General features: G+C 38.2%; 2 protein-coding genes and 1 pseudogene across 2 annotated transcripts; 1 reads left to right on the top strand and 2 right to left on the bottom strand.

Annotated features, from left to right (window-relative positions):
• Positions 1–38,451: 38,451 nt before the first annotated feature.
• Positions 38,452–121,681, bottom strand: LOC129776237 (SPEG neighbor protein-like). Its single transcript, XM_055781767.1, has 8 exons — positions 120,253–121,681; positions 65,866–65,940; positions 65,009–65,241; positions 64,786–64,902; positions 58,829–58,922; positions 52,814–52,941; positions 47,249–47,417; positions 38,452–38,758 (listed from the first exon to the last, which is right to left on the bottom strand). Exons 2-8 carry the CDS (start codon positions 65,909–65,911, stop codon positions 38,637–38,639), a joined length of 909 nt encoding a protein of 302 aa, XP_055637742.1. The 5' UTR covers positions 65,912–65,940; positions 120,253–121,681; the 3' UTR covers positions 38,452–38,636.
• Positions 71,110–78,258, bottom strand: LOC129773115 (uncharacterized). The gene is made up of 3 exons (XM_055776675.1): positions 78,017–78,258; positions 71,352–77,951; positions 71,110–71,286 (listed from the first exon to the last, which is right to left on the bottom strand). Exon 2 carries the CDS (start codon positions 77,730–77,732, stop codon positions 71,478–71,480), a length of 6,255 nt encoding a protein of 2,084 aa, XP_055632650.1. The 5' UTR covers positions 77,733–77,951; positions 78,017–78,258; the 3' UTR covers positions 71,110–71,286; positions 71,352–71,477.
• Positions 95,664–95,794, top strand: LOC129780956 (U4 spliceosomal RNA; annotated as a pseudogene).
• Positions 121,682–144,179: the final 22,498 nt, after the last annotated feature.

Below are 144,179 nucleotides of genomic sequence, written 5' to 3'. Positions count from 1 at the left end.
CGTATAGTTTGCCAAATACACGGCCCAGACAGAGAAAGATATATTCTCGTTCATGTTGTTCTTTATCCTCCTAGAAAACACTTTCCAACTTCATTTTATGATGAGGTGTAATATTATCACGCTTCAATATAACAGCTCTGGCAGCTATATGGATAGCGTGGTCGTGTGAAATAGTTTTCCATTCCAGCCGGCCTTAGTTCGATCCCCATTGACGTCGTATGGACTTTTTTTTTGCACAATCCCTAATGAAATGAGAAAAGAAAACAGAAAGAGATGTCAGCTCGCATACATACAAACAATTTTTAAGCTTTTAAAACAGCTAATTATTTGCGCATTTGACCCTCCAGCACACGAAATGGCATCATTTCTGCCAAAGATGAAATGTTTTCTGCCTACGCTAGTTTGGGTGTACACACGCTTTTGGAGACATTCCTTCTGATAAATTTTTCGATTCATATTCCTTAGAGTGAAAAAATGAGATAATTCATAGCACATTGACAAATTGCTTATCAATTTGATCAATTTAACTGAAGAAGTTTTATACGAACTGATATCTTAATGTGAACATTTTCCTTTTTTTGTTATTTTATTGTTTTCAATGCATAACCTGATGAGGGTTTCAAATGGTTCAGACAATTTTGAACAATTTTGCTTCTATGTTATATGTTTTGCTTTCAATTTGCATTCTTCTCTATGATGTCTATCATGACCTCGGTGATGATGGATTATTTTTATTTTTTGTTGTTTTTACTTTGTATTAGTTTAAAAAAATAAAAGTAGTCTACAAAAATTTGAGCGTAGCACAGATATAAAAGATATAAAGTTGAAGTTTTTTAAGAGCCGGTTTAGGAATTTTACGTAAATGAAAATTTCTCGATTTCTCTGGATGAGGTTATTTATTGTTAATCCAAAACAAGGCTGGCGATTGGACTTGTGCTAAGGTGAACCAATTGGCTTCAAGGGCTTTGTCGAGACCTATCGACTCTGTGGCGGACACGTCTGTTTAACGTATTGAAACACTAAATGTGTCGCCAAAACAAGAAAAATAAATACCTATAGTCTATTTCACGCAGTGACTCTTGAGCATACCCATGTTCCTGGAACGAAACTGAATTCGATTTATAAACGATAATAAAAATCGTGTTCTAAAATTGAGCGTTATTACTCATTTATTAGAACTATATAAAAATAATTAAAGGATTTTCAGTTTTTAGATAAGAGCTACAAATGCTTGGGGAACCCCTGGTTCGGTTTGGTCAGCTCTTTAGTATTTTATGGGGTGCCCCTGTGAGAGATAGGAAACCTTCTTTTCAACTGTTATACGCATGGAGTGCCAACTTTCTAAAAAATGTTGATTTCCACGAAATACTACCCTATGCAAAATATTAACTCAATACTCATTTACTAGTGTCGCCCTGTCTAGATATATATGCTACATCAGCTGTTTTTTTAAACAATGTGGTGTACGGAACACAAATCGTTAATTGAGAGGAAATAGTTCAACAGCTTCTAGATCTATTTCACCGCGACAGATGTCAATGCTTCTCATATAAACCGCACTTCATCGTTGTTAAACAGTAAAAAAATACTAATGGAATCACGAAATTACTGAAAAAAATTCATGTCTTCCTATTCAAGGAATATTCTGTTCGCTTCTTTTTTTAAAAGAGACGTTAACCCGAAATTCGTTCGTTCCTTATTGGATGACGGTCTAAAGTTAGCGAGAGAATCATCAAATAAATATTCATTTAATAAACGTTTCGTACTGCACGCTGTTTATTGGCTGTATTACAATTTCAAAATATCATACAGCGCCTCTTGTTGCTGTTATAATCCGAATAATAACGCTCGACCATTATCGAGAAGTAAGACATCGTACGAATATTGAAAATGAATCATCTGAACGCCGTAAACCATCATTTGTTTTTTTTGAGTAATTTTTGTGATTCAAAATTGCAGCCATGAAGGTCGAAATATTTAAATTGGATCTCATTTTCACTAGCTGATCAGACAGATCAACTCCATGTAAAAACTACGGCAAATATCCTTGAAAATTGTCTGACAATGGCAATGACAATGAAATTGTTTTTTTAATCCGAATAAAAATGAAATTGCAATTTTAAGACATTTGGCATCAAGACCCCCGATTTCTTGGGTAGTTTTTCGATTTTTAAAAAACTCAAACTTTGACCGCTTTGCGTCACTCTCCTTTAAGTCCCACTAACTGATATTCTGCATAGGGTGTTTTTTTCGAGGTTGTGAACATTTTTATGGGGTAAGATGCGCCATGTTGTAGTGTGGATCTCGTTCTACGCAGAGGATACTGCTCTGAAGCCCCTGTTCAATAAACCATGTCTTGACTTTCAGGGTATTATGAACTGATGCCAAATTACCCAATCATCACGGTGTTTTTGATGCAAAAACAGAAGTTAATGATTCTGAAGTATTTCATTGCACTTCTAACTGTACATTGGTGTTGATGAGAAGCTATCCGAACCAGGCCAATTTGAAAATATTTTCCTCTAATCATCAAACAGCCGCCCGCAAAGTTACGATTTGAAAAATTACATGAAACGTTCTGTAAGTCCTACCGGTATGAAAAAAACCTGTTCAAGTTGGATTTCTCTTTATCAGGGAAGTTCTCCTGAAATAGTGAAACCCATGGGATTATCTTCTACATTAGTTTTTGGACCCACAGTTTTGAATATGGGATTTTTTTGGTTTGGGGAGATTTTTTTCAAAAAGGCCTGGCTTAGATAGCTTACCATCAACACGAATGGACAGTCAGAAGTGCAAAGAAGTACTTAAGAATCATTAACTGCAGTTTTATCATCAAAAACAATGTGATAATTGGGTAATTCGGCATTAATTCATTAAATCCGGAAAATCAAAGCATGGTTCATTGAACAGGGGCTTCAGGTTCTGGACTGTTCAGCTTATTTACCAGATCAAAACCCTATCGAGAACATATGAGGAGTGATTGTACGAATAGTAGATGCAGCTTACAATCAGTATGAGTGATTTGAAGAGCTTAAACGAGCAATATTCTCTGCGTAGAACGAGATACACACTACGCTATGGTGCAGCTTGGTCAAAACCTCCCCGAATGGGTTATTTGAACTGGTTGAGAACTAATAATGATTTACGAATTAGAAACTTATTGTAACTCATGCGAAATTGACGTTAATTTTTAAAAGAGTGAAAGTTTTTCCATCTGGTTCTATAGTTATGAAACATTGGAATTCTAGTTTTTTGCGTGTTTCGCGTCTGAACACAATAATTGAGTTCAAATAAAGTCTTTTAAATGAAGATAGTTGTTATATCCTACACTATATACTCCAATTCAACCGACTTCTTACATATTTCTGGAAACTCAGAAAAAATGAGTGGTTCTATAGTTGTGAAACGCAGTGTATAAATTATTTCCAATAGAAGTTATATTTCAAAATACTATTTCGATTTCAAAATGGTTTCAACGCTATGTCAATATTCATAATTTAAAAAAAACTAAAAAAGCCCCGATTTCGACTGGGCTCAATTTTGGTAACATTAAATTGTAGGATTTGTTACCAAAATCGAACGGTGATTGGATTGTAAGTTGCTTATTGCCCATAATGAATTGTTATCATGCATAGACATTTTAATCAACTGCAATTTCGATATCATTCATCATGCATGAACATGTCAATCAATCTGAATTTATCATGATTGTTTCGGTAGCGAAAAATTCTCACTTCATATCCCCGCCATATATCTATCCTACTACCCTTTCACTACAGCCGAAGCGAGATTGCGTTATCATATAAATCATCTGGACAGAGCGTCCATGTGTGTCTTAATTTATTCCCGCTCCCTAAACGCCACTATCTTTGGAAAACAAATTATTGACCCAAATTAGAATGTTCACGTTGAAGGAAAACAATTTTATCGTCTAACGCCAAACTGACGATGATTTATGTTTCAGAGGTTTTGTATCTTTAGGATTGAAAGACGGAATCGTGAAATATTTCATGCTGTTTCTGAACGAGTGCCAATCATTATTCGTTTCTAGTCCTATTTTCTCTCCATCTCCTATTTTTACAAACACATTTTAGATTTTTAACGTCGGAACCCGAATCCTGAATTAATATTTTATTTTGCCCTGGAAATTGAAGAAATCCGACAATAACACCTCGGCAGTTCGAAAATATGTCGTAGGAAAACAGTGATGTTTTCTTGAGTATAAAAAAAAACATTCTAGCATCTAACAGCTATGAACTTGATTCCGAACTTTCAATAAACACCTAACTGTCTGACAACACCAAATTCTATTTATCTAGAAATACGTTCGTTCCTGTTGAAATGGTGCTAATAAAACTTCAAAATCATAAAAAATTACCTACCATGTTTCTCCCCCTGATTAATAAGGAACTCCCACAAGAATTACTAGAGCCAGTGGCAAAAAGCATTGACGAAAAGGATCTCATAATAATACCCAAGCAAACTTCCGAAAAATGGGAAAGGGTCCTAAGCCATCTTGTGGACTGACCTGGTAATTCATTTTCTTGGCCAAATCTAAGTAAAGTTAACAGGAAAGGACTTAAAGGCTTTTTGCTTTCGCCGCTATAAATAAATGACCCAAATAGGAGAACGATTTGCATAAATAATCCTCTGAAATATTCAGGAAGTTTGGAATTTAAATTACTTCCATACTTACAGCGAACGGTTAGCATTTATTTCGCCGACTGACATGAACGTTACCAACATTTCGATACTTGTACCCAGTCTATATCGACCAGGTATATCAGGTATGGAAGCCAACACAACCTGAACTTTTTCTTTTTTTTTTTTTTTTACTTTTTCTTTTCTATTTTTAAAAGGTTTAGATCGATTCACGTTTTACGAGTTGAGTTGTATTTTCTTGCTCGGAGGACTGATTCTAATTTGATCAATCGGACAAACGGTCGAAACTGAGCACGAAACATTCATTGGGGACCAAATTATTTATTCAATTACTTTGTTTGTCGTTCATTAACCATTACATTCATTAACAGTTCATTAACTCACATTGGCAATTCATTCTAGATTGAAAGGAACTCAGAAGTCTTTACCCGTTTGTTGAGGATGCACCATTTCTTCAAGTATCACATTGATGAATGTGGACAAAAATCATTTAATGACCTGATTTTGATATTTTTTCATTTTCGTTGTTGAAAAAATTGCAATGAACGTTAATTATGGTGTTTTCTATCAATCTAATTGATTTTTTATCAATGTTGTTCTAAAAGTTTGTTATGTTTGAAAATCAATACATGTTACCTCTAAACATTTTAATTCAATGATTATTAAAACAATAGAATCTTCATAGATTTAAAATAAAAATTTCAGCAATCGATTACTCAACATACATACTTACACACTTCTTATAGTTTATTGAGCACTTCTATCGATCGAGCCTTCTTGACCTAAATTAACCACAGGCAAACCACCTGCTCTAAACAGTTATCTGATGGTGGAGATAAACAAGAAGTAAATGAGCTTTCAGTGGGTAAATAATTTCGCTCCCAGCAGCTGCACTTTGCATGGGCTTTTGGGCTCAGAAGAAGACAAGTGTCCTCTACAGTGCACTGAAGATGTAACGATTAATATCACAGCGCTGGCAATATTCCCATAGCCAACGTCAGCAGTGACATAAATGTGTCATTTATCTTGTTTACCGAGTCGGCCATCCTTCCGACAGGGAGATATATAGCGGAAGACATAATTTCCCAGCACCAATGTGGAAGAGCACTTCCAGTCCCATCCGAGGGAGAATAAATTTTACATTCGCTACTTCGAAGATGGTGCCCTGATGCACTTGCATGTTCCTCAAGTACAGTCACTCGAAAGATTGGAGCTCATATTGAAGAACCGGTGCAACTTGGAGTTTGGTGTTTTATGAAAAGCAACATTGTAAAGGGTGTGTCACATCAAATTGCATCACGGAAAAAACGCTGTAGAAATTCGCCCAGTAGACCGATCCTTTTGAAAATTTTAGACAGTAAAATAAAAACTATTAAACAACTTTTGGCATTTTCTTTTTATTCATACTTCGAGCCCAAGCCCGTATGCTCGCACCTTCCTCTTTACCCCGTCCATAAGGTTCTGTACAACGTCAGGTTGTAGTTTTTTTGAACAGAAATCCATTTTCTCTTGAAGTCCGCCTCCGATTTGACCAATTTTGGGTTCTTCCGGAGGGCCTGCTTCATAATCGCCCAATATTTCTCTATTGGGCGAAGCTCCGGCGCGTTGGGCGTGTTCATTTCCTTTGGCACGAAGGTGACCCCGTTGGCCCCTACGTCAAAGCTGACGAAAGTCCGCTTTGACGTAGGTTTCGTCGTCCATTACCAGGAAATGCGGCTTCGTATATTACAAACCTGTTCATATTCCCCCCACTATATGTCCATATTACCCGCATCGAAAAAAATGTTGTAATTTTCGGTTTTTTTAAATTTTAGTAAAAAAACATTGAAAAACACTTTTTTGTAAAATATTTGGCCAATTAGGTAGAAAAACAGTATATTGAATTGCAAGAAACTGCATGAAAGTTTTGGGAAACATGAGTTTCCAAAGATATAATTGAAGTTCTTCTTAACATGTTCGTTTTATCCCCACTTCCCCTTCATATATTCATATTTACTTTGCAATGCGAACGTCACAAAGAATCACTATCATGGCGGTATCCACCGTTGAGCTTTTTTTTGTTGTTCCCTAACAGTAATCGGTAAACCGGTAAGGAACGAAGCTGGTTTCGGTATCCCTTGTATGCAAAAAAAACTCTGAAGGGTAGCGAATAATGCAAAACCATTCCTCTTGAGCACGAATCGTGCGAGTGTGTATTGCCGGCTGGATTAGGAAAACGCTTCTAGGAGAGGTGTAGCTAGTATTCTGTGTGGAAAGGAATTGAACCTGCTTAGCGCCCTGAGACGAAATGTCAAATTGTTCACTTATACGGAAAGCTGGAAATTGACTGTATCTCAAATACACCAAACCAAATACTGACGAGTTTTGAGAAGAGATGATATCAATAATCCATTCGTTGATCTTTTGAGTATTTCAGCTTATATGATAGACATTTCCAACAACTGTGCAACTTGATTTTTTTGAGAAAAATGATATACGCAGAATTGTTTAGTATTGCTACCTTATTACAAATGAAGAGAGAATCTGTTTTTATTGAAAAAAGGCCAGATGAAGCATCGATTTACTGTTACGTTACAAATTAAATTCTTATCGGCATTAAATAAAGGGTGTGTCACATCAAATTGCATCACGGAAAAAACGCTGTAGAAATTTAATTTTTAGGAATTCTATCTTCAGCTCTCGCTTATAATCAGATAAGAGTGTATAGATCACGTTGGCCATGCTTCACTGTCAATTTTTCGTAAATTTGGAAAAATGTCGTCGAATGAAAAAGAGCGTCGTGAATTAATCCTGTGCACTCATTTCGAGAATCCGGAGTTGTCACATCGGGACATCGGTAAGATGCTGGGAATCGTCCAATCCACGGTCAGCAGAGTACTAAAACGATACTTCGAGAACCTAACCATCGACCGGAAGGTGAAGAACGGCAAAAATGGATGCTCCGTCAGTGAAAAAGATCACAAGCGCGTAGTTAAGCAGTTTAGACGTGATCCGAGAAGTTCGGTCCGGGATGTCGCCAATAAGCTGAATTTGTCAAGTTCATTCGTCCAGCGGACCAAGCAGCGGGAGGGCCTGCGTACATACAAGGTTCAGAAGGCTCCTAACCGCGACGAAAGGCAAAACATGGTGGGGAAGACGCGATCCCGGAAGCTGTACACCGAAATGCTGACGAAGCCGCATTGCCTGGTAATGGACGACGAAACCTACGTCAAAGCGGACTTTCATCAGCTGCCGGGCCTGTTGTTCTTCTCCGCAGAGGACAAATTCAGCGTTCCGGAGGAGATTCGCAAGCAGAAACTATCCAAGTTTGCCAAAAAGTACATGGTGTGGCAAGCGATCTGCTCTTGCGGAAAGCGGAGCGCCCCCCTTCGTGATGACCGGCACGGTAAACGGGCAGGTTTACCTTAAGGAGTGCCTACAGAAGCGCTTACTACCACTATTGAAGCAGCACGAGGGCCCGACCATCTTCTGGCCGGATCTCGCTTCGTGCCACTATTCAAAGGACGTGTTGGAGTGGTACGAAGCCAACGGGGTCACCTTAGTGCCAAAGGAAATGAACCCGCCCAACGCGCCGGAGCTTCGCCCAATAAAGAAATATTGGGCGATTATGAAGCAAGCCCTCCAGAAGAACCCAAAAGTTGTCAAATCGGAGGCGGACTTCAAGAGAAAATGGATTTCTGTTAAAAAAAAAACTACAACCTGACGTTGTACAGAACCTTATGGACGGGGTAAAGAGGAAGGTGCGAGCATACGGGCTTGGGCTCGAAGTATGAATAAAAAGAAAATGTCAAAAGTTGTTTAATAGTTTTTATTTTACTGTCTAAAATTTTCAAAAGGATCGGTCTACTGGGCGAATTTCTACAGCGTTTTTTCCGTGATGCAATTTGATGTGACACACCCTTTATTGATTAAATTCTTGATTGAATGAAACAGTTTCCAAATTCAATTGAGTTCAATATATTTGCTCTGTGAGTGAAAAAAATGAACAAATGCCGTGTAAAGTCAATTCATTTATTGTGATTGATTGTTCTTCGTTACAAGTAAATTTAATGACGGACCTTTTACGTTTGGTATGATGACTAGAACAAAATATATGTACGGAAGAATTATCAAACGTTTGATGAACCAGCCTAAGGCTGAAAATCTTTCCAATAAAGACAAAAAAAATTATCAAACGATTATTTTATTTTACATTTCCCTCTGAAGTTTACATCCCAAAAGTGTACATACTTCTCGAATCTCGAATTTGCTTGAAACTGGGAAGTTCATTCGCTTCTAGTGGCTGCACGATTTTCCCAGGTTCCTAAGTTTAGAAGATCATGTTAGGACAGACATATTCCACTCTGCACAAAGGCAAGCGAGGACAAAAGTACTCGCAGTTTGCATTTATTTGCAGAGCCGATTTCCCCAGAAACCTCGGTTTTGAAGTCTGTGTTAGGGAAACACATTTCAATCGGAACAAAAATACCCCCGATTTGTATGAATTCGCAATGCCGATTTCCCCACGCTTCATGGATTTGAAGTCTGTGTTAGGGAAACACATTCCAGTCGGAACAAAAATACCCCCGACTTGCATGAATTTGAAATACCGATTTCTCCAGGCACCTTGGTTTAGAAATCTCTATTAGGGAACACATTTCGGTAGGAACAAAAGCTCCCCCTACTTTCGTGTGTTCTTTTTCTTCTTTTTGGCTTCAAGAGGGTTTAAACTTTTCAGTTCACTCGCCTCTAGGCTCTTTCGTGTGTTTGCAATGCCGATTTCACTGCTTGGTTTTAAAGTCTGTGTTAGGGAACATTTTTCGATGAGAACAAAAGTCCCCCTACTTTCAAGTATTTGCAATGCCGATTTCCCCAAGGCTGCTTGGTTTTGATGGCTGTGTTAGGGAAACCGTAAATCGGGCCAATCAAAACGATGCAGTTAGGGCGTTTAGATAACGCCTAATATTTTACAGTTATTCAATTGTTTATCTAATGAAAAACAACATTTTGTTAGTTGCGATAGATGCGTAGAAATATTCCCTATCAAGTGATGCAAACATCTCTCCTATCCAGTACGAAATGTTCGAGCTATAAGCATTCGAAATCTTTCATTTTTTCCTGCATGTTCTGTGTTTAGGTTTTCATTTTACCCTCCATATATTCCGGTTAGACGTAGTCCCACGTCAAAAATGTAACTATACAAACCTGTTCAAACCTGTTGTATGAAATGAGCTAGGCCTATTCACTTAGTGCCGTAGTTGAAATTTCCTCATACGTACAAAAACGTAGTAGGAAACACATGAGGTTTTTCGAAATGAGGGTTGGTTTGGGTTGGGGTGGCTTTTTTCCTGGATCAAAACCACAAAAGGGGACCCTTTAGGAGCAGAAGGTGATAGGTATATCAGCTTTTGAAAACAGAACATTGTCAGTAGTAATTCTCCACTGACCACTTTGCCCCCCAAACAACGAAATGCGAAATATGCGAAATAATCACTGAAATTGAACAAAATATCAGTTCACCTCCCCAAGAATATGTGAACGGTCCAAACTGCTGATTTGTCGCAAATATCAGCTCAAATTAACAAAATTTGACTAGAAATTCCTTAAGGGGGTATTCTAGTGTAGAGACACGAATTTCGGACGTTTTTTCGAGTTCCGTAAAAATAAAACAAAGAATATTTCTACTATCTATTATATCATCATTTGTTCATCTATCAATCAGTGAAGATGCCGCTATCGCATGAACCTCGGACAAGACAATACCATCTTTTTTCACAAAATGACAGCTGTTTGAAACAAAATGCGGCTTAAAACGTTTTTTTTCAAAGTTTTCCGATTTTTACAAATATTAATATTTCAAAAATGTCATTTTTTTAAAGGTTCATGCGATAGAGAAATGCAGATTGTATCCATATAAATTCGACACGAATCGGTTCAGTAGAACTTGAGATATCGTGTACGCCAGTTTGAAAAAACTAGTTTTGAGAAAAACGCGTTTGAAGTTCATTATTATGGCCGTACCAGGTTAGATATCGCATCACTAAAATGGCTAACTCGGTAAATAATTTTCGATATGTCCTTTTTAGGGTATATTCTTGAATGCTTAAAGTACAGAAATAGGAAGAAAAAAAAAATTTTGGGTTTTTTTTCAAGCTTCTAGACTAGAATACTCCCTTAAATTCGGAACGTACAAAAGTACGGCCGAATGGCTACCGAGAGAGCGTTTTTTATTTTTATTTATATCTTGATATGCGACAGCTCCACTGTCGCATGACTATCAATACGGTGTCAATAGTCAATAGTTCTACTACCAAACGAGCAGGTGACCACTTTACCCCCACTACCCATATCATCAAGCCGGAACCGGACTGAAGGAAACTTATTGAGTATCTCGACTTGTTCATGACAATTGAGTTTAAAAAGGAGCATTCCACTTCAGAATCTCGCTTGTGGCATCGAAGAGAATTGGTATGAACATATTCAGCTTTCATAAATGCGTGAGAAACAATTGCATCAATGATTCCCTCGTTTAGTTCGAAAGAATTTTTACATTTACATTTATAAGTTGGTTGTGGTGTTAATGGAACATGATTTCAAAATAACTCGAATCAATCTTTAAACGAATTAATTCTGCAGAATTTTGTGAGGAAAGTATCAAATGGTATTTTACCCGAAAATTTATTTAGAACTTCTTTTAATAAATACAATTATAGTGCAAATTTTATCTTCCTTTAGATAAAAGGGAAAAATATTTTTTTTATAAGATAGGCAAAAAAAGAGAAACAAGGAGAAATATTGAGATTTTATAAATAACGTTTTGGGGCTGACACATGAACATCTGGAGAAGAAATATACATTATTTTAAAACTAGCTTTCTAGGTTCCCCGAGAATTTTATACTTTTTATTCGATGTTTGTATGCTTTTTCTGTTTTTTTCTGGACTTAGGAAAAAAAATCGGATAGAATAGACACACTAATTGCACACTTCACAAGAAAATTAACTTCAATGAAGAAGATTATTTTTGGTTGGATGAATACGTAAATGAGCATAACTGCCGCATTAGGTAATGACGATGATTGTCCCATCACATTTTTTTTGTCTTTAGTTAAGAGACTTTCAGCCGTAAGCTGGTTCGTCTCTCGCCCCATCTCATATCCCTACAATAGTTTGAGCAGATCGAATGAAAAGATAATACAGACGAATTTCATGCTAAATCGACCGTGGTCGTGGATAACACCATCTCAGATAGCAGTGAAAAGTTGTGGAATAAAAACACATGGGCCTTTAAAGCAATTGCATACTTGAAATATTCCAAAAAGATTTGGACTACTTTATGAAAAGGGCCAACAAATGTTTTTCGATTTTTCACAAAAAAAAAGTATAACTCAAAAACTATCATATCTACAAAATTATGGTCAAAGGATGAAATGTATTTATTTTTTTTTAATTTTCAAAAAATATATGAACAGCCCATAAAATTCCCAACAAGTCACCCATACATCGGAAGATGGACACCTTTACAGGGAAAACGTTTTTCATGTTTTGTTTGAAAAATTACTATTGATGTTTAACTCATAACATTTTAATATAGAAATTATAGCGATTACATATTACGAAAACTTTTTTCTATTTAGAAACATGTGAAGAACATATCAAACGAGAATTTACACACAAAATTGTTACGAGTAAATTATTATTTTTTCAGGAGTCTTCATACAAATAAGCCTCACATTCCACAAATTATAAAAGATAGAAAGATAGACAAGGCTTCAGCCTTGTACAAATGTTCATATTTTAATAAGATCTAAAACTTTTGTGTTATCGCTACCTTGACTTCAAACAAAATTAGGATTAGCTGTAATTTTTCGAAGAAAACATGAGAAAGTTGTTTTATAAAAACGTTTTCCCTGTAAAAGTACTTATCTTTCAATGTATGGACGATTTGTTGAAGATTGTAATGGCTATCCATATAACTTTTTGAGAATTTTACAAAAATACATTTTTGAGAAAAATGAGTTTGGATTTTCATAACAATTTTTTTTCAGCAAAAGTTTTTAGAATTTTTTTTTTAATTTTTTTTTTTGAAAAATTAAACAATTTTCTAAATTTACCCTTTGATCCGAACTTTGTATAATAATTTTAAAGGTATAAATTTTTGTAAAAAATTAAGAAAAAATATTTTTCAGAAAGTAGTCTATTTTTTGAATATTTCAAGTATGCAAAGTTACCTAAATAACCCATGTTTTTACACCCACAACGTTTCACTGCTATCTGAGATGTAGCTGCCAACTCCTAAGACGAGTTGGCGTGAAATTCGTCTATAGATAAACTAAACAATACACATAAAACCTCAGAATGCTAAATAATTCGGATTGGTTTTGTTGATCATATATTGACTAACAAAAAACATCAAGTAACATGCAAAACCCGAAAAAAATATTCCTAGGAATATGGAGTAAATTTCCAACCCAGGAAGGTCCTCGACTAATAGGGAATCGAACTCGATATCTTGAAGTTTTCTCTAGATACATCTGTCGCGGTGCAGAGAAAACCTCGACATAACCATTTGCTAATACGATAGTTCACGAGTAATCCGTGGGGCTATTCCATGCTTGAACCCAGTTTCCACCCTAGACAATATTATCTGTTTTCGTCAATGTTGAAACTCTAGTTATCTATGTATACCAAAAAGTGCGCTCAGCTTAAATATTAAAAAAAGAGGGAGTGTTCCTATAATATTTTAATATTAATAAAATGACTTCATTCTCCACGCGCTGCAACCGCTACTCCTGATGTGAGCTGTTACTCGTTAAATGAAAAAAAGATGATGGCGTCGGAACGTAGCAGTGAAATTTAAAGCGCCTTCAAGAAGTTTTTCGAGCCTTCAAATATCAAAAACAAATTTTGATGACATCTGAATATTATTCTCTGCTTTTTTTGCCATATAAACTGAACTGATGTTTAATTCTGATCTAATCAAGGCACTGCTTATGTTGACTTTTTATTGCCTCTTATGCTAATAAACACAGTGGTGTTGGTAAACTCATAATAACAATACTTTTTGTTTAAGTTTTTTTATTCCATAAAGATAATATTGCGGTATCAAAGTAATTTTTGGTATCTGGATATTTCGAAAATTTTCAGAGCACTGACATGTTTTTTTTATTGATTTTGTACTCTTACTGGATAACGTACTTCTACATCAAAGGATACTTCTACTTTGGCTTTTATATTTCTATTTTATTAGGGTGGGTTTAGACTAGTGATATATTCATGTGAAGAAATATGATGAGATTTATAGAAATCGCATCAACCGTTTACACTAGCGTGAACTTCTATAATGAATGTATTCATATTTTCGGTGAATTTATTCACCTAAAGTAGAACTGCATCTAACTTTACTGATTTCTCACCAGTGAGAAATTCACAAGCGTTTACATATGCTGAATTTATTCAAGTTATATATACCTCGAATAAGTGTATCATATTTATTCTCACCCATTTACACCTATTTTCACGTGAATAAATCCATCTATAGCTATAGATCTCCCTAATGTAAACCTGCCATTACATTTATGAACCAGAACAACTGCTAGCAAAAAGTAAAAGAGTCACCGAAAAACTAATTTCTCGTATATTAGTGGTATACGACTACTCTCCTCTATACATGCATCGAAATGGTCGAATAATATTTACATAATAAATTCATATCATTTTTCATTGGAAAATCAATTGGATGTTTAGACATGGTTTTTCTCAGTCAGTTGGAGCGAATCGTTAGACAATAATCTCAGAACATAGGGTTGGGGTAAGTTACACTTCGGAAATATGCTGTAGACATCATGCGATCAGTGTAAGATAACCCTGCCATACATCTTACATCGTTTTATCTTCGGAATCTGCATTAAGCAATATTGCTTTGCATTCCGTAAATAATATAAGATCAAGTTTTACTGTTTTTTGTGACCATCGTTTACTCGCTCCGGATGTGCTCGACTACACCAGCAGTACTTAAATGGAGCATGGTCGTCATTCCAGCAATTGTGGAACACGTTGAAACCGAAAATATCGTACCTAAAAACTAGTGGAAGCATCCAACGCACCCACAGACACAAAGCCATCATGATTCTTGGAAGTAGACGGAAGATCTTTTCGATGAGTGTACGCAAACTCCAGAGCGAACATACATCTCTTCTGGGGTATTACAAACCGCACCACAGGAGATTCTCTGCTGGATATCTTCCAGACTGGAAACTGCATATGATGCAATTTCAGCATTCTCGGTGGGATATTTTGCAAACAAATATTCTTTTCGCTGAGCTCAGCGAAATCCAAAAACCGATTGTATGAGTAGAAGAGTAGAAGAGAGCGAATACACATTTTTATAATTGTTGAATACAATGTAAAAGTTGTTTATATTTCGTGGGAGCCCGGCCTAATAATTTTAAAATAGCACAAACGACACAGAATGATGATAGAGAGGGGCTATGATACCCATTGCACATGTTCCGCTGATTTGATCTTTAAATAGACAAATAACAATTGTCGTATGTACTCTTACTTGTTCTTGTGGAAAGCTGTTATAAAGGGTGTGTCACATCAAATTGCATCACGGAAAAAACGCTGTAGAAATTCTCCCAGTGGACCGATCCTTTTGAAAATTTTAGACAGTAAAATACAAACTATTAAAAAGCTTTTGGCATTTTCTTTTTATTCATACTTCGAGCCCAAGCCCGTATGCTCGCACCTTCCTCTTTACCCCGTCCATAAGGGTCTGTACAACGTCAGGTTGTAGTTTTTTTTGAACTGAAATCCATTTTCTCTTGAAGTCCGCCTCCGATTTGATAACTTTTGGGTTCTTCAAGGCCCTCCATAATCGCCCAATATTTCTCTATTGGGCGAAGCTCCGGCGCGTTGAGCGGGTTCATTTCCTTTGGCACGAAGGTGACCCCCTTGGCTTCGTACCACTCCAACACGTCTTTTGAATAGTGGCACGAAGCGATATCCGGCCAGAAGATGGTTGGGCCCTCGTGCTGCTTCAATAGTGGTAGTAAGCGCTTCTGTAGGCACTCCTTAAGGTAAACCTGCCCGTTTACCGTGCCGGTCATCACGAAGGGGGCGCTCCGCTTTCCGCAAGAGCAGATCGCTTGCCACACCATGTACTTTTTGGCAAACTTGGATAGTTTCTGCTTGCGAATCTCCTCCGGAACGCTGAATTTGTCCTCTGCGGAGAAGAACACCAGGCCCGGCAGCTGACGAAAGTCCGCTTTGACGTAGGTTTCGTCGTCCATTACCAGGCAATGCGGCTTCGTCAGCATTTCGGTGTACAGCTTCGCGTCTTCCCCACCATGTTTTGCCTTTCGTCGCGGTTAGGAGCCTTCTGAACCTTGTATGTACGCAGGCCCTCCCGCTGCTTGGTCCGCTGGACGAATGAACTTGATAAATTCAGCTTATTGGCGACATCCCGGACCGAACTTCTCGGATCACGTCTAAACTGTTTAACTACGCGCTTGTGATCTTTTTCACTGACGGAGCATCCATTTTTGCCGTTCTTCACCTTCCGGTCGATGGTTAGGTTCTCGAAGTATCGTTTTAGTACTCTTGAACTGAAACCGTGGATTGGACGATTCCCAGCATCTTACCGATGTCCCGATGTGACAACTCCGGATTCTCGAAATGAGTGCGCAGGATTAATTCACGACGCTCTTTTTCGTTCGACGACATTTTTCCAAATTTACGAAAAATTGACAGTGAAGCATGACCAACGTGATCTATACACTCTTATCTGCATACGTACAAAGTGCAGAAGGCTCCAAATCGTGATGAACGGCAAAATACAGTGAGAAAGTCATGGGCCCGGAAACTGGACACCCAGATGCTGACGAAGCCTTATTGTCTCATCATGGGTGATGAGACTTACGTCAAGGCGGACTTCCGGCTGCTTTCAAGGCTACTGTTCTTCACCGCCCAGCACAAATTTGATGTTCCGGAGGAAGTAAGAGATCTGAAAATTTCAAAGTTGGCCAAAAAATGCATGATTTGGCAAGCTATCTGCTCGTGTGTGAAACGGTGTGCGCCGTTCGTGACTAGAGGGACTGTAAACGGGCAGGTCTACCTCAAGGAGTGTCTACGGAGGCGTCTTCTGGCCGGATCTAGCTTCGAGCCACTTTTCAAAAAATGTCCTGCAGTGGTATGAAGCTAACGGAGTTACTTTCGTACCCAAGGACATGAACTCCCTCACCGCATCGGCACTACGATCCATCGAAAAATACTGGACTATTATGAAGCAAGCACTACGGAAGTATCCCAAGGAGATCAAAGCTGAGGAAGATACGAAGAAAAAGTGGGTTTTTGTACAGAGAAAGCTTCAGCCAGATATTGGTGCGTAAGGTGCGAACATACGATTATGGTATTGAAGTTGAATGAAATAAATATGCCAGAAGCTTACTAATGGGTATATTATATTGTCTGAAAGTTTGAAAAGGACCGGCAACTAGGTAGTTTCCTACAGCGTTTTTTCCGTGATGCAATTTCATGTGGGACACTATTTACGTTTGCCAAGTGGCTCCCATCATCACTCATCTTGTCGCTCGGTTGTAATCTTTCTCGCTCTGACGGTGTCTAAAAACTATCCACGATAGAAAAAAGTACCATTTGACCTCCGCCAGAGAGGTTGCCATTTAACTTTCGGGTGGTGTATCAATGTTATCGCAATTTGTAGCGCAAATGTGTTTGTTTTCAAACACCTGACGCATGGGTAAAACGAAGTTCGGCTATTTTGTGCCTTACCCGAGGGCACACGTCACCAGATAAGGCTAATCCGGAGAGCGCCATGAAAGACTCTTTCGGTTAATTCCCATTTGCGACGCTCGTCGTGAAAAAAATGATCTTTCACTTGAAATTTTGAAATGCAATGTTATAGAGAATTGATAGTGTTTGTTATGAGATAACAAAAAAAAAGTTTATAAGGTAACACAGTGAAACATTTTTTTTTTTGCAAAATTCAATTTCATTATTCAATATAATTGCCTTCGAGGGCGATACAGCGATTATAGTGATCTTGCAACTTTTCGATACCATTTTTATAGTACTCTTTCGGTTTTTCCTCAAAATAGGCCTCAGTTTCTGTAATCACTCCATCATAGGTCTTAAATTTCTTGCCAGCCAGCATTCTTTTCAGGTCTGCGAACAGAAAATAGTCGCTGGGGCCAGATCTGGACAATACGGTAGATGCAATTGCAATTTTGCCATCGTTTTCATTGATTTGTGACACTTTAAGGAATTTCACAATAACTTCACTCTCACGAACCAATCGACCGATCGCTGTCAAATTTTAACACGTATCCATTGAAAGATGGTACCATCTTGACGTCAACCTTATGAACTTTTCAGCCGAATTGTTATGTTGGTGCTCATATATGGAGCTGAAAGTGAAATGAATGTATACATGAGTGTTTTCGGCGCGGCAACAAGTTGGAATTTCTACTCTCTCAGTGGGTCGGAAATATACCCGCAATGTCATGTAAAACAGTCAAACCTCATGACAATGCACGCTCCCGAAGGCATCAACATTTATCATATTCCCTATACTCAAAAAAGTTAATAATCATACTCCAAATTTCGCGAAAACAGTCACGCTTTGCCCACCATCCATTTCGGATCCTTTCGGTGGGACATAGCGAAACAGAGTTCATAATTTCGTAACGGAGCTTATCGTAGGAAAGGGCGCAAACAGCGTCAGGAAACGCCAAGCATAAATCTTCCAAATTATGGTTCGAGGCTCGTCCTCTTCGTAATCACCGATGTTGTTTGCCGCTCTTTACCGAAGTTTGCCATAGCGAAAAGCAGGTGTATATGAGAGGGAATTTAGGCATCGTTTACCTGACAGGTCGATTTTGGATCATAAAAAGTATTTTGGCACTGAGCTGTGTGCGTGTGTGTACACTGGGAATGACAAGACGAGGGATTGATGCGAAATTCGATTAAGGCGACATATTTACCGCCATATTTCCGGCCCTTTGTGTGAAGCCTCGCATCTTCTGGTGAGGGTTAGCAAACGCTGGGGTAATGTAAGTGATTCATCTTTTTTATGATTGAAGAAGGATGGGATGTAATGGTTCGACCCCTGAGACGTGGGCAAATCTTTTTAATATAGGAGGCTCGAGATAAACAAACATTTCTTCCCTACACGTTTGTATTAGCGAACAAATGTTCATTTGTTTCGGGTTAATATAGACAGGTTAAACGAGTTATTTTTTTAGATGAACTTGTTGATATATTTAATATTATTGATAAATTTATATAAAAGTTATTGAATCCTCATAGTAGATTATTCAGAACTGTAGGTCAAATTTCTTAAAATACTAACATGCATGTAGAATTTATTTTAATGTCCATTCAAATACAAAATTTATAATATCGCGTTCAAATAAAATTACCAACCCTAAACAATGAATGAGCAATTGAACTGGATACATCCAAACTAGTGTTGGCACAAAATGTACCAAAACATACCTAAGACAGTATTCATCAATAGAATCGGAAAATTAGAGTTTATTGTCATCGCTACAGTCTAAATCGCACTCTGAAACAGTACATTTTGCGATCATTCACACTGAAGACCAGCATTTTTCACTGATCAATTCAGTCAGTTTATTTTTTAATATACTCAGAATGTGCACTTCTTACACTAACGGGCTCAAGCTCATTCCAACAAGGTACCTATTAGCTTCAAGAAAAAGTGTTGTTGCTTTGAATTCGGCGCTTGAAATTTGTTCAAATTCAAAATACAAGTGATTGATACATAGTCCACTCTGTCTGTACATGATATAGATCCATTTCGCCATGGTAAGTGTTACATGGTTCGCTCTGACTGCATACTATAAGGGGTTTTCTCTGATCAATCATAATAATTTCAATAAATTATTACTGCTGTATGCGTGATTTTCCAAATCTGATAAATGTGGTATGTAGCTTACATAATGCTTAGCCAAATGTAATCAATGACTCGAAATTTTCAATTTTGCGACTTGGTCCCCTCTGACTTAACGCTGGCCATATGTACTCATAACTGTCAAACGGGTTGTAACGACCATAAAACAAAACGTAGCTTTTGGCAGGAGGTTCAACTGTTTTGGAGGCGATCTGTCGTGGTGGTAACATCCATACCTCATCCAATATCAAATTCAAACGATACCCAGCAGGAATTGAACTAAGGCAGGTTGGTTTGTATAGCAGTTTCACATAACCACGCTAGTCACAAAATCACTGGTGCTGTTGTTCCAAAGCACGGAAATATTACACTGCATAATTAAATCAAATTGAATCTTCTTCGACTCTCAGAGAACACGAGAAGTGTTCGAAAGAGAAGGTATTCTAACGATGCGTGCTTATTTGCCTTTTATTTTACTCTCTTATATTGCTCTCATATTGTTATAGCATATACTAGGTTGGGAAAAAAGTAATCCATTATTCTTGGGTGAAATTCAAACCCTTCGGATTGTCCGATTTTGGTCAAATATACACCGTTTTGTTGTAAAATTTGTTGCCATTCTAAATGTAGCTTCACAATGCTTCCCTTACAAAAATCCCTTATTGGGGAAAACTCTAGCTAGAGATTTAAACAATCTTCTCTTGATCCCAATTTCTTATCACTCAGGAAGTTCTACAATGCGAGAAAAAGGTGGTAACCGTATGGTGCCAGGTCCAGACTATAAGGTGGATGCATTAAAACATCCTAATCAAGCTCTCGGAATTTTGTGGCCTTGCGTATGACAGTAGAGATCTTAATTTAGTGTATTGCATTAAAAAAAATTAAAACTATTTAAAAAAAATAAAAAAAAATAAAATTTTAAGGTTCTTAAGGTTCTCAAATGGGGATCAACACTAGGGTAGGAGCCTACCTGTTGGTCTCAAATGTTCCTATCTCACGCCTCCACGAAGATCATATGACGACATTTTTAGATCGGGCGTGAACTGGAAACACACACCTGGTCTTGGCTCCGAGAACGGGTGTCGAAAGTGGCTAAGTGAGGGGGTGCGAGCGAGTCAGAGCGCTATATCTCTCCCGGGGAAGGCCTCCCGGGTCATGGAGGCCTTGCCAACCCGCTGTCTCCCGGGCAAAGGAGATACACCCAGAAAATGGAGCTACGTTCACGAAGAATACTCAGAATGCGATCGCCCGAGGAGGGTCCCCGAACTGGAGCTGGTCCTGGAACGGGCGTAAGAGCGAGCGGCCAGCGGCTGGAGGGCGATGTGCAAGAGCGGGCCACCAGCCGGGTTCAACCCGAAGAGCTACCGCCACACGGAAACAGCAGCCATCGACATCACCAACGAAACGCTGCGCCTACGAGGCGTGTTGCGACTGTCAGACGACAGTCGTCCACACTTGTGGGTACTACTAGGCGACGGATCATGTGGACACATGAAATGAATGAATTCGTGATCCGCGCCTATTACATCTGCACTGCTTTGGAGACGGACATGAGCGGTCGCCCTCGAATACTCGCAATGTTCGAGGAAGCGTATCCAGAGTTCGTCGGGAGGCTTGACCAAAACGCGATGAACGCGAGGCGTAGAGCGATTGTACGCAACAATATGCTCTCCCAAACGCAAGTCGACGAGATCAAGCAGCAGGTGCAGAGAGAACTAAGCTCCAGAACAAGCAGAGCAAGCGATGTGTCGAGACGAAGTTCAGTACGGCTGAGCAATTCATTCGCGAGTGGGGCACGCGAATCAGCACCAGTGGAGGCCACAGTACAACAACCCCCTGAGCCGGAAGATCCACAGCCAGATCAACAACTACTACGCGATCTGGTCTTCCATTACGACGAGGCGATCTCACAGTTCCGCGACACGGACCCTTTGTCGCGCCCCAGGATCCCGAAGTTGCAGCATTCCCGCAGGCTGACAAGTGCAGTAAAGCTCATGAACGAGCACGTTCTTCCGCTGCACTTGGTTGATGCTGAGAACATGGAGGAGCTGCAACTGAAAGTTTACTGTGCTGCTGTGGCGACCGCCAAAAGTTTAGGATACCGTATTAGGCCAAGAGGCGGACTGCTCCAACATCTCCGTGAAAGGCGTGAGCCTCCATGGCGAAGGAGATTGGAGCAACGGATCCTAAACAAGCGCGCCGCAATTGGAAGACTGATGGCGTACAAAAGAGGCAGCAGATCGGCGAAATTATGTCGCCAAGTTGCTGTGATCGTGCGGCCTACTGAACTTCGCCAGCTGGGAGCTCACCAGCTGACGGAAAAACTCGACACACTGGTACAGCAATTGAGCGTCCTAACTAAACGGCTGAAACGTTACTCTGACTCTGCAAAGCGCCAGGAACAAAATCGGATGTTCAGAGATAACGAAAAAGCGTTCTACGACCACATTAGCGACGAGAAGCCCGACTACCGCGAAGGTTTGCCAGATATTAGCGATGTGACGAACTTCTGGGCTGGTATTTGGGAGACCCCAGTAGAACATCGCGACGGGCAAATGTGGTTAAGACGGGAGGAGGAGAGTTGTGGTGAAATTGGAGAGATGCCAGCTATCATCGTCGGAGAGAACGATGTCCGCGAAGCCTCGCGGTACCTGAGGAACTGGGCAGCACCGGGCCCCGATGGTGTCCAGAACTTTTGGCACAAGAAGCTGACCGTCGCACATCCAAAGATAGCTGAGTGCTTCAACAAGGTGCTACGTGACCCACACAACCTTCCTGAATTCGCCACCCGTGGCGTCACCTTCCTCCTCCCGAAAGACAGCAACACATTGAACCCATCAAAGTACAGACCGATAACGTGCCTATCGAGTCTGTACAAAATACTGAGCAGCATAATTACCGCCAAAGTTTCTGCTCACTGCGAACAGCATCACATCATCGCAGAAGAGCAGAAAGGATGCAGGAAAAATACGCATGGCTGCAAAGACCAGGCCATCATCGACGCAGCCATAGTCGGCCAGGCGGTATATAACCAGCGGAACCTAAGTATGGCCTACATCGATTACAGGAAGGCTTATGACTCCATACCTCACTCGTTTCTCGTCCGGGTATTGGAGCTCTACAAAATTGATCCCGTCGTCGTTAGGTTCCTGCAGCATGCGATGAGGCAGTGGAGTACGTCTCTGCACCTCAGTGATGGGGAAAATGTGTTGCAGTCTAGAACGCTGCAGATAAAGAGGGGGATATTCCAAGGCGACTCTTTCAGCCCGCTTTGGTTTTGTCTGGCACTGAACCCCCTCAGTAGGACGCTCAATAGAAACGGTCATGGCTATAAAATAAGGTATGGCGACGGCGCCCACGAAGAAGTGACCCATACCTTTTACATGGACGATCTCAAGGTCTACGCTGATTCACGTCAGCGTCTAGGTGTAGCTATCCGGGTTGTCGAAGACATAAGCAGGGACATCTGTATGGAGTTCGGCCTCGACAAGTGTCGCTGTGTCCACCTGCTGAAAGGACAACTTACCGAATCCGGAGGCTACGAGGTCTATGACGGCGAGTTTATAAGAGACATGGTTCGTGGCGAATCCTATAAATATCTTGGATTCCGACAGCTCACCGGGATTCGCCACTCCGACATCAAGACGGAGCTGCGAGACAAGTTCTTGAGTCGAGTGAACTGTGTCCTGAGGACTTTCCTCAACGCGGGGAACAAGGTACGCGCGATCAACACATTCGCGGTTCCCCTGCTGACCTTCAGTTTTGGTGTAGTCAAATGGAGCAAAACTAACCTAGAGGACCTTGAGAGGAGGATGAGGAAAGCATTCAAAGAGGCCGGAATGCACCATCCTCAATCGGCACTGGAGAGAGTTTCACTACCACGCAAAGAAGGGGGACTTGGAATCGTCGACATTTCTGCACTGTGTGTTGCCCAGGTACGACAACTGCGCGAGTACTTCGCAGAACGCGCCAACCAAAACGCGCTATACCGGGCTGTCTGCGCCGCCGACAGAGGATACAGCGCTCTGCACTTGGCGCAAGCGGAGTACCAACTCAACTGCAATCTGCAGACAGTGGAGGAGAAGATTGCAGCTTGGAAGCAGAAGGCAGTGCATGGTGCCCACCCCCATCAACTGGACCGGCCACACGTCGACAAGGCCGCATCTAATCTGTGGCTAACGCGTGGTGAACTCTCTTCAGTAGTAGAAGCCGACATGATAGCCATCCAGGACAGGATAATGCCGACGAGAAACTGCAGGCGGTACGTCTGGCATCAAGACGTTGATGACATTTGCCGGATGTGCCATCAACCAGGTGAAAACATAGAGCACATTATGGGAGGCTGTCCCGTTTTGGCCAACGCAGCCTACACCGAGCGCCACAACAACGTGGCCCGTATTGTTCATCGACAACTGGCGCTCCAATGTGCTCTACTGGAAGACAACGTACCAAACTACCGGTACCTGCCTGCACCTGTCCTGGAAAATGACCGTTTCAAGCTGTACTGGGATCGCACTGTTCTGACCGACCTCTCGATCCACCACAACCGCCCAGATATAATGGTTTACGACAAGAGCGACCGCAAAGTCACCATCATCGATGTCGCTATTCCACTGAACCAGAATCTGGAGGAGACCCACGGTCGCAAAATCTGCAAGTACCGACCATTGGCCGTGGAGCTCAAGGAACTGTGGGGGCTAAGGGAGGTCCCAAGAATTGTTCCAGTCGTTCTCTCTGGAACTGGAATTATCCCGAAGACACTTCTGGAAGCGCTAAAGGTGTTGAACATCGAGAAGGAATTGGCCGGCATCCAAAAGTCGGTCATCCTTAGCACCTGCGCGATTGTCCGACAATTCCTCGGTCAGGACTAAAACAGCACGAGCATGCAGATACGTGCATTCCGCAGAGCCTAGTCCCCCTTTGGCATTCAGAAGCCCGGGGGCAGGTGAAAATTCTGGCTAGGTTCGCCTAGTTAAGAAGTGAGATAAGTCTGCCAAATAAAAATTTTAAAAATTATTAATTGCACGTATTTTACTTTTGCAGTATCGGCTTGGCTTGCATTTTCCCTATTATAATAGAAAAGTGTAAAATGTACCGAATTTTCTATTTGTTGACCTCCTTTGTTAACACGTTGAGCCCCGACCGAAATAGTGGATTGACAAAGAACTTTTCATCTGATCCGTGTCGGTCCCAACGAATCGATAGTGGACTTTCCTAAATATCATTTTGTAGCTTGGTTGTTGCCGTTGCAAATGCCGACACTCTCCGAACGAAAAGTCTACTGTCAGTCCGGTGAGATCGGCGCGAAAAAGACGAAAAATTCAGTGTCAGTCCCCAGGGACCGACACGGGGCTTAACGTGTTAATACCCTGTAACTCACAACTGAATGGAATAAACAGAGTGTGAAATTCGACCTTTACAACGAGCCTAAACTTGAAATTTTATGATCGATACTACGCGGGATATTGATCACTAACGCTAGCTACCGAAAAAATAATTGATAACTTTTCACCAATTGAGGGTATTATACAGAAACTCGCCACTCGTTTGAGTATGCCGTACCGGTATGGTTGGATAACACAATCAAAGGAACTTTTAAACTCATTTAATGTCAAAAAACAGGAAGTGGGTTATATCTATTGTATAACCGCAAGGGTGACGTAGGACTATCGTTGATTTAGAGATCATTTGTATGAAGTTGAATCTAAATCCATTCTGAATGAATGAATAAATGAATGTTTGGGGGACTTCAAAAACGAGAGCGTTACGTTGGAGTCTCAAGGTTTTATGCATCCAATATTGGATACAAAAAACCTTGTTGTGAAGAATAATCTTCAGAAGCTTTCCTGCTAACTGCACCTGATTGACAAATCACAAAACCAAATGTATGTGGTAGCAGTATTATATGGATAGAAAACATTAAAATAAACTCACTTGAATTTAATTTTCAATTCCAAGGGGAACTGGCAGATTATTTTTCAGCAACGATAATTTCTTTCCAGGTTTCTTCACGATAACCAGCAAACGAAAAGAGTTGCGCGTGTGTATGTGTGTGTGTGGCGGCTGCTTCGATGTCTTCCCGAGGAACCGTATTTCGATGCTGATACTCTCTTGGTCACCTTCTCTTCTCCTTCTGATCGATCGGCTTTTCTGCGCTCCCTCACAGTTAAAACCAACTGATTGCATTTCAGGTCTGGTCACATCAGGTCGAAACATAAAAGTATCGAATATAAACCCCACCCTCTTTATTATATGAGCTTACTGTATACTTACTTCGATGTTATTCGTTTCTCTCTCAGGGTAAGCTACGAATATATTAAGGGTGGGGTTTAGATTATATACTTTTATGGTTTATTAAATGACGCTTCCCTTGCTTTCGTTCATTTCTTACTCTACTCTCGCACCGTGAGGACTCGTTTGTTTGGGACCAAGCAGACAGCTCGTTAGTCTTTCGGTGGTAAGGCACCACGAAAGCAGCTCGGATAAGCGCACCAGCCGCAGGATAGATGAAGAAGCCACATCGCTATCGACCGGGAACCTTGCGTGAAATTCGTCGCTATCAGAAGTCGACCGAATTGCTGATCCGCAAGCTACCTTTGCAGCATTTGGTTCGTGGAATTGCTCAGGACTTCAAAACCGACTTGCGCTTCCAAAGTTCCGCGGTTATGACGCTGCAGGAGGCCTATTCGAAGATACAAATTTGTGTGCTATCTACGCAAAACGCGTCACATCATGCCCAAAGACATTCAGCTGGGCCGTCGAATCCAAGGAGAGCGTGCTATATTAGCTTAGCATATAATCAACGGCCCTTTTCAGGGCTCCAAATTTGATGGATTAGAGTTCAGAAAAGTTTTTTACAGGCCGAACTGAAAGGAGCATTTAGCGAAAATCGTGGTGTCGATGATAATTCGATATCGATAGGTGCCATGGATATGGATTTCATAATGATGAATATGAAATACATGACATGATGTAGTGAATATATCCGAAGAAATCACTTTGGTGAAACTGCATCATAAAATTATTCGTGTACGAATGCCGCAATCGATAGTCGACTCTAATTTGCGCTGGGTAATTTCCTCGGAGGACTCGATTCCTCCTTTGAGTATTAATAATCTCTTTCCGGCAAAACGAAGTTGTATGAATCACATTATTCGAATGATAGAATGAAGAAGTTTTCTGCAAATTTCCTTCAACCTCCAAACATCTCTTTCTCCCGTTTGTCGTTTTCGCGTTCGCTAATCCTTTCTCACAACACTCATTTCTCGTTTGAGAAATTGTTGAATAAACATTGTTTGCCAGTGCGCGTAGAGCGGGAATTCCTAAAGATTCATTGCACCTCTAATAAATTGCCGAAAGACGTGGTCTTACGTTGATCGCACTTGATTGAAAAAATCCAAAACGAAAAGTATTTGGTCGCAGCATTATATGAGTAGAAAGCAAATAATCGCTCGAAAATGACTTGATTTTCGCGATGTGAAACATTTTCCGTTTTTCATGTTATGCATCCAATATTGGATACGAAAATTTTCCACTGATGGGGAAAAAAAAATCAGCTTTCCTGTTAATTGCGATTGATTGAAAAATCACAAAACCAAATGTATTTGGTTGCAGTGTTGTATGGATAGAAAACATTAAAATAAACTCTTTCGCATGAATGTATTTTTCAATTCCCAGGGGAACTGGCAGATTATTTTTCAGCAACGATGATAGCAACGAGAGTTCCGCGCGTGTATGTGTGGCGGCTACTCCGATGTTTCAAGCGGAACCATGGCATCACTTTCCTCCTGATGGATTCCCTTCTGGCCTTAGGTGCACAAACAGGCTCTTGGTGACACCGTTCATCAGCGCTTTCAAGATAAACTAAATTAGCTTCACCACAACAGCGACAACATGCTCCAATCGCTGTTTAATTATAACTGAGCGGGTTTACGAGCGGCGCTCGCTTATATACCGATTGGTGATTTCAATAGCCTGTTTTGAAAGCAATTTTAAGACTATTGAAACAAGTTTTTGGATGAAAAAGTAACAAGTATATGACGCGTATCTTTCGAATGAAGTGTTTATCATACCATTTCGTTCAGTTATTTAAGAGCTATTAACGCTCAAAATCTCGGTCTCCGGCGTAACGCTTTCGTTTTTGAAACTTTGATTTCACACCCCGGTATAGAAATGGAAGACGTAGTCCTACGTCAAAAATATTAAATATTTATTTTGGGTATACAGTGAATATATAAACCGATATGAAGTATAACCTGCAATACCACTTAAAATTTGAATACATTATAATTGATTGTTGTACAAAGAAGGACCAATTGTTAACATGCTCATATAGCAATGAAATGGAAAACTAAAGACAAAACAAGTGACAGCTATCAAAATGGCGCAAAAATGATATATTTAACTATGTTTCGTATGTATGTTTATTAGGGTGCCAATGAAAATGGTCATCTCGAATTTCAAAACGTTACCCCATAAAAAATGTTTACCACCTCGAAAAAACACCCTATGCAAAATATCAGCTCGATCGGACTCAAGGGAGAGTGGCGCAAAGCGGTCAAAGTTTGAGTTTGTTGAAAATCGAAAAATCACCCAAGGAGGGAGTATAGGAAATCGGGGTTTTCGGAAAAAGATTTTTGATGCCAAATGTGCCGATTTTTGACAAAAAAAAAAAATTTCGAGATGGCACTAGATCTTTCATGCAATTTTAAGTCATTTGGCATCAAACTTGGGTGATTTTTCGATTTTCGAAAAACTCAAACTTTATCCGCTTGCGCCACTCTCACTTAAGTCCGATTGAGCTGATATTTTGCATAGGGTGTTTTTTCGAGGTGGTGAACATTTTGTATAGGATAACTTTTTGGAATTTTAGGGTCGACTTTTTCCATACATTCATCGGCACCCTAATGTTTATGCTAACTAGCTTTGAAAATATAATGTTAATTATTGAATCGAGCCATTCTTTCACATCAAACATTTTGATTATTTCATTTTGGGTCGATAGTAATTATATTCACCGATGGTTTTGTATTCATAGACACCAACGGTTATATTGCTATGCTGGTGAATTATTATTACAAGAACAACTAACATATTGATATTAGATAATATATTTCAGAAAGTTTAGATTGATTATCTAAATAACGGCCCGATCCCAAAAAGCATTAAAGTGTTTTACAATGGAAAAACCCTGTTTGGTTTCAGTTCGGACATGAAAAAAATTGTTGTTAGAAACCATGTTTCCATTTTGTGACGCATCGAATATTTGTAGACAGAGTCTTTCCTTCAATAAAAAAACGACAGCTTCAAGAAAATAAAATTTTAGTTTTTCAAATGTTTTGCTTCAGTGTAACAGCTTACATTTTTTTAGTCCTTAGCGCTCCGTTGGCTCCCCTTGGTAGTCATCGGTCATTTGTTTTGTAACTTCGTAAGCACTGTTACGAAGCCAAATACTTTTAACCATAATTATGCTTAAGATGTAACGTCTTTTACCTTTTTTACCTTTTTCAATTGACTTTTTTTTTAGATTGAAATTCACCGCCCTTACTGGAGACAATAACAATTTGTTTTACTCGATGTTATTTTATTATTCAAACACGTAGTACTAATTCATATTTATTGAAAAAAAAATAAATTAAATAAAGAATGGAAAATGAAAAAAACTACATAAAATAATATAAGGAAATATCCTGATATTTCTACTAAAACACATCATTATAATGCAAAATCATTTTCAGACACAATTTTCAGGATTCACAATTTTTCCACCACTTGCGAAAAAAATGTAGGTGTTTGCATCTGAACACGATCGCACTTCCGACTACAAAATTATATTGCTCTATACGCTTGTTTATCACTTCAGATATTATTTTGGAATGCATCGAAATTTTTGAAAAATCTCTTTGGTAGAGTTTTGGTTTTAGTGGTGTGAAGAGAGTGGTTTCATCTGAATCACCCGAAGATGGTTGAGTTTTAAGCTAGCATCGCAAGCGTTATTTTTCATCTTGGTATTATAACTTTAACAGTTTTCATGACGGTTTTTTTTAGTTAACATACACATGTCCACAGTCAATTAAATGTTTGTTTTCATCACCACCTTCATTCCATGTTTCTAAAAACATTGGAACCGCTCAATAGTAGTAATTTCAATCTGAAATTGGCAACTCATAAAAACAATGTGTGTATGTGATGCAGGAATACATAAATGCATTCCACCAGGCAGGATGAAAACCAACGATCTGTATAATTTCATTAAGCTTCATCTTGGTTTTGAAGTTGCGAACAAAATCGCACCACAAAGTCATTTATAACATGACACACTATCGAACCTTTAAAGTGATATTGACCGCTCTTTGGCAGAAGCAAGACCAGTTGATATTAATAGCTAATATTCTGCTATCTGGTCATGTGCTATGCATATCAAACAAATCTTAGAGCATGGGTTTTCAGATTTTTTTTTATGACACTTTTTATAGCAAAACCTTTTGACGGAGCACCTGCATTTTTTAATCAAAAAAAACAAATCCTATTTGCATTGACATCACCCAACTGGGAACAACTCTATTTCGGTAGCGCATCGCAGTTACACGGCATCTGACTCGGAGTAAACAAGATAAATAACTATATGCCCAGTAAAATTGAATAAAGGAAATGTTTTTTTCAAGGTGGGTTTTCAATAGGGAGCATTTGCTATAACATTGTAAAGCACAAGTTTCCCGCAAAGCACCATTTCAATACTCATGTCTTAGAGCATTTCCGATACGATTGGTATGCAAATCATCAAAACCCGTTAGCAGCAAACATATAGTTATTAACGTTAACATTATTTCATAAAAACGTGACCTGTTTTCTGTTCTGGTACCCTTATGAAATACGTAATTCTACGTCAAAGCGTGTTACTCAATGACATAGACATAGTACATAGTTGACAAGAAAAAGTAAATTTTCATTATTATTTTTTTTATTGAAAAATGCTTTCATTGCACCCGAAAATCCGTTATCATTCTCGCTCCAAAAATCGAATACACGAAGCTCATTACCATCAACGCGATTTCTCCAAAATAAAATTCAATTTTGACGTCTTCAATAACTGAGGTAAATATGACACTGGATGGAAAATGAACTTCAAAGCATTTGATGAACTGAAATTCATATGCACATATTCATTGTGAGTCTATATTTTTCATTTTCGTTTGGATCTATATATTCCAACTTAGTTCGAAAATCTGAACATTTATTCAACACTGATCCGTTTTATTTTTTAAACGATTTGCAATAAAAGATATCATTTGAACGCACGTAATTGACGAATTCATTGAGAAAATCCCATTTCTTGTATTGTTGGTTGCATAACTCAAGGCGCATTCATGATAAATTTGAGTAGTAGAACACAGTTATTTATCAAAATGTAAATTCAAGATGGAGGCCACTACAAAAAAGTGGATTACATATTTTCCCAAAACCGCTTCGATATGGGTATCAAATAAAAGGGATTGACAAGTAGAATACAGTTATTTATGAAAGAAGTAAATCCAAAATGGTCGCCACTACTAAATTGCGCCTTCTTTTTCCAAACCCCATCCCCATATTGATCATCAAATGAATCAAATGAAATTGTTCGACTAGTAGAACACAGTAGATAAATCCAAGTCCAAGATGGCAGTCCCCAAATAATCAATTACATTTTTAAATGGTTTCATACAGCTTGAACAGTTTGTATGTATGTTTGAATGTATGTAGGGTTGTCCCACATTAACAGATATTTGACCTCGTTCCTGTTGGCTGATTGATCTGAATTTTGGATCACACCTTTATCCCTGCTGTCATTATTATTATTCCATGATCTTGAAAAATCCAATTTGACCGCCGCTAAAAAATAGTTGGCTTGGCCTGGCTTGGAAAACACTCTTGATTATGAACAACATAAATTCAAAAATGTCGCCGCCACTAAATCGATTCTATTTAAGTATCATCAATGCCCTTGATTGATGAAGGAAGGGCTGTGACAACGTCCAACTGCTACTAGCCAAATTATGTTCAAGCTTTTAGTACATTATCTGTATTATCATTATGTTTAATCGCAATGAACCGTTTAACTTAAAAAGCTTTTATTGCTTATTTTAATTTTTCCCGCTAACTTCACAGAAGTGTTCTGTCACACAATGAAAGCTACGAGCTCTTTAATAGCAAAATGATTAGAGACATGGTTCGTGGTGAATGAAACCTAACAAGATTTCGCCATTCAAGCAACGAGACACTAACCTTCAATCGTGGGAAATATGTTTTAAAGACTTGCGCAAACACGAGGAATAAGATTAGTGCGATCAAAACATCACACACACTACTGGCTTGACACCATAACTGAGAAGCATCAATATGAGTATTCGACAAATTATGGTATAATTGAAAGTTTTCCCCATCATTGTTCTGGAAGTCCGCACACGTATATTTGAAATCGAAATCGAATTCTTTTTGATGAGCTGCTCCTTTCCCATGACATGCTCAACTTCACACTAACTCATTTGAAACTGTTACTTAGGTTTATAGGACTGTCGTCATCGTTAATTAAAACAAACTTTTCGACTATACACTTTTGTTTTCATTTTTCACCATCGATTTCTACATTTTCGCTCTCGCTTCCATCACCAACACATCGCCAACAGGCGTGTTAATTTATTTATCATTCATTAACGTTCATTAAATTTATGCTAATTTATTCTGTTAGCCTATTTTGGTACTTCCTTTTTTTAATTTTCCATTTGCAATTTTTATTCCAATTCCGGTCTGGCCGATAGCCGCTTCCCTATATTATTAAGTTTTCGGCATAGCGACAGTCCTGTTTTCACTATCGGTCCCAGTACCGATTTCCGGGATCCGTATTTCAGCTGGATGTGATTTCATTTGATTAAATTTCAATTTACTCTCTCGTTTCGTACTTATCCCAGCACACCCCACTTGGTAGTATAATTCTTGTCTTATATCTTGCACGCTACCTGACACTCAATTAAGGATCTCTCCCATCAATTATTCATTTGCCTCGTTTTTATTAATTTTTTTATTACTTGTATTATGACTGCCTGTAGTTTTTAGTCGATCCGTCTCTAGAGTTGGACTAACTACACGCATTCTAAAAACCAATTTCGTCATTTCAAACAGATGGACAGAGTTCCCCGTGATCCTACACTGAGACGGGTATTAAAATGAGTGTCAATTTGTCTCCACACTTCTCTGAGTAAAAACAAACTTTTGATATCTCCACTTTTGGGTTTGCAAAATCGACTTTATTACATTTTCGTTTCCTAGAAATGTGAACGTGTAGGATTGGTTGGTTGTTGTTGTTTGTTATTTCGGATGATGATAAGTGTGACTCTGTGTTCGCGGATAGCATTTCGGTTTCGTGGTTTCCAAGAAAACAAATCGGATCTCGTTTTCACGCTGTGTACCCTTCCTCCCACATACCCACAAACACTCCTTGTATATGTACAATAACACATCTTTGATGTATGACTTACCGCTACTCACAGGCTAATGGGGGAATGCAGAGTGCTTTTTTTACGGCGAGAAGGATTTTCGGTAACGTAATTTGCTCGAGTCGAATGCAACATCGGCTTGGCTGGATGTTTACATGTGTTCCTGGCTAAGTAATAAACTATATTAGCAAACCAGGTGGGAAAAGATTACAAAATAAAATTAAGAGATAATTGAAGCTGGTGTCATTAGGCGGTGAGTAATTTGTTTGATTATTAGATTGTATTTGTCACCGCTTTTCAAAAATTGAATACTGGAAAATATTTGGCAGAAGCGTTTTATTTTCAATACAAAAATGATATTGATAATATTCAAAAGATAATTTGGTTCGTTTTTGGATCCAGTAGTGGAGAAATATTTGATTATTTCCGTTATGGGATGCAGTTCATAAACAAAATTGATAACGATCCAATTCAAAATATATTGATCAATTAGATTTTAAAATTGACATTATTAAAATTTTCCACGAAATGTTTGATATTCATAATCACAATTATTCTATACAGCATAAATTATTCTCAATACGATACATGGGGCGTTAAATCAAACTGCTCAACATTCGTGTATTGTGATTGGTTTGTAAGTTTTGCGGTCATGCGATTGAAGCTCCAAACAAAATATAATCCAATTGATATGAAAATGAAAAACAGAAAAAAATCAACAGCCTGCATTTGTAATTAATTAATTCCATAAAAAAACTGTAGAAATCTTTTGTTTGCATTTGCAACTGAGATTTACTTTGGAAAATTTGATAACGATGGACTGGCAAGATCTTCCAAAGTCCAATAAATGTGGAACAGTATCCTCGAAAGGAATCTTCTCAGAATTTATTCGAAACGACATATGCATACGAATCAGTTGCTATCATACATACATATTCCGGTTTTCTTCCAAACCCGTATCTTCTGTCGGAAAAGAGAACACTCCGAGCACTCTGCATTCAAATTCATTGTACAGATATACATTTATCAAAAAAGGAGATTCGGACAGGAATAATTTTGCATTTGCTTGATCTGGTCTTTGTACATCGGTATTTGGATCTCTTTGTCGCATTCGTTTGCTTTTTACCCATCATATCTCCGTCTTTGCACTCCACAAAGGGGAAGGATCAACTTTTTGTTGTGCATCGTTTGTTTTATGCATTGACTGGCTCATCCTAAAGTTTCACTTGTGTCTGACATCGGAATGGCATTCTACTATGAATTTTATTTACAGTTCTCCAATCCTTCCGCAGCTGAGTGAAGTATCCCGTAAACTTTCGTTCAATTTTTTCTACATTCGCACCCGACCCACCATTAACAGCATTGTTAAAGTAGGAAACAAACTTATCGCATTCAACTCGCTTTCAATTCAATTATCATTTTCAATATTGACTTAGGAGGAATGAAATTTTAAAAATAATTCGTTTTCAGTGACCCTGATGCGTGATTTTGTAGAAACCTCAAACACAGATTCTAATTCTCGTGTAAGTTAAGGTTTCATGTAAGGTTAGGCTCTGCATATGAGTAAGACTGTCTAGATCTAAAACTAGATATTCTAGATCTAGACTTAAAAAAAAACTCACTGGGTCAAACAGTTCATACCTCTCGTCTGATGTAATGTTACATGCTTTTTACCTATGTTTATTTTACAGAAGCCTTAAACTTCAAAGTTCGCAAAGAGACGGCCTTTTTCAAACTGAATTAAACACACACGCATACTTTTTAGAGAAATACGTCTGAACGGGTTTCTAAACATTCAAGAATAATCGGAAACACAGCCGCTGACAAGCCGGCTGGCAAAGGGAAGAAAATAGGAACCTCAAGATATACCATGTTTCCCATCTGACATAATTTGTTGGGTGAAACATTATGTTTTCCTAAGCTGGGATATAGCCTGGAGAAACATTCCTCACACACACCTTCACAAAATTGAAAACACCTTATTTCCTTGGTCACTACTTAATTGATAAAACAGAACATGATGTTGGTTCCTGCGATGCGGCCCCCATATCCGTTAGCAATGTTTTGCTGGATTGTCAGCAAACCAAAGATGCACTAGCCCGACATAATATAGGTCAAATACTAAGAGACATTCTCAACCAAGACGAATCTCAAGAAACCAATTTGATTGCATTTCTGAAAGGAACCATTATGCACCAAAAAAATTATGTGGTAATAATGTGGTATCTGTCTTCCATTCTTCCATTTTTCTTTTGTATCGAGCAGAACAGGTGAGTGACATCAGCATTCAGAAAGACTGCTGTCTGCTAGCTGGAACGAAACTTTTATTTAAATAATAATGGTCATGGTTTGAATTATAGAGGATTCACAATTTCTCAGTTCATCTTAATCTAATCTCTTACTAAAAGAGTCTTCAAAACGAGTTTAGAAAGTCGATAGTTCAGTTTTCCGAATTGACTAACTAAACTGTCGACCTTGAGAAATGTCATCTGGAAATCTGCCGTCTGCTCGCTAATTGGATGACTGATGAATCGTGAATGATGTGAAATCGCGAACAGGTTATTTATACTCAATAAATACAAAACACGGGTGGAGCTTAATTTGCTATATTTTCTCTATCCACTCTGCATTTGATATTCCTTATAACATGCTCTTATTTCTGATTTAACGCCATATTTGAAAGACGTAGTCCTGCGTCAAAGCAAATGAGTAATGATTTTTCTCATTACGTACTAAAAAGTTTAAAATAAAGTAACGCCAGATTCGACAACCTTTTTCTTCACAGGGGCCACAAACACGTGCTATCCATGGTGTCGCGGGCCACAAAAAAACACGACTGCATTGTAAACGTAGCAATTGAAACGGCGAAATACAAACAGTATAGAAATTCAACTATGAATCTCTTTAGTACAAACAATCGGTGGTACTGACAAGTGCAGATGAATGAAAGCTATCAATGAGTGTGTGGTGCGAACGTTTCTGAACCTAAACAGAAAATCCGAACCGAATCGTGTGTGTATGTTTGTGTAGCTGCGTCGACAGCTACCGCTACGGAACGAATTTTAACCTTCAGTTTTTCCCTGAAGAACGCAGCTCTTACCGCTGAAAATAGCTTCACTGCGTACCGCGTTTGTTTTCATACCGTTGTGTGGAAATTGGTTGTATTTTGAATATTTCCTTTCTGATTTGCTTGTGCAAGCACTGCACTATGCTATTGTGAGAATGCAAAATAGAAACTGAGATCAGCCAGGGAAAGTACAATATTCATATTGCTTTCATGACCATCCGACGACATGCACCAACCGCTGACTGAGATTTTTGTGATTCTAATAGTTCGTTTTCAAAGTAGTTTTTTAGCTATGGGAAGATTTGGTCAGTTAAAACGTACATCACTAATGCACCTTTTATATTTGGAAAGTGATAGTCTTACCACTTCTATCAGTCGGCAAAGAGGTATCAACGCTCAAATCCTTGATCGTAACACTCTCGATTTTGGAATTTTAAACTTTACCTTCAGTACAGATGCAGAAATGACATGGTGCAAAAATACAGAAGCACTCCTCCACCAGACAGCATGAGAACCAACGCGGTGCCTCTACCGAACATGCATCGCTGGTGCGATACCTGTCTCCCACCCTTCCTTTATATCGAGCAAAACAGCTGTGTCTGTCATCAGCATTTAGAAAAACTGCTGTCTGCTAGCTAGAGCGAGACTGGGACTTGAATAATAATGATCATGGTTTGAGCCGAACTAAGCCCAATTCTCGGAATTGAGAATGGTCATTTGAAGAAAAAAATCGCTTTCTGAAAGGCGTTAGAAAATAGGTAATGATTTCTAAGGTTTATTGTTTCACATACAAAATAGTTTTAAATAAAGTAACACCAGATAGGCCAACCAGATCAGCCCTCCGGGCCGCAGGTTGTGTATAGCTACAATAGACTGTACAATTCATGGAAAATGAATACGCTTCGGTGGATAAATTGTAGCCTTCTTCATTCTTGAGTGAACGGAGTGACCTCCAGCAGATTTTGTGAGATTATTGAGTGCATGTCGATCGCACCGAATGAACAAAATAGCATTCTGGATTAATGCTTCATAAATATGTACTGAAACGACAGTGTAGAGTGAAGTTCTATTCAATTAACGCAATTAGTTTTACGAAAACTTCACTGGTAATTGAAACGGGGTTGTTACTGTATTTTGGTTCTAACACAACTTCAAATTTGATGATTAGCTTACGTTATAATGAGAAAAAATCTTTTCTGTTCCTCTCTTTATGTCAGTATCCAGCACACAAATCAATAATGGAAATAATAGTTTCAATTGATTCACATCATGACATAGCTTTGATCTCAGTTCGAAACAACTTAGGGTAAATGATGTTGGTTTGTCCGAATTTGGGTGAGTTCACGCAACTTGTAAATGTAAATCGATTTTTCTTCATGAAAATCACATGTAATACATAAAAGACGAGTTTGTGTTTGTTGAAGAGCCGCAAGCCTCTAGTTGCTAATAATACCATAAGACGTTCAACTTATTCAAATTATTATGTTTTTAACAATTTTCTTCAAAGAGAAATCATGGTCAAGGTGTGTCCGAAAAATGATCATGGTTTGTCAGTTTTTAGAAATCACAATTTTTGCATAAAGAAATTCGAATTTTCAAGTAGATGTTGCATTTTTCATTGGTTGAGTTTACTGTCGTTAAATTGATTCATAATTTAGGCATTCTTCAGTATATTGCCTTTTCTTCGGCATTTTAAAGATGGACAGTACTCAACACAAAGAAACTTTATTTCTGCTACGCACGAAGGACAGCATAAACAAACTGCAGCGCGTTTAGCGGCTGCCATAGTAATCATGTGGACAAACCATGATCAGAATTGAGGTCGTCGAGATGCATTGATTACATGATTTAGATATATGTAAATCTGATGCAAATGGTGTGCAAGCATGATGTTTACAATATTTGTAAGTTTTATAATCCAGAAAAGGTCTGAATATGTACCAAACAATCATCTGCTGATTCTGATCGTTGAATTCTAACAAATATATATGTCCCTAGGCAGAGCCCACCGTCACTGAACTGCGAGGAAGTGTTTCCGATTCGCTTCACGGAAATAGAAAGCACAGGAATCGTTACAGAAATTCGTGTCCGAAAATTGGGTCTTTCTGTCATGGTGTCGCTCCTATTGAATCTGACCAACCCGATAATACTTTTTCTCTATTTTCAGTCAGAAGACCGCCTTTTCCACCCAATCCCGAGAAATGCGCTTTTTCCATCCTTTTGCCTTCCGGTTTTTTTTTACCACTGACCAAAAATACCAACGAAACGGCAGTGCGCGGAGAGAATGGAATTTCCTTCTATGTTACATTGCTAACGACAACGCAGTGATGGGAGAGTTGGGTTCGTTTGTCCAATTATATATTTTTTTTCCTTCTGTTATTTCCATAGTTTTTTTTCTCTCTCGATTCTTGTTCCACTTTCTTGCTTCCCTTCGCCACCATTGCTAAACTTTGAAAGTTCACCATCACCACCAGTGATGACTCGTCCGATCCCGTCCAGACTGGACGTACTGATTTATGGTCAGTTTTATCTGACAGTCGGTCGGCCGACCAGCATGGTGAGCAGTAGGAGAGCCAGACTGCAGCAGCCGGCCAGGATTAGGTTACACTGTAATCCGCGCGCACTCTGGATGGCCGCCGGATGTTCGCCTGTGAAAATAGAAAAAAAAAAATAAAGAGTTCAGACCATCAGAAAGTATGGCAATTATTCAAAATAGAAAAAAAAATGAGCATTAAGTTTGGTTCCATTTGAGAGGGCGAGGTTGCAATTCTGTAATGATTGGGTGGCATGTTTTTTGTCGTCACATAGCTTTGTGACAGATGTTACTTTCATTCTGGTTTGGAATCGCTGATGCCGCATGTTCGAGGAATTGGTGGAAAATTTGGAAAACTTCTTTGAACAACGCAATAAATGGCGCCAAATTGTCGCGAAAAATATTCGTTGCAGAATGCGAATGTGTGAATCTTCGTGCGAAAGGATAGTTCTTCCGTGACAAGTGGTAAAAGATATTTATCATACTATTCGACGAAATCAGTGAGTGTTTCTTTATTTATCCAGTGGTATCACCGTGACGCTATTGAAAAAAAAACTGTAACGTCAAAAACAATAATTTTAGACGGGCGCTGAAAGGTTTTCCGTGCGAAAAACAAACCAATTAACTCCAACTCATCACGTTCCCAGGAACAAAAAATATATTCGACTTCAGCTTTATTGGCTCGTAAAACATACGAGGGGGCAACACAGTTCTCGCGTTCGCCGCGCTATCAGCTGCTTCGTCGAAACCAGTCAAATCTAACTTCCACTGGCATATCTGGATCGCTTGGTGTACCGGTTTATGCGTCTAATAAATCACGTTCCATTATCAGGCCCACTTCCAAAGGCAGGCACTGGTGAACGCCGGTAGATTAAGGGCTCGATAGAATTGGGTCACTCAAGGTTGATTGTGTGTTCAGATTGTGGACAATGCGTTGGTCTCAAACGAAATGTTCCAGGATTCACTCAGTGATTAATCGAATATTATTTACGTCATTTGTGTGAAAGAACTGTTTTGTAGATAACCTTCAACTGTAGGACAGTAGTTTGTCAGAAATTTTTAGAACGTATCTGTCATATTTTTGAAATGAATCAACAAAATTTATCACACTTTTTCATTTCCCTATCTTTTCCATACATTTTTACAAAAGATCATGTTTATGCTGAACGTTAGATTTGACACTCCTTTCATCTCTCTAAAGAGAGGGGGGAGGTTGCTGAGCAACTCGAGAACTAATCAAACAAAAGGAATCAAACTTAACATATAAAGATTTTAGGGATCGATAAACATTTCTATAGTAGTTTGACACTCCTCCCACTCTCTAAAGGGGGGCTGCCATACAAATGAAACACAAACTTCTGCATAACTCGAGAACTAATCAAGCAAATGGAGCCAAATTTGGGATGTGAGGGTTTTTGGGTACGAGAAATGTTTCTATGATTTTTCGGAAAACTCTGAAAGAAAATGGGAAAATTCGAAAAATTCAATTCGCATGTGTTCTACAATTACATATTGACAAGAGTTCTTTGTCCATTTGATGTTTGCGGTAGCGAAATTGATCTTCGTTTGAAAGTGGAAATTCATTTTAATGTGATAAAACGCATTCCTATATCGGCTTCTATCTATATCTGATAAGAGCAAAACTCGAGCAAGGGATTGTCCGATTTAGGGCTGTCTTTATTATATCATATTTTCTGTATCAAACATTTATTCCATGTAACGGAGAAACATGTTATTTGCAAGTGGACGAAAAATATTGCACGAGAATTGAATCTGAAAATAATCTGATATTATAATATCGAGTTTTGGTAGAAGTACTGAAATTTTATAGTAGAAAAAAATTAAAAGGTAGATTAGAAGATCAATCAATGAACAGTTCTACGATTGAACCCATAAATGTATGTTTAGTAAGGAAACGTGGATAGGATAACGAAAAATAAGTTTTGTCGGGACGAAGTTTGCCGGGTCAGCTAGTGTTACACATCAAATTATCTTTTTTTTTTTTGGGCCAGACTGTTTCTAGTCAGCTGTCAACTAGAAATTGAATTTCTTAATAATTTAGATATATAAAAATCTCGTTACACGATGTTCGTGGTCGAACTCCTCTGAAACGGCTCGACCGATTTTCATGAAGTTATGCATAAAAAACTTGGTAGGCATGAGAATAGGACGTACACTATATATGATACCGCTAAGATACCGATTACCTTATGTTTAATATCGATAAGGGTGGCCCTATGCATAAAAAAAATCTTAACAATTTTAATTTCTATTTTTTTTATTTAGTATAAAAGTACATATAACCTAAAAGGTTCAGTGTTAGGCGACTTCACAGCGACGCGAGAAATTGTGATTCGAAGAAAAAACAATAATCTGGTGTTTTCATTCACACCCACCGTTCAAACGACGTTCTCCATTTTCTTCTTCAATGGCACTAATGTTCCAAATGTTCCTAACGTTCACCATCTCAACATAGAATGACTTGCGAACGATAGGGAGGTAGAGAGAAAACGACTGCGATTCTAGACAATCCGAAGCGGTACGAGGAAAAATACACTCACTTACGAGACGCTATCATGAGCAACGTCGACGTAGCTTTTACTATTGCCAGACCTCAATGCATGCATTGTCATGATATTACAGCACGTGTGTTAAAAAAAAAAATGAACAAAATGTAGAATGAGCTTCATGTATTCGGTTCCACACTTTGCTGGATGTATTCGGCTGGATGACAAAGGCGAAGATTACCTCATGTGCACACTTTTAATTTGGAAAGTCGACAAAATACACCCTGAAGAAATCGATACTGTAATTTTCTTTCAAAATTTCAGATTCGTCAGATCGATCGATCAGATCGAGTCAAAATTACCCGAATCGATTGCAATATCGCATTTTGTCATCCGTTCGACTTCGACGGGTTGTGCAAATGTCATCCGACCTTGAAACGCAATGCGATATAGACGTCATTGAGCTTCGTGTTCCATTTCAGTGAAGCGTAAATTGTTATGAATTTTCGAGTGAAATAAACACGCTTTGAACAAAAAAAAAAAAAAATCAAAAGAAATATGCCTCTTTTGTGCGTAACAGAATAATACATTATCTGCGGGTACGGAAAAATCTTGAACGAAAATTGTCTCTGATAATTATTTTATATTCTGAATAATATTTTGGAGATTATAGAAAAATAGTTGAGTTAGGGTCAGAACTATGTCTTCTTAGTACTTGAACAACATCGAATAAAAATTTTCATTAAAATTCCAACAACATAAATTTGCTTTCGGGTCTGCCTATGACGAAATATGGATTACTGTTCAGTATTGTTACCACAGGCACGCTATGTAGTCGTGCGGAGATCTAAAACTTTCATAGCCTTGCATGGCAGATGGAAAATGTACACTGCCTTTTCTTAAAGATTTAACCAACGACAAGACCGCAAGCCTGTCCAATATATCAACGAAGAAATACTGATAATGACGGACAATCATTCATAAAAATTAACAACGCAGACATTGGCATGGAAAATCGTTCAGCAGTGCCATATTCGCCTCAGCTGAGCAAAACATTCAATACTCATATTATGTTAAGTTCTGTGGTTCGATGAAGAACAACACATTTGCAACAACGAAATTTATATTGATTTTCTTTATTAATTTATCTATTTTACGACAAAAATATATTCCTTTCTTCATTTTACATTTAACATTCAAGAGAACACACATCTCAGATTCGTAAATGAAATACATCGGGGATGGAATACAAGGAATGGTTTGTGTTTTTGTTTATTCTTCTCGGTGGTCATTGACTTGGCGATCTATTCTTGCGTATGTCAAACACAAATCTGAACACAAGAGTCACGATCGTTTCACGTATGTGTAAATCGTTCAAATATTTAAACACAATTACAATACATTAGTTATTTTTTATCCAACAACCAACAACATTCACTAGAAATAATTTTCATGTCAGAACAACGTTTGCCGGGTCAGCTAGTAATTAAGAAATTAGTTGAATTCGAATGTGTCCGGTTCGTTCATGATTGAAAGAATCAAAAACTTTTATTGACTGATGACATGTATTTAAAAAAAGTATATACCTACAATATATTCCATACCGTTAGAACCACCTAATTTATTTTGAGTTCCCAAATAAAAACTATCCTCCTTTACAAAGTTAACATAAATTTTACATGAACCACAACAAGATTCCAATTCGTAGACCATCTCAAATTCACCAATTTTATTCCAATTGTACTTTTTTATAAAGTGTACTACGTTATCCCCATCCTTGCTGTAAATGCAGGTAGGTCAGGTTTCAATCCTCGAAATTTAGTCTAGAATCAGTATAATTTTGTTGAGGATGGATTATAAAAACTTATTGTCATACCTTGTTGCTGATCTTCTGATAAAAAATATAAATAGCGTTCAATCTTCATATATATAAAAATACCGTGTCACGGTGTTTGTAGTCGAACTCCTCCTATTCTGACGAAATTATACACAAAAACTTCATACACAAAACAGAAGATTGAAAAATACGGAATGAGGGTAGGAGGGTGAAATCTTGGGGCTATCCTCATTTTTTGCAAAATGACAATCACTGAATCTCTTACAACAATTCTGATAAAACAACAACTGAGGAGCACCTGTGTAAATCCAATGCGCATATTGTTGAAAACGTTGCTGGAATCATGGAAGACGACTGGGATACGAGAAATTGCGATTCGAAAGAAAAGCAACAATCTGGAGTTCATTGTCGACAAAAAACGTTCATTCGATACTCTTCATCTTCTTCTTCAATAGCACAAACGTTCCTAACGTTCGCTTTCTCAACATAACTTTACTTGCGTCGATTTTATTAGTACTTAGTTGATATTTCTATGGCGAATAACAGTTATTTTCCAACCGCGAAGCATTAAAGAACAAAGCAGAACCATAAAAGAAAGAGAGAAACGTATTGAGACATGTTTTTCGTCCACAATATTTAAATCAAGAGATGAATTGAAATATCTTTCAAAACGTAAATAAAGTGCACATGTGTTTTGGCGTAGGACTACGTCTTTCATTTCTATACCGGGGTGTAAAATCAAAGTTTCGAAAACGAAAGCGTTACGCCGGAGACCGAGGTTTTGAGCGTTAATAGCTCCTAAACAACTAAACGAAATGGTATGATAAACACTTCATTCGAAAGATAAAATGTCTACGCGTTCTATACTTGTTACTTTTTTATCCAAAAACTTGTTTCAATAGTCTTAAAATTGCTTTCAAAACAGGCTATTGAAATCACCAATCGGTATATAAGCGAGCGCCGCTCGGAAATCCACTCAGTTCTAATTGAACAGCGATTGGAGCATGTTGTCGCTGTTGTGGTGAAGCTAACTTCGTTTATCATGAAAGCGTGGATGAACGGTGTCACAAAGAGCCTGTTTGTGCACCCTAGGCCAGAAGGGAATCCATCAGGAGGAGAGTGATGCCACAAACGGTTCCCCGGGAAGACATCGCTATAACACATACACGCGCGGAATTCTTTCCGTTTGGATGCCATTCAGCATCGAGAAAGTTCCAGAAAGATCTAATCATTTCTGGAAAATAATCTGCCAGTTCCTCTGGGAATTTAAAAATACATTCATGTGAAAGAGTTTATTTTAATGTTTTCTAACCATATAACGCAGCGATCAAATACATTTGATTTTGTAATTTTTCAACCAAGTGTAATTAGCAGAAAAGCTTCTGAAGATTATTCTTCCCCATCAGTAGGATATTTTTTCCGTATCCAATATTGTATGCGTACGCAATCGATTATTGCTCAGTCGCCGAAAGTTTCGAGCTCAGAGAGTTCATTCCCCTCTAGTTTGCCTTCCAAATTGCCATCGTAAACCACGCCTTCTCTCGATTCAATCACGCAAAAAAAGCATACTTAAGCGATATTCTGGTGGTGAGATGCATTCATTTTTCGTGAGGACATCGACAAGACAACATCGTTGCCTAACGTGCTGGAGGAGGTGGACGGCGAAGGATCGACACATACACGCGCAGAATTCTTTCCGTTTGGATGCCATTCAGCATCGAGAAAGTTCCGAAAAGATCTAATCAATGCTGGAAAATAATCTGCCAGTTCCTCTGGGAATTTAAAAATACATTCATGTGAAAGAGTTTATTTTAATGTTGTTTATCCATGTAACACTGTGACCAAATACATTTGGTTTTGTGATTTTTCAATCAATCGCAATTAACAGGATAGCTTCTGAAGATTATTCTTTTCCATCAGTAGGATATTTCCGTATCCAATATTGTATGCGCCCGCAATCGATTATTGCTCAGTCGCCGAAAGTTCCGAGCTCAGAGAGTTCATTCCCCTCTAGTTTGCCTTCCAAATTGCCATCGTAAACCACGCCTTCTCTCGATTCAATCACGCACAAAAAGCATACTCAAGCGATATTCTGGTGGTGAGATACATTCATTTTTCGTGAGGACATCGACAAGACAACATCGTTCCTGAGGGTGCTGGACGTCGAAGGATCGAGATCTGCCTTGAAACGCAGTTTGTTTGAAACTGTGAGGAAGCACAGAGAAGCCGATCCTTCAGAAGAGAAGGTGACCATCGAAGCAGTCGCTATACACACACATACACGCACGGAATTCTTTCCGTTTGGATGCCATTCAGCATCGAGAAAGATCCGGAAAATAATCTGCCAGTTCCTCTGGGAATTTAAAAATACATTCATGTGAAAGATTTTATTTGAATGTTTTCTATCCATGTAACACTGTAACCAAATATGTTTCAATCAAGTATTAATACGGTGGTTACCGAATTAGCATTAACCACTGGTGGGCTTCCAGTATCGAGGAAAATGTGGAAATATCTAATCGTTGCTGGAAAATAATCTGCCAGTTCCCCTTGAAATTGAAAGTTACATTCAAGCGAAAGAGTTTATTTCAATGTTTTCTATCCATAAAATATCCATATAATACATTTGGGTTTGTGATTTGTCAATCAAGTACAGTTAGCAGGAAAGCTTCTGAAGATTATTCTTCAGAACAAGGTTTTTCGTATCCTATATTGGATGCATAAAACCTTGTGCCTCCAACGTAACGCTCTCGCTTTCGAAGTCCCCCAAATATTCATTTATTCATTCATTCAGAATGGATTTAGATTCAACTTCAAACAAATGATCTCTAAATCAACGATAGTCCTACGTCACCCTTGCGGTTATACCATAGATATAACCCACTTCCTGTTTTTATGCTAGATTCTTGTTGCATCGTATGTCTTCTTTCGTTTTATCAATTAAACGATTCCCAAGAGTGTTTTCGCAGTGAACTTTATGTTCAAGCGTCCATAGGCACATTTCCACCGGTGAGACGACCAGAACCTCCGCTCTCGAGACTATCGAATTAACCTTCCAATACTCGCGTATAGGTCTGACAGACCGAGCATCAATGAGGTGAAGTTAATGAAAAAATATTTTCTGGAGTTTTTTTCACTCAATTATATCTTTTCTTTGAATAAATACCAATAACGCATACAAATGCACAATAGCAATATCACAGAGACGCGTCTAGAGTACACAAACTACGATTTTTCGCTCGAGTATAGGAGTGTAAACACAATAAGAAGAGATAAAACAAACATAAGGGTGGTGTGAGCTCGATGGAATTTTATGTGTATCATATGGCGATCCGGCGCGGCCAGGACAACGTCATTCCGGGTTGGGCTGTGTCAACAAGTCATCGTCGATATTTACACGAAAATAGATAACGAACGACTGCGATTCCTACGACACAATAAGCTGGAGCGGCGTGAGGAAGTATATTTTTACTTGCGAGACGCTATCATGAGTAACGCCGACATAGTCTTTGCTTTGTCAGGCCAAAACGCAATGCATTTTCATGAAATTACAGCACGTGTTTTTTAACGAAAATTCTGTCTTAAATGAACTTTATTACAACATTACACGTATTCAGTCCCACACGTTGCTGGATATATTCGGTTGAATTGCAAGAAGCGAATATTATCTCATACACACACACTTTTGTAGTATGGTTTGTGGAAAAAGTACGCCCCGAGGAAATCTATAATGTAATTTCTTCGGAAGTTCCAGATTCGTTTACTGATCGACTTTTCACCCGTATTCTGAAATCCGATCCAGTCAGAATCGCCCGAACGGATAGCAATTTTGCATTGTGTAATCCGTTCGACCTTGCCACACAATTCGCTGTTACTTCGTAAAAAATCACCGCATGAAAATGAAATATGCATCATTTTCGAGCTTCAACGTCAAATTTTGGAACGTCTTCCGAACATATTTTTATCTGAGTGTGGGTAGTAGTGGACAAAAGTATCGAGAAGAAATAAAAAATCTATTTATAAATCTAGCATTGAATAGTAGACAAACACAATTTATTGCTAATTAACTCAATAACGAATTCAACTAAGCTTATCAAACAGCTTTTATTTGATTGCTAGAACGTTCCTGTAGGACCTTACAAAGATATTTCCTGTTGAATGTAAAATTACTCCTTCGTCTTTGATCATGAAGAATTCAATAAATAATGATCGCACATTTCTACCCCAACTGTAACCCGTTTCACCGAGATTCAATACTCACCATTGAGCACGTGCACATTCACCGTGATCGGGTTGGCCGTCGATGGGGAGCACGTGTATTTGCCCGAGTCGGAAGCTTTCGCCCGCTGTATCAGCAGATAGGACGTCGTGATGTCTCCTTTCTCCGTTATCACCGAAACGCCTCCACGTGGCGAATCATAGTTGATTTCCTGCGCAAAATAAAAAAAATATAAAAACAAGGATGAGAAAAAAGAGTATCAGCATAAAAGTGAAAAGCTTTTCAAGGTTGAAACATGGAATGTTGCTTAAGCAGCGACACAAGCCGTTGGCGAGGATTAGGGGCAGAAGAAGCGGCAGCGGAATATGTCAAAATTCGATACAACACTTTCGTTTTTGATGGAATGCACTAGACTACCAACATTAACATTGAAAGCGAGTTTGACTCTTTTGACGAGAACAATTTTGTTTCAATGAATTTTTTTCAGATGAATCAATAAGATGTGTTATAAGTTTGTTATGCATTTTTAAAAGCTTTTCATCGTTTCACAAGAAATTATAATCACTTCATTTCTCAGCGAAATAATTCATCCCTTGTCAAACTGCGAACACGTGTTGGAGTAATCACGAATTCCACGAATGAAACTCCTAAACATTCGAAAACCCAATAACGGGAAAAAAAACTTGCACAGAAACAAACATGCAAAGTTTTGAAAGGTAGAGTATCTCCTTGCTAAAATATGCGCGATCCGTTGTGGAACGAAAAGCGGGGATTGCAAAAACGGATGTTTTGGATTTTTCCTTTGATTTGACGAACAAAGTAATGCGTCGTTTTTTTTTTTGCTCCTTGCTCAAAGATTTTGAGAACGTATTTATTCGCAAACATTTTTGGAAAGCAAAAAGTTTACCAAGAGAATTCAAAATAATTTCTAGTACACTGGGGCCTGAGGGTGTACGAATGTTTTGAACGATGTACACACCACGAACCACCAGAATGGTTTGTTTTACACGTTCCTCGTCCGGTGCGATCCGGCTGGGTTTCTTGGGGGCCTAAATTAAACTGTCGGTAGCATGGATATAACAAAAGAAACAAGTGACATTCAATGATGAGGAATAGCGTCGTTATAAGGGAATCGGTTCAGGAATGCTTTGCTCCACTGAAGCGTAGAGATGCTCTTCGAAAGTATCACATCGTGAAAATTGTCCAATTTCAAACGCTTATTGCTCAGTAATTTCATGATGAATTGATTAAATTTTTGCGTCAATCGATTTCGGCACTCCATAACAATTTTTCATATTGAATAAAATAATATATGTCATAAAACTAACTATCGAACAATTGAAAAGTCTCAACCCCTATCCTAATGGAAATACCCACTTCTGTTTGGTCGAAATTGATGACACATACGGCGGGTCACTAACAGAGACATCAAAACCAAGCTACCTGGGGGAAATCGCCATTGCATAGACATGAAAGTAGGGGGAACTTTTGCCCCCACCGAAATTGTGCCCGGGGAAAACGACATTGCGAATATATGCAAGGTTGGGGGCATTTTTATATTGCAAGTAAGGTGTGTGATACGATTAATTCTAGCGAATAAAATTTAAATTTGGAACTTTAATTTTGATTGGTTCGTGAAATTTCATATCAATGACCGATCGTGTATTGTGAAAAATTTAGCACAAGTGTAAGTGTAAAATTGTATATGGTAGCAGTTATTTTAAACCTTTCCCGTACAACATCGAGTCCCACTCGTGGTGTACTTGCATAACAAAGGTCGCTAGAACACTCAGCAAAGTAGTGAAATCACTTGATGTGTGACGTATTAAATAATACGAGAAGGGGTTAAAACGACTTGATATATGAAACTATTTATTCCAATTTTCATAAAAAAGTAAGGTGTGTTCCGCCCGAGAACGGGTTTTCGGTTTAAGCTGTTTTGTTGTGGAAATTGAGGAAAGTTCATACGGCGAGAAATGTTGGAAAAATGTAGAAATATTCGAAAAAAATGATTTCCCATATGCTCTACATATAGTGTTAGGTGTGTTAGGCATCTCGTCTAGATTCACAGAGGGCAGTTTTCATCATATCTGGCAATGTCATATTCGTTTTGTTTCGTGTAATGCTTCGTGAGAAGCAGTACGACATACCATCCGAAAATAAATTAATAAAAAATATTACATTAAAATCAGATCTAAATGTGTTTAATTTTATGGCTTTTCTACGCATCATAAAGTTATATTTAAATACCTTTTCTATCAAATTCCCTTTGAAAATGTTATTCTTCTTGGACGAAAACAGTATTGAATAGTATCGACGAGGCCCCCTGGAAATATATCCGTCACCAGTTTCTGGATGACGGGGTGAAGACAAGGTTGCAATAATAAAACCTGTGTTTTGGGCCTCACAAAATATTTTTATCTGAGTTTCTCTCAGTAAATCTGTATTAACCTTTTGCCATCGTTTGTCTGCCCTCAGCCACCACCGCAAAGTAGTATAATCATATTATAATTTAAGCAACAATGTTTCAGTTCACACTTTTTCTAAACGTATTCTAATGTCTTGTGAATTTGTTCACGAGCCAAAAAGTTGCTACTATGAATAATAAATAACGGTACTCAGTATGTACAAAAGTTTTCATCCATGCTTGAGGAAAGGATTAATGTAAAACTCCATGTATTGCGGCAATATGTAGATGTAAAGAGCATTGTTGCCTTGGGTACCTTGGTTTTGATGGCTGTGTTAGGGAACATATGTCGGTGGGAACAAAAGTCAACTTGCATGAATTTGCAGTGCCAATTTCCCCAGACAGCTTGGTTTTGATGGCTGTGTTGGGGAAACCGTAAATCGGGCCAATCAAAACGGGGCAGCTAGGGCGTTAGATAGCGCTTGTCATTTTACAGTTACTTGATTGCTTATCTGAGGAAAAATAACATTTAATTAATTGTGATAGACGCGTAGAAATATTTCCTATCAATTGATGCAAATTTATTTCCGATCCATTGAGAAAAGCTCGAGTTATAAGCATTCGAAATATTTAATTTTTTCCTGGATGTTCTGTGTTTAGGTTTTAATTTAACCCCTCATATATTCCGGTTAGACGTAGTCCCTCGTCAATATTTTTTTAACATCAACACTAAATCATTTTGTTCATAATCAAATTGTTTGGTAAATACTTATCAGAAGTACGGGGTCTTCGTAGCCTAATTGGTTGCGTGTCCGCTACTGAGCGAACGATCATGAGCTCATAACTCAGGGCCCCTCAACTTACCATATTAGTGTGTTATTCTAGCTACTATGTCCACGCAACAATCATCATGTGTCGGTAATCCCAGTCCCTTACCGCTCACATTTTCGGTCTGCTGCATCGGTAATTGGCATTATTAATAACGCAACAAAGGAAGCCTCATATCAACAGTCCCGCTGTGAACAGCCCAATTCTTACGCCGAAAAAAAAGGCGACATGTGTTGTGCATCGATAGAATAGGAATTCTCTTGCGCCTAAACGGCTAATGTGTTATAGATAAAACAAATGTTTATCGATAGATAGCGATACTCTTACGCCTCAAAATGGTAACAGTTTAATATACAACAAAAGTTATCGTAAGATGAATGAAATGTAAACGATGAAATGTACACGAAATTAATTCGGCTCTGTTACAGCTGAATTGCTAAATGAGCCTAATAAAATAAACTGTAGGGATAAAAAAAATGAACACTAAACATTGTTTGGTAAATACTTATTACTTATCGTTGTGTCCCCGTTTCATATCCCTCCTATCCGATCGATAAACTTTTACTTAGTCGCGGCAATACATACACACACTCTTTACAGATGCACGGGCCGAAGGTTGTGCAGTCCACTGATCATTCAACAAGAGCCAAAGGTTGTACCGCTCATGACAACTCTACACGAGCTGATGTTTGCGCCGGCTAGTGACCATTCTATCCTGGATTCCTCGAGTCGAGAAGACGCACCACGCTAGATATGGGGTACAGAATAGGGGGCGTTGCTGATTAATGGTCAGCTGCATCCCAATAGGAAGTATCCCGTGTCGGGCACACGTACAGAGCATCGAAGACTGCAACATACCAATTATGAGAACACTTGTAATACTAACCTTGAGCCAACCGCGAGTAATCGGTTACATATTACTAACATAGTTGTAAGCAAACATTGTCGAAATATTGAACTCCCGGCCCCGTTAGGCTGACGCCATATGAACCTTAATAAAATATATATTTTGGATTAAAAAAAAAAAAATACTTATCAGAAGTTTACAAAAAATTAAGGAATTTTGTTAATCTTTCATAATTTCACAAAGTTATACATCGCTGCTTTTTCAAATAATAATAATTGCGACCAGTACGACACACATGTCGAAATTTATTACGACCGCAAAAGGTTAAATTTAAAAGTTCAATTTTGAAGCATAATCTTAACTTGAATATCATTGATGATTGGCATAGTTATTATGAATTTGCCGATGTTGATGGTATCAACGTAAAAATTCGCATTCACTGTGCTTAAGTAGGAAAAAGATAACAGTTATTTATTTTCTGTAAACCAAGCCGTTAACGCAGACTTCTGCATCTTTTCGCCTTAGATTGAACATGAGAAAGCAGTACTACACGCTACATATGAATGCCAAAATGACTCTCATACAGACTACTCCGAATGCTATATGAATAAAATTGATGAGTTTGGAAAAAATATTATTGAGATCAAGCCATAACTAATATTGGATCGTTAACTGACAAATCTGTAAATCTGTATGAAAACCAAAATAATCTGAAATCTGTATCTACAGATTTTTGGTTTCAGTAAGTCTGAAAAATCTGTATAAATACAGATTATTCAGTATTATTCTGTATATGGTAACCCTGGGTGACGAACGTGTTAATTCGAACTGAGAAGCGGTTAATTCAAATCAGCGATTACGACACTCTGGAACAGCTGAAGAATAATGTTATTTATAATATCTTTTTATATCACATGGGAAACAATTTATATGGTCGTTGGCCCGACCTTTGTCAAGATGGCTAGTATTTACTTGTGCAGTTATCAATGAATCAAACTTATATCATTTTCTGCCATTCTGCGGAACGACTAGAATGTACATAGACTAATTTTGAATTTATCAAATAAATTTCAATAGGATTTGAAGTGTTTAGGTAGTTTTTTGAACTTCTGTAAGGAAAATCTGCCTGAATTGCGCTATAATTAAATAGTAAGCTGCTCCAGTTTGGCCGGAAACCTTCCAAATTTCACGCTTGTTCAACAAATTTACATCGTACTTATTATGGAACTCTAATACAATATAACCAGACCAGCAGTGTTTCGAGATACCACGATTGCAACGAAATTAATGGAAAAGCGGATTTTCGAACTATCGCGAGAACTCCCGCCGAAGGCAGTGCCAATCAACGATCTATACAGGCGTCCCAGCGGCGATAAGTCAATCTGCTGATCAGCTTCAGTTAACATGGAAATCGGAATTGATTGGCGTGAAATGAAATCATCAAGCGCACTGCTGGTGACAATTATTCTACTAGATCCAGCGCCAACGGTGTCTATCAACGGTTCACTATATCGGTTGGACTCACCTCGCCATTGTGCGTCCACAGAATGAGCGGTGGCGGCTCTGGCAGATGTCGTACGATGCAGGTTAAGTTCACCGTGGAACCAGTGTCGATGTACAGATCTGGTCCGCCAACTATCGTCGTAATGGGTTCTGTGGAGGGAAATAGGAATGTGGGTTAGAAATATGTTTTCGGCAAATTCTCGATGCGATGATGTAAAGGGTGTGTCACATCAAATTGCATCACGGAAAAAACGCTGTAGAAATTCGCCCAGTAGACCGATCCTTTTGAAAATTTTAGACAGTAAAATAAAAACTATTAAACAACTTTTGGCATTTTCTTTTTATTCATACTTCGAGCCCAAGCCCGTATGCTCGCACCTTCCTCTTTACCCCGTCCATAAGGTTCTGTACAACGTCAGGTTGTAGTTTTTTTTTTTTGAACAGAAATCCATTTTCTCTAGAAGTCCGCCTCTGATTTGACAACTTCTGGGTTCTTCCGGAGGGCCTGCTTCATAATCGCCCAATATTTCTCTATTGGGCGAAGCTCCGGTGCGTTGGGCGGGTTCATTTCCTTTGGCACGAAGGTGACCCCGTTGGCTTCGTACCACTCCAACACGTCCTTTGAATAATGGCACGAAGCGAGATCCGGCCAGAAGATGGTCGGGCCCTCGTGCTGCTTCTATAGTGGTAGTAAGCGCTTCTGTAGGCACTCCTTAAGGTAAACCGGTCCGTTTACCGTGCCGGTCATCACGAAGGGGGCGCTCCGCTTTCCGCAAGAGCAGATCGCTTGCCACACCATGTACTTTTTGGCAAACTTGGATAGTTTCTGCTTGCGAATCTCCTCCGGAACGCTGAATTTGTCCTCTGCGGAGAAGAACAACAGGCCCGGCAGCTGACGAAAGTCCGCTTTGACGTAGGTTTCGTCGTCCATTACCAGGCAATGCGGCTTCGTCAGCATTTCGGTGTACAGCTTCCGGGCTCGCGTCTTCCCCACCATGTTTTGCCTTTCGTCGCGGTTAGGAGCCTTCTGAACCTTGTATGTACGCAGGCCCTCCCGCTGCTTGGTCCGCTGGACGAATGAACTTGACAAATTCAGCTTATTGGCGACATCCCGGACCGAACTTCTCGGATCACGTCTAAACTGCTTAACTACGCGCTTGTGATCTTTTTCACTGACGGAGCATCCGTTTTTGCCGTTCTTCACCTTCCGGTCGATGGTTAGGTTCTCGAAGTATCGTTTTAGTACTCTGCTGACCGTGGATTGGACGATTCCCAGCATCTTACCGATGTCCCGATGTGACAACTCCGGATTCTCGAAATGAGTGCACAGGATTAATTCACGACGCTCTTTTTCGTTCGACGACATTTTTCCAAATTTACGAAAAATTGACAGTGAAGCATGGCCAACGTGATCTATACACTCTTATCTGATTATAAGCGAAGATATGAAGATATAATAGATATAATTCCTAAAAATTAAATTTCTACAGCGTTTTTTCCGTCATGCAATTTGATGTGACACACCCTTTACTGTAGAAATTGGACAACGGACAGAATGTTTGTAAATAATCGAGGAACAATCTTTTCTTTTTTTTTTATTAAATCGTTTATTTTTACAGGCTCAGTTACATAAGTTTAAAAGAGCCAAACTCCTATCTGTACAGTTACAAGTATATATAAACATTTTTTATTAATTCTAATGTTAATGAAGTAGAGAACCGATTACTCGCGGTTTGCTCGATTTTAGAAGGGTGACATTTTGTTTCAGGAAAAGGATGGGATAAAAGGATATGTTGACAATGTTCACACTAACATTCGCACTCACATTCATCATACTCAATTCTTAAGCCTATCTTATATCTAACATGTATTTACATTTCACCTTATTCTATTGTTAGTAAGAAGGGATTTGATTTCTCGCGAAGGAAAAGGAAAAGGAGAATATAAGGATATAAGGACAATCACACACGAAGATCGATAGCTTTTAGGAAGACATATATTTGGGACATGTAATCAAGGTCTAACCGAGCCAACACATCTCTCACCGGCACATTGGGCTGCCTTTCTCTAGCCCGAAGAACAATCTTTTCAATTAACGTTTCTAAGAGCTCCTATGAAATAGATTATCATATCTAAATCATTTTGAGTAGTAATGTACACGCACAGCTCGACGAAGATGTCTTTCGGAATTAATCACATCTTGTGGAAACATTTGATGTGTCTAAAACAAGACAGACCAAGCAATTACACGTGATGGTCATGTTTAAAAAAAAGGGAATATAATTATAAGGCAGTTAACGAACTTGTCAGAAGGATGACAGTCTCTTCTAATGCAATGCTGAAGCTTTGAACATGCTAGCTTAATTCCAAGCAAAAACCTCCTTATTATTATACTATCACCCACTTGTGATGTCTTCCGCTTATGACTCTGACACGACCCTGGAATGACATTGGCAACTTCATTAGATTTTTACACAGTGTGCACAAAATTATAGCTGCCGGTCAAACGCCTCCACGTGCCGTTTTATTCCACTTGGACATAAATTAACACAGACTTCCAACCCAATGGAGCTGGACAATAAAACAACAACATAAAATTAACTTGGGTGATACAATACAGAGGTCTGAGCTCTGTGCTATCAACAAACCTTTTCCAGCTAGTCTACGGGGTACTGGGAGCTCTGGATGCTTATGTACACAACTCACACCATGGCATCGACTTACTATGCGACCCAGACAGTCGCTAGATAAAGGCACAGGATGAGTGAACATGTAAATATACATATAACTTTGTCACTGACTGTCCACAATAAATCTCCATTTGGTGCAGCTTTGTGGGGCTCTTCGTGAATCCCAACGAATTCTCCCATGAGAAACCACTCCTGGGTCTGATGAAGCTGATGGGTGGTAATGTACGAACGACGACACTTTTTCCACTTCTGTTCATCATACTTCGTGACCTCGCCAGTAAAAATCAAGATTTATGCTGTTGGGTTGAAAGTTTTTTATTAGCACTCCTCTCATTTCCTTCGCGCTGACCAACCGGAGATGGGGCGACCGAAAGTAATGGCATTTCGTTCGTCCTATCTGCATAACTCCACTAGAATGTCATCGTAAAAAAAGCAGTTAAAGCATCTTTTTCTTTTGAAAGTTAATTTCCTCCCGTTTCCATTCCTTTGAGCCAAAAAAAAGTCCCTAAATAATAATGCCACTAGTGATAACGGCTCAACATGTTTGCTAAGCGAGGGTTCAGAGCTCCAAATTGCACGCCGTGGGACAATTTAATTGTATCCATTTCACCACCTTGTTTGTGCAACTGAGGGAAAAGAGAATCGTTCCGATGATTTTCGCCTGGGCGTGCAAATGTTTCCGTTTTATTTCCCGCCCGCTTGAAAAGGTAAGTCCAGATGGTAATGTGAAAATTTGGCACATTCTAATTAGCAGCAAGAACTTTCGTTTTAATTTGATAACTATTCCCGGGGTAATGAACATTACCGTGGCCTTTCGAGTTTCTTTGGAAAACACCCTTTAGTTGTGGGAATTATCCGACGGGCATCGGTCATAAAAACAACTGATAAAACGAACTTCGAATTTGTTTGGAGATAGGTAACAAAAATGAGGGTTGAAAATTTTTCTGAGTTAATTATAGAACGCTATTATTTCCACAATTATTGTCTTCCAACACAAATACCGTTTTGTCTCATATTCCGAACACTTCATTTTTAAATGTAAATTCACTATACTTCAATGTTATAAATAATTGAATAATAAAGGCCCAGACATTCTTTGGGGTATAGGCTAGATTTTAACATCATTCACAGGTATCGATACAGCCTATAATTTATAATCTTAAACATTTGCAAAAAAAACGACAGTCAAAACCAAAGATAAAATGTTAGCGTTAGCAAATTCCGTAGAAAACAAGCATCGTTAATTTTCCAATTTTTATACTTGTTTCAACTATTTTATTTGTTGTTTTCATGTTAAGTGCTAGAAACGGTAAGAATCTACAATAAATGGATGAAATAAAATGATATTTTATACAGAAATCTTCATTAAAATTAGTGTTCGGAATTTGAATCAAGTTTCTACGCATGATTCAAATTGCGAACACTTCATTTTTAAATGTGAATTTACTGAACTTTTATGTTATAAATATTAATTATTTAAAACCCTGACATTCTTTTAGTTATAGACTTCATTTTAACGTCATTTACAGGTATCGATACCGATATAGCACCCTTAGTCCCGAAACCATAAAAAACAAATACAATCAATTATTACCAAAGCAAAATCCATTTTTTTTTGCGAGCATAACATTTTTTAAAAAAGGACTAGCTAATTGACTCTAATTTGATATATCGAGCATATGGATCGGTCCAGTAGTTTAAAAGTTTTGATTTTTTTCAAAAATGCATTTTTCTGTACGAAATTTGAGACAAAAGTGTTCGGAATATGAGTCAGTGACAAATATGGTGTTCGGAATTTGAGACGAATGTGATTAGTATAATTTTCAGTTTTTCACCATGAAAACATATTTGTAAATCTTTTTTTTTTGTAGTCAAATGAAAAAGAATGTATCCAAAAAACAAATGAATTTCGCTAAAAAGTACCATTTTGAGTAATGATCTTTTAACATTTCATTAACACGTTGAGTGCCACTCGGTTTTATAGCGACTATCCCGCCAGGCCACGCACTGATATAACAGTACAGCAATGCGAAGCGCCATACTGGAAAATTACAATTTAATCGATGGAAATTTTCGAACGTATTAGGGCTATCGTTATCTTATCTATATCTTTTAGGGCCATAGTTTCTTATGCTTGTAAAAAAACCCTGTTTATTTCTAAACTGAACTGCTTAAAGCCTTTGGTAGACAAATATGCTAGAAAACTTTGATTACGTTTTTCTAAGTTGTAGATTTTGGAATGTGGGACAACTATGCGTAGAACGGCAAATTAGCTTTATACGTTTAATCAAGCGACTTACCAGCATTGTTCTAATATCCATTCAATTTGCTGTGAAGTGAATCCGCGTTCTCGTTTTCGATCGATGGTCAGCAGTTTGAAGCTTTTCATATTTGAATGCTTTTGTAAAATATTTTGTTGTCAAATGTGAAAGCTTCTAAGAACAAAATCATCCCTTCAACGTTAAAGATTTAGTTGAACACGAGTCGTGGATTTTTTTTCATTGAGAATTAGACAGTGCGCCGTGCATGCCGACATAAGATGTTAGTTCCGATTTGGGGATAGAAGAAGAAGGAAACGCAGGATTCTATCTGCGATCTACTCTAATTCACCCTGTCGACAAGTTGCCACGCCAAAAACATTAATTAGAGCCAAGTGTTTCCGGGTGGCGCTCGATTGAATCTCATTATCTTATTTACGCCAACCAGCAGCTTGAATCTGAGTAGTTCCTCCAAATGTTCCTACGGATTTTAGGGATGTTATTCGAGAGACAAAGTAAGAAAGATGTTATATCATTCAGTTTATCATCAGCCTTTAGAGATTCATCCAATCTTAGCTACATATTTTGTACACATAGCTCAGTGTTTGTGTTGTTTAATAGGGCTTTTTCAAACGGCGAGAAAAAAAAGATTATTTTCTTATGAGGCATCATTCATTTCCGCTCCTCGTATAACTCGACCAATGAGAAGCCATCTCGTCCCCGAAAAAAAAGGTTAAAAAGCAGATTCTGCCATGGGCAGTATTTCGTGTAACTTCGTCGCATCAATTTTCCGAAGACATGATTAAATTTCGAAAGAGGCCGGCCAAAGAACCACTATAACGCGGTACTGTGGTTTATTACCTCTCATATTCTCCATTCATACTCCAAATACCCAAACGTTGGGTAGTCACATATTCGTGTGCGATCTGTACAAACAAACAGCGGTGAAGTGTGTCTCATGGTTTCATATTTCATGCCTTATTGGGTTTGATTCATTTGTATCATTTCTATTCAACCGTAACAGAGCGTATGCTAGCATGGAAGAAACATGTTCGTGTGAGTTGTAGGAAAACCGATGGGGATACTCACCGACGACGGACAATGTCATGGAGTACCCCACCGGGGGCGTTGTGGATATTTGACACTCGTACACTCCAGAGTCCCTTGGTTGTGGATATAGCACCTGGAAGACATGCACAAAAAAGTTATGTTGTTGTTGGATGCGGGGATAGAATGTTAAAGGATATTAGAGTTTGACACTAATTACTAAATGTTAGTAATCCTCTCAAGAAAATAAAAAAATGTAAAATTCACATGGTTCACTGATTGTCATGATCTGGCAAAATATAGTTAAAGTATGCTTCAACAGAAGCCACATTTTGGTCAGTCTTTAATCATTTATTGATTCAGAAAGATTCAGAAAGGGGTAAGGGTAAGAAAAAATAAGGGTAATCTAAGGGAGTAATATCTCTGTCCATATAATGTTTTACAGATGACATGTGGTATGGCGTTGTTATGCTATTCTAAATTCTGTTTCCGATTTTGTTATTTTTCAAATGAAAACAACATAATTACTCTATGTAGCTTACTTTTCAATTAGAGTCAGAGGACTCCCCTGAGCTCAGGAATACGATTTTCGGTGTGAAAGAAATTAAATATTTCACCAAGAACTCTAAAACCTTACACTTTCCCATATGCTGAAGTTGCATCTTGTGCAACTACGGGATGGGATCCGCTACACTAAGCATCCTCTGCCATACTCAATATGCGCCATACTTGCTGCAAGTATGACCATCCTTCAAGTATGCATTACAGAGGGTTTACGCATTGCTCAAGCTAAGTTTGGTGTTAGTCAAGCACATGTCTTTCGGAGCGAACAAAGGATAGATTACATAAAAATGTAATACAGGTTGTCTATTTTTAACGAAATGCAATACAATGTTCCTCAGTGCATATTCCGGAGATAGAACTAAGTAAGATGTATGGCAAGGTTTTATTACATTGTTCACAGGGTGATGATGTAGATGTTCGGCATATGTGCGACATTCCTTTTCATCTTTGAATCATTTACTAGCCCCAAGTCTCTAGTTGCTAGTATTGCCGGAGGGGTTTCTTTTTTATGTTTTTAACGGTTTTCTTCAAAGATAAATTATGATGATGATTTGTTAGAAAAATGACCACGGATTGTCCGGTTTCAGAAATTACCATTTTTGAATGAAACTTCATGTGAATGTTGAATCATTTGTAATTTAGGCTTTCTTCAAAATATTTTCCCTTATTCCACGCGGCGAGTGACGTGAGATGGCAAAGTTTCTCGCTTCATTGTAGAAGCTACCTTACTTTTTAACTTCTTTTTGATACCCGAGTCGATAACATATGAGGACACGACTTCAAATCTCACCCAGTGACAAACTATAGTCACGCCATTCGCCTACGGAAAAGTAGTGACTTGAGCAATCTCACTGCATTCGCCGCGCGGAATAAAGGGGATTGCCTTTTCTTGGGCATTTGAAAGGCGAATAGTACACAGAAATACTTTATTTGTGCTTCGCGCGAAGGACAACAAAACAAGCAAAGTACAGCGCGCCAAGCGGTTGCCAATTCCCACATTATCGTTCAGCAACAAAACAATTACAATTTTTCTGAAAAAATGCATTAACAACAATGAGGACTGTTGACTATAAATCACCAAAGTCCGCTCCCAGCAAAAATAATTATTAAGATTAAAATTATTTCATAAAAACGTGACATGTTTTCTGACTTGCATTCTTACAGAAAGACGAAGTGCCACGTCGAAATATCACAGAGGATCGTTTCAAGTTATAAAAGTTTTTAATATTAAAGCAAAATCTGAATCAAGTATTGAGCAGTGGAACCAATTTTTTTATTTTTTTCTAGAGGGTACATTGATTTTCAAACCACTTTTGGATATTTTTTTTCAGAGAGATTTTTTGTTAGCACTGTATGTAAAATGTTAAAAGAACGAAAAGGTCGGGACAGCGGTCTGTTAGTTTGGCGTGGAAATTTTTGATGATAACTTTCATAATTTATCAAAATATATAAATAACATTCATTGAAATAAGTGTGCAAATAACCATGCCCATTTTTTATAGCTTCTATATATCTTTTTATAATGAGCTATTAGATTGATGTAAAAGTGATGTCAGAATTCAAACGATGCAATTGAAATTGTGCCAATACACTCAGTATAGAAATTTAATCTAAACGACGTTTTAAAGTCCTATGACTTCCCATACTAATCGTGTCATATAATTTTCCCTTATAGGCGATAAAACTACAAAGTTTATTTCGATTCCTGATCTTCGTTTCATCTCAAAGCAAGTACCCTTTATCCTTGTGTGACAATTCGATTTCCCAGGATGTATTTTTCTTTTCCAATCAAAATTTTAACGACCTTCAACGTTACTAGCACTGACGAGAAGCATTCCGTTTCGCCCGGGTCGATGATGTCCGGCGACAAGACATATCTGTAAAGCTTTCCCTCCTCTGCTGCCTTGTTGTCAATCTCGGTGCGCTCATCGGAACAGCTCATATCCGGATGATTCTCTCACTCGGGCTAAAGCTTTCGCTTCATGTCGTATTTTTCCTATTCCCATTTACTCGCCGATGCGATGTCGGTTTATTAGATTTGATGTTTTGTTTGAGCTTGATATTTTCGTCCCGAATCGAAAATTCATTTCTCGTTTGTGCCGGCTGAATTTACTTTTATCATTATCCTGTCGAGATAAAGCATTACTTACCGCTCTTCTGTTCATGAAAAACTCAAGCGCCTCCCGACTTCCGTAAAGAAATAACACTCGGCGGAGGCACTTGAGCTGAATATTATCGCAGCCAATTCGAGCCTCATCGAAAGAATTAGACCAATCTTTGGAGGGTAAACTTTCGCAATTATTAATCTTGCTCATCATTCATTTCGATGTTTTATTTCCATAAATCAAAACGATAATATCTTTGTACGCTGGAGTGCGATGCGATGAGCTGAAAAGTGGCTCCGTTAATGGGAGTGACTTTGAAAACGATTTAAGGAAGAGATTTGTGATGATATAAGCGAAGTGATCTATTCGGCTGAAATGGTGGTCATTAGACCGAAGGTTGGTTGATTCAGTGTGGAAAATCGTACAGTAGCAATGTTAACACATTTGAATAAGAATGGAGTGGCAATGTTAAATACGAATGCAAGTCAGAAAAAAAACTCTGATGAAATAATACTCGATACTGAATCCAACCCGAAGCTCTAGTTCACGAAAGTCGTGATAGATTGAAGTTAATCTTTGGAAAAATTATTCTCAAGCATGTTGTCGTCCAATCGGGAAAAGAAGTAGATCTCGTTTATTTATCAACGATAGAATGAATCCTTTCGGCCATCACTTTTCTATGTTTCATTGTACCAACATTGGCAAATTTGGTCAAATTCTGAGTATCAGATAATAAAAATGGATATTATATGACAATCAATCTCAGTATTGAATATCAAACTCGAACTGTTATTGATAAGGGAAGGCCGCCTCCCTAAGAAAACCAATTTTCAGTTAAACGACCTTTTGGATTTTCTTTATTTGTTGTGCTACATATCATTGAGTATATAATAATCTACTACTAAAAATGTGTAACTGTTGATTTTATAACTTTTTGGCGTTTTTTCATTAATTTTTGAAATGATAAAAAAAATACTTTGTATTTTGCTTGCGGGGTAAGAAGGACCATCCGCGAGGTAGACGGAGCGATACTATTTTCGAACAGTTTAGTCTAGTAAAAATAACAGGAACAGTATTGTCTAAGGTACTAAATGTTTAGGGTTGTTCATAAACTTCACACAAGCTTCTGAAAAGGCCATCTATATTCCAAGTGCAGAGTTTTCAAAAAATTCATGAAAAATTTACCAAATAATTGGACGATTATCTACGTGGGTTTATAATCTTTTAAAATCAGTTCACGTGAAGTCTTAATGACCCCGAAGTAGGTATTTCTAGGTTCGATTCGACATGTTGTTTCGATCAACCAGCTCGAATGCCAGTTCCTTGACATATCGCATTGTGACGGCGTAGAATCCATTCTCCAGCTTCAGCAAATGCTCCACTAGTTCTTGTTTCTGAGTAATGGTAAAAACTGGATCAATGGATCCGAGCTTCATCGTCGGAGATTTATTGCCATTGATTTGGTGGTGGTTCTAGGAATTTCAAAACTGACTGATGCTGTCCTGATGGACATGCCTTTATCCATTGGTATGGTATTTTATTTGATACTAGCTGACCCGGCAAACTTCATCCCACCAAAAGTGTGTTTTTTTTGTTATCAATACCTTCAAACATTCACGTTTTCTTACTAAGCGCAAGCTCATGAGTCCAATCGCAGAACTGTTCATTGATTTATCTTCTAATCGACCACGTTGAATTTACCTTTTACAAAAAAATGCCTAGTACTTCAACCAAAACCCATCATTATAATATCTGATTATTTTCAGACACAATTCTCGTTCAAGATTTTTCAACCACTTGCAAATAACATCTCCGTTACATGGAATAAACGTATGATACAGAAAATATGACAGAATGAAGACAGACCCCTTCTTTCTTCTCCCCTTAGAGAGAGGGGAGGAGTGTCTATTCACCATAGAAACGTTTCGTGCCTCCTAAAATTTTCACATGCCAAATTTGGCTCCATTTGCTTGATTAGTTTTCGAGTTATGCAAAAATTTGTTTTTCATTTGTATGACAGCCCATCCTAACAGGGGGGGAGAAGTGTCGAATCACCGTGAAAACATTTATTGCTTCCTAAAACCTCCATATACATAATTTGGTTTCGTTTGCTTGATTAATTCTCGAGTAATACAGAAATTTGTGTTTCATGTGTTTCAACTAAGAGAGCCCCCCTTAGCCATATAAATGAAACACACACCCTATAACCTCCAGATGCCTAATTTGGTTGCATTTGCTTGATTAATTCTTGAGTAATGTAGACATTTGTGTTTCATTTGTATGGTAGCCCTCACTTAGAGAGGAGGGAGGGGTCTCAAACTATCATAAAAACCTTCCCCGGCCCCAAAAAACCCTACACACCAATTTTTATGTCGATCGGTTCAGTAATTTCCGAGTCCATAAGAATCAGACAGAAATACATATATATATAGATGAAAATCAATTTCACAACGTGTGGCGCTTTTACTCCGTCGAAATTGGTCCGTCTTCCCCCCAGAGCACCTTTTGCATTATTTTGCACTTTACACGCATTTTATATTATATTTTACATACCTTTTCACGCAGACAGAACCGGAACAATCTACTGAAGGACCGGGATAGTGGCAACTGAATATACAGTTTTTGCTAGAGAAATTCTTATTTCGGTTATCTTGAAAATTAGATGGCTTGCAATCGCAATATACGAAAACTTTGTTTTGTTTACAATTTTGATATTTCGTGCGCTCAAGTGTTGCAAGGTGTCTCGAAATGACAAAAATATGCTATTAACGTTTCTTGCGTAGCATATTAGCCAAAATTTCTTTTAAAACTAGAAGTGGTCCGTCTCACCCCGCATTCCTCTACTGTCTGAATGTAGTCAATAGCAACCTGTCAACGAGATCTCTCGTTGAAGCCGTAAGCAGTAGATTGTATCACCGTTACTCATCAATCAAAATGCAAGCGAAATGATACCAATATTTGAGTACTGTGTCCGATCTCTCCCAAATGTTCTATTTTATTTTTGTGCCAATTTGCCTTTTTGGTGTCTATATATTTTTTATCAAGGTCAAGGTCTCGGAGTTCCAGTGGAAACGCGGTCGTTAGGCTGAAACTTATTCAATCATGAGAGAGGACCATTTTAATAAATAAAACGCCATCGGAGGAATTTTATTTGGGGGGGAATTAATTCATTCGTTGCCAGTGCAAAGCTCCTCAAAATTAACGAGAAATAAAAATGGAATAAAAAACAAAAAGTTTCAATGAGATGAAAATTATCTTTTCACAAATTTCAAAAGTATCATTCATGAGAGGATTTTCCAACACTAACAGTTTCTGTCGGAGAAGTATTACCTTCAGGGACCAATCGTCCTGCGATGGATTATGTACGCTTTGGTACCTCTGGTCTGATGTGTAGGTGGCTTTGCCGACCGTAAGCAGGTGCAGGTCCCGATGTCGAATCCACGAAACCTGCGTAATTCAAAGAAAGAAACAAATTTGCATGAAAAAACGGGAAAATAATGGAAACTCATCAATCCAAATTGATTGCTTTCTCCCATTAATAAAAAATACTCACTGTGCGATTGCCGAGATTTCGCACCCGGCAGTTGAGATAGGCCGTGTTGCCGACGAGAGCCGTTACATTCCTCGAGGCCGAAATGTCAAAGTACGGCCCCCGGTCCAGTGGGTTTTTGATAATGTCATCGTCCACCATCGCTTCGTCAAAGGATGACGTCTGGAAGTAGTGCTTCGGTGGTGTGTACGTGTGTGGCTCGTCGATGTCGACCGACTGGGAGTGCGAGGAAATGCCTGCAGAGGGGTAATGGGGGTGGGCCGATGATTGAAAAGAAGTGTAAATGATTGATCCGATATTAATTATGAAATTAAGCTTTTTCGTAACTTTAAAAGGATGTTTATATAGGGATTCCTAAATCAATATAGACATGCGTATCACATGGCTCATCATTATAGCTTCAAACTTCAATCAATATAATGAGATAATTTTTAGAGGAAAAGAGAGAAAAACATTTTTATGCCTAATTGTTGGTCAAAAGTAATAGAAGTAATTGTCGCGACTATACTTTTGCGAATATACAGGATATTTCAAGAGATGCAGAGTCCAGATGTCTTTTTTTTAGAATCTTGTACCATTGCCATATAGTGTCAAAGGACATCAATAAACATGAGAAATTTTCCATAAAATACATAGTGAAAAAAAACTAAATTGCTTTACTAAATTACGGAGATTCATGTTCAATTTCGAACACAATGTGCAAAAATCGTACATCTTTGACTATTATTATGTGCCTTCCTAAACGTGTCAAAACATAGTCAAAAAATCCGGATGCCAAGGTCCAATTAACACATGAATAAATGTCGCCATCGTTTTATACAACAAAACATACCCTATATTTTCTACTATTGCTGACTTACCATAGTTGATATTTATAAAAATCATCACAACCACTATATTCTTCATAGTTTTTAGGTGTGACGAAGATCCATGGTCTGAAATTAGATGGTAATAAAAATTCAAAATTAAAGTGTAGCAGAGTTAGTTATTTGTATGGTAAACAGTCTATACTGTTGTATGAACTTGTGTTGAAAATATTTCCATATCTTAAGACGAGAGAATGGCACCAATTACACAGTTTGATGGAAACTGTGTTGTCATTGCTGAATCGCGATTGATTATTTACGCTATTGATAGTTCCCAGTGTTTGTTTTATTTTTTTCAAAATTTGAAGAGGACGATGAAAACATGACGACATAGATAAAACATAATTTTTGTTACCTAATGACATAACCAATTTTTTAGTGCGATTTTATTACAAGGTCAACTTTCCAGTGTAAGAGAATAGACGAATTTCTTACCAACTCGTCAGCACCACCACAGATAGCAATGAAACATTGTGGGTGTAAAGTCATGGGTCATTTAACCCTTTGCGGTCGGAATTATTTTTATGCGAAATAAACCTCTTCCTTTGGCGGTTGTAATAGAAGTCCTTTTCTCCCTGCTTGCGCTTGTATGGGCTATTTATATCTTTTTTCGGAACTTTAAAAACACATGTTTTCAAGAAAAAATAATTTTTATTTTTTTTAATTCATTTGATAATATTTAATGAAAACCTAATTAATTCCTACATTTGTTTCTTGAACCAACATTCTGTAGATCTTATAGTTTAAAACTTTTCGAAAAAAAGTGGAAAAAAAGACAAAATGGAAAAAAAATCACAAACCTAATATAGCAGATCTACAAAATTTTAGCCACTGAATGAAATGTAGGAAATTATTTCGGTTGCTATTAAAAATACCAAACAATTTTAAAAAAATAATTGAAAACAAAAATATTCTGAAAATTAAAATTCATTTTTCTCGAAAACATGTTTTCTTTAATTCTGGAGAAATAGATATGAATAGCCCATAGAATTTCCAACAAGCCACCCGTACATCGGAAGATGGCACTTTTACAGGATTTTTTTTTCAAACAACAACTTTTTGATGTTTTTCTTTGAAAAAAATCTATTAATGATTAATTCATAACATTTTTTATGTATAAATTAACACGATTCATATGCTCTCCTAATTTTTTTCTTTTTTTAAACATATCAAAAACATGTCAAACGCGAGAATTCACACACAAAAATATTACGAGTCAAACATTATTTTTTTCAGGAGTCTCCATACAAAAATGCCTTTTATTCCAGAAACTATAAAAGATAGAAAGTTTACCTCTTCGACGAGAGTTCCTATTTTAATCAGATTTAATCGAATATACTATATCGCTATTTCGACTTTGAACAAAATTAGGATAAGTTGCAATTTTTTCAAAGAGAACATGGAAAAGTTGTTGTTAGAAAAACATTTTCCCTGTAAAAGTGCCAATCTTCCGATGTATGGATGACTCGTTGGAAATGTAAGGGCTATTTTAATATTTTTTTTGAGAAATTAAAAAAAAAATACGTTTATGAGAAAAAATTGAAATTTTTGAAATATTTTTTTTCAACGAAATTAAAAAATATTTCATTCTTTGACCAGAATTTTGTAGCTATAACTTTTTGTAAAAAATCAAGAAAGTTTTTTTGGCCTTTTTCAAAAAGTAGTCTAATTCATTTTTGAATATTTCAAGTATGCAAAGTTGCTTAAAACACCCATGTGTTTACACCCACAATGTTTCACTGCTATTTGAGATGGTGCTGCCAACTGCCAGTCGAGTTGGCAAGATATTCGTCAATAAATATATGAAATTTATGAAATCTCAGAAGCTGCTTAAAAGCTGTAATCATATTGATAACATATTCATTTTCCTCCGGTAGCAAACATTACACCATAAAATTCTGGATTTAATTACTATCTAAAATAAAATCATCATACTTCGGTAATATTAAATATCATGCTCTTTCCTCGATTTCGGCTCATTAGAAAACATGAGCAAATCCCTGCCGCACCTTTCACACTCTTAACACATTTTCCAGCCAGAGAAGAATATACGAAAGTCGTTCAAAAAATCAGTTTCAGTGCCTCAGAAATCGCGGAAAAATAAAGTTTGGACAAAAAAACAAGGTGATTTTCGTAATCTACGTTTTATTTTCTATTTTTCTACATAATCACTGTAACGTTCGAGGCATTTATCATAGGCACGAGATTTTCTATTCCGAGCGCGAAGTGCGTAGAGTCCAACTTTTTGAAGTACGATGTAACTGCGTCACGAATTTCTTCATTGTTATCGAATCGTTGACCGTTGCACTGAAACTTATTTTTTGAACGACCCTCGTATTATATATAGAGATTTATGGATATTCTCCTAGATTAGAAGTTGAATGTAGAAGGAAATAGAAGACTTCAAATTAATCTCAAATTACATTTTTTTAAGCTTGTCAAACAATCGCAAAACAAGCCCTATTAAATTACACTTATAAATTGGCATGAGGAAAACATGATTTGAACTTTGTTTCTTACAGCACATTATACGTACACTGAAACTGGAGTCATTTATCTACCATTTATTGGCAAAGAACAAAATCAAAGATTTTTTTACAAACAAACCACATTCTTCCTGCTGCCACAGGACGATCTATCAAAACATGGATAAGCTAAAATTATAACTCGTATAACTTTTTGTAGAGCACATATGTGATGAAAACAAAACTCAAAGTATCTCAAATTCAATCCCGACAAACGGGTAGAAGCTGGGGCCTCTACCCACATTCACAAAAATTGTCGGTCGTTATTTAATCTCAGTGATACAAACCGTCCGGAGAATAGATCGAGCGGGGCCACACACTAACTCTATATCAAATTAAAAAAAAACCCTCTGAATAGACGAGAGCAAAAAACGTCTGCCGTCGAATGCAAATTGAGTTTCTCCACATTATCAGGGCTTGAGATAAGAGCGATCCTGGTCGATATCGGATCCACCGGAGTCGGAAGTTGGGTTTCACCACCAGATGTTTTGATGAGGATGTGTGAAGATGTGTAAATGACAGTTTGATTTAATCCCACAGAAAGGAATATAGAACGAAAAAGATTGGGCGACGAACGATGTTCGGGCCTAAATGGGGTTTGATTTATCCACAAGCAGGCACTCCGTTGAATTATTCAGAAGAAAATTCCAGGAAAAGGGGTCAGAAAATGAGCACATGTTTGGCAAGCAAATGATATGCTGAAGCATTTGTTGGAAAATTGATTACGATACTGCTCGTCGGGTTCGATTTTCGAAGGACAAAAATATAAAGTTTGTGTGGATCTGCTTTGGCGACACAGTTTAGCTAGCGAATTTCGATTGTTCTATTTTTTTCTTAACAAATATTCTGCAACAAAACTTATGATATAATTTGTTGGTAGAATTTATAACGTCTTTGAGAGCGAAAATTGAGAAGATATAACGATATAAACTACCTTTTTCATAGTTTTTCCGTACATAACTCTAAGTGAAATCGCCATTTTTTTTGGCTTGAACCCAATCCCACGCAAATTAGAGCCTCTCCTCATTGATGGATGTCATTTACGTTGTTCGAGTTTTAATTAGGTTTGCTGCTCCTTTACGGATTCAATGATGACTGCAGTGTGACATGTTGAATGATGGGCATTGCTTTTTCGGCAAAACAGCGAGCGACAGTGAATATGCAAAAAAAAAAAAGAAAAAAACATAAGTTTCATGTTTCAATTTACATGTGTTCCCCCGGGATGGAAAACATATAAATCGCGCCAAAATACCATACAAATGGTAGTAGAAGGGAACGCAAATCCTATCGATGGAATCGCTGATGTGTAATTTATGGTTTACGGTCAGCTTTTTTGTCCGTTGTTTTTGAAGTTGAAGTGTTTGAAGGAATATTGCAATAGCGCCTGTTTGTGTTTCTCTGGAATGTGGAATTTATGTCACAAATTGAGCAATACATTTCCGCAACTAATGTCACACAAAGATACGCGTTAACCAATTTGTACCAAATGGAAATTATTGTTTCAGGCATTGTAAGAGCATTGCAGAATATTTTTATCGACATTCTTTTGATGATACAATTGCAATAATTATTGATCAACACCACATGTTGCAGATCGGAAAAAAATATTGTCGTCCATAAATTAAAATTTTTTAAGCTAGAAAAAAAGAGATAATCTTCAATAAAACGATATTCAATAAAAATTAAAAAAAATTATGGCAAAATTATAATCACGTTTAACCACCATCATTGTTTTTTTTCTAGTTTACTATTTATAATTAAGAAATCTGGTTCCGATTTCACTCACATTTTATATTATTGTTTGATTTTGAATTGTAAACAGTATATCAAGAAAAAGATTCTATTACAATTCTGAGCCGTGATCTTTTCACGAAAATTTACTGATTCCGATATAGTGCAAAACGCATCTACAGGAGAACCTAGCTTGGGTGCCATTTTGATAACTTAAGAGCAAATGTTAAAATTAAGAAAAGGAGGAATCATCCTGCATTGGGGCATTGTGGTTTCTCAAATGCATGATTAAATAAAAATTCGTTAAATTTAAAACGATCAAATTTTGATCGTAACACTCAGTTGCTCAGTCATTCCTCAGTTTTTGGTACCAATCGATTTGTACACTAGCTAATACTCTTTTGCAACATAGTAAATTGAATTTTTACAACAGGTATATCGCTAAAGAAGCATTGAAATGAAAGCTTCTAACTCTCGATACATTTGTGCTGACTGCAAATGTGGACTAGAAAATCAAGCACAGAATATTTCATTTTATCTTGAAAATAATTTAATTATTTGCAACACAATAACATTTCTCATGAATAATCAGACCAACTAAAAACTTTTTCAAAAACATTTGAACATAAATATAATTTTCAAATAAAGAAAATTACAGAATGCCCCTCTCTAACTTGATAATTATCGAATGTTTCCGTGATCGAGATAGAGAATATTTACTGATTTTCATACTGATTTTTATTTCACTCTTAAATATACTAATGTGGTACATATGGTCAATCCTTCTTTTGATAGCATCTATGTTCCTAAAAGAATTTCGCCTACTTAACATAGTATTAATTGCGCCTTTTTTACTAGTTCTTGTTTGCGATCTCTATACTAAATAACACGCTAAATTTATTATATTCTGGAACGAAAGTTTGAGATTTTGAAATTATGAGGAAAAAAAGTCTCTAAAATCTTGATGTTTTACATTGTTGGGTTAGATTGCACCAAGTCAAGAAAGAAAACACGATATGGTTGTGGTTGACTTTTTGCTGCAAAGCATTTTATTAGAATTTGGTGGGATTTCATCTCATGTGACTCACAATTTTGGTGAAGCTATTACAAAGGAAAGATCCTATCAGGACGACCAGTTAGCTTTAGTTTTTTACCCACTCTAGAATTAATTATATGTATATATTATATTATTTCAACTTAGATATTGAATTCAATTTGACTCACGTAATTCAGAATATTTTTAAATTTAAGATTTCACTTTGAATTATTTAGATAATAGAAAACTTTTGATACGATTCTTCTTTTGATCGACAATTTTTATCCTTTTCAATTCTTTTCTGTTTTGTATCTTCAGTTTGACGTTTTGTTTTCTAATTTTGCTTTGGTTTTTGTGGCCTGTCGAAGAGTGCGTTGCGGAATCGAATCTTCACTGGATAGAGCGGCTGTAGTGTTATCGGTATCGGGTTTTTTGCCGTCACATACCCCCGCCCGTAAACCCATGTAATGGTCCTGATCCCCTGTAGACTCTTGATTGGGTTTACTAACTTTCTCGACGTCCAAAATCGCTAGCTTAACCACCGGTCGCCGTAGAACACCAGTCGCAGTTCGTATCATCGCCTGACGAACTCTCCCATCGCGTCCTGAGAAAACCTGTTCCACACGTCCACGTATCCATTGGTTCCTTCCTGTACCGTTCACGACCAGTACCAAATCTCCCACCTCTATGTTTTTCGTCTCTTCGAACCACTTACATCTTCGAGTTATAACTGGTAGGTATTCCTTCACCCACCTCCGCCAGAACTCGTCAGTGATGTGCTGAGCGAGTTTCCAACTACTCCGCAGGATGGAGCGATTGCCTGTCTCTACGGGTTCAATTTTAATGCCGGAAGAGCTACCCAGCAAAAAATGATTGGGAGTCAGTGCCTCCTGGTCAGCATCTTCCAGTGGAATGTACGTCAGGGGCCTAGAATTTATCATGGCCTCAGCATCGTATAAAACAGTCTCCAGAGTTTCGTCGTCGGGTTTGCGGGGAGCATCTATTATTGTGCCAACTGCTATTTTTACAGAACGGACAAGTCGCTCCCATGCTCCTCCCATATGGGGAGCAGCAGGGGGAATGAATTTCCAGCTGGTTTGGGAACTGGTGAACGTAGACGCTAAAGCTCTGTTTCGAATGTCGACCTGAGATTGTAGCTCTTTATCTGCACCATGAAAACATGTCGCATTATCCGTATAGAATACGGCGGGAGATCCTCGACGTGCAACGAATCGCCTAACTGCCATAATGCAAGACTCTGTTGATAGGGTGTGCACTACCTCTAAGTGTACGGCTCGAATGGTGAGGCAGGTGAAGAGAGCCACCCAACGTTTGGCCTGATTCCTACCAACTCGAACGAACACTGGACCAAAATAATCCAACCCAACAAATGTAAAAGGTCTAACAAATGCGCTTACTCGAGCATCCGGAAGTGATGCCATGGGTGGAGACTTCGGTTTGGTCTTCATAACGTGGCACCAGACGCATCTCGCCATAACCTTCTTCACCAATGTCCGTAGTTTGGAGATTTCGAAACGCTGGCGCATCTCGTTCACAATTGATTCCTTATTACCATGGCGGAAGCGGCGATGATACCAGTCAGTTATTAGGAAGGTTATAGGATGTTTTCTTGGCAGAATAGCTGGATATTTTGCTTCGTATGATGCAAATTTTGTAGCACCAATACGACCCCGCATTCTCAGGACTCCTCGATCATCTAGAAATGGCCAAGCTCGGTATATAGGACTTGATTTAGCGACGACGCAATGTACAGCATGGGGTGGCCCTTGGGTCTCCTTCAGCAATTTCGTTTCCTCAAAAAACTCGTCTGACTGCGCTATTTTCCACAGCGCTTCTTCTGCTCCTCTAATTTCCTCTCGGGTCAGTACACCTGATTCAGGAGGTAAATTGAGTTTTTTATGTAGAAGATTGTGGATAAAGCGTAAAACATATCCCATCGTACGAAGTAATCTTGCCCACTGACTGAATCGAGTGATGTCGATGATTGGCTCTCTTTCCCAGTGAGTATGAACCGGTCGTAATTCTTCTTCGGTGATTGACACAGACTTTTGTTTTGGCCACCGTTCTTCAGACAACCGCAGAAAACTGGGTCCTAGGAACCATCGGCTGTCAGATTTAATTTCGGATCCATTCTCCCACTTCGTTGCGGCGTCTGCTGCATTCAGTTTGGAAGGTACCCACTTCCATTCATTCGGTTCACTGGAACTCAGTATTTCACCGATTCGGAAACTTACAAATTTGTTGTAACGACGATGGTCAGATCGAATCCAGGCCAGAACGGTGCTGGAGTCACTCCAGAACACTTTTCGTGAAATGGGGAGTGTGTGCTGACTTTTAATAGACTCCATCAGGCGTGTGCCCAGAACAGCCGCTTTTAATTCCAGGCGGGGTATCGAGAGAGACTTTATGGGGGCTACCTTGGTCTTTGCGCTTATAAGCGCAACGATAATGTTATTCTCCGTTAACAGGCGGAAATATGCTACGCAAGAATATGCCAGCTCACTGGCATCTACGAAGATATGTACTTCCAGCTCGTGTGAATTAATTGGAAACGGAGCCGGGAAATAACACCGAGGAATTCTCAATAACTCCAGTTGCGGAAAAAGATCAGTCCACCACTGCCATCGTTTTTGCAGTTTGTTCGAGATAGGATCGTCCCAACCTGATCCCTCGAGCCACGTATTTTGAATGAGTATTTTCCCATGTATTAGAAAAAAGGCCAGAAGTCCCAAGGGGTCAAACAAACTCATTACCACTTTGAGAACTTCTCGTTTGGTAGGAACGTGATCCTTGGCGAGAATCGGTAAAATATCTTTTCGCATAGAGAATGTGTATGCAAATTCATCGGTCTTGGGAAACCAAATCATTCCAAGGACAGATTGAGAGGATTCGCCTCTTACCAAATCAAGTTCTTTTTCGACACCATTTTCCAATTCGCCTATGCCACGCAAGACTTCTGATTTGTTCGATAGAAAATTCCGTATTTCGAACCCACCCATAGCATGTACCTGCTTGACTTCGTTGATCACTGCTATCGCCTCCTTAATTGACAAGAAACTAGCCAGATAATCGTCCACATAGTGATTCAATGTAATGGCGGCAGCAGCCCGGGGAAATTGTTGAGCAGCTTCCGATGCGTTGAGGTTCTTCACATATTGTGCCGACGCAGGAGAACAGGTGGACCCGAACGTGGCTACGTCCATGACATATACAGTTGGTGGTTCAATTGGAGTGCTACGCCATAGGAAACGTTGAGATTGCCGATCTGGCTCACGGATTTTTATTTGGTGGAACATCTCCCGGATGTCTCCACACACTGCAACGGGAAATTGACGAAACTGACTTAGGACTTGTGGAAGTGGAGTCAATAGGTCAGGACCTTTCAACAGAAGAGAGTTAAAACAGACTCCTTCGGTTTTGGCAGCAGCGTCCCAGATTAATCTGATTTTGTGTGGTTTCTTTGGGTTAGAAACGACACCCAATGGAAGGTACCACACTCGGTTTTGGTTCGTTAAAGATAGTTCTTCGCTTGTAGCCTTATGAGCGTAGCCTTTCCCTTCATAGTCTGCTATCATGGCGTGGATCCGTTGCTTCAAAGGGGGATCTTTCTCCAACTTCCTCTCAAGTGAGACTAACCGACGATACGCCATTGAATAGCTGTTTGGAACCACAGGATCATCAGTTCTCCACAATAGCCCAGTTTCAAATCCGATCGCAATACGCTTAGTAGTTTCCCTCAAGATCTTTCTGGCTCGCTTGTCATCCTCTGATTCTAGTTTTTCTAATGAAATAGTTCCAGTATTTTCTAGAGTAAAATAATCCCGAAGCTGCTCATTTAGCTCCCTATCAGGGTCGGAAACAACACCAACATGGAAGTTGAGGATTGATGCTTGTCCAGGATGGCTAGGAGAACCGCCGTAGATACTCCATCCCAGTCGGCATTTAGCCGCAATTGGATCATTTCGATTTCCTTGACGTATTTTCAAAGGAACTCCTAAGGCAAGATTGTCGAGCCCTATAAGCAGTTTCGGTTGTATAAGCTCGTAGTCTTCTAATGGCAGTCCACGCAGGTGAGGAAATCGTTGGGAGAGCTCACGATATCTAACTGTTTGTGAAGGTAAACGTAGATGGGTAACAGTTCGCGCGTGCAGTGTTTCTCGACGATTAGTGTTACTTTTTCCGGATATTTCCAGTAATACTCGATGAGATTTTCGTTCTTCCCGTTTTACATTTCCCGTCCACTGCAATGTTAGTGGTTCCGGCGTTCCGACCACTCCCAAATGTTCGGCAATTGATTGTTCCAATAATGTGAGTGATGAACCTTCGTCGATGAAGGCAAAAATCGCCTTGGTTCGTCCGTTATTACGCAGGACAACCGGAATCATTCGCAATATGGAATGCGTTGATGTACTCAGAGAAAGGTGACTTGCTGATACATTGCTCGATGTTGTCGTTGTACTATGTAGAAGAGTATGGTGCTTTTGTCTACATCCGTCCATACTACAACCCTGCCAAGACCTGCATGGCCATTTACCGTGGTTATTGAGACATGTTCTGCACAGGTTTTTCTGTTGGACTACCTTCCACCTTTGATCACAATTCAGAGTCACGAATTGATTACAATCAGGTAGCCGGTGACCTTCATGACCACATAAAGGACATGTTTTAACAGGTTTTCGGTTTATTATCGTTGAAGAAGCTTCGTCGACTGGAACAACTTGCTCCGTCGAGTGGGTATGGATAACACCTTTTTCCCTTTTTCTTTTTTCATTCCAGTCTTGCTTTTCGACCCACGGCAAGTCGAAATTGACTGCGCTAGCAGCTTCGATCACTCCAGTCATGAATTGGCCAAATGTCGCGAGTGAAGCGTTTTGATAATTGCCTTTATATATGCCCCAATTAAGTTTCAAATGATCAGGAAGTTTATCGACTAGCTGTTGCATTAAAATTGGGTTGGAAAGGTGATCCTTTTGGTTTGCTCCCACTAGATGGTCTACAAGATTCTGGACAGTCAATCCGAATTGTACTAATGTCTCCAAACGTCCCGGTTTGGGGGCGGGCGATTGTTGTACTTTTTCCAATAATACCCGTATCAACAGTTCAGGTCGACCGTATAGTGTACGTAGAGTCTGTATAACGTGTGGTACGCTCGTAGGTAAAAGCAAACGACTTCTCACCGATTCCAGGGCATGTCCTTTCAGGCATCGTTGTAGACGGATTAAATTTTCCGCGTTAGAGAATCCACATGCTAGAGTCGATTGTTCAAAACTTGCAATGAACACCGGCCATTCTTCGGGGTTTCCGGTGAAGATAGGTAAATCTCTCCCCATCGATTGTCGAGATGCCACTTGAAATTGATTCAGTTGTGGACCAAGCATTGATGGACAGTGCTGCTGAGAGAATGCCATCGTGGGCTGTGAAGACATGGGATTTTCCGGTATACAGGCTGGGAAACTGGAAGCAATAGGAACATTGTTCGAATTCCTAATTTCGAATTGAGGGGGGTGGATCCATGATGACGACCCTGGACAATTCGTTAAGCCTGGATTTACATGATTCGGGAAAACAGTTCGCGTTGTTGTCTGACACTGAGGTACGTGTGTTTGAGCAGCTGTCGCAACGCCACTTGATATGATCGGTGGTTGTAGCGAATTTACTACGCTAGGTTTATTTTGGGACGGGTCCTGATACATAGGTACAGTATTCATACCTGCACCTTCGGTGTTTATTGAGATTGTGGCTTTAGGCTGCTGAGTTGTGCGAACCTGTTTACTCGTCGTAGAAGTAGTCGCTGGGTCTTCGGAACACCGGTTTATATGCGAAACGGGAGTTTCCTCTTCCTTTGTGGTATCGTTGCGCATAGTGTTTTCCATCGATCTTCCAGCGTCGTTGTGGACATTCAACCAAGATGACACCTTCTCTCTAGAGTCGGGTATTGAACTACTCCTACTGCTTCCCGATGATATTTGACGAATTATTTCCCGTCGCATTTCTATAGACTGCCGCCGGATCATATGTTGATTTTTATTAAATTCCATCTCCTCGGAAATTTGTAACTGTTGTAGTCGCATTTCTTCTGCTACGATTTTCTTCTTTTCATCCAGTTGGCGACGTAACACCTCCATTTCCCGCTTCTTCAACTGCTGCTGTTGCTTCAATTCCTGCTCTTTCAATAAGGTTTCTTCCTCGGCGATCTTCATTTCCTCCTGCAGCAATGCTACTCTTGCACTGGATGCTACACTTGATTGTGACTTCGATTGTGGAACTTTCTTTCCACGCTTAGACCCGCTCTTGGATTTCTGGGACATATGAGCCGATTTATTATCCGACGTAGAAGGTTTCAGAGGCTTAAGCGCTTCTGTTACTGTAGTTTTCGCTTTGCACACTTTACAGATATACGCACGATTTCGCACTGTGTCATCTACACCCGCGCAAGAAAAATGTTCCCATTCGTGGCACCCATCACAGCATACCATTTCTGTATCCGCGTTGTCGGGACGATTACATCCTTTACAGTTGTATTCTGGAGTGTCTAGATGTCTTTCCATCCTTGCTACCCACGTACAAAATTCAAAAAGATTTTTGTTGGGTTAGATTGCACCAAGTCAAGAAAGAAAACACGATATGGTTGTGGTTGACTTTTTGCTGCAAAGCATTTTATTAGAATTTGGTGGGATTTCATCTCATGTGACTCACAATTTTGGTGAAGCTATTACAAAGGAAAGATCCTATCAGGACGACCAGTTAGCTTTAGTTTTTTACCCACTCTAGAATTAATTATATGTATATATTATATTATTTCAACTTAGATATTGAATTCAATTTGACTCACGTAATTCAGAATATTTTTAAATTTAAGATTTCACTTTGAATTATTTAGATAATAGAAAACTTTTGATACGATTCTTCTTTTGATCGACAATTTTTATCCTTTTCAATTCTTTTCTGTTTTGTATCTTCAGTTTGACGTTTTGTTTTCTAATTTTGCTTTGGTTTTTGTGGCCTGTCGAAGAGTGCGTTGCGGAATCGAATCTTCACTGGATAGAGCGGCTGTAGTGTTATCGGTATCGGGTTTTTTGCCGTCACATACATCTTCCTCATTTGTCTGTGATTTCATTGCCTACAAAGTTGCATTGAATCTGTTTCACATTACAGTCGAATATACAACGGAACCTGGAGATCCTGGATTCTTAATCAATATAGATATTTCATTCAGCGTTTCTTTTGTCAAAACGTTTCAAATTATTTTTTATATTTCATTTCTTATTCAGGGTTTGTGTTGAAAATATCCGTTCTATTGCAGGTATTGGAAGGAATGGCTTTTCCATCATTTTGATCTTGTAAAAAACTGTAAACTTGTAAAAAACTTGTACATAAATTAACTTCTACTACTACTACTTTGTACATAAATTAACTTCTTGTACATAAATTTTACTTCTTTTCTATCTTGAGGATTGTCAGATCTGTCTAGTAAATTATCAACTTTTGATATTAATTCTCTCTGCAATCGATGCTGACCTGCATTCAACCGCAAAATTATAAGCTTATAATGTCTATGTCGCGAAATGTGAAACAATTAGAGTAGATGTTTAATACGTTGAGCCTTGCGTCGGTCCCTAGGTCCTATATCGTCAAATACAGCGCGGACTCGATTATATACAGTTTCTGATTTCTTTTCACTGTATATAATCAAATCCTGTATATAATCGAGTCGAAAAAATTTCTTATTGTATTGTTCGTTTTTTGAATATAAAAAAGGGATTTGATTTTTTATTCATCCCCTTAAAGCCAGAGAACACCTTTCTCACATGAAAAAAATAAATTTATCCAAATTCACTCAGAAAGTGATAGACGATCAAATTTGATGAAAAAAAATCCTTCTACGCATATGTTCGAATTTCAACAATGACAGAGTTATTGAACTTTTTTTTTGCTTCGGACTTTGTTGCCTCAAACTGACTAAGTACGCTACCGAATACGATTCTGTTGCTTTCATTTGAAAGAAGAGGAAATTTAGTACAAGATATAGTGGTGGAACATCTAATTTAGTGGATTTTAATAACATTTTGAAAGCGGAAAACTTAAAAGTTAATCATTTTTAATGTGTTATTATTAATTTCAATTTCAATTAATTTTCTCTCTAACCGCCATACAATTTGTTCTTTGACACCCAACTTCTATCTTTCTTAATTTGGCTGCAATATCAATATAAACAATTCTTGATGAAAATTCAAGCAAAATTAGAAAAAATTGCAATTTTTACCCCACTGTACATGTAATAACCACTTAAATTATACCCTAACGTTGAAAGGTTAAATTTCTTTTTGAAACAAGTCATATTTGAAATATAAAAAAAAATATGTTTTTCCAAACTGTATATAATCGAGTCCAAAATTGTATATTAGGCATACATAGGCACACATATTAGGCTGTCAAAAAAGTCCTGCGGTATTTCCGCGAGGTGTCGTTGTAAGCGCGTAGTTCTAGTTGTATTCATTGTATCGAGTCATACCATAGCTTGTTGGAAAGGTATTTTTACGCGCTATAATATAGTCCTTGACAGTGTTTTGTTTGGTTAAGTCGTTCGTGAGTTATAGTGTCGCAAATATGGAGCAAAATAAAGAGAAAATCCGACATATTTTACAGTACTACTATGACAAAGGCAAAAATGCATGCTATCTTCTGAAATCCAAATCGCATTTGCTCGTAAAGAACAAATGGCTTCCGTTTTTCTCGATATCAAAGGGGCATTTGATTCAGTTTCCATGGAAATTCTCTCAGAGAAGCTTCATAATCGTGGACTTTCGCCAATTCTGAATAATTTCCTGTACAATTTACTGTCAGAAAAGCACATGAATTTCTCTCATGGCAACTCAAAATCTTCTCGTTACAGTTTTATGGGCCTACCGCAAGGCTCCTGCCTATGCCCCCTCTTGTACAGTTTTTACGTCAATGATATGGATGATTGTCTAACTAGAGACTGCACGCTGAGACAACTTGCAGACGATGGAGTTATTTCCATCACGGGTACTAATCCCGTCGCTCTGCAAAAGTCGTTGCAAGATACCATGAACAATCTGTTCACGTGGGCCCTCAAGCTGGGTATCGAATTCTCTACGGAGAAAACTGAAATGGTCGTTTTTTCTAGGAAGCACGAACCCGCCCAATTCCAGCTTTACCTATCCGGCAAAACGATCCAACACTCTATGTTTTTCAAATATCTGGGTGTATATTTTGATTCTAAATGTACCTGGGGGAGACACATTGCGTATTTGAAACAGAAATGCCAGCAAAGAATCAATTTTCTCCAAACAATAACCGGAACATGGTGGGGTGCCCATCCAGGAGACCTCATTCAGTTGTACAAAACAACGATATTGTCAGTGTTAGAATATGGCAGTTTTTGCTTCCGATCAGCTGCCAGGATTCATATTCTCAAGCTGGAGAGGATACAATATCGTTGCTTGCGTATAGCCATGGGGTGTTTGCATTCGACACATACGATGAGTCTCGAAGTTTTGACAGGAGTACCCCCGCTTACTCTTCGGTTCACAGAATTATCCTACAGATTTCTCATCCGTTGCAAGATCATGAATCCATTGGTGAGTGATAACTTCGAAAATCTACTACAACTGACTCCTCAGTCAAGTTTTATGTCTTTATACCATGAGTACCTTACCCATGACGTGCACCCTTCACCAGGCATCTCCAACCAAGTTTGCTTCCCATACTTTTGCAATTCCTCTGTCATTTTTGATCTGTCCATGCGACAAAAAATCCATGGAATACCAGATCACCTACGCTCCAATGTTATTCCGTCGATATTTTCGGAAAAATATGGGAAAGTTGGATCTGATAAAATGTTCTTTACTGACGGTTCATACATAAACGGGTCCACTGGCTTCGGCATCTTCAATGAAAATTCCAGTGCCTCTTTCAAACTCAAAGATCCTTGTTCCGTGTATGTCGCAGAAATGGGTGCGATATACTATGCTCTAGGGATCATTGAAACACTGCCCATCGACCATTATTTTATTTTTTCAGACATTCTCAGCTCAATAGAGGCAATCCGCTCAATGAAAGTTGATAAACGCTCATCTTATTTCCTAACAAGAATAAGACATCTATTGAGTGTTTTGGTCGAAAAATTATTCAAGATTACCTTAGCATGGGTTCCCTCTCATTGCTCGATTCCGGGGAATGAGAAAGCGGACTCGCTAGCTAAGGTGGGCGCTTCAGAAGGCACACTTTTTGAAAGGCAAATTGCCTATAATGAATAATTTTTTCACATTCCTCGTCAGGACACACTCGTTAGTTGGCAGCGCATGTGGAGTGAAGATGAGTTCGGTCGTTGGTTACACACGATTATCCCTAAGGTCTCGACGAGTGCATGGTTCAAGGGATTGAATGTAGGTCGTGATTTCATTCGCGTGATATCTCGGCTTATATCCAATCACTACAACCTAAACGCGCATCTCTATCGCATTGGGTTCGCAGCAAACAATCTTTGTGATTGTGGCGATGGCTACCACGACATCGAGCATGTTGTCTGGTCGTGTATCCGGTTCCATGCTGCTCGCTCTCAGCTCTCTAGAGCACTGAGAGCAAAAGGCAGACAATCGGATATCCCCGTCCGGGATATCTTAGGTAGCCGTGATCCTGATCTTCTGCTTCATCTATACCTGTTCCTCAGAAACGCCGATGTCAACGTTTAATGATGTTTCCTTCGTTGTGTCCCCGTTTCATATCCCTCCTATCCGATCGATAAACTTTTACTTAGTCGCGGCAATACATACACACACTCTTTACAGATGCACGGGCCGAAGGTTGTGCAGTTCACTGATCATTCAACAAGAGCCAAAGGTTGTACCGCTCATGACAACTCTACACGAGCTGATGATTGCGCCGGCTAGTGACCATTCCATCCTGGATTCCTCGAGTCGAGAAAGACGCACCACGCTAGATATGAGGTACAGACTAGGGAGCGTTGCTGATTAATGGTCATCTGCATCCCAATAGGAAGTATCCCGTGTCGGGCACACGTACAGAGCATCGAAGACTGCAACATACCAATTATGAGAACACTTGTAATACTAACCTCGAGCCAACCGCGAGTAATCGGTTACATATTACTAACATAGTTGTAAGACAAAAATTGTCAAAATATTGGACTCCCGGCCCCGTCAGGCTAACGCCACATGTGCCTTAATAAAAAATATATTTTGGGGAAAAAAAAGGCACAAATGCATCTCAAGCTGCCAATAAAATTTGTGCAGTTTATGGACCCGATACAGTTTCCATTTCCACCGCACAACGATGGTTTCAACGTTTTCGTTCTGGTGTAGAGGTCGTCGAAGATGCGCCACGCTCCGGAAGGCCTGTCGTCGAAAATTGCGACAAAATCGCTGAATTAGCCGAGAAAGACCGGCATAGTAGCAGCCGTAGCATCGGCCAAGAGCTGGGGATAAGTCATCAAACCATTATTAACCATTTGAAGAAGCTTGGATTCACAAAGAAGCTCGATGTATGGGTGCCACACACGTTGACGCAAAAAAACATCTTTGACCGTATCGACGCATGTGAATCGCTGCTGAATCGCAACAAAATCGACCCGTTTCTGAAGCGGATGGTGACTGGCGATGAAAAGTGGGTCACTTACGACAACGTGAAGCGCAAACGGTCGTGGTCGAAGCCCGCTGAAGCGGCTCAGACGGTGGCCAAGCCCTCATTAACGGCCAGGAAGGTTCTGCTGTGTGTTTGGTGGGATTGTCAAGGAATAATCTATTATGAGCTGCTTCCCTATGGCCAAACGCTCAATTCGGACCTGTGCTGCCAACAACTGGACCGCTTGAAGGTAGCACTCATGAAGAAGAGGCCATCTTTGATAAACCTAGGCCGCATTGTCTTCCATCAGGACAACGCCAGGCCACACACTTCTTTGGTGACGCACCACAAGCTCCGGGAGCTCGGATGGGTGGTTCTTTTGCATCCGCCGTATAGTCCGGGCCTTGCACCAAGTGACTACCACCTGTTTTTGTCCATGGCGAACGAGCTAGGTAGTCAGAAGTTAGTCACAAAAGAGGCCTGTGAAAATTGGCTATCCGAGTTTTTTGCCAATAAGGAAGCGAGCTTCCTTAACAGGGGTATTATGAAGTTGGCATCTCGTTGGGAACAAGTCATCGAACAAAACGGCGCATATTTGATTTAAAACAGATGATTGTAACTAATTTTATGAACAAATGAAAATTCAAAAAAAAAATACCTCAGTACTTTTTTGACAGCCTAATATAATCGAGTCTGTAAATAATCGAGTCCGACCTGTACAACTAGGAATGTTTCTGCAGCTAACTATGACCAAAAAAGAGAGTCGATGAACAGAAAATCTAACATGTCACTTATACCTCTTTCCTTCTGAGCCCCTCAATTCATATACGATTCAAAATTTTACCCTCCTGAAATTTTTTTTTCTATTTCAGATTATCTCAATTTTCAAGTTGTTAGGTGTGATGCAGAACAATTCGTTGGAATTTCGAAATGAAAATAAACTCAAGTCTTAGAAACTAATAAGTTCAAATAACTTATCCGAACATTTGACTTTCTAAAATCTATTGCACTAACACCTAATCCTAAATATCAACTTATACTACTTATTCGCAATGAATTCAATTTAATATAATACAGTGGAACCTCGATTATTCATGAGCCATGGACCATTTTTTTTAAATTTTAGCGACTTGATTGCGATAATCTGCAAACGAACTCAATTTCACCGAAATAATTACTGCTCCCGATGCCTTAGAATAAGACTAATAATAAGAATAAGACAATGGAAAGAAATCACAATACCATAGTTATCCATTAAAAATAAAGCAACTTCATGATTTCATATGTATTTTACTTCAAAATATCACGAAATCGTAAGCATTTTCAACTTGTTTTATGTTTCTTCCCCATAAACTTCATATCAAATGTAAAATGTAAATGTAATGAGTACAAATAACAAACGTCCCTTTTCAGTGCTACTATTTGGAATTTCAAAAGAGTTAAACTAACAGATTTGTGAACAATGAAAAGAATTACATTTAAAAAAAACAACTATTCTGAGCAATCACAGACCTACGTCAAACTTCCGTCCGTGCCTCTAGGCTCAACCATTCTACTTTTTCTTATTTCAATTTGCTATTTAGTTGCAAAATATTTTTCCAATAATGTCTTACTTGGTAAAAAAAACCTACTACACTGAAATTAGAACAAAATTTCACCCTCATCGAGCGTCCTATTGTACAATGTTAGATGAGAACATTTAATCGAAAGTACATTTCCACATTTAACCACTCAGTGATATGACATTGGGGATACTCCCTTCCTCGCTAGATTGCTAATTAGAACGCTACAACGAGCCAGCCGGGTTATGTTGCAGAGATTACTAACGAGGAAACATTTCCAACCACGCACCTCTCAAGCATTTCATTTTATGCGATACATTGTACGGCGATTGGCACTCTCCTATCCAGCGCAAGAGTAAACACAGATAGTGCTTAGCTTTCACCTGCTTACATATTTATGAAGAAAATCGAGCCAGGTCGTATGGGGGAGACGCTTAAATGCCATTTTTCTGGTTTTCCGGCACTGGAGGGGCACGGGTAGTCCCGACGGTAGGCGAGCTGATGAATTTTCATTTTTCCCAGCACGAATCATGTGCTGTGGGACATCTCCTGGTAGCATCTGTCGGAACCGGTGCGATCTCAGGTTGTTGGAAAAGAAGCAACCTCTTTGCTTCCAGTAGGCGCTCGAGCGAATTCCACTCAAAAGCCTAGAACCCTCCCTGATGATTCTGCTATGCGACAAAATGTGGCAATTATTTATTAATTCACACCGCAAACCGCAAATAGACAGGGGACTTCTGTCACGAAGCAGTGTGGGTCGTATATTCAGCGGGAGAAATTATGCTGATGCGAAGGAGAAAATTCGAAAATGAGGTCAGATGCGGAAGTTCAATAAGAAAACGTTTGTTCTTATATTGTTAAAGTTACGCAACGCTAAGCTGTAAATATTCGTGGTTTTCTTAAATATACAAACTTTTTTTTTTTCTGCGCGTTCCCATTAAAAACCCGTCTAGCGCAAAGATCACGAAGCTCTCGGTAACTATAAGACCTACGCAATGTTGGATAGAGAATGAAATGTAGGAAATTATTTAAGTTTTCATTACAAAATATTAAACAAATTCTTTTGAAAAAAATGTGTTTTTTTTTAATTCTGAAAAAATAATATTTAAAACTCAAAAACTATACGAGTCGGAGTGTCAAATACCGCGGCTGCATTCTTGCTGGTTCCAGTAAATCTCGCTGGCAGTACACGAGTGTCCGATATCGCTGACCACGCTGTTCCGCTGTTAGACTCCCTGGGTGGTGTTGGAGTGGTTCCGATAGCGGTTGGGTCCGCTAGGGTGGTTCCGTGTTTAACTTATATAATCACAATTCCACTTTCAACGTTAATTTTCGAATCCAATACATATTCGATTCACAAAAAAGCTATTTTTCTATTAATGTTTGACATTCATACATTAATGAAAAAAATGGTTCTCTTGAGATTGGATTATGTATAGGATATGAAAATAATTGTTGAAAAATATGGTCGACTATATATCACCGAGTCCGACCTGTAATATCAATAAAATTCTGTTCAAGATAAGAAATGTAGGAAATTGTTTGAATTTCTAAAAAAATTGTAAAAAATAAACAAAATTTATTTTAAAAATAGAAATTCATTTTTCTCCAAACGTATTTCTTTGAAACTCTTTAAAAAAATATGTTAATAACCCTTACAGATTACAATAAGTCACTCATACATCGGAATATGGGTACTTTAACAGGGAAAGAGTTTTTCCAACAACAACTTTTTCATGTTTTCTGTTTGAAAATTGTTAAATTATCAAAAATTATAAAACACGAAAAAAATTTTGTTACAAAAACTTTTTCCCTGTATAAGTGCCCATCTTCCGATGTATGGGTGACTTGCTGCAAATTGTATAGGCTATTAACATAATTTTTTGATAATTTTAAAGAAATAGGTTCTCGAGAAAAATTAATTTCAAAATAATTTTTTTTCAGTGTTTTTTTCTGTGTAATTATTTCTTTATTTTAATGAAAATGAAAATAATTTCCTACATTCCATCTCTCGACCAGAATTCTGTAGATATTATAGTTTTTGAGTTGCATTTTTTTTTGTAAAAAAACAACTGTCCCTTTCCAAAAAGTAGTCTAATTCTTTTTCGAAGATATCAAGTATGCAAAGTTGCTTAGAAGATGTCTTTACACCCACAACGTTTCACTGCAATCTGAGATGTTGCTGACAATTCGTCAGATATTTGTTTTCGAATACGAGCTTCGTTATTGTCTCAAAACTACCTTGCGTCTCCATATGATCTTTATTTTTAGCTTTAATTTGATGACATAGAGCAATTCCACACCGAATCAGCCGACCGCTAACCCTACCTTCTCCGTTTATTTTTGAAACTTGGTTCTCATGATAGAAAATACCTAAAATCACAAATTTCATTATCATATGAATTCAAATTACGACTACGGCATATTAAAAATCATTGATCTTGTTGTTGGAAATCAGTGAACTATTTATGGGAAACACCGCTTCAAATACATTGTTGTCACTCAAAAATTGAATTTAATGCAGCGCGGACTCGATTATACACAGTTTTTGAATTCTTTTCACTGTATGTAATCGAATCCTGTATATAATCGAGTCAAAAAAAAATATTTTATTCGTTTTTTTTAATGTGTTTTTTTTTTGTTTTTTGAATATAAAAGAGGAATTTGAGTTTTGATTTATCCCCTTAAAGTCAGAAAATACCTTTCTCACAAGAAAAAAATAAATTCATCAAAATTCTCTCAGGAAGTGATAGACGATCAAATTTGATGAAAAAATCCTTCTACGCATGTGTTCGAATTTCAACAATGACAGAGTTATTGAACTTTTTTTGTTTCGGACTTTGTTGCCTCAAACTGGCTCTACATAACAAAGTACGCTACCGAATACAATTCTGTTACTTTCATTTGAAAGATAAGGAAATTTATTATAGGATTTAGTAGTGGAACATCTAATTTAGTGGATTTTAATAACATTTTGGAAGTGGAAAACTTAAAAGTTAATAATTGTTAATGTGTTAAAACCTTTCTAATTCAACAAAGTTCGATGTATAGTGACACCGTGTCGGACTCACCTATATTGAGGTATGAGTTTTTGAAAGTTTATGAAATTCCAATACTTTGTGGAGTCATCTAACATGAAACAAGTGACAAGTAATAAGTAATATGAAAAATAAAATCTACTTGCGATTTAACATGAAAAACTATATATGTTGTTCATCCTAGGGCTAACTAAGATTTTCATGTTGTATCGCATGTAGATTCTATTTTTATGTTACTTCTCTTAGATGGTAACGAATTCAAAGAGTATTGACATTTCATAAATTTTCAAAAATTCATATCTCCATTTTACAAAAAAAAAATATCGAAGGGAGGGTGTTTTAAGATATAAAAGTTTTTAATATTCAATTCAAATTTTTGAGAAAGATTATTCAAACAACTCATATTTTAATCAGACATCTGGATTTTGAGTTACCATTTTTAAAAAGAAAATCCAATGATTTTGAATACGCTTTTTTTCAAAAATCAGTCGTAATTTAAATTGATCATATAATAATGAAAATTGTGGTTTTGGGTAGCATAAGTACCATAAGTTTGAAAAAAAATAGTAGAAGAGGTCAAGTCAAAATTTGCTGTTTTGGTGGATCTGGCGTGGAATTGCTCCATATTTTAATTGATTTTTTCTCTTTTGAAATAAAAAGGGGAATGGTTTAGATCACAAATTGAGATTATAATTTTCCCTCCAAATTGGATTAGCATAAATCAATTGGTGTTTAGTACACACAGAGTTCAGAATGCTTAATTGTTCCTAACCACATTTTGCAGTCCAGTTTTAAGATTTTTTGAGTCAAGCGATATCGGTGGAGTGCAATTTCAAGTAACAATGGGAAATAAACCATTTTCACATTTTTAACACTCTCCAAAAATTTTAGAGGAACAGAATTTTAACTTACCTCTGTTCTGTCGTAACTCTACTGAATCTTTTATTCGAAGCAATAAAAAAGGTTTATGACGAACCTTGGCGGTATATAAATCCGAATAATTATAATTTGACAAACAAAGTGAAAGAAAATGATTTAGTCAGCTGATGATTGCTTTAGGTGGAATGATCATCCAAAGTAATTCATATTTTGTTTTGATGGAACATGACGCAGTAGCAATACCATTCTTATTTATTTTAATGATAATATTTCGTAAACCTTATCGTGTTAGCTGGTTAGGCAGAAAAGATCAACCAAGAGCATGAAAGTATAATGATTAAGTACAATGTTCAGTTCCCACGTAATCAATTCCCTCCAACCCCCCAATCAACAACATTTATCGTAAAGCTAAATTTCAGCTCTGGCTAAATTTTGCACGAATTGCCTGTAATCTAACATTCACATATACACACGAGGAAAAAAACCTGAAAAACCACTCCAGCTAACAGCATGCAATTTGGGAAATGAAAATTCACTTCCAAAATCGAAACGTTGTGAGAATCTCGCGAACAGTACCAAGGAAAGCAACAGCAAAATTCCGATTCCGCATAGCTTTCTATTTTCTCGCAAATTCGAATATAACGCCTAAATAAATAACGATGCTGCTGGTTCAAATTTCACGCCGAATTGCACCTCTGCTTCTCGCTTGCCGGAAAGCAAAGAAGCACTTATGTTGTTTTTTCATGCTGAAAAATTGGAGGGTCGTTATCACGCAACAAACATTAAACACGATGCCAGACGATAGGGCCAAGGTTAGCAGCGTGAAGGCAACAGCATTTCCGAGCCAACCTTTCCCAGCCTAGTAAAGCTAACAAAAACGGGCTCTGAAGCAGGGTGGAAACGAGCTATCGACATTGGTTTCTTTTCCATGCGGGTGTTGTAAAAGATTTTTATTGGCAAAGTGCCAGAGAATAAATAAAAAATAAATGTAGAAATTGCAAGAAAAAAATGCAAATTACTGGTGGGTGTGAAGTGAAAATGTTTTGAAATTCCTCGGGGAGAAATTTTAGCTGTAGCGATTTTCTTTAGACTTTCTTGGAAAAATATTAAAAGTGACTTGAATAAAATTATTTGCTCGCCTCAGGTCTTTAACAGTTTCCAATATCCTATTTTTTAGGCCTAGTTCTATAATTTGTATTATAAGCCAACTAGCCCACAGTGTCTTATTTAAGCCGTATTTGTGCAGACTAAGACTTCTGAGGTTGTTAAATTTAATAGGCAGAAAAAATGAGGCGAAAAAGACTAACAGTTAATGAGACTAACGTCAGGCGGGATGGCAATTCCCGTTTTTCGTGCCCAATCACTATCTGAAGCGGGTCGGAAAAATTAAATTGGAGCGGAGGATAAACTACCAATGGGATGGAGAGAGATCGCCTAAGTGTGTGCTAAAATCAAGAATGTGCTTCAGTTTCCACAGTCTGCATCTAATTGGGTGCTAGGGCGAGTTTCATGCTGTTTTTACTACATTTTTTCACAGCTAAAAACTGAAATGAACAAAAAAGGGGAGAATTAAATATTCTATACTAACGATGGATTATTTCCGGCAATTTTCGGACAACCTCAATTTTGGATGTTCTTCTTTGGCCCACATTTTCCACCATAATTTGCCAAATGTAATAGCGAACAGCTTTTTCTGTGCTCGAATTCCCCTGACGGGTGTGTGAATGAATTTCCCAAAGCACATCTCGTTGTCATCGATCTGTGCTGGTGGTGGGGACTTTTCTGTCCCGTTTCGTTTATTTCCCAAACCGCAGGCCATTAAATACCCAAAGGATTACGCAAGAGTATGGGATGTGAAAATCGTTTCTAAAATTGAATATTCATCCTATCCCAAAACCCTTTTGTTGGGCTGTTTGTTTATATGGTATCCTTTCGCCGACTGTTGGTTCCGGTTTGTTTTGTATTTTCACAGGTTTGTCTATTGCTTATTTTCTATTTACGATAAACTTCCTATTCGTTATCCGTAGAGGACGACCCTACTAACAAAAGTGAGATTGGCGCTATATATATATATATATATATATATATATATATATATATATATATATATATATATATATATATATATATATATATATATATATAAATGGATTTCTGTGTGTCTGTCTGTCTGTCTGATTCTTATGGACTCGGAAACTACTGAACCGATCATCATGAAAATTTGTATGTAGGAGTTTTCATGATAGTTTCAGACCCCTCCCCTCTCTCTAAGAGGCTGTCATACAAATGAAACACAAATTTCTACATTACTCAAGAATTATTCAAGCAAACGAAACGAAATTTGGCATGTGGAGGTTTTAGGGTGCAATCAATGTTTCTATGGTGGTTAGACACACCACCCCTTCTCTAAGAGGGGCTGCCATATAAATGAAATACAAATTCCTGCATTACTCGAGAATTAATCAAGCAAACGAAACAAAATTTGGACTGTGAAGGTTTTAGGATGCAATAAATATTTTTACGGTGGTTAGATACTCCTCCCCCCTCTCTTAGTGGGGGCTGCCAAACAAATGAAACACAAATTTCTGCATAACTCGAAAACTGGTCTAGAAAATGGAGTCAAATTTGGCATGTGAAGATTTTAGGGGACACGAAACGTTTCTATTGTGAATAGACACTCCTCTCCCCTCTCTAAGGGGAGAAGAGGGAAGGGGTCCGTCTTCATTCTATCATGTTTTCTATATCAAACATTTATTCCATGTAACGGAGAAACATGTTATTGCAAGTGGTTGAAAAATCTTGAACGAGAATTGTGTCTGAAAATAATCTGATATTATAATGATGGTAGAAGTACTAGAAATTTAATAGTAAAAGGTAAATTCAACGGGGTCGATTAGAGGATCAATCAATGAACAGTTCTGCGATTGGACTCATGAACTTGCGCTTAGTAAGAAAACGTGAATGTTTGAAGGTATTGATAACAAAAAACAAATTTTGGGCGAGACGATTTTTGCCGGGTCAGCTTGTTAAAAATATAAAAACCTGAAACGTATTTCATTTGGTACTGATATACACACAGGTTTTTTTTACGCTGGGGGTACGTACCTCGTAAAAAAACCGCGTAAAAAACCGCGTTAATTGGAAAATCCGCGTAAAAAAAACGCGTTAATTGGAAAATCCGCGTAAAAAAAACCTCATAAAAAAACCACGCAAAAAAAAAACGCGTAAAAAAACCTGGGTGTATCGCAATTAATCCCTTTATATCGCACTCGATGCAAACATTGTGATTCCGTTATCCACAGTCAACTTAATTGAAAACCGTTCATCAACAGCTCGGGTTTGAACTAATCAACATTGGGCACGAAAATCATAATGGCCTCGCGAATATTTCCTCGTGTTAAATATTGAATTAATTTTCGCGATTATATCTCACCCTGTCAGAGAAATAATATTCGAAATCGTTTATGTAAAACGTTCCCAAGGCAGCACGTGCGCACCATTTATTCGAGGATTTTGGTTATCTCTCGACTCGTAAAAATATTAAATATCCTCAAGCTGTGTCTACACGCCAAACTGGGGCACGGAGAGGAAAAAAGCAAACTGATGGTTTGTTTTTTTTTTTCATTTTCTCCTCTTATGTGGGTCACCCATCGTTTCCTGAGCAACGATTACCGAGGAAATATAACAGCAAAAATGGAGAGAAAAAGTAATTTAGACTTTTCCACTTCTTGTCATTGCGTAATGGACTCGATTTTAATATTTTCGTGCGTTTGTACAGAATAATCTGGCGAGAATCAAATAATGATTATTGAATTGTTATATGAATGAGAACAGCCCTCAATTGCGATGTAATTCTTGAGATTCGTTTAGAAAATTTTCTCACAGTTTATAAAATACATCACACTGCTTCGTGATTTGCTCAAATTCATATACAGAACTCCGATTATCTGCTGAATTGAATGACAAGGTCAGTGTGCGTTTTTCCACACAATCTCGATCTCTGGGAATAGATAATAGCTGACATGAATATTTTCTTGAATCTGCTTTGCTCGGCTTTACGTTAACACTCGCATTGTGTGCGCTGAATTTTTATTCATTCCGCATAGCTGACGTTTCTTTATGTAGGGCAACGCGACAAGGACATTCACAAAGTCAACGCTTTTTTTTGCTCTGCGGCTCGTGTGAATACAGATTGTCCAATGCATCGAAGTACGAGTGTCTCTGGATGGAGTCAGTGGAGGAATGTCAACTATAGCTGAACAGTTAATCAAAATCATGCACACCGCTTCCATTGACCCTCCTATACTCGCGCATACGGTCTGACAGACCGCGAATCAATGAGGTGGCTGAGTCAAATTAAAACTGAATGAAATTAAAGAAAAAATATTTCCTGGAGTTTTTTCATTCAATTATATCTTTTTCTTCAAATAAATACCAATAGCGCCTAAAAATACACATTAAAAATATTACAGAGAAACGCACAGTCTGTGAGTAGAGTGTTATGATTTGTGTTTAGCATGTATAGCAGAGTTAAGACTGCAATATCAATTAGAATGAAAGCATTTACCATAAAGCAGTTCCACACCAAATCACAATTTTTATAATCAGATGACCAATTACGACTGATTTTTTATGATGGCGTAACCAGAATCAATGATCTTTTTGGCAAAAAACAAATCAGATATCGAAATCCAGATGTCTAATTGAAATATAATGGAGAGAAATGTTATTGAGAAAGAATTGAATTCAATATTAAAAATATTTATGACTCAAAATATGACCACGATATTTCTTAAATATTTTTATTTAACAAGTTTTGACGCTTGTGGTGTCATTTCGGACTCACCAAAATAAAGATATGAATTATACCGCTCTCCAGCTCATTTTTATATATTGAAAATTATGTTTGTAAAATACAAAATTTATACTGTTATTGAAAATTACGACCAAGGTTCCGAAATCGTATAGAAATTTCACAAACATTGTTTTAATTATATAAAATGGGTTATATCTCCGGTTATTCTTAGGATAAAAATTTTCATCACATGTAGATTCCATGTTTTATATTACATTTCTTGACGAAAATTTCTGAACGTGTATTTTAACTATTATTTTTCCTAAATAGTTCATTGATTTCTCAACCATTTTGCCCTCAATCATATTTGAATAAGACATCTGGGTTTTGAATTATGATCGTTCAAAAAAAGATCAATGATTTTGAACACACTCTATAAAAAATCCGTCTTTATTAAAATTGGTTGTATGATTATGACATTTTTGACTGTGGGTGGCTTTTATCATATGTACCATATCATATCATTATATAGCAAACTAATGAAATACATTGGGTTGATAATATATTTTGTCAAATATATACCGGGAATTCGTAATTTTGAATTTTTCGCTGAACTTTTTTTTTTCAAGTTGGTACTACTGTCAGTGGTATAAATTTCAACCTTGAGCGCGATCTGTCATTTAGTTTATTTACAGCAACTAAAGAACAACTTTCGGTGTGAATAGACATCGTTGCAAGAATAATTCAGGGCTCAACGTGTTCACAAAAATGTTTCTGAATAACGTTTGATATTCGCAAATATACTACGATGGTTGCTCAAAAAATAAGTTTCAGTGCCTCAGAAATCGCGGAAAAATAGAGTTAGAACAAAAAACAAGCTGATATTTCGTAATTCGGAGCGCGAAGTGCGTTGCGTCCAACTTTTTGAAGTACGATGTAATTGCGTCACGAATTTCTTCAGTGTTATCGAATCGTTGAGCGCCGAACGCCTGTTTCATCACCGTACTATTGTGAAGTTTTGGACCGATTAAGAACCGCGATTAAGAACAAAAGGCCAGGTTTGTTGACGAAAGGAGTGTTCCTCATCCACGATAACGCGCGGTCCCATTCTGCTCGCGTAACTCAAGAGCAATTGAAAAAATTCAAATGGACTGTGTTCGAACATCCTCCTTACTCCCCAGACCTCGCCCCTAGCGACTATCATTTATTCCCGGTGATGAAACAGGCCTTCGACTGTCAACGATTCAATAACACTAAAGAAATTCGTGACGCAGTTACATCGTACTTCAAAAAGTTGGACGCTACGCACTTCGCGCTCAGAATAGAAAAACTCGTGCCACGCTATGAAAAATGCCTCGAACGTTACGGCGATTATGTAGAAAAATAGAAAATAAAACGTAGATTACGAAAATCACCTTATTTTTTTGTCCTAACTTTATTTTTCCGCGATTTCTGAGGCACTGACACATATATTTTAAAAGACCCTCATAATACAAATAATGAACTTAAAGCTAAAGTTTTTATTATTTTTATTTTAGTCTCATCAATGCCCTAAATTAGCTGTTATTTGCCGTTTAACTTAAAACGTTTATTTTACTTATTTTATCTTCTAATTTTCAATACATTATCTATATCATTAGTATATTTCTCTACAATTAAACCATTCAACAATTTTTTTGCGAACGTCTTTCATTTCTTCACTTGGGTGTAAGTTCAAAGTTCCGAAAACGAAAGCGTTACGCCGGAGAACGAGATTTTGAGCGTTAATAGCTCCTAAACAACTGAAGGCAATGGTATGATAAACACTTCATTCGAAAGATAAAATGACCACGCGTTATATGCTTGTAACTTTTTGATCCAAAAACTTGTTTCAATGGCCTTAAAATTGCTTTCAAAACAGGCTATTGAAACCACACCAATCGGTATATAAGCGAGCGCCGCTCGGAAATCCACTCAGTTACGATTGCGCAACGATTGAGGTTCGATTGCTGGAATGGATGGATGTTTCCCTAACACAGACTTCGAAACTAGGGAGCCTGGGGAAATCGACATTGCAATATAGATACAAGCTGCGGGTACTTTTGTACTCGCTTTCGTTTCTGGAAACCGGAATGTTTCCCTAGCACAGACTTCATCATGAAGCCTGGGGAAATCGGCATTGTAAAATAGATGCAAACGTCGGGTACTTTTGTGCTCGTTTGCATTTTTGCAAACCGGAATGTGTTTTCCCAATACAGATTCCGAAACCAAGAAGTTGGGAAAATCCGCATTTCAAATACATTCAAGTCGGCAATACTTTTATACATGGGTGTATAATTTTTACATTTTTACACTCCGGAATTCGTTTTGCTAACACGGTCTACAAAAGCGGATACAAATGCAATGCTTTGGCTCGATTATTCTAGACTGCATCGGATGATATCTTCTCAATGAACTTCTACACATACCCCTAAAGGCAAAATGTTGATAACTATTTGTTGCGATAACTACTATCATAATGCATGTAATGACTTGAATTGGGATTTGTTTGCAATTGAATTCCTAAATAGTTTCATTCATTCACTAGTTTAATCAATAATTTAATCAATGCACACAAAAGACAGCTCTGCGCAGCGGCGATATCGTACCCAATGAGGAACATCCGAGGTGGGATTATTGCTAATTGAAGAAATACGATTGATTACTAAGTCAACGGCAGTCCTACGTCAACCTTTCGATTATACCATAGGTATAACCCATCCATAGTTTTTTAATTATTTTTAATGTTTTTATGACGTATTATATGTATTCTATTAGTCAAATTAATTCATTTGATATTCATATTAATGAGGTTTTGAAAAAAAGGTATATATATTAACATTTTGTGGTGGCGGCCATTTTGGATTTGATTTTTTCATAAATAGCTGTGTTCTTCTTGTCAAGCCCTTTCATTTGATACCCATATTGATAGGGTTTCTAAAAAATTGACTTGTGAAATATGAATTAATTTTACTTACATTATTAATACAGTATTTTTGGATAATTACTACCTTATGTAAAAAGTTTTGAAAAAATCGAAGAGGATCAAATCAAAATCAAAATCGATTGTTTTTTTTGACAAATTTGTTGATTACCAATAAGTGGGTCATTTCAAGCATGGAGAAAATCACGCTGAGACACATAAACTAATTGCCCAGTGGTGCTACTCAATTTCCGAAAGCGACAATAAAATGTACACAATGTTCGAAGATGATTCTTACGAACACTTTTACACAAACACAAACTTTTAGCTTGGGTACATTAAATTGTATTCCATCCCGCAGTCCCTCACACTCCACGTCCCCAAGCGACCCAGAACGAAATTCCTGGAAAGCAAAATATGCTAATGTCCAAACCTACAACCAAAGTTCGAAGCCACCCAACATTAGTTGGAATGATGAATATTCCGTTTCCGGGTATTTAGCGGCAGTTTTCGAACCATACCTGACCTGGCGCCAAAGTTGCTCCAATCGGGAGGAAAATAAAAATGATTAAAATTCCTCCCGGGTTCGGGAATCCTCTGCGTCCTGCGTCCTGCGGCCAGCTGCCATACGTGCTTGGGGCTGCCATTGGCCAAAAGTATACCCATGTTGGGCACGATCCGATGTTTGCAGTTGAAATGTGTTTGTTATTTTTACCATTCCACTCCTCATACTTCCCGGGAAGTCCCATCAGCGCAAGAAAATCACCTTGATTATGGGAGAAAGCGCAGAACACTATCCACTGTAGCGAAGTGCTCACCCTCTTGGTGTATGCGGATTTTTGTTTATGTAGAATGTAGAATTCATAATTCGAAAAGTAAATTTCATTCGTTACATTTCCGTCGTTTTTTTTTATAACAAGCCACGTGACATAAAATTCAGCGGAAGACAAACTATTTGGCAGTATGACTAGCTACATTACATGAATTTGTGAATAAATCACAAGGATTTTTGGGAAGCAGTGAGCGGAAAGTTAGCATAAAACAACTATCGAGTTGCTATCGAGTTGCGAAGTGCTGGAATGAGATCGGATTGAATTTTCAATAATCATAAATTTTCCTTTGTGTGATGTAAGTTTTTAAAGCTAAATTCAATCATCAAAACCCATAAGCAATAACACTTATCTAGCCAGAACAACAGCCCGAGCTACCCCAACAAATATTCGTTACTCTGAAAAGAACTACCTGTTCTCGCTATATATTATTGTTAATCTTCATTATAGACGTACCCGCAAACAGTAGCACTGAAGGATGTTTTTCCGGAAATCTGGCCGGAACTCATCCTTCTCCCCTTACATTGTGTGCTGCCCACTGTTTGCGGCTGTTGTTAAACAGAGTATACATAGGTGTATGCCGACGGAACATTGGAATAAATTTCATCTGCGGTGAAACAGCACTCTGTAGAACGTGATTTTCTTACATTTTCTTCAGAAATCCGCTCGTGCGTGTATTCCAAGCGCAAAGATACGATATAACATGTTGGTTTCCATCGACAATGCACGATTGAGGTTATATTGAAATCGTACGTATGTTGAGGGTAAGCGCCACGTGCGTTCGACACTGAACATTAGATGTTATGTGTATTGGGAGGCTCCCCAGCATATCAGCTTTATTATGCTTCATAATAAAAGTTCATTATTCTGTGAATATCATTCAGCCAATGTGCTGTCTCAATCTTCCATGGAAGAAATCATATAATGTTCGAGTTATTTATGCGAGTCATTTGATACGAATGGCTTTGGGGGAACCATCATAATAGTTATTTTATTAATGCATATTTTACCCACAATGGAACTCATCTTCGTGAATGATTGGTGAAGACTGAAATCCTTGTACTATCATTTCATCTCTTCGTTTTATTCAATCCTTCAAATATGTTATTGTTTGTTACATATCCTTATCTCAACATCGTAGCGATGCAGCATTGAAAGCCTAGCTCAAATTCATCTATATAGATTCTTATTCATGTAAATAGACTCTATACACTATCCGGGTCAATAACATAAAGTTTGCAACCTTTAACCGAATCTTCAGGCAATTGCCTTTTAGATAAATCCGTATCCGGTGATGCAATCAATTTCTCGATACACTCGGTGGAAAACATACCATTCTGTATATCCGATAACCTCTTTTCGGACTTTGGATGCATGTTTCCCTTCATTATCATCAAGATTGATGAACTTCTATAACCACGGCAAGTCATTATATCCTACCGCAATCTTTCTCGAAACGGAACCCTCCCGAAAATCTTGCCAATTCCTGACTAAGCACCCTCAGTATAATCCTTTTTCGCAAATATTCCAATACATGTTCCAGCTGGGAGCAAACATTCCAGTATGCCGTTAAAAAAGACAACTCACATTCTGGAATGCTTCCGCAAACACCTCCCTTCCCGGTGGAGGGAGGATTCAGGGTTTTCCCTGGATCAGCATGCCTCCGGACTGACCTGACCCGAACGATAAATTGAATTTTTCCCTACTTTACCCTGATACGCTGCTTAGAAGGGTGAAATGTGTTTTGATCCCCACTTCCCCTTCGTCCCCATATTCGTATCGTACAGACTGGGTTGGTGATAATTATTTAGATGTGTACAGGTTTGTAAACATTCTAACCAACAAGGGCGGGTATTTAATGGGGCGCGTGGAAGTGTTTATCGGGACATACCTTGCTAACGGTCTGGACCACAGGAATTACATCCGTTCGTGGTAGCATGCACGAGGCAAAGTAATTCACTGGAAAGTAAAGCGCTGACCTTTTTGAACACAATCTGAACGAGGTCGCAGTGTGGTCGGTTGAGTTAAATTGAATGAGGGCTATAATGAGTTAACTTTTGGGTTTGAATACTTAATGAGTGTGGAATATACTTTACAAAAAAGCGGATAATAAGATATCTTGACCAGAAACAATACGATAGCAATATCTATGCAAAAATATGCAGGTATAGTAAGGCACCGTATCGCTAAATCGCTCTTCCGTCCATTGTTTGTCATTCTTGCCAACCTAAAGTTCAACGACAATCTAACAGTAGAACGTAGTCAATTGATTCAGTGTAGCAAACAAGACTCCCCCGCTATAACAACATTCGAAAATCTATTTACTTCAGACAGTAACGATGAAAAACGATACTTGTTGGAAATAAATTCTCATTGCTTATTCGCACCGCCATTTTACCGGCGGAGGGGTCGAGTCGTAGGGCAAAGGCAGAACGGCGAGAACAAAAAAGTTTCCTACGCCACCGGAATAAATTTTTTACTGTTAGTGTTGTGCACAAATTACGTAACGCGATAAAGGGGGGAGGGGGTCGAGGATGCGTTACTTTCTGTGTATTAGAGATAGGAAATTGCGTTACTTAGGGGGGGGGGAGGTTGTCCAAAATCCTGATTTTTAGCGTTACGTAATTTGTGCACGACGCCTTACTACAAATCATCGTAGCAACGTGAGACGTATGATGGGAGGGTAAGATTTGACTGTTTGTTTTGAGCTATTAAATTTTTTTGCTGGAATCCACTGTGGTATTGCGGAAAGGTAGAAAAGTTGTTCGTAAAATATATTTCATGTCACGTGCAGTATTATTAGCTTGCGCAAAATGAATTGTGCATGGTGATACAGAAACAGAACAGTCATAGTTATGCAATTCATACCGACGGTTGAATTGAGATGTGAATTATTCATGATCAAAGATGTAGAGGTAATTTCTGAATGAAAAAAAAAATCTCTGTACAGAAAGGTCTTACACGAACATTATTCATACCATTCAAGGCTCTACTGGAACGTTCTTCATAGAGCAAGTTCACGCCAAATTAGTCGAACACAGCAAATTTTGACGCGACTCTGATTGATTTCATGATTGGTACATATGATGGAAGCTACCCGAAATCACAACATTCATTTCATTGTCAAATGGCCAATTTAAATCACGACTAATTCTTTAAGATGGCGAATCCAAGTCACTGATCTTTCTTTCAAAAAATCGTAACTCAAAATCCAGGTGTCCGATAAAAATATGATCTGTCACAGAGTTGTTGGAAAATTAAAGAACTATAGCTTTTTGAAATCACTTTTAAAAATTTTTTACTAAAAACTTAATTTAAAATTCAAAACATTCATATCTCAAAGTATTTATCCCCACTTTTTTTCCATCGGAAAACCCTTCTAATTAAACAGAGTTTGACATACAGTGGTACAGAGGATAACTAACCAAAATGAAGATATACATTTTTGAAATTTCAATAGTTTGTGAAATCGCAAACATTTCAGAAAAGTAACATCAAAACCATTTTTATTTTGTGAAAATAATACTGGTAAAATTTTTATACGATCCCTAAACCTTTGTCGTAATGTTCAGCAGCAGTATGCATTTTCTAATATGAAACGAACATGATTTTAATTAGAGATGAAACGGATATCCATTAAATATCTGGTATCCGGCCTATCCGGCCAATATTTACTATCCGGCCGGATACCGAATAGTGACCTACTATCCTGCCGGATACCGGATATTAGAAAAAAAACAATATTTCACCATTAACGCAAGATAAATCATATTTTTTTTTTCAAAATTAAATTAATATGAACTCATAACATTGATTCATTAACATTATTACTTCCAACACAATTTTTCGACCGACGGTTTACGCTTTGCTTTGTACACCAGTCGTTATTTGTAACACTACTGTAAGGAGCTGAAAGATAAACGCTAGAAAACCTCGCCAAGGAACGTAATTGCGATCCATCCAAAATGTTTTCGCATAACAGTCGATTTTTGTCCTATCATTTCCTATCACTATCATTTTCATTTGCCACTTCGTTGAAACTATCCCAAAAGATATCATGAGCAAAAGATGTCGTATCGGATTTGATTCAGTTTCGTCCCTTCTGCTTCGTTTGATTTGATTTGTGTCGAAGTAAGTGTATCCTTTCTCAGATTATCATCCCTGAAGACAGCATCAAGTTTTTAAATTTTGAATTGAAATAATTGAATGATGCTCTTTGCTTAATTGAATTCGTAGTACTTACTCTAACTCGACTATTATTAAAATTATTTCAATGTATCCACGAACATTTCATAGAAAATCCTTGACAGAAAAAAAAATGTGTTCAATATTCCTTGCAGGAAACTTGATACTCTACTAAGGGGGGACCCCTGTCTGGAAGGTCGAAAGATAATGAAATAGTGATTTTTTTTCGGATGTTATGGATGGAATGAAGTGTTCGGGTATCTTGGGTACTGTTTAAAGTATATTTGAAGATGTATTTTATATTTTTTGAGTGCAATAATAATGATTATTACGCTATTGACAGCTGGATGCGTAGATGCTGTCTGAGAATCGGTGCCTTGCTGGTGGTATCGATTCTGAAGCAACGGGGTGTCGCAGAACGAATTCCAATGCATATTTTAAAACCTTTGGAAAATACCTAGAGCGTTACATAGGAGTTTTTGAAAATTGGCGGCTATTTAAATTTCAAAAGTACCCTCATACTATCGTTATTCATGCTTCGAAAGTACTTGTTTTAATAACTGCAAATTTCTTAAAAGACTATGAATGTGTTTTGACGTAGGATTTTGTTTTCGTTAGACGTTTCATGACTTTTTTTTATCTCATTCGTTTATTTTAGGCTTATTAGCATTTAGCTGTAACAGAGCAAAATTTTAATCTTGTACGTGTCACATGTTTATCAAATATTTAAATAGAACATTACACGGTTGCCACTTTTCGGCGTAAAAGTATTCCCTTCTATACCATTGTACATTTACACAGCATACATAGAATATAGAGTTATTAATAGAACAGCACTGCCGTAATCTCGCGAAGTGACGCAAGCGCCAGAGGGAATAATTTTCAGTATGAGACTTTTCGCAAAATTGCATGCATAATCAGCATACGCGTACATTACGAAAATCTGATGTGTACAAATCGTGTACAATTGATGGATAAACATTGCCATTGGCTTGATTTTTGAGAAAATGCAGTTTTATCTAAGTTATGTTACCAACGCCAGTATGTTGTGGAAACAGCAAATTTTAATCGCTATTTACACAACCGATTGGCGTTAATCCATCAAAGAATGCGAGAATATGATTCCAATTATTTTCTCCAAAATGCCGCCGTTGAGCGGATCATAAGGAAGCATCAGGGAGAAGAGCTCCACACATTTTCCGACTTTGTAGCATGCGTCGAACAGGCTAACGTAGTTGAGAACCAGATGTAACCAAATTTACCATTCAATCAACATCCAACTTCAATCCACCCGAAAGAGAAATTGAGCAGGTGAGGTAAGTAAGCATCGTCAAGAAGCTTTGTCCCTTGATTCCTGAAGATAAAGGACACTATTGGAAAATCCACGTAATCAACAATTAAATTGATGAGTTTTAACTATTTAACTACAATCGTTATGTGCAATATGTGAGAACAACAATACGCTTCAATCTAGGATATTTATTTTCTTTCGATATAAGTTTGATTTTGTGATTTTAAAAATTTGACGAAATTCTTAAACAGAGCTTCTAAGTACATGATTTGTAGTTCTAAAACAAAATTGTTGCTATAAATTTAACACTGCACAGGGTTCGACTGTTTTTGATTAATGTATTTGGCATGATGAGATTTTCCGAAATGTGTTTTTTACAATAAATAAGGCATGCGACTCTCATTCGGCTAAAAGTCCGTTACGGAACATGTTGTTATTAGAAATTTGCTGTCCCTTCTCGTTCATTCTATGCCATCAGAACAAATAAAAAAATGACATCGCATCACAATCAAATTACGTCACATCATAAGGGAAATGGGGCTTGCGCCACATCACAGTGGAAATGGCGCTTACGCCATTCCGTTTTCAAGCTTTTACGGGGTTATTATTTCACATTTCTATAAAACTTTGCAGTCGTTTGAAAGGATTTGATATTCTTTATCGATCTATAACATAAAAAGTAAAATGTCAATTTTGGCACTTCCGTCACTTTGCGAAATCACGGTAGAGCAGCAATTTTCACAAATCGATTTGGACACTATTACAGTGGTGGAAAAATATATCAATCTTTTATGTAATAAATATATACTTCATAGGGTTTCATCTTGAAACATCAATATTTTGAATTACCTCCTTTTTTTCAAGACTTCAATCAATCGATTCTGCATTGAATCAACAAGAGTTCTTAGGACTCCTTCGTCAACTCTTGCCCATTCCTCCTCTATGGATTGTTTCATTCGTGACACATTTTGAAATTCACGTCCCTCACGTTATCGTTTCCGGACAGAATTCCCCAGAGGTTCTCAAAAGGATTGAGATATGGTGAAATAGCAGGTTACTTCAAAACAACTATATTGTGATCGGATAACAATTGCTTAGTGTGCTTGGATGCGTGGATTTGTGCATTGTCTTGCTGAAAAATAAAATTTTCACCAACAAGCTCTTCTGCAGCATCAATTAGAACTTCTTCCAGCATGTCTGTGTAATATAGGGTTGGAGAAAAAAAAATGTCGTATTTCTGATCGAAATTTGACGCTTTATTTAACATACTTAAAATTATCCAATTTAAGTCAAATATGCGCCGTTTTCTTCGCAAACTTGTTGCCATTTAGAAGGCAACTTCATTATCCCCTCCTTATAAAAACCCCCCTCGTTATTTGCAAAAAACTCAGACAGCCAGTTTTCGCAAGCCTCTTTTGAGGCCAACTTAGTATCACCGAGAGCGTTTTGCATGAACCGGAAGAGATGATAATCACTTGGAGCCAGGTCCGGACTATATGGTGGGTGCAATAGAACATCCCATCCGAGCTCCCGTAGCTTCTGGCGGGTCACCAAAGATGTGTGAGGCCGAGCGTTGTCCTGGTGGAAAACAACACCATTCCTATTGATCATTTCTGGCCGCTTCTGGTCAATCGCCTGCTTCAAACGGTCAAGCTGCTCACAGTAGAGAACCGAGTTGAGGGTCTGGCCATAGTTTAGCAGCTTATAATGGATGATTCCCTTCCAATCCCACCAAACAAACAGCAAAACCTTCCTGGCCGTCAATCCGGGCCGGCTCACAGTGCTTCGACCACGATTTTTTTTCGCTCTAGGTTGTCGTACGTGATCCACTTTTCATCACCAGTCACCATCTTCTTCAAAAATGGGTCGAGTTCGTTCCGTTTCAGCAGTGCATCGGAGGCGTTGATTCGGTCTAAAAAATTTTTTTGCGTCAACTCGTGTGGCACCCATGCATCCAGCTTTTTTTGGAATCCAATCATTAGAAAATGGTTCCAAACGGTTTTATGGTCTATACCCAGTTCCTGGACAATCGAGCGAGTGCTCACATGCCGGTCTACTTGGATGATTTCAACGATTTTATCGGTTTTCACGACGATTGGCCTACCAGTACGGGGTGTATCTTCGGAAGCCACTACACCAGAACGAAATCGATGAAACCATTTCTGTGCTGTGCGAATCGTTACAGTATCGGGTCCATAAACTACACGATTTTTTTCGGCCGCCTTCGTTGCAGTTTTACCTCGCAGGTAGTAAAAACGTAAAATATGGCGAATTTCTTGCTTGGTGAACTCTATCTTTGACGCGCTATAACTTGAGACTGAAACGGACAGTCACAACATTGTCAAAACGACACTTGTAGCACAGATTGTCGTCTTTGAATAGCCGTATAGTATGATCCGATGCGACAAGTACAACACAAGATATGTTTAAGTGTTTTCATATATTGACAATATACGACATTTCTTTTTCCCTAACCCAATATTTACCCGTGTAATCATGTGTAATCATAGCAGCTGTTTTTTTTTTTATAAATTCGTTTATTTTTACAGGCTCAGTTGCATAAGTTTAAAGGAGCCGAAATCTTAAATATATTTTAAAAACTATACATATGAACAATTTTATTAAATCTACGGTTAGTAATGTGGGAAACCGATTACTCGCGGTGAACTCGAGATTAGAAGGGTAACATATTTTTCTCAGGAAAAGGATGGGGTATAAGGAAATTATTACAATGTTAATAATCACACACACTCAATTCTTAAATCTATTCGTACATCTATTGTGAATTCACATTTCATTCTCCTGTTTATAGCAAGCGGACCAATTACTCATAAAGGAAGAAATGGAGGGTATAAGGATATAAGGATAATCACACACGAACATCGATAGATTTAAGGAAAACATATATTTGGGACATGTAATCAAGGTCTAACCGAGCCAACACATCTCTCACCGGCACATTGGGCTGCCTTCCTCTAGCCCGAAGGGAGTTCTCTAAATTCGATCTGGCAAGAAGATACACCTCACACGACCAAACAACGTGTTCGATGTCGTGGTAACTTCGGCCACAAACGCAGATATTGCTGCCGGCCAGATTGAAACGAAAGAGTAGCGCGTCTAACGAACAGTGATTGGACATGAGTCGGGAGAAGGTGCGAATAAAGTCCCGACTCAAGTCCAGACTTTTGAACCATGGTTTGAGGCTAACCTTAGGGATAATCGAGTGGAACCACCGGCCCAATTCACCTTCGTTCCATTTGCGTTGCCAGTTAGCGATGGTATTTTTACGGACTAAAGAGTAAAATTCATTGAAGGCGATTTGACGCTGATAAATATCGCCTTCAATCGCACCTACCTTTGCTAATGAGTCAGCCCTCTCATTACCCGGAATTGAGCAATGAGAAGGGACCCACACAAAGGTAATGACATAACAGCGTCTGGATAAAGCACTCAAAATTTCTCGTATTCTCTCAAGGAAGTACGGCGAGTGCTTTTCCGGCCTCACTGAACGGATAGCTTCGACGGAGCTAAGACTATCCGTTACAATGTAATAGTGTTCAACAGGTCGTGAGGCGACGCTGTCCAGCGCCCAGTGTATCGCTGCCAATTCAGCAATATACACTGAGCAAGGAAACTGAAGACTGTGGGAGGTGCTGAAAATTTTGTTGAACACTCCAAATCCTGTGAACTCGTTTATAGTGGACCCATCAGTAAAGTACATATTATCACAATTGATACCCCCATACTTTGCATCGAAGATCGTTGGAGCGATCCTCGATCGTTGATAATCTGAATATTCATGGATATCTTGCTTCATGGACAGATCAAAATGTACAGAGGAATTGATGTAGTCAGGAAAACAAACACGGTTGGGAATATACGAAGAAGGATCAACCTGCATGGAGATGAATTCATGATATGGGCTCATGAATCCAGAGTGAGAATTTAGCTCGATCAGCTGCTCAAAATTTCCGATCACCAATTGGTTCATAACCTTACACCGGATGAGGAACCGAAGAGATAATAAATTGAAGCGATCTTTTAGTGGGAGTACGCCTGCCAAAACCTCGAGGCTCATGGTATGCGTTGAGGGCATACATCCCAACGCAATACGGAGACAAAGATACTGAATTCGCTCGAGTTTAATGAGGTGTGTTTTGGCAGCTGATTGAAAACAGAAACTGCCATACTCCATCACTGAGAGAATAGTTGTTCGATACAACATTATAAGATCTTCGGGATGGGCTCCCCACCAGGTGCCGGTAATTGTACGGAGAAAGTTTATTCTTTGTTGACATTTTTTACTCAGATACCTAATATGGGCCCCCCAAGTACATTTGGAGTCGAACCAGACCCCAAGATACTTGAATGACATAGCATGAGTGATCGGTTTACCCAAAAGTTGAAGCTTTGGTTTTGCTGGTCTATGCTTCCTAGAAAAAAACACCATCTCTGTTTTCTCCGTGGAGAATTCGATCCCTAGCCCAATGGCCCAGGTTGAAAAATTGTTCAAAGTATCTTGTAAGGGTTCTTGCAGGTCGGATTCGTTTGATCCTACGACAGACACCACTCCATCATCTGCAAGTTGTCTTAGGCTGCAATTTTGTGTAAGGCAATTGTCGACGTCGCTTACATAGAAGTTGTACAAAAGGGGGCTTAAACATGAGCCCTGGGGGAGGCCCATGTAAGAGACCCGACTTACTGCCGAATCTCCGTGAGAAAAGTTCAAATGCTTCTCACAAAGCAAGTTATATAACATATTATTCATTAGAGGCGGCAGACCCCGAGAGTGTAATTTGTCTGACAAAACCTCTATTGAAACAGAATCAAAGGCCCCCTTTATGTCCAAGAATACTGAAGCCATTTGTTTTTTTCCGGCGTAAGCCATTTGAATTTCTGAAGAAAGCAACGCAAGACAATCATTCGTCCCCTTGCCCCTGCGGAACCCATATTGTGTATCTGAGAGTAAGCCATTCGTTTCAACCCATCGATCGAGGCGAAACAAGATCATTTTCTCCAACAATTTCCGTATACAAGACAGCATTGCTATTGGGCGGTACGAATTGAAGTCGGACGCGGGTTTTCCGGGTTTTTGAATAGCTATAACTCGTACTTGTCTCCAATCATCTGGAACAATATTATGCTCCAGAAACCGATTGAATAAATTCAACAAGCGATGTTTCGCCACATCAGGGAGATTTTTCAGCAAGTTGAACTTAATTCTATCCGATCCCGGAGCAGAATTGTTACATGAAAGGAGAGCAAGAGAGAATTCTACCATCGAAAACTCGGAATCAAGATCGCACCTATCTTGTGGAATATCTCGAACAATTTTTTGCACAGGAGCGGAATCAGGACAAACCTTCCGTGCAAAATTAAAAATCCATCGATGTGAATATTCTTCGCTTTCATTTGTTGAAGAGCGATTTCTCATGTTTCGAGCCACTTTCCATATTTTTTTCATTGACGTTTCTCGTGACAAACCTCCCACGAAATTTCGCCAATAAGCACGTTTTTTCCCTTTGATCAAGTTTTTAAATTGATTTTCAAGGTCCAAATACGATTGAAAATTTTCAATGGTTCCACGTTTCCGAAAAGCTTTGAATGCGTTCGATTTATCCTGATAAAGCTTGGAACATTGGCTATCCCACCATGGATTGGGAGGCCTTCGACAAATAGTGGAGCCTGGGATGGGTTTCCTTTGAGCGCGAACCGCGCTGTCATAGATCAAACGAGAAAGGAAGTTATACTCCTCCAATGGAGGCAAACCATCTCTGGAATTGATGGCTAGAGCAATTGCGTCCGCATATTTTTTCCAGTCAATGTGTCTTGTGAGGTCATATGCCATGTTTATAGATTCAGAATAATTCGACCCAATGGTGATGGAAATTTTGATTGGCAAGTGATCACTACCGTTGGGGTCCTGGATTACATTCCACTTGCAATCTAACGATAGTGAATTCGAGCAAAGCGAGAGGTCAAGAGCACTTGGGTTAGCAGGAGGTTTAGGTACACGTGTTGTTTCCCCAGTGTTCAAAACGGTCATATTGAAGCTGTTACAAAGGTCATATATCAACGATGAACGATTGTCGTCGTACTGTTCCCCCCAGGCAGTTCCGTGAGAGTTGAAGTCTCCCAAGATCAATCGTGGCTCAGGAAGGAGTGAGCACATGTCAACAAGTTGCTTGCGGCTAACCGCAGCTCTCGGAGGCCAATGCAAGCTGACAATACAGAGGTCTTTTCCTCTGATGTTTGCATGACAAGCGACAGCTTCAATCCCTCCAATAGGTGGAAGGTCAATTCGAAAAAATGAGTGGCACTTATTGATCCCCAATAGCACCCCTCCGTATCTGTCATCACGGTCCAAGCGTATAATATTAAAATCGTGGAAAGAGAGATCATCTCGCGAAGAAAGCCAAGTTTCGGACAGAGCAAAAACATCACAATTGAACTTATGAATTAAAAATTTGAATGTATCCAATTTAGGGATAAGACTACGACAATTCCACTGTAAAACAGCGATATCTCCGACCTCTCTATTTGAATTAGACATCAAGAGAGATAATCATTGCAAGGAGGGGCCATGTTTGCATCAATTGTTGCAAAATTGTCTTTAATACTGGAAGCATTGATATGACAATGGTTCTGATGGAGTCGGAAACATTAAAGCATGTGAAGATTTGAGCCACAAGGTCAGTCAACTTTATAAATCCCGATTGGGAAGTTGAACTTGACGGTAAAATAGGGACAGTTGGGGTTTTTGATGTTCCTTCGAGTGCTGGGTCGTTCGAAGGTGAATTATTCCCACGGAAGCCAGGAGGAACCTGATTTTGCTTGTCCGCTGCACTCGATTTTTTAGGCACCGGAGGGGCTTGTCCTTGAACTTTGGGAGTGGTCACATTTTTGCGCCGGGGATTCCCTTGGAAGATGTACGGTGTGCCCTCGTTAGCTGTATCCGCTTCCATTTCGTCAACTGGCAGCGAAGCGAAGACATTGTTTGCGGTTAAAGGTTGTTGCTGTTGGGCCAATGGAGAAGCGCCCTTTAAAATTTCCGCAAAAGTGCGCTTCGAGCGTTCCTTTAAAGAGCGCTTCTGCTTCTCCCAGCGACTCTTGTAAGTTTTACAAGCCGAGAGCACGTGCGGAGTTCCTCCGCAATATGGACACTTTTGCTCAATCGCACTGCAGGATTTGTCCACATGTTGCTCTCCGCAAGTGGCACAGCGCTCCTTGTTGGCGCAGTAAGCTGCTGTGTGACCAACTGACTTGCATTTCAGGCAAGTCATGGGCTTTGGCACGAAGAGTCGCAGCGGTAGCCTCAATTTGTCCACCATAACGTAGTCAGGGAGGGCGGAGCCAGCAAAAGTGACTCTAAACGAGTCGGACGGCGTAAATTTCGATTCTTTCCCTTCCTGGGAGACTTTGCCGAGTTGTCGGCATTCTAAGATTTTAACCTTAATCAAAGGCAGCTTTTTAAATCTGCCATCTCCTTCCATAATTGATTTACACGTCAGACCCGTTTCGGTTATCACCCCCGAGATTTCTACGTCATGGGAAGGCACGTAGACACGATATTCCAGGGTAAACCTCTGGTCGACGACAATACCGTTTGCGTCTTTCCGATCAACTACGATAACACGCAGTTTGGTGGGTCTAACCTTCGAAATTTCTGTCACGGAGGAGTATCTTGCCAGATCTTTCATGATTTATGAGGTTTTTTAGAGGGGGGCTTGCAGCAGCTGTTTTGATTGCTAAAAATAATGAATTGCCATTTTGTACCAAATGTTTTCGAATAAATCCTTCTCTTATAATTTTATGATGTTGGGTTAAGCAAAGTTTTGGTTGCCCTTTCCACCAAACAGCAAACTTATTCTCCTGAAAAATCAGACCTGCAGTTATTGGGAGCTGCAGTTCGACCTTTATTTTATAAGAATTCATGTTCTGTCCTGTTGTTCTTCGAAGAATTTCTCTACGATCCCGTTTTGAGATGACAGTTTTTCGGCCGGAGCGACGATTTTGCCATAATTATCATCTAGTTTCACAAAAAATTAGCGATTTGCCTGTTGCATTTCGAGATAAGTAATTTTATCTACGATCACCTGTTTTCCACGAGACAGCTGCAAAAAATATACTACAGCAAACATTAACTTACTTTAAATAGCAACTGGTATGCATCAATTATCATATAACAATACCTTTCTTCCACATCTGGAGAGTACGGTGCTTGTTCAATCATATACGTTCCATTTTTGGCCGAAAATTCGGTTAATGTTTGATCGATGTGAGGGTACACTAACGTAGTGCAAAAACCAAGTGTTATTCTTCCACAAATCTGAGCATTGGCGACGAATTTTCTATTTCAAACGTCTCATAACGTCAATTCTCTTTATTGTCCGTTCGGCCTTCCAGAAGGTATTCTGAATGGACAGCAAAAATTCAATAGATATCGAAAATCGCCGAGGAATAAAGGTCTCGTGTTCCTAGTGACACTGTAAACAATCTAAATGACAGATCGCGTTCAAAGTTGATTGACACTGACATTAGTACCAACTCCAAAAATTCTGAAAAATATTCAGCGAAAAAAAAAATTAAATCACAAATTCCCGGTATATTTGACAGAACGTACATTCCATCTTCATGCGTTGATTTTTCACTAAGTTACCGCATTTAAAAAAATCAAATAAAAAATTTCGATTTTCACGCTCGATTACTCTATTTTTTGTCGAGTGTATTTGGCATCAAAATAACGGCAACGGTAACTATGAAATTGAAATATCGCTTTTCAACTAACATAAATCTAAAAGTTTTTGATTGGTCCTTTAGGAAAAAAATATTCCTACAGCAATATATACAAATAATATTGGATTTCCCCTATATTATCACAAATAATCAATATCCCTTCAACGTGTTCATCTCCTCCCTACGGATTATCACACCATGCCATCTGTCCACAAGTTGAATGCAGAGATTCTCTCAGTACCCAAGTGTCGAGAAAGTTTTCCCTTTAATTAAGTTTTTCCGTTTGCATCGTCACATTTCATGCCGTATCTATGGCAATACCTTGCATGCAATACATTCCCCCACTCTCGCACTGAACATCTTTTTCGATACTAAAGAAAGTTGTTCAATTTTCACCTTCTCGGTGAAGTAAAAACAAAGTCATTAATCCAGACACCTTGTAGCGAGCTTCAAAACTTTTTTCCGGTGCCATTATAACGAAAAATGTGTTGTCTCAATGGGAAAGTTTGTCTGCTGTATAGAAGTTTTCCGTGTTTCCCCAGAAAAACCGACGACACACTTTGTCACAAGAGCTCATTATCACGGCAATTATAGATAACGATACTCGGATACTCGGCAGACAAACGTGACGGCGTCTCATCGGAAAAGCCGTATAAATGTATCCTGAACAAAGTAATAGGGGAAAAAAATAATCATCACTCACAACGCTCCGTACGGGCCCGCATCCGACAGATGTTTTTCACAAGACCGATTTTCGCTCCTTAAACCTGAAGGATTTTTCTGTCTAGCACAAAAAGAGAACATCCGCAGTTGGCGTGGCCGTGTGAAGACCGGTAATGATTCGTTGCTTTTTAGTGTCACTTAGCTCATGTTTCTAAGCACCATTATCTCGAAAGCATCGAGTGGATTTTTGTGTTCAGCTGATACCAACCTATCTTGAACAACAGCTAGCTGCGAGCCCCGGACTACTGAAGATAAAATTCACATGCTTTGGTTCCTAAAAAGAGATTGAAGCGTCAAATTGTTAGCTTTAAAGCTTTAAATATGTTTTAAAACTTCCGATACCAGAAGAAAATCATCTCTGCGAATATCATTCCACAAGTGGAAAGAACTGGTAGGCTCAAATGTTCAAACTGATTGAGGAACTTTCTCTGGCGCTAGACTCCAAAAGCAAACGCGACGATTACCGTGGGGAGTCCACACCCTTATTCACACCCACAAACATCACCGTTGAAAGTGGGTGGCCGACGAGGAAGGCACTATTCACACCTACAAACCGACTCCCGCTGTGATAGAATTCCCAACAGACAGACGGTTTTCTTAAACACTGTCGGCTGTAAAAATAAAAGAAGTATAAAAACTCTCCACTCGCCTAACTCTCTGACGCCTTCCGGAAGCGAGCGCAAAAAACGTGAAATTCTGCATCCCTACCGACGGAATTCCTTCGTTTTAATGTTATCGCTCCTAAGTGGGGACTTGCTGAGAATATGCACGAACCGAAACTCGACAAACTAGGATAATGCTGGTCTTATTTTAGCTTCAATTTTATTTCGGTTTTCTCATGCCGGCAATGGCGCGATAAAAAGAAACTAGATTTGAAATGCCTGTCAGTTGGAACAGTACGAAAATTTAAGAAAAGAAGATCTTCCATAAACGAATGTTGATTAATGTCGTTATTTTAGTAAGCGGAAAACTTGCAATTGCAGTTGAGACATGTTTTTTTTGTTTTCGGATGAATAATCCACAGTTTCTTATTTTGTATTATTTTGTTATATTCGAGTGAGATTGGGGTATCACATAATATGTCGGTTGAGCAAAATCAGCTGTGGATGAAATGGTTGAGAAGTTCTGAGATTTGGTTTTATCGCACAATATTCCATCAGTCCATCATCAGTTCCATCATCAATATTCCAAACCGATATAGTGATACTCAGTTTTTTTTTATGAAAAGTGGTAGTTTCGTCCTTTACCGTAAAATTTTAGGCCCGTTATTTATATTTTATTCATTAGGGTACCCATTTTCATTATAGGGTGATCCGAAAAATCATTTTTTTCCCTTTTTTCCAAAAATTTATAACTTTTGAACTACTACTAGACCGATTTAGAAAATCGACATATCAAATTGGAAAGACCGTGCAAATTATTGTGTTAAAAATTATATATACGCATTATTATTATGTTGTTTACAATAAAACCGATTTACTCAAACCTTTTTTATACTTTTTTTTTTGTACTTGAATGCAGCCTCTCAAGAAAATATTTGTTCCTCCATGGCATCCTCTCTCTCATCTGAAAGATCTTTGATTACTCTCCTGATGGCGTCTATTATATTAAAACATTCTTCTGTAGGTATAAAATCTCCCCTCTAATACTACATCGATAAAAAAAATAGAGGAACAGAGTGCGAAGTCGGATATTTTAAGTGATTTTCGACATGCTGTAATTTTGTGAAAAATTAACGAATATCGATGGGATATACATCATTTTAAAGCTAAAACTTTCAGGTATTAGAATTTCACGTACATATTTTCATCTTGGTGTGTGTAAATGTAGTGTAGGTGTAGTTACGAGTCGTTTATTCTGAGAGTACACGGAGGTTTCTGTGTTTCTAGTACAATTTGCGATGAAGTGCTGCTCTAATTTACTCCAAAATTTGTAAAATCAGCTAAACGTATCAATATGAAACGTTCACAGATGGTGAATACACTAGGCTTAAAATTTGCCGGAAAACATTATAAAATACTGCGATATTTGCAGAATTACAGCAGATTTTGTAAAACACAATAAAAATCTTGTTTCCGGCCCTTTTTTAAAATCCATGCAAAAAAACCTGTTTTTTTCCTCAAAGCAACGAATTATCCTTGGGCAGAAATTATTGGAATTTTTTAAAACTGTCTTTCGATTTGCGATACAATGATTGTTTATTGAATTATCCATCCATCAAAAACGAAGGGATAATTTTTCATTCAAACTGGAATATCCTTACGTGGAAAGGCTGATAAGGTTAACTGGTGGATAAGGTTAATTGTATTTTATATTGAGTTGATTAGCAAAAAATTGTGTTAGTTCACAAAATCTTCGAAAAAATAGAAAAAATCGATTTTTTATTCCATCCCGGCATTGTTGTCCCCTACACCTACACACACCAAGATGGAAATATATACGTAAAATATTCTAATACCAGAAAGATTTAGCTTTAAAATGTTGGAAATCCCATCGATATGTGTTAATTTTTCACGAAGTTATAGCATGCCAAAAATCGCTTCAAATTTCCGACTTCGCATTCTGTACCTCTAATATTTTTATCGGGTTTATATGCCAAACTTTTCTTTCTCTTCTCTGTTTTGATATATTACGGGTCTGTTGGTTTCAATCTCTGTTTTATAATACCCAATTGTTATTGTACCCACTCATCGAGATGATGATTACTGACAAATTAAAATTATCGTTGTAATTATTCAAACTAGACATGATGGCATGATTTCACAATTATTTGCATTTATTTTGTTTTCATAAGACCGATCGACCGAGAAGAAGATCAGCTTGTAAATCTCGAAACCGATCACTAAACAAAATAACATGTTTTCGGGCTGAAACACTGATGCTTTTATTCATTTTTCATACAATTCTAAAAAGTCTGTAAATGTCTTCACATTTTTTTAAACGTCTTCGCAAAATAATTTCTTCCCAGTAAGTGAAATGTCTTCAGAATGAAGGCATGGTTTCATATCTGGAGTGTGAAAGTGACAGTTGAAAGAAGAGGGGTATATGCCTAAAGGCATTGACGTAGGACATCGATCAATGTAGAAAACTTGAATTGGGTTTTTAATTTCCCTATACTCGCACAAAGGTCTGACAAACCGAGCATTAATGAGGTGACTGAATTAAATGACTATTAAAAATGAATGAAGTTAAAGAAAAAATATTTTCTGGAGTTTTTCACTTAATTATATATTTTTATTTGAATAAATACCAATAACACTTTGTGCTCCCGTGGCCGAGTGGTTAACGTCACACCTTACATGCCGGGGGTTCGGGTTCGATTCAAATAAATTTGCTCAGACTTGCACTGTGATCACGCGTATTCTGGAGCTTGCCACTCAGATGCATTTAAGAGGTGTTATTTGGCATAGAAATCTTAACTAAGTAATAGTAAAAATGACGCAAATAATACTACGTTGAGACGGCGAAGTTCCTCTAGGAACGTTAGTGCCATTTGAGAATAACGACTACAAATAGACAATAGTAACATCACAGAGACGCGCACAGTTCAGAGTACACAAATAACGATTTTTCGCGCGAGTGTAGGAGTGTTAACTATTGAACTGTTTCAACTATTCAGAAATCCGTTAATTTATTTCATCGAATACTCCAAATGGCGGCTATGAAAACCCGTTTGTTAGTTAAATTAAACGGAACCTCAAGAGGGCTATAATTTTGTTTATTTTCGTTGGTAAATTGTTGAAAAAAAATCGATTAGATATTGAAAAATTTACAGCATTGGGTAAAACCGACACGACACTTTACCTATATTTCTAAGAACTCCCATGTTTTTTTGACTTCAAATCGTTACAGAAACTCTCTCAAACTCTTCATACCAAATACCACAGATCTTTGTCAATCTTTTATTGAGTTTGACTTGACTTTTGATAGAATACAAAAACGTGTGTTTTCAGATGAAATAAATGAGAGTGCGGGTAAAACCGACACCTTGAGAAAAACAAATGAAAATTTGATACAATAATTTCAAGGTACTAAGAGACTAATCAACACTAATCTAGACAATGAAAAGGGTCGAGGGGAGGACAGTTTCAAATGCTACTAAATTTGAATGATAAAAACAATCAAATTACTGTGTTCCGACTGCAAACAAAAGCTTTTCACGGATTTGGGTTCGTGGAAAGAATGATTCTGATGTCGGAAAGAAATCATTTACGAAGTTATTAAATAAAAACTAATCTTGGGGGACCTAAAGTTCACTCCTCCGTACTCTAAGGGTTAATGAACTTAAGTTAAAATGCCTAGCTTGCCTATGGTGGGTCGTAATAATTATATAGCCAGGTGATGCAGATTAGATACCTTACGACCGTGAGTGCTCTCTCGTGAAGTTTGTGTAGTAGAGAACTAATCCCAAAAGGTGCTGCTTATTTATAGCGAAGATGAAAGAGAATGAACAACCGGCTTTGAGAAAGCGTATTTGGCTTAATAAATCATTTATACTTTTTAGGAAAACGTATATATACTTAAAATTGCACCTAGCTCTGATATTCAGCCATTCCATGCCAAACCGACATAGTGGTTCTCAGATTTTAGGACGCTATTTTTTTAAATATTTTTCCCTGAAAGCTGACTGAGTTTTTGCACATAACATATCCGAATTCCAGAGAGATGTTATTTTTCGTTTTCAAGTTATGATTCTTCAAAGTTAACATGTTTTCAGTCTTCATTCTTTAGTTCTATGTAACTGGATGTATTCAATTATAATCCAAATAATTGGCAAGTGTGTTATTTTTTTCATAAAAACGCTAGTTAATAGGCTTTAATTTGATAAGACGATCATCTGAATCGGCCCTGTAGTTCAAAAGGGTGAAATTTTTGAAAAAAGTCATTTTAGGGAAAAAGGAAAAAATGATTTTTTTGAAACATCGGTTCACTTTGAAAAATCATAACTCAAAAACGAAAAAAAACACCTCTCTGGTTTCGAGATATGTTATGTGGAAAATCCTCAGCTTTCCAAAAAAAAAATATAAAAAATATAACGCCTTTGGTCCCGAGACCATGATAACTATGAAAAACAAATACAATCAATAATAACGAAACCAAAGTTCAAATTTTGGGCAATTCTGTTTTTTTTTAAAAAAAACTTATTGGCTTTAATTTGATATGTCGATCATCTAAATCGGTTCAGTAGTTCAAAAGTATGATTTTTTTAAAAAAGTCATTTTAAAAAAAATAGAAAAATGTGATTTTTCGGACCACCCTAAAATGGAAATGGTCACCCTAACAAAAAAAAAATAAATGAAAAATACGAAGCTAATGGTTTGTAACAAAGAACAAAATTTCCACATTCCACGAAAATTTGAGAACCACTATATCGGTTTGGCATAGAATAGCTGTATTGCGAACTGATGTGCGTGATTTCGAACCCCTCAATTGGCATTCAGTAATGTTGTTTAATTGCCAAATTTTCATAGCAATACCAAGCGCATAGAGTGAATATGAATAAGACTCATTCCAGCGTGACGTAACAACATTTTGACTCTCCAAAAACATGTTTCTTCACGTTTTGATTAGTGAAGCACACGTTTCCAGAAAAAAAGATGTAAAAGTGAAATTTAGAAAGTTTGCTATAAGAATCATTAGTTGGAGAATATTTTATAAATAAATTCGCTTGTTGCCACTCCTATATTCTTGTGACGTGACAACATTTGACTTTTAGCGGTTTTCGACTATTGAACCATAGTGTTGTATTTTAAGCTTCGTTTCAAAACACACAAATAAACTTTGCTCTATGATTTGTCAATAATAGATGAACGTAAATTCCAGTATATTCTTTGTTCCAGAAAGCTTCCAAATATCGGCATGTCTTTTTTGACGTGACAAAACGCGCTGCACGAAATCATATTAAACATGAATTTTACCATATTTTAGAAAGCTATATACTAATTTTGATGTTAGAAGTTCCCATGAATTCTTTTCACTGTCCTCTGAGATGTTATTTCCTCTTCCAAGGATCCAACCCGTAATTTTTCACAGTCTAAAATCATGTTTTTTTTGTACATAGCCTCATGGAATGGATCATAATGAGACTAGACCATAGAGGCTAACGCCGAAGTGAACATGTAAACATCGCTCCCCGCACAACGTAAGCAGCGATAGAAATCCAGAAAACATACCGATTCGTCAATTAGTTTACTTATATTTCTCTCGTCTCTCTTTGATTTTAGGCGAAAAAAGGAGAATTAATTTCCCGTTCAATGGTATGATATATATCGCAATGCCGATTTAGCGTAATATGCTTTTGAATTACCTTAATAATAGTTTTCAATTTCGTAGAGTGACCCCCTATATCGAAATCAAAGATATGGTCCTACGTAAAAAAACTCTAGTAAACTGGAGGGCATGCTGACCATTATGCCTGTTATTGAAGTCTTTCAGACATTGTTGTTTATCAAGCTTAATATGATAATGATAATTGTATATTTTTAGGCCACCTCACCATCGAAGCGCATGGTAATCTGGGCCCCACTATTGCAGAATATATCCATAGAGTTTTTCCATTTAAGTTTTTCCCGAATATATTGCACTAGCACAAATAGCATTGTGGGTCTCTGAGATTGCATGACCCATCGTTCCAATTTAGCTTTTGTTCTAGGATGATTCCAATTTTTCAGTTTGATTGGATACTACCTATGTAAATTGATGAGTCCAAGAGATGAGACCTTTAATTTTTTTGTTTGCTGAAAAATGTAATAACAAAAGTTTTGAAGGAATCACACTGAGTTTAGTGGGCTCTAAGATTTCCATTGTCCACTCAAACCTTGACACCATAGAGATAATCATAGTCATTTCCTTGGCTCTAATTCCGTCTAATATTGAAAAAAGTTGAGCTGTACTGAAGTTCTGAACATTTTCAGAAGCCAGAAGTATTGAGTCCAGGAAGTGCGCATACATTGTACACTGTAATTTCTTTTTTTCGTTTTTGAGAGTCATTTGCTAATTGTCCATTCTCATTTTTCAGATTTTCATGACTATTGGTGTTATCTATGGGAATGGCTTCATGAAGGCTCGTAGCAACAGGCAAACTTGCATCTTTCTCACAAGTAAGCTGCCAGTTACTTCCATCAGATTTACGAATTTCTTTATTATGTCCTGTTAGAACGTTATACATTATATGAGGGGCTTAGAATGAAAGGGGTGTAAGTGATTTGATCGATTTCTCCACATCGACCCTCTCTTTTGGCAATAACTTAACTGCAAATACTTCCCACCTGTATTTGACGATGTGGAAGAAAGATCAGAACCTCAACTATCGGATTATATTGCAAACTTAATTCGGAACATTTTTGCAGTTGATTTCTTAATTTAAGAAAAAGTTGATGAAGAGAAATCGATCAAGTCACTTACACCCCTTGCATTCTAAGCCCCTCATATATGTTATTTTTTTTTGTAATCCTACCTAGTTCCAAGGAATATTAACTTTGCGATACCATCAGACCGTTATATCATCGAACAATCACAATCGCGAGCAGACCGTGAATTGACATGTAAAATTAAAGTGGCTACAAATTACACGAAGTTAGTAATAGCCTTGTGGAAAGCCAATTAGATGATATCGAGATAATTCCAGTTCAATAATCGTGGAAGATATTTACCAATAAAAATAATCATTAAAAAAAAGTGCTCGAGTGGTTAGCGTCACACCTAACATGCCAGAGGTTCGGGTTCGATTCCCGTTCTGGTCGGGGGAATTTTTCGTCAAAGGAATTCCCTCCGACTTGCGCTGAGTTCACATGTATTCAATAGTTTGTCACTCAAAATGCATTCAAGGCGTGTTAATTGGAATAAAAATCTCAACTAAGCACTAATAAAAAATGACGCAAGTAATACTACGCTGAGACGGCAAAGTTCCTCTACGAACGTTAATGCCATTTAAGAAGAAAAATACGCGTTCTGCTCACAGAATAATCATGATTCACACAGCCAACAAACATTGTATTATTAGAATAGAAAAAAACAACAACGAAATATGTAAAAAGGAAATTCATATTAATAGAATGAAATTGCTCGGAACAATCTGCAATGGACGGAGAACCCATAAAAAGCGATGCTACAATGTGCCGACGATCGAGATAATAATGATTGATTGATAAAAAATAATGCTTTTTGTTCGCTCCTTGAGCGCCTCCAGCGTTAGCATCCGCCACAGCACATTATTTTGTGATGGGATCGACGTTCGTGTTTCACTTCTCGTTTGCCTCCAATTTCATCAGACCCTCCCCCACTGGGTGGAAAGGGCTGCCCCGAATTGTAAATTGAGAAACCCATTAGAAGGCTGTTCTATTTCGAACAAGCGAAGTAATGGTGTGTCTCCCAATGTTACATCCCGTTGCGGTTTTTCGTTGGCTCGAAGTGGTAATGAAGTACCAATTGAATTATACTTGTTTATATAAGTGATAAAGATAATTGACACGGGACAAACCTTACCTGTTATGAAATCACATGAAAAATCCTTCCATTTCGTCGGGATTGATCCAAAACATAAACAGTGGATACAATGGTTTGACCGTCGATATCCCCTTAAGTAACTTAATCCATCCGTGGAAGGAACAAGCAATTGTATCACGTATTATTGAGTCCTTTTCTTGTTCACAGGAGCTTAATCCCAGCTCTGACTACTTTGTGCACTGTTTAAATTGGATATGTTATCATATTATCCATCGGACACTACTTTCATCCTTCTCCAAACCATACAATTTTTTGTGCACCAATTTTTACCCGAAGGTCACCGTTTGCGAAAAAGCGCTGGCAGTTTGCCACACCAGCGAAGCACTGAATATCCGCACTATATTTTTTGTTTTATTCTCCACATCGACCCCCTAATACCTTACATAAGGAATCTGCCTTCTGGGTTTATCATCACTGAATCCCACAATCCACTTTATGGCATATCACTTTACGAGTATTGCAAAAGCACTGATATCCACGAGGCTCCGGAGATGACGGTCGGCTATTTGCCTTATGATTCATGCGATTTTATATGCACATTTCAAACCAGAATTTATTGCACAACTTTTATGGGAGCCTAATTCGTGTGTGCAGATATATGCTCCACCGAAGATGAATCCTCGTTCGAGCCAACACCATAAATCACCCCCATTCCCAGAATAATGTGCTACGCTCCAATTGGGAATTCCATGCTCTTCTCGAACTAAACTGTTTATCGCTCACAGGAGGACTCTTCGCCCACTACTTCCACCTCGTCGACATCGTTAACACTTCCCGAAAAACACTCACGGACTGAATTCGCATTACAATGCAAAGGTGTCAAAAACACTGAAGCACCCCTTTCATGCCTCCATCCATCGCTAACGAATTTTCAGCAAAGCACTTCAATTAATTATCCCACGCTAACACTAATTACCATCCAGTTCACAATCCAATCTGAACGATTTGATGACAGACCAATTTCCGCAAGGGTTCATCCTTTTTGGGCCGTTCATTGATGTGATCTCTAAACCCAGCTCGGAACCACATAATACAAAACCCACGACCCAACAGCCGGCAGCATCTCGGATTCGCCAGTCAAACCGAACGCGGAAGAACGAATACCTGGCGTCACCAAGTTGTGCATGAACATGTACCGAACTGCCGGGCGTCCAGAAACTAACAACTCCTGGTTTGTACGAGCGTTCACAATCAGCGACACGAGAGCACTGAAAATCTTGGAAATTTGTTAACGGATCTTCCCAACAATCATCGGATATTTGGGACAGAAATCCTCCAAACTCTCAACATCAGATTCATCCTTTTCTCTCCCTCTCTTACAAGTACACGCGCTCTGTTTTTCCCGTCTATCTGGCAATCATCCCGTTCTGGTCTCTCCCGAAGCTTGGAACGTTGAGCGTTTTTCCCGTGAAGCTTTTCGGCAGCAATTGTGGGTTGGTCGGGTTCAGTCTTTGCCCTATCCCAAGTGCACTGGCACCCCTATGCTTTTCGGTTCCTTCTTCCGCAAGATGTGGTGTAATATGTTCGGAATTGGCTAGGACACCGGCAGTTTCGTAACAAAACGGGGAAATTTCCCTGGCATGCGCAATGCTCCGTTACTTTTACGTTTGCTCTTGAACTTCACGGCATAATAAATGCTTCCGTTGTAAGGGGAAATCCGTACAGTTGTCAACGGTTGTCCAGGGATGGTAAGTATAGCGGAGTGTATCTTTTTGGAGATGAGTTGCCATCTGGTTTCGGCTGGTGAAATCATTTTGAACCTAGTGGGATGGTGAAATCATGTATATACTGTTGGTATATTCACTAATTCCACCATTTTTGAATTTTACTCTGTTACGAAATGGTGAACTTAATCGCATTAAAAACATGCTTTTTCTTTGAATGTGACTCGAAATTCATACACAGATTGAAAATTGACTCCCTGTCAATGTTCGAATTCGTTTTGGTGATCTATTAAATCGTTTGCAAAAAACAAAAAAAAATGATTGGAGATTTTATTGTAGTGGTCTATGAAAAAATCATTGTTTATAAATATATAGGGTGCTTAACCGACACTCTAAATTGTAACGACCATTCATTACATAAAATATTTATTTGCGACGCTAGCATCTAGATTGTATGATAAAACTTTTTAACTATGTTTTCTACTAGTTGGGATGACTCATGAGTTTAATTACAATAGAAATACAGAGTCTAAAGCAGAAGTACATTTTTTCTAAAATTTCGAAAATAGTAATCCTTTCTCTTTCTACAGAATTGTTCTCGAGAATCTAACAATCTATCAGATTTGCTGTGGTAACAAAAGAAAGGTTTTTCTCATTCAAAAGTTTTATCACCATCTTGTGCATCTGATACTGCTTGGGAATTTTCACTTGCATGTTCACCCTGTGTCTTGAAGCATTGTTGAACCATCTCAATTATGACGAAGTTATTGAAGTCTTCTTGAGCCCAAATTTTGCCTCAAACTGACTTCAATTAAAAAATCACGCTACCAAGGGAATGTTCTAGAAGAGGCATGAATTTCGGAAGTTTTTTTCGATCTCGTAACAAATAGAATAAAACATATTTTTACTATCCATTATATCAGCATCTCAAGTGCCTCAAGGAAGCAACCTAGGCCCACTGTTGTTCTCATTGTTCATCAATGAAGTGTTCTTACTACTTTCATCTGGCTGCCGCTTATTTTACGCCGATGATGTGAGAATATATATGGTTATCAGCAACGCTCTCGATTGCTTGATCGACTGTTTTGAAGAATGGTGCTCAAGAAATATAATGTCGCTCAGCATCACGAAATGCAGTACCATTTCGTTCCGTCGTAAGCTAAAGCCAATTGTGTTTGGCTACTCCATATGTGGCCAAGTTCTGTCGCGAGTAAGCCATATCCGAGACCTTGGAGTGACACTCGATAATGCACTCAGCTTTCGACTACACTTCAGTGAAATAATCGCTAAAGCCAACCGGCAGTTAGGATTCATCCTTAAAATTACAAGGGAATTCTGTGATCCACACTGTCTCCGATCTCTCTACTGCTCCCTAGTTCGATCCATACTGGAGTTTAGCGCAGTTGTTTGGTGTCCATTTCAAGCAAATTGGATTTCAAGGATTGAGTCTGTTCAACGGAAATTCGTACGACATGCTCTCTGGAACCTTCCGTGGCGGGATCCTCTAAACTTGCCACCATACGAGGCGCGTTGTCAACTTTTGGGGCTGGAGACGCTGGAAAGAAGGCGTTTCAACGCTCAAGCTATGTTTGTCGCTAAACTTTTGACCGGAGGAATCGACTGCCCTGCACTGTTGACACAAATCAATATTTATGCGCCTGAACGTACTCTTCGTGTCAGAAACTTCCTGTATCTCGAAGGACACAGTGTGAACTATGCGTTGCATAATCCTGTCCGTTTCATGTCAGTCCGTTTCATGTCAGTCCGTTTCAACGAAGTTTTCGACTTATTTGACTTCAATATCTCATCGGATACCTTTTATAGACGACTCACTCATAGATGACTTATTCTGTATTTTGTATCGTTTTTATTTCGTATGACCAAAGCATTGATGTAGTTTTTTTTTCCAAAATATATATTTTTATCAAGGCTCATATGGCGTTAGCCTCACGGGGCCAGGAGTCCAATACTTTGACAATTTTTCTTATTATCTATGTTAGTAATATGTAACCGATTACTCGCGGTTGGCTCGAGGTTAGTATTACAAGTGTTTTCGTAATTGGGATGTTGTTGTCTCCAATGCTCTGTACGTGTGCCCGACACGGGATACTTCCTATTGGGATGCAGCTGACCATTAATCAGCAACGCCCCCCTAGTCTGTAACCCATATCTAGCGTGGTGCGTCTTTCTCGACTCGAGGAATCCAGGATAGAATGGTCACTAGCCGGCGCAATCATCAGTTCGTGTAGAGTTGTCACGAGCGGTACAACCATTGGCTCTTGTTGAATGTTCAGTGGACTGCACAACCTTTGGCCCGTGTATCTGTAAATAGTGTGTGTATGTATTGCCGCGACTAAGTAAAAGTTTATCGATCGGATAGGAGGGATATGAAACGGGGACACAACGAAGGAAACATCATTAAACGTTGACATCGGCGTTTCTGAGGAACAGGTATAGATGAAGCAGAAGATCAGGATCACGGCTACCTAAGATATCCCGGACGGGGATATCTGATTGTCTGCCTTGTGCTCTCAGTGCTCTAGAGAGCTGAGAGCAAGCAGCATGGAACCGGATACACGACCAGACAACATGCTCGATGTCGTGGTAGCCATCGCCACAATTACAAAGATTGTTTGCTGCGAGCCCAATGCGATAGAGATGCGCGTTTAGGTTGTAGTGATTGGACATAAGCCGAGATATCACGCGAATGAAATCACGACCTACATTCAATCCCTTGAGCCATGCACTCTTCGAGACCTTAGGCATAATCGTGTGTAACCAACGACCGAACTCATCTTCACTCCACATGCGCTGCCAAATTACGAGTGTGTGCTGACGAGGAATGTGAAAAAATTCGTTATAAGCAATTTGCCTTTCAAAAAGTGTGCATGTGTGCATGTGTTGATGTAGTTGTGACGTTTAGTTTTAAATAATCATTTAGACCAAATGTGAGTCAGATGATTCAAAGAAATAAATAAATAAATAAATAAATAAATAAATATCATTGTTGAATTATTTATCTTTCAACAGTACAACAAGAACTAAAAGGAAAAGCAAATTCTAAATTAGAATAGTTACAAGCTGGTGAAGTGAGGAGGTTACAAAAGTACCATGATGTAAACGATTCCAGTCCGTGCAGAAAAATTTAAGAGATTCTGAATCAGTTAAGATGCCGCCATGGCATGAGCCTCGGGTAATTCAAAAAAAAAGATTGTTTGACGAAATTGTGGACTACAAAAAAAATACTTTTATGAACGTTTTTTAGGACATTGAATTTTTTTTCAAAAAGAAAAATGAAAATATATTTTTTTATTGGTTCATGCGATAGAGAGATGTATAAAAAAATATTCACATTATTCAAAATTTTTGAATAAATACGTTTAATAGAGATATCGTGTACACCAGTTTGAAAAGAAAAACCCGTTTAAACTTTTGTGTAAAGGTCGTACTAGTTAGATATTGCATCAGTAAAATGTCTATAACACCGTAAATGGTGGGATTTTCGAAAAATTCTTTTTAGCGTTTATTCTTGAAGTTTCAGAGCTATGAAGAAAATAAAGTTTGTTTTTCGAATTTATAGACAAGAACATCCAAGTGCACCCGTGCCATCTCACATTATCATGCCGGGTGTTCGGGTTCGATTCTCGTTCTGGCCGGGGGATTTTTCTCAGAGAAATTTCCTTCGACTTGCACTGTGGTCACGCGTATTCTAGAGCTTGTTCCTCGGAATACATTCAAGCGTGTTATTTGGCTTAAGAAATCTCAAATAAGTATTGATAAATGACGCTAGTTAATGCATACGTTGAGACGGCAAAAGTTCCACAGGGAACGTTAACGCCATTCAAAAAGAAGACAAGAACACCCCCCTTAAAACGATTAAACGAATTTTGCATACAAAGCAGTTGCGGAACATTTAAATTAATGAATTTATGTGAACAGTTTTGTATTATTTTATTAATTTTCTACCAAAAATGCATGATAAACTTGATTGTTTAAATCTAATAGATTGAAGCTCTCTAAATGCTCTATATTTTGTTTTTTGACACATTGATACATCACATTGAAACAGGGATTTTGTAATGCTTTAGAAAATATTCTGTAATTATGCAAATATCACAGTAAGTTCTAATGTTAGTAGAATTTTTTTAGCCCCCTTATATTTTTAATAAGCACGTAAAATAATCTAAGACTTGAAATTTTAAGTGTATGTCAAAAAATACATAAAAATTTCGACTTCGCACTCTGTTCCTTAATTTTTTTTGTCGAGTGTATATAATCGTGTCAGATCTGTACTGATGTTTCACTCGTATGATTTTTGTGTGTGAATTCTCACGATTGACTTATTTCGCAAACTTTTCTCTATTTGCGGATATTTACACACAAAAATGACACAAGATTTTCCTTTCAAAATGCTATATTTCTTTCAATTAAAATTTAAACAATACCCTGCATTTCCTTCTTTTACGAAAATTTTCAGTTTGATTTGCCGGTAGATTTTTGACGCAGAACTACGTCTTTCATTAAGGGTGCCAAATCAGAAAACAGGTCACGTTTTATGAAATAAAGTTAACGTTAATAACTATTTTTGCTGCGAACGGATTTTGGCGATTTACATACCAAATGAATCGGAAATTCCCTAAGATTTGTTTGATATGCTATACATTACATTAAATTTATTTATTTTTTTCCTTTATTTTTGAGACTTTCAACCTCCTGGGCTGGTTCGTCTCAGAATGGTTTAAACTGATGAAAATTGGAAGCATTTCCATTACCTCATTCATTTGTTCTGTTCATTTGTATGCTGTCAATAACGTCCGAACAGAGCTGTCAATAACGAGCAACCTATCGACGTGCAACGAAGGGGAAATCATAAGATATAAAGTCTCTGTGAACAAAGGAAAAGAAGAAGAACGAAGGGGAATATTTGCCTAGAGTATAAACAATGGATCTCGCTGAGGCAAACTTCCATTCTTCGTGAGGACACTGACTGAACAACATCGTTGCTGGGCGAGCTAGACGGTGAGGAATCGAGTGCCTTTCTCAAGACAATGGAGGAGTAATACGAAGAAAAAGTAAAGTTTTCCAAGAGCTTTTTTGAAGGTTAGAGACGAATGAACTGAAGAAGCGACCAAATTACTCACTCGCTGATGTTTCTAGCATTGCAATCATTGCATCAAACTGACGCCATCGCATTAGGGTTCTTAGCTACACAATTGTGTGGGGAATCATCAAGCTAGACTATCGTCAGCTCACCAGAAAATAAATGTTCTGGAATTTTGTCTGTGATTTGGTTTCGCATAACGGTAGCACTTAAATTCTTTTTATTTCTAAATTTGGTTTACATTATAATATAATACTACATTTCAAGTGATCAACCTAGGGTTGATCAGAACATCTTTAAGTTCTCTCTACACAGGATGACACCTTAGTTTTTCTAGACCGGCAATATTAACAAAAAGGACTTCTGTTGAGAAGAGCGCAAAACGGAGATAAGTGTGTATATATTTAATTGCTTCAAGCCTTCGATATATGGATATTTGTGTGCGTACGTACATGCTTCATAAATATGTGTGTGCGTACGTACATGCTAAATAAATATAAACTAGGAGGGGAGATAGCGGGAGGGAAATATTTGCGCTGGGGTAATAATGAATCTCTGCTGAGGCAAGTATTCAGTCTTTTTCCAAGCAGTTAACATTGTTTGTTTTCCGTCATCTTAAAGGCTTCGTTGCTGCCTTTGACATTGCATCAATGCATTGAACTGACGCTATGGTGAAGCAGGTGTTAAGGTTGTGCACCAAAAAATTATTTGGGGAATATCAATGTATTCAATAAGTTATAATAAATCATTAATTTATTTGGTTTCGCTTGCCAGTATCAAAACTTCCACCACTAAAGATGATAGCTACGCTTATCTCGAGCATGTATTGTTCTTCGAGGACAAGAATGAATCATCAAACAATTATCGTCAAATGATTCTACAATAAAAAAAAATATTACAGAGCGACTAAACTGGTAGAACGGTTATTTCTAAAATAAAATATTATCAGCAGTTATAAACAAGCGACTTGAATTTAACTACATCATAGTTCTACGTCAACAATGCAGTCGTGTCTTGGCTACAACCTCTTATAATTTTTTTCTGTGAAAAATAAAAAAAAAACTTAAGCTCTTTCAAAAGAAAATTTTTGGATTTTATTACATTCAATTGAAAAGCAATTTCAATGTTTTTCATTTTGGAATGTTTCAGGGTCGTCATGATTTGTTATTCCGTGATTTTTTCTAGATTTTTAATTGCATTATGAATGTCTTGCTGTGAAATGTAATTTATCAATATGTGTTTTGCATATTCCGGTAAAAATTAAAAGTATTCCCGACAGTTATTTTATTCCTATCCTTTGCGAAGGATAGTTATCGCTTTGAAGCTCAGATGTTACAGCATTATTGTCACAGCTTCGATGATTCAAACGTCAGGCAGTCAATAAAGTCAATATTCGACAATGTCATAACAGTCACCAAATGTCACGGATCGGAGACACGGAGTAATGTATTTCTTTCGCGATCGGGATTAAACTTCCGCAATGAAACGAACCGACGATTTTCTTCATAACTCATTGCGTCATCGATCCTCTTCGTATCCGAATACCTTAGAGTAGTGCGGGGAAAAGGTGCGCACGGGGCAAAAGTGCGCATTGGCCTTTTTAGAACAAACGAGCATGAAAATTCTACATCAGTGTATTCGTTTGACACATCATTACACCAGCTCACACATATAAACATGATACATTTCATGAAAGTGGCAAAAAGTTATGAGGTAAGAAGAGTTTTGCGATATTTTGATCTATTTTTTTCAATTTTTAAAATAACTGGAAAGTTCGAAAAGGCATTGTCAAGGAAAACTTTATTTTATAGTAGATAATAACGCGTATTCGTTTTTGTGAAAAAGTGCATTTTTTAAATATTCGTTTAGTTGAAAAATTGCTTGTGGGGCAAAAGCTCGCATCATCGTTTTGCTCTCAAAAAAAAAAAAAATAAATAAATAAATAAAATGTTTTCTAACAAATTTTTAAAATTTTTCACAAGAAAACTGATTTGAAGAAATGCACTACAGGAATGCTCGAGATGGCCCGACAGAGGATTCGGGAGGCAGTCTTGACTCTAAAAGATTTACGGCGCCTGGCGTTTGATTTTACGGAAGTCAACAACCTCCAGCACGAATTCAACCAAGTTGCAAAACTGACAGGAAAGGATTGGGCTTCTAGCTTCATGAGGAAAAATCGTCAATCTCTTCGAACCCAATCACAGCACAACGAAGCAATAGCGCTCCAAGGCAAGGTGTCGGAATCCTCAGTAACGAAATCCAAGATAAGAAACCAAGATAAGAAATATAAACAATTGCTTGAAAATTATTCAAAATGCATATCAAATGAAACATGTTTTTATTTTCTATTCAATAACGGTTATGTTTCTTTTATGTTTATGTTTTCACAATGAACTTCAAATAAGTATTGTTTTTCTTTCAACAATGAGTTTCAAATAAATCAGGTGAAGATAATTGTGTATTTATAAACCTAGTTTGTTAATAAAAATAATTCTGCATCAAATGTTGGACATTTTCAGATATCTTATATTGTCAGTCTCCTCCCTCCCGAAAATGTCCACGTAGTATGTGGATGGGCCGCTATCATATTTCTAGGTGCCAAGAATCAATCAACACATAACAAAACCATGTTCGACCATAACACCCACCCTTCTCCACACCTAAAACATCATACAACACCCCCCTCCTCACCACTGGATGATTTCTTCACACTCTAGTAATGTTGCTTCCCCGCTGGTAATGATAAAGCATTTATTTTTGTTACAAGTTATCTCAGAAATTCAATTCAATAGGTGCGCACTTTTGCCCTGTACGGTGAGCATTTTTGCCCCCTATGGGGCAAAAGTGCACAATTTCGCGATGTTAAAAAATTATCTAACTCTCCGAGAAAAAAATCCAACGGAACTGGGACTGTACACTCGAGTGCCAATGAATGTATGGGAAAAAATGACCTGCGAATTTTCAAAGCGAACTTGATTAAAAATATTCATTCCCATGAAACTTCATTACAGCATTCGGACTTCATTTACTAGTGTCGCACAGCCGTCAAAGTTTGGAATACGTCGGAATACGAGGCAAAATGTATGGTTTAGGGCAGGGGTTCTCAAACTGTTTTGAGCAAGAGACCCCTTTTCCAGAATTAAGTGATGCCTTAGACCCCCATAGCCAAATTTCTTTGAAAATCCTATCTATAGTTTTTTTTTTCTTATTGGATAAATATCAATTTGAAAACATTGTAGTTGGTTAAATAAATAAACTTGACATTATTTTCTAACTGAGGCGATCTGGCGTAGTGGTAACATCCGCACCTCTCACGCAATAGGTCACGAGCCCAATTCACACTCCCGACATTCTTCCAAAAAAAATGGAAGTAATAGTTTAATAAATAAAACTTAGTAAACATCAAGTGTAATAAATATTTATTAATACAAATTACTCACAAACTATAAAAACATTGAAATCGTCCACAACTACCAAAATATTAAATTACGGTTCAATATTTATTAGTTAAAACCTTAAATCTTCGCGGTCGTTTATAATCAAATGGTTCCTTCGGTTCCGCATTGTTTGTAACCATAATGAAGCCTTTTTCGACAAAGTATGATGATGGAGAAACGAGAAGATATTTTTCAGGAATGTCTCACATCGCACGATTCTTTTTTTCAATGTTTCGTTATAACTAGAACATATGACAATCTTGGTTGTACTTCTGCGTCATCTGTGCTGATGATAATCAACTTTTATTGCATCACCATTTTATTGCTCGTTCCAAAGATGTGATATAGTACTGATTTATTATCCGTTGAGCAATTTGAAAATTTTGAAGATTTAAAAACATTTTAGTAAAATCCTAGTATAATGCGTCCAAATGAGTGACACATGATAATATAACATGGTTTGGAGCTTTTATGATAATTTTGACAAATGCGGAAATTGTGAATATTCTCTTCTGCTTAAATTATGTTTTGAATATTTTGTCAGAAGGGCTGATATTGATGATATTGTTTCAATCAAGTTGAAATAGTCACCCTACAGCTGAAACCCAAATTCAAAAGGCTGAGAATCTTGCTGTACAAGAAACTCTTGGTGGTGAGCGAACTCAGCGTGAAGAAGTAACCGAGTAAAGATTTCGTCGTCATATAGCTGAGCAAATAATCGAGTGTTTGAAGAATTGATTCGAAGGTTTTTGATAGCACTCATAACATATAGTAAAGACTGATGCGATCTAGGACTTAGATCTTAATACTGTCTGTAAATCACGCAGTGAATGGCCAGTACCTTACGCACCCCCCTGGGTGATTTTTCGGTTTTCAAAAAACTCAAACTGTAGCCGTCAAGGCTAGTAAATGAAGTCCGATTGAGCTGATATTTTGCATAGGGTAGTTCTTCATGGAAATCAACATTTTTAATCAAGTTCGCTTTGGAAATTCGAGATGGCCATTTTCATTGGCACTCTACTGTACACCATTTTGAAAATATTAAACAAAAAATTAAATAGAGTTACCATCGATTTGGAAAGAAATACGGAAAGAATAATTCAACAATCAACATTTAACGATAACACTCACTGTTCAGGAGAACGATTTTTTTGCATAAGTACAGCCCGAAACCATGATAATGTTCCCCAAACCACAAATTTCTATTGTCGAAATGGCGACTTGTTCGGCAAGATGACATAAAAATGAAACCGCAATAAAACACAAAAAAAAAACAAATAAAACACACAAAACAAACACACTGAAGGAAAAAAACACACAAACCTGCATAAACGTATAGTATCTGATCTCGTTAAACTAAACAATGCTGAGCGAACAAATATTTCCAATGGAACCAACAATTCTATTTTGGCCTTATTACACGTTCTTCCTGACATAGTTGTAATAATCGAAGTACCAATGCAAACCACAGTTTCCTACCCACATCTATCGCTGAACTCATGTAATCCTCAGTTTGCGATTTCCAGTCCATTCCACCTATTGGTCAATTTATCATGAGACGTTACCTGCGCTGTTTGGAATTCATTACACCATTCGTGCACAATCCTACTAACCGCTAGCATGGTCAATCATAAGCGCTAGCTAAATTTACGCGCGTTTCATCCTCGAGTGACAAAATCGACATCCTTAAATGTATTACACATTCGAATACTCTTCCCGATTGCAGTGTCTCTTCTGATCACTGAGAGCAATCTATTTCAACTAAACCCCCCGCCGCCGCTCACACGTACCCACATAACGCCCTAACAACGACTTCCAGGTGGAGAATGTACACGAGTGGGTAATACAATACCGATAGTCCCAGCATATAAATCTTAACTACAGCGTGCACTAGACAATTCCTCGCTCACCACCGGTGCAGCGGAACGACGCTGTGTCCCGTGTAAATGTTGATTGGATTGAAGCTAGGTTGTTCGGTTGAATCATCGAAAGACAATCGACCACCTTCCGGTGCCGATTGGATTCGATTCACCGCATGACTGGCCTCAGCAGGTTTGCGCGCGTGTTTGTGTGTAAATGGATTTCCCATTCGACGCGGTTAACCAAAGCTGTGTGAGACACAATGGGTGCTTTGTAGCCTCGGTACAATTAATATGATAAATTACGACTCAGAATTTAACCGTGTTGTAAACCGTGTTCTTCCCTGGCCTGGGTCTTGGGGTAGATATGTCGCAGGATTGCAGGCGGTCTCGTTCGCGTTCGAAATGGTTGGCAAGCATGTCTTCTCTAGTTGTACCACTTGTAATAGTTGTAACAGCGCCACCATGTGAACGTTCGCATTTGAGAGACATTTTCTAATTAAAGTCTTATACAACATGATGATTACATAGGCAGGGTACGGAAGAACGCTGTACCTGCAGTTGGGCTAATCCTAGGGAATGTCGGAAGAATTATTGTTTATTACACCCAAGATGATTCCTTCGGTTTGAGTTGCTCGAGAATAAGTAAAGCCGTTTATAAACTGTAATGATCGGTCGTAAAAGAGCGTGACGGGAAGCAACGATGAGATATTTTTCGATGATAATCGTTACATGGCATGGCATCGGAGAAATGTACTTGGCAAATGGTCATACTTTGTGCGCCTAGGACTTAACGCTACGGACTCCCTATCCCCTGCGATGCACTGAATGAGAATGTTAACCCGCATCATCTTATTTTAATTTTTTTTTCTTTTACATTTTTTTGCGATGATGTTGGACACTGTATCTTTTTTATTGTAAGTAATTGTTAATGATACATAGTTTGTTTTTGAATAAGTAATATTACGCTTTTATTAAGCGATTTGTGTGTGCCATAATATAACTATCTGATCATATTTCTTTAATTTTGCAATTGGGTTGCAAAATCTCCTCTATTAAAGATCCTTTGTAAAATGCATCTAGCTTTTTTCTGTTCTCATTTTCTATATACACAGTATCACCTATTCGAATGTTTAGTTGATTTGCTTGTTTTATTGAGTTTTTGGTTCTAATATGTTTCTCTTTTAACAATTCTAGGGCTGCAATTTCATTCGATTTCTGTAATTTATATGGTAATTCTTTATTATACTGTTCAAAATTATGTATTGGCTCGGTTCCTTTCTGGTACAGTTTCTGTGGTAGGTTTACTTTTGTTACAAATACAAGCTCATATGGTATAAATCCATGAGCTGTATGTAGAGTAGTGTCATAATTATATGCAAAAAATGCTTACAGAATCATTATTAGGGGAATATTAATAGGAGTACCGATATATTTCTTCGTTTTTTTTCAAAAATTAATGCTTTATTCTGCAAAAATGGTTACAAATTCAATATTCAAAGTATTGCCCATTGCTAGTCACAATTTTTTTCCATCTTTCTGGCAATTCACGTAATTCGGGCAGCTTCGCACCCGAAACCGGTCGACATAAGGTAAATTTTAATTCGTTAAATTAGGTAAAAACAATAAGTGTTATATCTTGTCTTCTCGTGTCTTATAAGTGTCACAGATCCCTTCGCGGATATAATCGGCCGGTTTGACAGCTAACCACGAATCGATCCAATTTTTGACTTCATCGACATTGGAGAAGTGCTGGTCAACCAGGCCATGTTGCATCGATCGAAAAAGGTAGTAATCGGACGGAGCAATGTCTGAAGGATACCGCGGGTGGAATATAACTTCCCATTTCATTGCTTCCAAGTATGCTTTGACCGGTTTCGACACATGCGACCGAGCATTGTCGTGCTTTACTCGTATTGTGGCCGTTTTCCATTCGGTGCACCGCTCAAAAGTATCAATTGTCGTCGGTAGAGGTCCCCCGTAATCGTTTCATTCGGTTTTAGCAACTCATAGTATGTAGCGCGCTGGAAGCGCAGCTACTGGTTCCGTCACACGGGATTCAAAGTGAGTCGCTTAAGCGCCACCTCGTAAGAGGGCCACTCACTCGCTGTCTGCCCGGCAAGAATTCCGACCTCAGGGCGGGTTCTTGAATCGATTTAAAAATGCGCGAAAAGCTGACCCTTCCTAACACCTACACCGTTCGCGTTCCCGATTCTCTGTTCTGTTTTCAACACGGTGACTGGGAGAAGTCCGCAGATTTTACCAAGGGCACAGATACGCACACCAATGCGTCTTCCCCTGGTTCCTCCTGCTGTCTACACCTCCCCAATCGCTGCAGAAAGCCCGAGCCGAGATGGACTGAGACTCCCAAGCAGTCCACACTTGGAGTACAACAAAAAGATTCTACACAAGAAACGACGCGAAGCTTGAAAAACGGTTTTCTCCAAACACAACAATATCTCCAAGAAATTAACTAACACATTTTCTCAACTTAAACATTTATTTTCTTTCCTATCCTATACATTTATTTCCCTAATCTAATATCCTATCTATTCGTCGAACCGGCCTCCATTCATTCCGCACTTTAGCATAATTTAAACGTGATCACGTTCAAAAAGTACCCACCCACATGGCCATGTATATTTAGGGTTAGGTACTCACGCGTTTGCTGGCTCTACCTGAAGCGCTGTAGTGTCGTAGCAGCTTCCTTCCGCTCTTGTCGGGAGTTCCAACCCAACACGTGGGGTCAGAAGTGCGGTCAACGATGGTACGAGGTGATGTTGCGGTGCGCCGAGCACAAAACCGGGAATAGCAGTTCCGGTCAGCCGAGATCCTCTGGATTTTTAAATCCTAATAAAAAAAGCCGTCGAACTAATGGCATGTCTACTCAATTATTTTATTTTTACCTTTTTTTATTAATATTCACTACACTCGAATTTAACGCTTCACAGGAATTTTAATTTGAATTCCTAATCTCCTATTACTAATATACACAACAAAGAAACAATAAATAAACTAACGACATTTGCGACGCGACAAACGTAAAAATCACGCACTGCTGCCTCTTCCACGAATCAGGTCGGAATGGACGAGCAAAAATTCCCCAGTTCCTCAGAACACAATTAGTGCCTGATCTTTGCCCCCAGGAGAACAATATTCGCTAAAGCGTTTTGCTAAAGCAAATAATGTTCTTTTCAAATCCGCGAACTTCCCCCAGCCCACGGTTTGAAACAGAGCAAAGAAACGATTGTCCGCTCTCATGAGTCAGGTTGAGTCAGCCTTCTCGCGAGTTTCAGAATCGTCTCTCGAAACCTGACTCGGAACTCTCGCTAAGCCGCGCATAAGTGACCCAATTGCGAGGCACTTCGTCCACTCAAGCTTGAAAGGTATATGTGTGACGGAACATGATTGCTGCGCTTGCGTCTAACCACACAACGATTGCGTACAACTTATGCACATCGTTGTGTGCAAGATGTGCTCGATAGCAGTCCGTTTTATTTGGACTGTTACCTTCCGGAAAATATTTATAACTTGTAGCATGACTGCTACAAGTACACCACACCCAGCTGATCCCACCAAATAAATAGCATAACCTTCTGGCCGTGAATATTCCGGCCGTCGATGTTGATGCATGGCCGGGGTATCCATACGTTGCCCGACGTTTAGGATTGTCGTAAAAGACCCACTTTTCATCGCCAGTAACGATTCGATGCAAAAAAAAAACCATTCTTTTATGCCGTTGGAGCAGTTGTTCGCACGTGAAAAAACGGTGTTTGACGTCTCGTGGCTTCAATTCATGCGGCACCCAGTGTCCTATCTTTCGGATCATTCCCATTGCTTTTAAACAATCGAATATGGTTCGCTGAGCTACTCCAAGTGTATCTGCAAGTTCTTGTTGCGTTTGTGACGGATTTTGATCGAGTAAAACCTCCAATTCTTCATCTTCAAACTTTTTTGGGAACGTTCTTCGTCTTACATTGTCAAAAGTACCACGTTTAAACCGTGCAAACCACGTCTGACACGTTTGCTCTGTTGGAGCATGATCACCATAAACTTCTACCAAAATGCGATGACTTACCGCAGCTTTGTTCTTCATATTCAAGTAATGAAGTAACACTCCCCGCAAAAACATTCTCGTTGGTACGAAATTCGACATATTCGAAGTGGCAAAAAACCATGTTGTTTACGCTTCAACTTTTTGACATATACTGAAAAAGACGCGCAAAGACAGTAGCTTTTCAACGAATGTCTGGAAATTTGATTCACTGGAATAATGATCAAGTCACGCCATCTGTTGTAAACCCGAAGAAACCTACCGGTACAACATTAAAAATTAATTGAATTAATTACAGTTCCGTTAAAAAACATACAAATGAACTTTGTTCTATGATTTGTCAACAATAGATGAACGAAGATTCCAGAATATAGCATATAATCTTGTTTCGACTTCCAGTTTGCTGATAATAGTATTGAACGACAAAAAAAAATTAGGGAAAACCCATACGATATGGGTATTGGGTACAGGGGTGGAGGAGGAGGACTTACCAGCGGAAGTCGAATATCGCATTCCGATGCACTTTTCAAAGATGGTGACTTCCGGTTCGTTAAAAACGACTCTGAACGATCAGAAAGTGGACAGATAGGATTTGAGCGAGAGGCATAATGTAGGAAGAACGGCGCGTGTGAAGTTAGACAAAGAAAGAGCACATACAAATGTACACGTCAACGCCAACGTCATCGTCAACGTCAACATGCAAATATCCTTGTACAGGTACGCGCTCATGCACACACAGATGCATACATAGAGTTAATCAAAAGTTTCTGATAGCAAAATCAAATGCGTTCCCCCCGGTAGTGAGCACCGCCCGATTAGCCAGCCTTGTGTGAGCCATTGATGGCATGCGCCAGAATTAACGTGTTAAATAATTACGAAGTAAAAACGGATCGGTTCAGGACCATTTGACACTACTGAAAATTTTGATTTCACAAAGTATTGAAATTTCATAAATTTTCATAAATTCTCCATTTTAGTGAGTTTTATAGAAAAAAGAATCGAAAGGGTAGTGTTTTGAGATATAAGAGTTTTTAATAATAAATTTTTGAGTAAGATTTTTTAACAGTGCATTCAAAAAAAAATTTTTTTTTTCTTAACCCGTTGAGCCCCGCGTCGGTCCCTAGGGGCCGACGTTGAGCTTTATAGTAGCTTTTTAGCTCTTAGCTTTAGGGCTGAATGGAAAGCGCCGCAAGAATAATTCGAGGCTTAAAGTGTTAAACAGTTCATTAACTTTCCAACAACTTTGTCAAACAGGCTTGTATTTTAATCAGACATCTGACTTTTGAGTTACAATTTTTTGGAAGAAGATCAATAATTTTGAATACGGCTTTTCGAAAACTCAGTCCTAATCTAAATTAGTTATATAATAATGAAAATTGTAGTTTAATTTACCAAATTTCAAAAAAATCGAAGAGAGTCGCGTGAAAATTTGCTGTTTTTCGACTGATTTGGCGTGGAATTGCTCACCAATAATTTGTGATTTCATATTTCTCTGTTATCTGTAATCCAATATTACTCCCACTAAAAGATCGCTTCAATTTATTAACTCTTCGGTTCCTCATCCGGTGCAAGGTTATGAACCCATTGGTGATCGGAAATTTTGAACAGCTGATCGAGCTAAATTTTCAATCTGGGTTCATGAGTCCATATCATGAATTCATCTCCATGCAGGTTGATCCTTCTTCGTATATTCCCAACCGTGTTTGTTTTCCTGGCTACATCAATTCCTCTGTGCATTTTGATCTGTCCATGAAGCAGGATATCCATGGAACATCAGATTATCTTCGATCGAGGATCGTTCCAATGATCTTCGATGCAAAGTATGGGGATATCAATTGTGATAATATGTACTTTACTGATGGGTCCTCTATGAATGAGTCCACAGGATTTGGAGTGTTCAACGAATTTTTTAGCACCTCACACAGTCTTCAGAATCCTTGCTCAGTGTATATTGCTGAATTGGCAGCGATACACTGGGCGCTAGACAGCGTCGCCTCACGACCTGTTGAACACTATTACATTGTAACGGATAGTCTTGCCTCTGTCGAAGCTATCCGTTCAGTGAGGCCGGAAAAGCACTCGCCGTACTTCCTTGAGTGCTTTATCCAGACGCTGTTATGTCATTACCTTTATCTGGGTCCCTTCACATTGCTCCATTCCGGGCAATGAGAGGGCTGACTCATTAGCAAAGGTAGGTGCAATTGAAGGCGATATTTATCAGCGGCAAATCGCCCTCAATGAATTTTATTCTTTAGTACGCAAAAATACCATAGTTAACTGGCAACGCAAATGGAACGAAGATGAATTGGGCCGGTGGCTCCACTCGATTATCCCTAAGGTTAGCCTCAAACCATGGTTCAAAAGTCTGGACTTGAGTCGGGACTTTATTCGCACCTTCTCCCGACTCATGTCCAATCACTGTTCGTTAGACGCACTACTCTTTCGTATTAATCTTGCCGACAATAATCTTTGTGTTTGTGGCCAAAGTTACCACGACATCGAGCACGTTGGTTGGTCGTGCGAGGTGTATCTTGTCGCCAGATCGAATTTAGAAGACACCCTTCGGGCCCGAGGAAGGCAGCCCATGGTGCCGGTGAGAGACGTGTTGGCTCGGTTAGACCTTGATTACATGTCCCAAATATATGTATTCCTTAAAGCTATCGATCTTCTTGTGTGATTGTCCTTATACCCTTAGTTTTTCCTTTTCCTTTTCCTTTGTGAGAGATCGGATCCCTTCTTAAGAATAAGATGAAATGTAAATACATATTAGATATATGATAGGTTTAAGAATTGAGTGTGATGAGTGTGATTGAGAGTTTGAATGTGATCATTGTCAACATATCCTCATATCCCCTCCTTTTCCTGAAAAAAATATGTCACCCGTCTAAACTCGAGTCGACCGCGAGTAATCGGTTTCCTATATTATTACTATTAGAATTAAGGAAAAATTTATATATACTAGTAACAATACAGTAAGGAGTTCGGCTCCTTTAAACTTATGTAACTGAGCCTGTAAAAATAAACGATTTAAATATAATAATGTAATCCAATATTCTACAAGAAGTAGATTTAGTACAGAGCTACACTCGACGAAAAAATTAGAGAAACAGTGTGAAGTAGCACTTTTTATGTGATTTTTGAAACGCTGCAACTTCGTGAGATATGAACGCATGAAGACAGAATGTGCATCATTTTGAAGCTCCAACCGTTATGTTTTGGAATAGTTTATGATCATATTTTTAACTTGGTGTATGAAGATGAAGTGGACAAAAATACCTGGAAGAAATAAAAATCGATTTTTTGCAATTTTTTCGAAGATTTTGTGGACACAATTTTTTGTCGACTAAATCAATAGCAAATCCAATTACCCTTATCAACCAGCTTCCATTTGATCACCTACATTTTAATCCATTGCTGTTTTCCAATTAATTGAACGAAATACTTATTCTTACACTAATTTAAAAAATAACAGAATGGTGGGAATGGTAGGTATGAAAATGTTATAGAAAAAAGATTCTTTAGAAATTTATGTAGAATATTTCGGTTGCAATTCTCTGATTTCTATTGTTTTTACTCAAATTCAAACGAACTGCTATTAGTATTGATGCGTTAATTCCCACGATGAATTTAAGCATTGTTATCAGCGCACCGAGTGAAACCAGAGGCAATAATTATATTACGCTGTAGATTCCACGATGTGCGATGATACACAATCTATCCCTTCTCTCGCCGGTGCAATTGCTCGATGCAGTTATCGGGGGAGCGAGCACGATGACCATCCAGTTCCAACCATCTCGTATCTTTCGGCTCTCGGCATCGCAGTGGAATTAGCAAGATTCGGATCAATGCACGATAATAATAATTAATCAACGCAATGATTTGTGTACCGCCCGCAGCAAGGAACAATGGAACGAACGAGACCATCCAGAATAGTTTGAAATATTCACCCCACTCGTGATCTAAGTGAAGGAGGAATATACCAACCACCAGTATAGAGTATCATCATAACGGCGGAAATTAATCAAATATTTATAGCCCTAATCGATGAGGGAATTTCCATTGAGAGTCATCCTCTCTGATTTTGCATCCAGCGGCAATGAGTGCTGAATTAGCTGCTATTCCAGCTAACTTCGCTTCGGTTGGCATTATCTGCGGATTAGTTGTCATCCGCTGTGAACGCGGTACAGATTGTATGGCTCGTCCCGAGCTCAAAGTATGCTCTGCAGAGCGCTTGTTCCGGCGCGTTGCATTTCTCAGTAATTTTATGCAGCATCAATTCTGAGATAAGGACGGCTTTCCGTGGTAATAATTCATTGGATGTAATCGTTATCTTATTTCGTGGCCGAGCGGCCACAGTGATGATTACAGTTCACTGGAGGATTAGGTTCAACTCCACGTAGCTCGGCGGCTTTTTGCAACAACCAGTTTACAGCATACGAATCTCATAAAAATACATTGTATACGCGAAATTTTATGTAAAGGTGAGGACGGATAAACTAAATTCTACAGAACTGCATCAACAGCCAGTAACTCTGGCAATCAGACGATTATTCCGATCTTGACGGAAAAGACTCTGGCAACCGAGACGATCTTGGATTTGATCTTGAGAATCGCTGCATCTGTTCGCTCTCAGAGGTGGGCAAAGATTGCTGCCACTAATCCTTCTCGTTTATGTACCATAATGTTGACTAAATAATCAGGGGAAGCATACGGCATGTCGTTGGCGCTTAGTGCAGAGTAGTTCAATATTAATTGTTCTAGCATTCGCATTGTTATTGCATTATTGCATTGTTCGTTAATCAAAAATCGATATCGTTGCAGCTAAGCTGAGGGAGCGAACGTGTTCCTATGCTTCTGTGGGGATTCAAAGTTGTGCTTATGCTTGACTATCTGAATAGAGCGAAAATGATCAATGAAATATTTATCGAAACGAAATCTGTTAAAAAGATTGATTTATATCTATTGACGTGAATTTCATAAAACTGAACAAAATAATGTATCCCTTATAAAAGATTATTATGGTCATTGAATAGTGTTTCCGCCAAGGGTGGATTAAAATAATGTCATGGTATATCTAACTGCAACACAAAGCAGGACTGATTGGGTTTGAGATCAATGGCTCTAAAATACTTTTGGAAGGGTCGATTAACAGATTTAGACATAATCATAATTGAGATGCTATGCTATGTTACAACAAGACTATTAAACTTTTAAACAAATCAAAAGAAAATTGAAATGAAAACAATATGAAAAAAATTAACAGAAAATTGTAATGACAAAAATATTATATTTTATATTAAGCTTTCACAACCTCGCTTCCGTGACTATCATAATTCACGAAAACCTTAATAAAAAAAGAAAAGAGAAAAATCCTTCTCATTCGCAACTTCGAATGCATTCCACAATCGCAACTATTCAAGCGCACTGCTTCATCCCGCAAAACATTCATAAAAACATTCATAATATTTCTTTTTCTGTATTCCAATGAGCTATTTGGCAAAGAACTTAATTCGTCTTACTCTTGCTGTCGTTCTCTTGAACAACAAAACTTGAATAACTATAGATGTCCGCACGTCGACTCATTCTTCTGTCCTTTTGGGGGGAGGCCAATGGCAGTACAAGGAGCAGCATCCGTCAGAGCACGAAGCCAGATGAATTCGTAGAATTGTGCATTTCATTTGCGTATTTCCTTCCGCTTTTTGCGTTTCTTTCTGATTTTTGTGTTCACAGAATGGAGACCAGAGACCGCATAAAGCGCATTGAGCAGCGGAACCAGTAAGTCGTCAAGCTTACCAAATGTATTATTCCACTTCATTTTGCGTTGCTAAATTGTGCTCTGATTCTGATTTTTTTTTACGTAATTGAATGCTTAGACTGATGGAATGGATTAAAAATGCGCATTTTAAGCGAATGCTAGAAACGATGATTATTGATTGATGGTAACAATGTTCCAAATGTGAATTTTCCCGAAGGATAAACTGAAAACCGTCTTTTCGGCGCGCTATTAGTGTTCAGTGTATTTGATTCGTTACTTGGTTTATAAAATGTGAAGCAAAATTGATAAATTACGTTTAATTATTAATCGGCCACGCTTCGCTGGAATCTATCATTGATTTATCATCATGAGTAAACCGAGGAAAGGGATATAATTAAAATATTATCAGGCGTAGACCAAAGTGGGGTGCGGGTATGATTTTGTTAATTGGAATCGAAAAGTCGGGATTTACCGGTGCATCAGAGAGAATGATATTTAATTTTACTGACATGAATAAATGAACGCGTTGGCGTAAAAACGTGTATAATAATTTAATCATTTGTGCGCTAACAACATTGAGTGTTTTGTTAAATGAGTGGAACAATTTATTACCGCTTTAGATTATGTTTGTGCTTTGGGTTTGAGTGTTTGTTGAACATTATAATCGTTCAGTGATATGCATTATTTAATTATGAATAGATACGATGAACACTGTCGATCAATGTCGAGCAGAAACGGAAAAAGGGAGCAAAATCAGTCGAAAAGTACGTAAATATGTTTGATCAAATCAAAAGATTTATTGCCACCACCAAGTCTGGATCATACAGAAGCTCTCTGGCTGGGCAAACAATTTATCTGGATTTTGTTCCATCCCAAAATTTATGTGCCCCATTCTCCTCTACCAAATCCTGTGTATTGTAAGCCAGGACCAATCAAGCGAAGCAATTTTTACTATCACTAATGTCCCGTCGCTCTGACCGCCAAACCTTGTCGAGCGATGGTTATCGCAAACTAACGAAAAACACTCTCTCCCCACTCCCTTAGTAACCTGAACCTCGACCAACGCGACCGTGGTTTGCGATTGTGAAATAAGAAGATGATTGATCACTCCATAGCTCAAACGTTTTCCGCATCAATAAATTTGGTATTACGTCCGTCACATTCATGTAAACCCTGGCTAACTGGCATCGCCATGGCCACCCATAACAACTGTCCGGATCTCGCTTGATTACAATCGAGCTATCAGTTTTCGGAAGGAACTATCGAATGCCTATGGCAGGGGATTTTCTCGTCTGCTCTACGGCTTCGGTGTGTATGGAACCGGTTGGAACATATCGAGCCGGGCCAATAGCGGAATGCTTGAGTTCCACGGAAAATTTTATCTTCTGAACCATGTGCTATGAATTCAATTGACATGTTTGCCATGAAATCTTGTTCCTCTTCCTAAATGGTACTAAAGTTTTTAGGTACGGATTTGGTATGAAATTCCGTCTGAAAATTTAACAATTTTACTTTACCATACATTTAGCATCAGAAAATCCATCTGTTGACAGTTTAAAAATGACTAATCATTGTTATGAAGATAGCAATAAATGTTTCTATGATGATTAGACTCTCCACCAATTCGGAAAATCAAATTTCCATATGTTCTACAATTACATAGTGACAAGTGCTGTTAGTTCATTTGATGTTTGCGCTAGCGAAATTGATCTTTGTTCGAAACTGGAAATGGATTTTAATGTGATGAAACGCACTCCTATATCTTCTTCTATCTATACCAAAAAAAAGGTGTTCATAAGAGCAGAACTCGAGGAAGGGATTGTCCGATTTAGGGCTGTCTTTATTCTATCATATTTTCTGTATAAAACATTTATTCCATGTAACGTAGAAACATGTTATTTGCAAGTGGTTCAAAAATCTTGAACGAGAATTGTGTCTGAAAATGATCTGATATTATAATGATGAGTTTTGTTAAAAATACTACGAATTTTATAGTAAAAAGTAAATTCAACGGGGACGAATAGAAGATCAATCAA

This window comes from Toxorhynchites rutilus, chromosome 3 (genome assembly GCF_029784135.1).
Source record: "Toxorhynchites rutilus septentrionalis strain SRP chromosome 3, ASM2978413v1, whole genome shotgun sequence".
In the NCBI taxonomy this organism is placed as follows: Eukaryota; Metazoa; Arthropoda; class Insecta; order Diptera; family Culicidae; genus Toxorhynchites; species Toxorhynchites rutilus.
The sequence above is the reverse complement of the archived record's forward strand: the minus strand, read 5'-3'. Positions and strand labels throughout refer to the sequence as shown.

Excerpts from the sequence above, each read along its gene's own strand:
- LOC129776237 (XM_055781767.1), bottom strand. The coding sequence starts at position 65,911 with ATGAAGAATATAGTGGTTGTGATGATTTTTATAAATATCAACTATG. Across the intron at positions 47,418-52,813 it reads TGTGGACGCACAATGGCGAG|GAAATCAACTATGATTCGCC; the intron begins GTGAGTCCAACC and ends TATTTTGCGCAG. Across the intron at positions 38,759-47,248 it reads GAATGTGCACGTGCTCAATG|GCGAACATCCGGCGGCCATC; the intron begins GTGAGTATTGAA and ends CTATTTTCACAG.
- LOC129773115 (XM_055776675.1), bottom strand. The coding sequence starts at position 77,732 with ATGGAAAGACATCTAGACACTCCAGAATACAACTGTAAAGGATGTAAT.